The sequence below is a fragment of the Cetorhinus maximus genome, chromosome 16 (assembly GCF_964194155.1).
Source record: "Cetorhinus maximus chromosome 16, sCetMax3.hap1.1, whole genome shotgun sequence".
Lineage (NCBI taxonomy): Eukaryota > Metazoa > Chordata > Chondrichthyes > Lamniformes > Cetorhinidae > Cetorhinus > Cetorhinus maximus.
In genome coordinates, this window is record NC_135894.1 from 23,323,250 (window position 1) to 23,429,321 (window position 106,072).

A 106,072-nucleotide genomic window follows, 5' to 3' on the forward strand; every position below is an offset into this window, starting at 1 on the left:
AACAATTGTTCTACCTTTATGAAAGCTTCTTTCTGGGGCGCCTCCCAAGACCAGCGTTGGTTATTCTTGAGTAGAGAATGCAGGGGGGCCAGCACTGTAGACAAATTGGGTAAGAACCACCCAAAATAGTTGATCGTTCCCAGGAATGACTTGAGCTCTGAGGCGTTCTTTGGCACAGGTGTCTCTCTTATGGCTCTCACTTTCTCCTCAACTGGGTGGAAGCCCTGTGAATCTACCCAGTGACCCAAACAGAAATGCAGACTGGGTGACTGCTTTGCAGAACACCTTCGGTCTGTCCGCAAGCATTACCCAGACCTCCCTGTCGCTTGCCATTTCAACACTCCACCCTGTTCTCATGCCCACATGTCCGTCCTTGGCCTGCTGCATTGTTCCAGTGAAGCTCAACGCAAACTGGAGGAACAGCACCTCATCTTCCGACTAGGCACTTTACAGCCTTCCGGATTGAATATTGAGTTCAACAATTTTAGATCATGAACCCTTTCCTCAATCCCCACCCCCTTTCCGATTCCTCCCCCCTTTTTTTTCCAATAATTTATATAGATTTTTCTTTTCCCACCTATTTCCATTATTTTTAAATGTATTTCTATCCATTGTTTTATCTCCACCTTTTAGCCTATTTCGAACCCTTCCCCCCACCCCACCCCCACTAGGACTATCTGTACCTTGCTTGTCCTGCTTTCCACCCTTAATTAGCACATTCCTTAGATAATATCACCACCTTCAACACCTCTTTGTCCTTCTGTCCGTGACATCTTTTGGTTATCTCCACCTATCACTGGCCCTCTATCCAGCTCTACTTGTCCCACCCTCCCCTTAAACCAGCTTATATTTCACCTCTCTTCTATTTTTACTTAGTTCTGTTGAAGAGTCATGCGAACTCGAAACGTTAACTGTGTTCCTCTCCGCAGATGCTGCCAGACCTGCTGAGTTTTTCCAGGTATTTTTGTTTTTGTTTTGGATTTCCAGCATCTGCAATTTTTTGATTTTAGATTACCTCCCTCGCTTGGAACGTGAGCTTTTCTTTTTTTTAGCACAGATCTTAATGTCGGCCTTCTTTTTGACTTCACTATTGGCCAGACTTCTCTCAGTTGCAAATCCAACTTGTCTTAGTTCGGTCGTTGAGCTACCCATGATTTAATTATCTGCTCGCATCTTGGGAAGTTCTATGACTTTTCCTGCCAAGGCCTCTTTGGCATCATTTAGCTGAGTTTTCAGCTCTTTGCTAGACAGCTAGCTTCACTGAGCTTATCCGAACTCCTGTCTCCTGGCTGTATCCAGCTATACACAACTCCCAGGGCTTCTTGTGAGACTTCTCCGATTACCAGGACTTCTCCTGAGCCCTCTTTAAGTTCCTTCTGCTGTGTTTCCATTCTATTGTTTGAGACAGACTTCATGTCTTCATATTGCTGAATGGTGACACTCCCTTTTACATTTGATCTTGAAGGACAATCAACTGTTCTTTCAGCTGTTTAAGTTCTTGTTGCCCTCCAACTGGGGTCTCCTGTTGCCCTTGGTGGAGTTGCCCTCTCTTTGGGGTCTCTTGATCCCTTTGGCAAAATTGCCCTCTCTCTGGGGTTTCCTGTTGCTCTTGGTGGAGTTGCCCTCTCTCTGGGGTCTCTTATTGCCTTCCACAGAGTTGTCCTCTCTCTAGAGGCTATTATACCCTTCCCTCTGGGGTTTCTTGTCTTGTGAAGGGTTGCCCTCTCTCTGGGGTCTCTTGTTGCCTTTGGCAGAGTTGCTCTCTCTCTGGGGTCTCTTGTTGCCTTTGGCAGAGTTGCCCTCTCTCTGGGGTCTCTTGTTGCCTTTGGCAGAGATGCTCTCTCTCTGGGGTCTCTTGTTGCCTTTGGCAGAGATGCTCTCTCTCTGGGGTCTCTTGTTGCCTTTGGCAGAGTTGCCCTCTCTCTGGGGTCTCTTGTTGCCTTTGGCAGATGCTCTCTCTCTGGGGTCTCTTGTTGCCTTTGGCAGAGTTGCCCTCTCTCTGGGGTCTCTTGTTGCCTTTGGCAGAGTTGCCCTCTATCTGGGGTCTCTTGTTGCCTTTGGCAGAGTTGCCCTCTCTCTGGGGCCTCTTCTAATTTTCTGTCAAAAGCCATTTTTCTTGTATTTACCGCTTTAACTGTATTGCTGCTTTAAGAGCAGTCAGTTTTTTTTAACCCAGGCTGTCTCTGAAGCTGTCGGCTTTTCTGTGCTGTGTTTCCCGTGCTTTTTGAGTTTTGGTGGGACCCCCGTGTTTGTGGGCCTTCTTCTCTTCTAACTTTGTAAAACTTCGTTCCTGTTCAGAAAAAAACACAGCAGCGATTTCTTCTCTCTCTTCTGAGCCATTCTGCAGGATTTTTTCTTTTTTTTAATGTTTTGTTCACCTGTTTTATGGATTCTCATTCAGGGGTCTTGTATTTTGTTTTTTTTTAAATGTTAGGAGTGCTCCAGGAGATTTCTCAGCCATTTGGATCGGGGACAATTTTTTCTTTAACAATGACAGCATACCTGGTGAGTATATTTTCCTTTCTTTTTAATTATCTCAGATACTCAGAGTCGCAGGGCAAGGGACAGTACTGGATCTGATTTATCCTCCTTGCCAGTTTGTTACAGGGTGGCCAAGTTGTACAATCAGCAATAGAGTTGATCAGCAGACACTTCTTGAGTGCAAGCTTTAAGTTTATTCACAATACACTCAGCAGCAATTACACATGTGCTTTCAACTCCAACTCTATCTCTACACTGACTGTGGAGGAAGCCCGCACTACTCTCCTGTTGGTTGCTACAGATCATGTGATCTTGCCTAACACGTATTATTCTTAAAGGTACATTGCACACTAAATAAAACCATAATTACTACACCCATGTTGAAACTTCCTTGGATTTTGATCTACTATAAGGGTAACAAGTTGGCACTGATTTAACGTATCTTTCAGAGGGCATCTGATTTTCTTTCCCAGTGCAGCTCTGCCAATCACATTTGTGATTTTGGACATGTCTTTTACCCTTTACTATGCTTGTAGCATTATTCATGTATAGGTCACTGACCACTCAGCCCATTATTGTCACTAGTATCTTACACCTGCTAAAGGTCCTACAAATCAAAGCCCTGCTTCTACTTCACCACCACCTCTCTCTCTCTCGAGCCCTCCACTGTTGTTAAGTTATCAGACTGCTTGAGTGCCATCCAGTATTGGATGAGCAGAAATTTAAAAAACAAAATATTGGGAAGACTGGAGCCATTGGCATTGGCCCAGTAACAAACTCCTTTCCCTATCTACTGAACCATCCCTCTCCCAGGCAAATCTCTGAGGCTAAGCCACTGTTCAAAACCTTGGTGTTATACTGGATCCTGAGATGGGCTTTCAACCGCATATCCATGCCATCACTAAGACCGTATGTTTCCACCTGCATAGCAACACCTGACTCTGTTCCTGCCTCAGCTCAGCTCCTGCTGAAACCCTCATCCATGCCTTTGTTACCTCTTGACTTGACTATTCCAATACACTGCTTGCCAGCCTCCCATGCTCTACCTTCCATAAACCTGAGGTCATCCAAACCTTTGCTGCTCGTGTCCTTCCTCGTATCCAATTCACACATCACTTCCGTACTCACTGACCTACATTGGCAGCTATTGCGTAAGCAACACTCAATTTTAAAATTCTCACCCTTGTTTTCAAAGCCCTCCATGGCCTTGGCCCTTCCGATCTCTGTAAATTCCTCCAGCCCCACAACCCTCAGATATCTAATGCTGTCACAATCATGCGAGGAGGGGTAAAAATGACTCCCCAATTCCACCACTCCAGGTCTGACCGTAACAGAGTTCTTTTAGTGAATTTAGAGAGGATGTGCTTTGCAAAACTGTAGGAGACCCACTATTTATGCTTTCAGATTGTAAGGAACTAGGTTTTCTTAGACTAAACAAAGAAAGAGATAAGCTTATTGAAATTATTTCCTGAATTTAAAAAAGACTAGGGGTGGAATTGTCCGTGCCCGCTGGCGTCAGGCATTCTCAGTGGTGTGAGCCGACAATATGGCAAGAAGGCCAGAACTTGGTTTCACAACATCGTGAAATCAGTTTGCGATCATCCACTCAGCCCATTGATGACGGGCCTTGTTTCCTACCATCTAATGTTGGGACCATTGTAAAACATCTGCATGTCATTATGAGGCCAGCCTGCTGGATCATCCAAGCATGTTGGCATGATTGCAGGCCGACGTGTTTCACAACAGCATATAGAAGGTGTGCACATGGCAGGCTGCACTTTGAGGGGAACTCGAAGGTGAGTACACAGTAACGTTGTGGAGCGCTCGCCCGGGTCGCCTGTTGGACTTCAAGGTTGAGGTGAGTTAGAGGCATGGGGGCAAGGGCTGCCCTGCGGCTGAGGCAACTTAGTGGGGGGAGGGCAAAGGCTGCCCTGCAGTTGAAGGTAGTGCACAAGCACTTGTAGGGTGGAGGGGATTAAGTGACCATTCCTCTGCAGCTGCGACAGTTCAGACGCAGCCACATTGACATGCGTGGAGCCGTGTCTCTAGCTTATCTGTCCGCTCAAGCAACACAGAGGCATGAAAGTGCCACCAAATGGTTTTCACTCCTTGGGCACAGACTGCAAAATAATGAGGTTTATAGTGTACGACTGGGCACGTTGTACAATCTCCTTACCAAAGCTGGTCATGGAGCAGTCACTGGTGGAAGCGCTCACAGCCCCTTGCAATGTTATCATCCCGGTTTGGACCAGTATCCTTCATGGTTCAGCAGCGTGTGTGGGAGCCCCAGCCACCCTTTTCTTTCTGAGGGCACTGCTCCTCCCTCTGTGCAGCCAGGCACTTCTGTCGCTCTCTTCTTCATCATCTTTGCTCTCTGTATGCCATGAGACATACAGCTAGGTCACCAGGCTCCATGCTCCTGATGCAGTCCTCCTGCGGGATGAAAGAGAGAGAGGCATGGGTTAGCATGTGTGTACTACGAACCTCTCTTGGTTAGGTCTGAGGGCCCCTTAACACATCCTGGAGAGTATTGGCCACCAAATGGATGGCCAGAGTTTAGTGCTGTATGGCTGCCCGAAACCCCACCCACCCCTTCCCCACTCCACCCGACCGATTGGCAGAAGCTTTGCCCACTGGATTGCAGGCTGTGCTCTCAGCTCAGGCACAGGCATTCCCCTAACCCGCACTGCAAGGCTGCACTGTTAGCTTGAACCATGGGGGAGACTGGTTCAAACCTGAATGCTGACATTGCCAGGGACTGTGAGCACCTCCACCAGTGACTGCTCCATGGCCAGATTTAGCAAGGAGGTCGTACACCGTGCCCAGTCATCCAGCTGCTCTGCAGCCCACTAAAACGCTCATTGGTTTGCAGTCTGTGCCCGAGGGGTGAAAAGCTCTGGAGTATTTTGTGACACTTTCATGCCTCTACGTTTCTTGAGTGGGCAGGTAAGCTAGAGGTCCATCTCCACACATGTCAATGTGGCTGCGTCTGAACTGTCTCAGCTGCAGGGCAATGGTCACTTTATACAAGGTTTCCTTAATATGCGGCTGCTTCCCTCCCCCTGCACCGCGCATGCTTTTTCACTATCTTCAACTGCAGGGCAGCTCTTGCCCCTGGTCCCATGTTGCCTCAGCCGCAGGGCAGCTCTTGCCCCCATGCCTCCAACATACCTCAACCTTGAAGTCCAACAGGCAAAGTTCAACAGCAGCTGAAGATGGTTGGGTCTGAGGAACTCCTGCAGTGATGTCCTGGAGCTGAGATGACTGCCCTCCAACAAACATAACCATCTTCCTTTGCGCTATGACTCCAACCAGCGGAGAGTTTTCCCCTAATTCCCATTGACTCCAGTTTTACTAGGGTTCCTTGATGCCACACTCGGTCAAATGCTGCCTTGATGTCAAGGGCAGTCACCCTCACCTCACCTCGGGAGTTCAGCTCTTTTGTCCATGTTTGAACCAAGGCTGTAATGAGGCCAGGAGTTGAGTGGCCCTGGCGGAACCCAAATTGGGCGTCAGTGAGCAGGTTATTGCTAAGCAAGTGCAGCTTGATAGCACTGTTGATGATCCCTTCCATTACTTTACTGATGATGGAGAGTAGACTGATGGGGCGGTAATTGGCTGGGTTGGATAAATCTGACTGTGAATGATGGATAGAACATACCTGGGCAATTTTCTACATTGTTGGGAAATGCCAGTGTTGTAGCTATTTTTCTTGTGAAGCAGCTTGGTACATTTCACTACATGAAAGTAGCCTTATAAATACAAGTGGATCTTTTGTTGTCATCAGCAAATTTCTGTATCATACTTTCTATGATCAAGCTGAAATCATGAAATATATTCAATTCATATATCAGTACTGATGCCTGGATATTCCATTACCAAGCTTTCTCTGAGTTAAGTAACACTCATTGACCCTAACCCTTTGATTTATGTCCATCACCCGACTTTCTATCCAGACTGCTCCAATATCTTTTACAATTTCTCATACCCCTGAATGTTATTACAAGCTTTATGTGAAACATCTTATCAAGCTCTGTCTGAAACTCCATTTGCACTACATCTATTGCCTTCCCTTCATCGTCCAACTCAATCACTTATTTTAAAAAAAATCTCTTCTTACATTTGTTCAGTAGAACTTACCTTTCGCAAATCCATGCTGGTTGTCCATGAATAGCCCATGAATTTCTGAATGCCTACTTACTTGATTTTAAATGAAGGATTCCACAGTTTGCTCACAACTGGAGTTGCACTAACTGGTTTACCCAATTCTCCCTTATTACCTTCCTGAACAGAGGTTTTCTGCCAGTCCCTTGTCCAATTTGAACATTTAAGGCGATTCAAAAATTGTGGCCAGCGCCTCTGCTCTCTGCTCTCTGACTTCCTTTAACAGGCACATCAATGCCCATGGACTTGACCAGCTAATTTACACTAATTGTTTCAGAGACAATTTCTTTTCCCTAGCTTTCTCTAACAATTGTTCCAAATCTTCCTCTGGTACACCTACATCCTCACTTCCACTCTTACCTGTAAATTCTGATGCGGAGGGTTCAATTTTTACCACAGGCGTGAGAAACGGGAGATTTTTTTTTGGGGTCAGAATCCTGGCTCAGGTGGGAAACTGATTAAAGTTCATACTTTTATGTAGATAAGCCCTTAAACTGGTCTGGAGACTGTTGGGTTTCCTGTCCACTTAGAGCCAGTGGACATGGGAACAGAGATGGGTCAACATGAAGGGTGGGACTGATTTAGACAGCCCACATCAGCGACCACTGAGGTTACTGGTGGTGCTAAGGGGGAAACCTGCTGATTGTGCCAAAGTGTTTAGAGGAGAGTGAGATGTCACAAGGAACCTGGAGGTCTAGAACTCACATATAAGAAACATATAAGATGCTGAGGGGTCTTGACAGGACCGATGTAGAGAGGATGTTTCCTCTTGTGGGAGAATCTAGCACTAGGGGCCAACTGTTTTAGAATTTAGGACAGAGATGAGAAGAAATTTTTTCTGTCAGAGAGTCATGAGTCTTTGGAATTCTCTTCCTCAAAAGGCAGTGGAAGAAGAGTCTTCGAATATTCTTAAGGTAGAGCTAGATAGATTCTTGATAAGCAAGGGGGGGTGAAAGGTTATCGAGGGTAGGCGAGAATGTGGAGTTGAGGTAACAATCAGATCAGCCATGATCTTATTGAATGGCGGAGCAGGCTCGCAGGGCCGAGTGGTCTACTCCTGCTCCTAATTTGTATGTTTGTATGTAGGGCAGCCCCTCACTTCATTGATGCCGACCTACATCTAATGTTGGAGACCATGAACAAGGGCTGGGAGGTCCTCTTCCCAGCGGGTGGCAGAAAGAGGCCACCTCGTGTGTAGCAGGGGCATTTCTCTGTTCAGTGTCATTTCCCTCTGCCTCCCATTCCTCCTCCTCTCTATCCTTCTCCTGCTCCTGCCCCGTTTAGCTGTCTCCTTCCAGGGCCTCACTGACCACACCTCTCTGGAGGGCTTGTTGTGAAGAACATAACAGACCACCGCAATGACCGAGATCTTGTGGGGGGCAGCTGGAGGGCACTACACAGCCAGTCCAGGCACCCTCAGAAGCCCGATGGCCTGCTTAATGGTTGTCCTCAGATTGCCTCTGTGCTTGGGCTCCAGTACAAGGGCGAGTAGCGATGTCTTCAAGGAATATCCCTTGTCCCTAGGATCCATTAACACTCTTCGGGGTTTGGAGTGAAGATCTGAGGCAGCCTGGAGGATGAAGGAGTGATGGCAGCTGCCAGGAAAGTGAGCACACACACAGGGAGGAAAGTCTTGTTGTGGTCACAGACAAGTTGGACATTGAGGGTTTGGAAGCCCTTCCTGTTGAGGGATCTCACTGGCCACTCGCTGGGTGCCTTGATGGCCACATGAATGTAATCAATGGCACCCTGCACCTGGAGTAATCCAGCAATGGTGGTGAACCCAATGCCCTCTGTCCCTGCAAGTCCATGTCTGTCATTGAAGAAAAGTGCAGTGCAGCTCTGGCAAAGAGGGCATCAGTGACCTATGAGATGCAGCGATGTGAAGCCGCTTGTGAGATGTCACTAAGATCCTCAGCTGAAGGAACCAGAAGCAAAGACGTTCAAGGCTACAGTGGCTTTGATAGCCAGGCAGGGCAAGCAGTACTGCACGGTGAGAGGTTTTTGGTATGAGGGCATGTGAGGGTCTGTGACCATTTGCCTGGATCGTCACGGTCTCCCATGGCACTGAGTCTCAGTCATCTCCAGGTAGCTCCGCCTTCAGTGGTAGATCCTGTGTTGAGGGTATGGCTTTCATTATCTGCCCCTCTTTGCTCTCCCATGCTCTCCTGCTGCTTGGGGCTGCTCCTTTCCTCCATAGGGTGTTGCCCCTCATCACCACTGGCTGCAAAATCTGACAGTCATGCCCCCCTGGTCTTCCTTCTGTCGAATGCATGGATGTGGTCTTCCAGTGGAAGATCGGGAAGGGGGGAGGATTCCAAAAAACTTTTTAAACTCCTCCCCCACAATGGCCACCTCTGTTAAATGGTCACAGCTGCAGTTGTAGTCCACCCTGTGAATGAGTACCCTCTCCAAAGTAGCCATCTAGCAGCTATGAGTAGTATAGGTCTTACCTTCACTAGAAAGTGTTCAGATAGTGCCTCCATCTTGAGGTGCTCTCTCTCTCTCTCACCTACTTTGGCAGCTCCCACCTCTGACGTTGGGGCTGCTGATCTCTCGGGGCTGCTGATCTCTCAGGGCTGGAGGACCCTCTGATTGACCCTTTAGCCTTGGGAACACCCCCGCCCCCACCCCCACCCCACCCCCCCATACCATCCAATTAGATGATAAGAATGCACTCTGGCCACTGATTGGCCAGCAGTTCAAAAATCGTACTGGGCCTCAGGCTCTGAAGTGATGCAGGGTCAGGGCCCGGAAATGCGCCCAACATTAGGGTCCCGACCCCAGAACAATAATTCAGCTCAATGGCTCTGGAACACACCCAGATGCAATCCACAATATGGAAACATGATTTCGGTTAAGATGTTTATTCTGATGTACGTCTCAAGAGTTTCCTGAACTGATTTTGTTCTCATCTAACACGTGGATAGTGCTGCATGATGCACATGCTGGGGAGTGAACTTTGAGTTGGTTGCAGTTCTGTGTTGGGGGCTTGTTTCAGTTGCAGGGTCAGAACCTGGGACTTGGGTTTCAGATCTGTCTGAAATCGTGTGGGGAAACTCTTGTGAATTTGGTTAGAAGTGTCAACCCCCAGCCCTCTCCTGATCTTAGCCAGTCAGTTGAACAACATACATCTCCAGAAAGAGGGAGGGCAGGGTGATTGGCGCTGCCAAGCCATTCAATGTGATGCTCATGCATCTTCCAGTGGTCACATCCAGACTGACACTAGGAAAAACTCTGGATGAGATTGGCTTCCTGACCCTTTCGATGCAGCTTACAAGGATCCAACATGAGGGGTGAGAAGATTAGTTCACTTAATGGCGTGAAGCCACACTTGTAAAAAAAAATGCACCAAATAAGGAAGAAAAGCCAAAACAAGCTTAAAAACATATTTTCCAGCATTGAGAGCTGGAAGCATTCTTAGCTTTGAGTCCTTTCAACACACTGTGTGAAAAGACAAAAATATTCTCATGGTTATTAACAGTTCCAGACGACAGGAAACCCACTGAAGTCTAATCAGATCCAGAAGACCAGCCTTCAGGAAGTTCTATAAATAGACGATGTATGACTCACAGCAATCCGCCCAATTTCACCTGTCCTCTCGCCTGGCTCACACACAACCTTATTACAGTCCTGAGTTCTGAGTTTGTGCGGTGCTCAATCTTCACCCACCTTGTTGAATAAACAGAAACCACAAATGGGCAGTTCTGTACAATAAAGACTGAACTGTACTGCAAGTTAAACCTTTAAAGGGCCACTGCCCTTCATGATTCATGATTTGTGATGAAATTATATTTATAAGATGGCTAAAACTGCTACGGAACATCACAACCTGTGTTTTACAGGAAGCAGGAAGCTGACGCTACAAATTATAATTTCTCTTGTTAATTAGTTAAAGGATTAAACAAAAAATGGTTTGACTACAGGAAGGTTTAAAGCAGCTGTGTTAAAGTGCAGGCTGAGGCATGGCAATGAAACCGAGCCACAGTTCTACTTCTCTGTATTGTAACTCTTCAAAAAAATGGTTTGCCAGAAAAATGTTCATGGTGAAAGTTTCCCTTTAAGGGAACTGTGAATCCAGCACACAGTCTAATTCTCCTGTAAGGCACGTTTCTTTTTTGCTGAATGCTCTGAATTCATAATTCTACATGATGAGCTGAAACCTTAAACACTGGGTGTGAGTGAATGGTTTCCATTGTGAATTTATAGCCCTAACTATCTTATTATTAGCAGGACTTTATTTTCTTTATGTCTCATCTGTGAGCTAACGTGAGGACATGAAAAAGGCTGATGTTTAATTGGTGGAAAATGGGCAAAGTGCCAGCAGTGACCCCTCCCTGCTCAACTCCCAGAGGAAATACACTGCAAACACGCTGTAAACTTACCAATAACACAGCCTGTGCCTGGGGGATAAAATACAACTCTGTCTCATGATTAGGCTAAAAATACCAGCCTTTATTATGTCACTTCTTTCTGATTGTTCCTTCCTCCCATCAGACGTACACCTACAGCCCACACCAAGCAGCAAGTCTACTTTTTATCCCTGGTGTAGCATTTTAATTCAGGACCCCAGTTCAACTGTCAGTGTCTATGGCTCTTTGGCCTCCTTCATTAGTGATAACCAATCACTAATTGGACCATTAGACCATGCAGTGTGTAGAATGCCTTTCATAACTTCAGGATGTTCCAAAGTGTTTTCCCAGCCGACGGGGTATTATTGGAGTTTAGTTACCATTGGGAGGTAGGGAATGTTGAACTAGAAGCATCGGGTTCGAGTCCCCACCGCAGGGCTTGGTAGCCAAGGAAGGTGCCCTTGACCTAGGTGGTAAAGGTCACGGGTTTGGAAGGTACTGTTGCAGGAGCCTTGGCGAGTTGCTGCAGTAAATCCCATAGATGGTATACACAGCTGCCACTGTGTGTCAGTGATGGAGGGACCAAATGTTTAAGGCAGTGGATCACAGAATCACACAGTGCATAAGAGGCCCTTCAGCCCATCGAGCCTGCACCGATACGTGAGAAACACCTGACCTACCTACCTAATCCCACTTATCAGCATTTGGCCCATAGCCTTGAATGTTATGACGTGCCAAGTGCTCATCCAGGTACTTTTTAAAGGTGCCTCCACCACCCTCCCAGGCAGCGCATTCCAGACCGTCACCACCCTCTGGGTAAAAAAGATTTTCCTCACATCCCCCCTAAACCTCCTGCCCCTCACCTTGAACTCGTGCCCCCTCGTGACTGACCCTTCAACTAAGGGGAACAGCTGCTCCCTATCCACCCTGTCCATGCCCCTCATAATCTTGGATGGGGTGCCAATCAAGTGGGCTGCTTTGTCCTGGGAAATGTCAAGCTTCTCGAGTGTTGTTGGAGCTGCGCTCATCCAGGCAAGTGGAGAGTATTCCATCACACTCCTGACTTGTGATTTGTTCTCTTCCTGACAGCATTGTGGGTGTGCCTATACACCACGTGGACTGCAGCAATTCAATAATGCGGCTCACCACCATCTTCTCAAGGGCAATTAGGGATGGGCAATAAATGCTGCCTTGGCAGCAATTCTTAATCCCATTAATTAATAAAATTTTTAAAAAACTAACTGGATATAAATGTTGGTTAATGGGGAGGAATCCCAAAGGTGCTGAAGCAAATTTGCTGGTAACTTCAGTCCCCTCAACTCACCTACCTTCTATAACTGAAGCTACTGGTCGGACATTGGCCATGCTGCCTTTGGTGAAATGATTGGTTTGTTAATTGACCTGCAGTGGGTCAGATACAAAGGTGACATGAGGGGCAGTCAAACCATAAGGCTCACTAATCTGAATAGCTAATGCTGTGGCCACACATTATTATCTGTGGACTCAGTAGCATTCTTCTCACTGAGTATGAAGGGAGCCAACAGTTCAGGTACAGTAGTATCCTGTCTGCCTGGTTATGTCGTGCCTTGTTTTGCTTTGCAAGGGGTCTCATTCGAAAGGTTGTGGATTCATCTGGTGTGAGCATCCTGTCACTTCTGCAAACACGAAGCTCAGATTTTCCATCTGGGATGTGGTGGCTTGTTGTTTCAGTCTGGTCTCTAGAGGTTTCATTCCACAGATGTACAAGTTTTACCTGAGGGAAGACTGTTGATTATAGAACGTGGAATCCCTCCCTTTTGGTTGGGCTCCCCATTTTCAGAACGGGAATTTTTCAGATTCAGACCGCGATGAAATTCTGGGACTCCATGTTACACCTCACCCAGGTATAAGGCGCTGTGAGGAGATATGTAGATGCTTATATTTTGTGAATACATTTTTGATTCACAAAGATTCATAACATATTCTTCCAGTCTTTGATGAATATTTTGTGATCATGCATTATGCAATTTATTTGCAACGTAGATCAAAGAAATGTACTATAGCCCCTCATCATTGATTTAATTTCAGATTTGGTGGCATAGTGGTAATGTCACTGGGTTAATAATCCCGAGCCCCAGCATAATGCTCTGGGGACATGGGTTCAAATCCCACCATTAGTGGAATTTGAAATTCAATTAATTATCAAAAAAAAAATGAAATGTAAGCCACTCTTACAATGAGTGACTGTGACACCATCATTGATTGCTGTTAGAAACCCATCTGGTTCATTAATGTCTTTTAGGGGAGGAAATCTGCCGTCCTTACCTGATCTGGCCTACATGCGACTCCAGACCCACAGCAATGTGGTTGACTCTTAACTGCCAATAAAAAGGCAATTAGGGAAGGGCAACAAATGCTGGCCTTGCCAGTAACACCATGGGACATGAAAGAATAAATTAAAAAAAAAATTCCTTGATCCATGATGTGCTAGTTACAGCCTTGAAATCATTGTTGGTGATAACCGATAAATACTCAACCCATTCGCACCAAGTTCCGTTCTAGAGGCTTGCGCGCTTGATCCAGTCTGAACACTCCACTGCGGTACTGAGGGAGCCCTGCACTGCCAGAGGTGCCAGTTTTCAGAAGAGATGTTAAACTGTGGCTACATCAGTCCTCTCGCAGAAGACCCCATGACACTGAAAGGCCGTGGAGTTCTCCCGGTGTCCTGGTCAATGTTTATCCCTCAACCAACATCAGCAAAACAGATTATCTGGGCATTACTATATTGCTGTTTTTGGAAGCATGCTCTGCACGGAATTGCTGCAGTGTTCCCTGCATTACAGCAATGGCCAAACTTCAAAAAGTACTTCAGTGGTTCTAAAGCACACTTTGGGATATCCTGAGGTTGCAAAAGGTGCTGTGGAAAGGCAAATCTTTCTTTTAGCATTCGCCTATCAGCTACTTTATCGGAGGCATTAAATTAGTTAAAATAAGTAGCGGACCAGGGATACGTGAGATAATCCTGTGTTCCCTGGGAGCATGGGTTTGAAATAGAGTTGCATCACTATAGCCCTGACTCTCCAGTCAGTGCTTTGCAGTGAGCCCAGTTCCCTGCCAAGAAGCCAGGCTTAGGGAACTCGGCTATTATGTGAATGCTTTGTGCACCCATCTGGTCCTGTCCCTCGCCAGCCACGGTTAAACTCCTGACTTTAAATGTAACTTGGGCCAGGATCTTACGTCCCCTCCCATCAGGATAGTACAGTCCTGCCGAACTGATTGGAGGTTTTAAATGGGTCGCCCGCGCCAGAGGGAGACACACTGCTGCGGCAGGGCCTTAAGACCCTGGCCAAGCTTTTAGAAGCATGATTAATTTACCTTGAACATAAAAACAATTAGCGCACCTTCCTTCATGACAAATTCATACCAGATCGATGTAAATTGTGTTAGATCATCACACACGTCCCTTTATTACGTTAGAATTCATTATGACCACAAAATGTTCAAAAGTTTTAAATGTTCAAATGTTCAAGTTTTAAAATTTTTGTACTCGGGCTGTGGGTTACATTGGCAAGGCTGTAATTATTGACCAATCCCTCGTGGTCCCCGAAAAAAGCTGCTGGTGGGTATTATCTTAGAACTACTGCTATCCATGTTGTTGACTGAGCTCCCATTAACATAGGGAATTCTAGGATATTGAGCCAGCAATATATGAGCGGCAATATATGCGCGGAAGGGGATGGCGTGTGGCTTGCAGATGATGGTGTTTCCCGGACATTGCTGCCCCTGTCCTTGATGGTCGTGCAGGACTTGAATATCTGGTGAAAATGTTTCGATTTGAGCGAGATGTTCCCAAGGAATCAGCTGGGGGTGATGCTGGCCATTGTGAAACAGGGTAATAAAGAAGAGGAAAGCCCCAGGCTTTCCAGGAAAGTTCCTGTTTCATGTTGACCAAGTGTCCCATGGGTGAGGCGACAGTAAGTTTTCAGCTGGTCCCTGAACCAATATGGAAAATGAAAATCATCCCATGTTCCCGCTGCTGATCCCTGTTTACTAATCCTGCTAAAAAGCAGCAATACACCGCCTGTATGTTTACAATCCCGTATTGCTGATGGAGTCGGAATTCTATTCCCTCAGGGCTGTGGAATTGGGCCCACCAATGATGCTCCCAACAGTTGAATGACCTTCTAACAACACTCTGTAGGCTTATACATGTAAAATCATTGGGCTACCTGTATTTGTGCCCCTGCATTAGCCAATGCCTATACAGGGCAGCAGAGATAAGATTTTCAGATGATACGCAGCATCATTATGCATTGATCTTTCACATTTTTTTTTGCCCCATTCATTACAAAAGAACACTGTGTACCTTTTCAAAGTACCACACCCAAGTAATTGATATCTCCTTGTAAACAAAACAATAAATCTTTGCCTAAGGAATTTTCTATGTAGATGCCCCTTTCGTTTCCATTTATAGCTGTGCAAAGGAATGGAAGAATGTTTTTATTTCCTCAGGTGAGCAGGTACTTGTTAAATTAACCTTTGCTTCAGGTTAAAGATCCAGCCACCTTGACGTGACCCAGCAGAGAACCCAAATATATCAGACTCAAGGTTGGCAGATTTGCATGCCCGGCGTCTGCAATCTTGACTTTGTGGAGTGTGCACACCATTATCAATGAGCTGGACTGGAATTTATGCTGAGGCTGCTGGAAACATTGTCCCTTACAGTCAAATCCACTGCTGATCTACTGGGGTGCTGCTGATCTGGAGGCTCCTGGACCTTCAGCACTTTATAAACCAGTTGTATATTGATAACTGCAGTTTTGCTGGAACTATACATAGCACAATTTGCCTTGCTAATGATAAAGTACTGAATTTATCCCAGTGATTCACCATCTAGCTGAAGTGCGCCACCTAATGGCACGGGATTTAATTTGGTGCAACAGTGTAAAGGGTAATGCTGGGGCTGCTGCTGTGTTTGGAAGACAAACTGGGAGATTAGAGAGAGAAAATGAGTGACTCGTCACATGAGTATCCCATCAGGAGGCTTTTCAAAAAAAAAACCTTATAAATAATGTTTTCTCCAAAACCAGTGTGACTGAGCAGGATGAGTAAATAACTCAGATTTGGGCTTCCCTTTTTTTGAGGCAAGTTTTTTTATTGTGGTTTTGATCTCTGCACGCACGTCTACTTTTGAAAAAGCAGGAGTGCTTCCATTTGCTTTTTGTTTAATTTCTCCTCCCCTCCCCCTGCTGATGTTGGGGCACGGTTTCAAGGGGCACAGTGGACTGCACCCAAGAGAAGCTAAGGGTGAAGTTTCACTTTGGCACATCTAGCTCAGTGCGAACACTCTTCTCTACAGTTTCCATGGAGACAAATGCTCCCAATGGGCACCATTCAGTGCCAGGATTGCCTCAGCGGAGTACAATTTATCCAGTGTGGGGGTGGGGAGGGCAGTTGCTCAAGGACCTGCTTGAGCCCCTTTGCACAAAAGGGTGAATTTTCCAGATGCTCTGCCCTAGTACAGTAGAGTATAATGGGTAACCTGGCACGCACATCTAATGATTTTCCTCCCACGGAGGCATGTACAAGTTTCCCCAATATGTGGCCCAAGAGGGTGTGTTTTACTGAACAGAAGAACAGTTGGAAGATTTATCCTTTAGAATCTGCTCTCATCCGCTTGCAGTAGAGGTCATTGGCTCAGGACTCTTTTTTGCTGTCCCTGCCTGTGATTTTATTCTGACCGATCTTTAGTGACCTTATTCCCATTTAGACTTTTCTTTTTTCACTTATCTAACTGTAGAGTATTTTACTGTGCTCTTTATGTTCCTTGTTTAATTTCATAGTTCCTCTTTGCCTTCCTATTTTTTATACTTCTTGTCTGAGTCTTCTCACATTCTCCCTTGTCATACTGACCCCTGCTGTCCATCTACCTCTTTCCTAACCATCAGTTTTTCCCTTCTGTCTTCATTCATCCATGGTATCTCATCAGTGTTTAGTTTGTTCTTAATTTTCATTTTATTTTTCCTGCACCCTGTTGAACACTGCTTTAAACATTTCCCATTGTTCTACATCGTTGTTCACCAATATTGATGGCTATTTTATTTCCCCAAGTTCTATTTGGAGTCCCTCAAAATCAGCTTTTCTCTAATCTATTACTGTGGTCTTTGTGAGGCATATGTCCTTCTCAAAAATTATCCTTGCTTTAGGTCATCATTGTATAACTGGTCCCCTATCTTTACTCTTATCTGCTCTGGCTCATTCACCACTATTAGGTCCCAAAGTGTATTCTCCCTTGTTGGGTTCCTTATGTAGTGGGTTTGAAAGGTGTCCTCTACAGATTGTACAAGCACCATTCCTTTGACCCTTTTATCTACCTTTATTTGTCAAATAAGTTTTGAGATATTTGAAACCGCACCCCCTCGCCCCCCTGCCACTTGAAGAATATTATTGTCAGGGCGGATTTGTCCCAGACTTGCATTCAGTGCGGTAGCGGGCGGGTAAAATGACGTTTTACCTGCCAGCCGTGATGACGGGTTTTCATACCGTGTCATCCCAAATTCTCCGCATTACTGATGCATTCCCGGGAAACACGCCGTATCGATGGCGGGCAGGCTCTTACTCGCCCGCCACACTGTCACCACCACTTCATCACGCCGGGCGCCATATTTAAAGTCCAGCTGCGCGCACACATCTCAGTGCTTCCAGCCCACAACTACTGCAGGGAAGATGCCCACGAAAGGCAAAGAGACTGCAGCCCCCAGGTTTAATGACGCGTCACTGGAATGCCATTTGGACACCGTGGAAGCCCGATGTGATGTCCTCTACGCCCACTCTGGCCGCAGGACGGGTAGCAGCGGCATCAATCCAGCATGGCAGGTGGTGGCAGCGGTGGTCAGTGCCAATGCTGCACAGGAGAGGTTAGCCATCCAATGCTGATAGAGGATGAATGATCTCATCCATGCAGCCAGGGTATGGCAACCATCTCATCACTCTAAACTCACACACTCACAAGGCCATCACACATTCACTGGCATCTCACTCACTGCCAGCTCAAGGGACATCACCGTTTACTCTCTCACACACGTAGCCTCACATGTCCATCTGGCCTCATCTCCTCTGGAGACTGCCTCCTCAACCCTCACCATCTTGAGGCCACTTGCACAGGTCAACATGTTCCCCCACGCACACCCTGGGTTACCCTCCTTCCCCAGCACAGCTCTCATCCTGCAGTCTCTTCCCTTGCCTGAGGCGACTTCTACCCCTTCCCTAAGCAAGCCCTAGCCCTGCAGCTGTTGAAGAGCCACCCATATATGGCTGATCTGGTAGCTAGAGACCTGCCCGTGAGCTTCCCTAAAAGTGATGTGGTGCTGTGTGTGAAGCCTGGCGCTGATGACTGCGAGTGCTGACTGAAGCAAGGTAGGCAAACAAACCTCAAAGTCCTGAGCAAAGTGTAGCCCCGCCAGGTGCATGTCACTTGTGTGGTGTTGTGAAACACATCGGCGTCTTTTCCTGCTGATGTGGGCGGACGATCCGGGGTGTGGGATGAGTCCGGTGGTCTGGCCTTATAATGATACACAGATGTATTTCAATGAGGTTCCCGATGTCCAATGGCGGGAAACACGGCCCGCCATTGGTGGGCTGAGCGGACGATCACAAACTGGTTTCACAACGTTGTGAAACTGATCGCGCCATATTGTCCACTCACGCCACCGAACACGCCCGACACCGGCGGACACGGAAAATACCGCCCTAAGTTTTTTTACTCATTTTCCTGATTTCTTTGCATATTTCTCTCTTCACCTCCTGTCCAACATTAGAGGGTTGCAGACTACCCCTGTTAGTGTGACCAATTCTTTTTATCTTTTATTTCTATGCAGCATTGGTCTGAGAAGAGGCAGTAGCAGATAATATGGTGGTTTCACATCTCATTTGCTTGTATGCCCTTGAATATTTGTAAGCATTGGCAGCCAGGCCATATGTGGTTATTAGTATCAGCAAAAACACACTAGTGAAGGGCAAAATGCTTTGGTTCTGCTTTAACACACTTTTTCAACCTTGACTCAGATGAACTCGTTCATTTGCTTTGAAGAGGGAGGTTTATCAGAGAAGCACAAAATGGCATGAGGACATTGGCAATATGGTTCAGTCATTCCTAAAATCACCACCTCGCCATCCAATTCGATCAGTCCTTTAACTGGAATTTTCTTTTTATTCTTTCACAGGGTGTGGGCATCGTTGGCTAGGCCACCCTTTATTGCTCATCCATAAGTGCCCTTGAGAAGTTGAGAATTTTAGCAAGCCCACCAAAACTGCTCATGAATTGCAGTCCCCAATCTATCTAGACAGGATATGACTAATAATTTATCAACTCTCAGAGGATGGTGGTGAGGGACAGAGGTTAAGTACCTGTTTTCTAATCTGATTGGAAGATTCAAATATTGTACTGCCTTTTATTTCTCAATTCCCTGCTTCTGGAGTACAACAAACATGGATAAATAATTAATTCACAGTCATTTTGTTGAGTTTAAGAATTATGTCAAAGCATGTAGACTATGGGATAGAAATTGGACTGTGTTTTGCCCATTTAACAGGAGTAAAACAGATGCACGAGGGTCAATTTTGGGCACCAAGGTCCTGTTCCCACCTGAAAGACATTCAACTCGATGTTGAGAAGGTCCATTTTTCAAGTGACTCTGGCAGCCAACCAAGATAACAATTAAATTTCTTACATATGTAAATGAAGGCTCCCTTGGCTGAATTGGGTTCTGATCAGTACAGTAGTCTCTGGGTCCTTTAGTGGTTGCTGGGGTCAATCAGCAGTGGTCACCACAAAAAAATTGGTACATTTATCTTCCCAAGGAATGTTGCTGTGGAACTAAGAGAAGCAGCAGTACTTCCCCCAACTCCACATCACTCGCAATCGCCTCTCCTACATTGACACTCTATAATTCATATTTAAAATGGTTGAGCTGCCTGTAGAGACATGAAATTTGATTGAATAATGTAAACGAGGTCCATTTTCAGGCCAGCCTTGGGCTTAGACATGTGCTGATCAGATGTAAACAATTTCTGTCACTATTTGTTACCATGAAACAGGGTTTTATTTGCTAGAGAACTATTTCTTTAGAATTAACATACAGTGGTATTTTTTTCCAGTGCTGTTACAGCTATTGCTACCAACCAATCAGGAACTCTATTTCATAGGCTCAGTAAATTCTTAACCTGCATAGAAATGCCTCAAATGAATTCCCTCAGAGACCATTAGTTTCTGGAGAAAAAATTTGGTCGTAGAAATAATTTTGAAATTAACTGTGAGAATATGAAGGTCTTGTGGTGCCTTTGAGCCAGAAGCTCCAGGTTCAAGAACCATTCCAGGACTTGATGGCTACAGAAGGTGTATTCATAATGTGGCCAAACAGGTTCAGTATCAACCTTTAAGTCCTTCCAACACACACCAATGGCAGACGGTAAGAGCGGGAGAGATTCCTGGTCAGCCATGTGATGGATAGAATTTGGAGCCTCTATTATCGCTATCCATAGCTCCTGGCTGCAACATGCAGGTAAAAAGTGTATGTTGCCACAGCAACTTGGGGGCTTGGTCGGCTCAGTTGGCTGGACGGACTGGTAAGGATCAGATCGGTGATCCCCATTCTGGCTGGGGTGGATTCGGGATCTGCCTCCTTGTCCTGCCCATGGTGGAGCTCGTGGCAGTGTGGGTTGGACCTGCCTTTGGACCTGCCGAGAACTCAAAGATTGAAGAAGAGATGTGAGAATGGCTTAGGGAAGGATTTGTGAGTGGCTCCTAACTCACTTTTGACATTGGAATCTCTTGACTCTGTCCCTGTTGCCAGTAGCAGGTGGCAAGTCCCAAAAAGCACCTTCACAACAAAATTAGAACGAGACAGAAATCAGGGAAAATTAAGGATATCTAGGTGCTCCCCAACATTGGTATGACTTTACCCATGGCTAGAGATGTCTTGCCCCAATTCTAACGTTCTAGAAGAATGACCTGTACAGGAGACTTGATATCCTGTGCCCTTTATAAGTTGCCACTGACTGCTCTAAAAACATTAACATAATTCTGAAAAATGCCATTTATCAAATAGTTACTAATCTTTGATTTAATGGTTAAATGAAAGCTTCCCCATCCAAAAAACAGGTGCTCAACCCAGTTAGCAGGTAGGAGTCAACCTGGAATAGTTCAGTTTGTGTGTAGCACAGCGATACAAGTTCAGGGCTACCGGAACCGTCAATGGTATGGTTGATGAAGGTAGTGCAGTGGATGTTGTGTACATGGATTTTAGCAAGGCATTTGACAAGATCCCACATGGCAGATTGGTCAGGAAAGTAAAAGCCCATGGGATTCAGGGTATTGTGGCAAACTGGATAAAAAGTTGGCTTTGTAACAGGAAACAAAGGGTAATGGTCGATGGATGCCCTTGCGAATGGAAAGTTGTCTCAAGTGGTGTTCCACAGGGCTCGGTGTCGGGACCCTTGTTGTTTGGGTTATCTATTAATGATTTGGATGTGAATGTGGGGGGCACGATTGGGAAATTTGCAGATGACACAAAGATTGGCCGAGTAGTGGATAGTGTAGAGGATAGCCATAATCTCCAAAACGATATAGATGGGTTGGTGGAGTGGGCAGTAGAGTGGCAGATGGATTTTAACATAGAGAAGTGTGAGGTCATACATTTAGGAAGGTCAAACAGTTACAAGAATTACACAATAAATGGGAATATACTAAGAGGAGTAGATGAAGTGAGAGATCTTGCTGTACAAGTACACAGGTCCCTGAAGGCAGCAGTTCAAGTAGACAAGGTTGTAAAGAAGGCATGTGGCATATATTGGCAGAGGTATAGAATATAAAAGTAAGGATATAATGTTGGAATTGTATAAAACACTGGTGAGGCCACAACTGGAGTATTGTGTGCAGTTTTGGTCACCACATTACAGGAAGGATGTAATAGCTCTGGAGAGAATGCAGAGGAGGTTTACAAGAATGTTGCCAGGGTTAGAAAAGTGTAGCTACGAGGAGAGATTGGCTAGGTGGGGGTTATTTTCCTTAGAACAAAGAAGGCTGAGAGGTGACTTGATTGAGGTGTACAAAATTATGAGGGGAATAGATAGAGTGGACAGGATAAAATTGTTTCCCTTGATGGAGAATTCTAGAACCAGGGGACATAGATTCAAGATAAGTGGCAGAAGGTGTAGGGGGGACATGAGGAAGAACTTTTTACACAGAGGGTAGTGGATGTCTGGAATTCGCTGCCCAAGTTGGTGGTAGAGGCAGAAATCTAAACTCTTTTAAAAAGTACCTGGATCTGCACCTAAAGTGCTGTAAACTGCAGGGCTATGGGCTGGGTGCAGGAAGGTGGGATTAGAAAGGGCACCTGGGTGTCCTCGGGCTGGCATGGACAAGATGGGCCAAATGGCCTCCTTCTGAGCTGTAACTTTTCTATGGTTCTATGGTTGTTTCCTCATGTACAGGTCCCACCTAAGTCAGAATGATTTACAGTCCAATAAAATATTGAAAGTTAATTTCCTGCCTTTTCACACCAGCCCCCTCCTGGATTTAACAGAAACATCTTGGGGTTTCTCAGTGTTGTCCTGGCTTGTCCCAAAGGGAACAGATGGATCTGTTTATTGCTCCTCTCCATCAATGTCTTTTGAATTCCTCTGCAATGGAGCATGTCAAATAGTTAAGAAGTAAAAATTATTCTCACCCTCCATAGTAGAGAAGATACTGTAAGTATTTTGGGCCATTTTTCGATGTTAAAGGTTATTCTGTCCAGGGAATCTCAATCTGTCTCTCTTGGGATTCAGGATTATACCACTTGGGTAATGGAGTAAAGGAGAAACTGCTACCCACTGACACTCAATCATGCTACATGCAGGCTCCATTCAATGAGCCTGATGCATCACCAAAAACTCGTTTCATTAAAAATCTCATTTTAAACGAAGACAGAAAATGCTGCAACTACTCAGCAGGTCAGGCAGCATCTGTGGAGGAGGAAGCACAGGATTAATATTTCAGATTGATGACCTTTCATTATTTAATTACCTCATCTTCACTGTTCACCATTTCCTTATTTTGAGTCTCTTTGGAGATGAAATTAAGGTGAAGAAATAGTCTAACGTTACAGGAGGGCGGTTAAACAGAGCACACAGATTTCAAATAACACAAAGAACCTGAAGGGAAGTGAGGAGAATTTTCTTCACACTGAGTTGTAATGAACTTAAGTGAGCTGCTTGAAAGGGCAGTGGGAGTCGATTTGGTAATAACTGTCAAAGGGGAATTGGATTAGTACTCGAAAAGGAAAAAAAAATTGCTGGGCTTGGGGCAAAGAACAGGGGAATGGGACTAATGGGTTAGCCCTTTCAGATAGCTAACACGGGCACAATGGGCTGAATGCCCTCCTTCTGTGCTGATTGATTCAATGATTCAGTACAGTGAATGTTACTGCAGATTAGTACAACACTGACCTCTTCAGGCAAACCTTATACCTACTAGATGGCTGCTACTTTGTTTTCAGTTCTGCTTGAGAGGGATGGGATAAACAGATAGCCAAACACTTTTAGGAATAATATTAAAATAGTATTGTAACAATTTTGTGCATAAATCTCTTTAAAGAACCCATTTATTTTGAGTTACTTGCAAAAATAATATCCTGTAAACGCAAAGTTGGAAACGGAAAACTATACAGGCTGATACACGTAAAATAAATCCAGAAAATATACAAAATGTACAGTTCATAACTGGAAAAGAAGAAACTAGTTATTGTTTTGAGATGTTGCTCCATTTCCAGTACATGTCTAACAATTATGATGAAATAGAACAAAAAACATATGCTAGGAATGCTGCGCCCCACAACATCACGAGTGAGAGTCTCAAGTGAGTTCTGCAGACTGGTTTCAAAGTCTCTGATGTATTTCCAGACCAATTCAATGTGACATTAGTTACTTTCTGCAGGGATTTTTCCAAGGGGTTTTTTTTAGGGGATTTTCCATTTATTATTATGGAAAACAGGTACATCTCCTTAGTGTTGTGTAATTAAACCTCAGTGGAATCAGCCTGCGGAACAATCATTAGTGTATTGCTGCTCTCTGTACAGTGCACCCCTGTTGTGTAGTGCTGGCTTGTACAGTCTGCCGGGGATTGTTTGTGGAAAACCCAGAGTCCTCCTTTCATATACTCCCATTGTTTTTGCACCTATTACCATTGCTTTCTATCTTCATAGCCCAACCTCAGGATGTCCCAAAGTGCTTTACAGCCAATGAAGTATTTTATGAAAATTTAACCACTGTTGTGATATAGGATCAGCTGCCAAAGAGTGAGCTAAATTTTACATTTTGATATCATTTGTGGTGCTTCTTAGGACAGAAGGCAGCCTTTCAACTCTGTCTGCAGTCAAGGCAAGAGAGAGAGTTGTAAAATAAGAAGGAACGCCCCTGTCATTGGAACACGCATTGGATAATCAGGCAAGGAACTTAACATAAAAGCAAAACACTGCAGATGCTGGAGATCTGAAATAAAAACATAAAGTGCTGGAAAAGCTCAGCAGGTCTAGCAACATCTGTGGATAGAGAAACAGGATTAACATTTCAAGTCCGTATAACTCTTCATCAGAACTGAGTCTTGTTTCAGTTGAAACTCTTGAGTTTGAGCTCTGAAGAAGTCATATTGGACTTGAAATGTTAATTCTGTTTCTCTCTCCAAAGATGCTGCTAGGTTGTTGAGTTTTTCCAGCACTTTCTGTTTTTATTAAGGAACCTAACATTCCTGATTCATAACACTCCCAATATTCCCTTCTTCTAAATGAAGAGGGACATGTATAAAGTGGATGGAGGTTAAATTACTTACCTGGACAACAAAAGCAAAACACACAAGTTAATTTAGTAACTTGCTCCCATCAAGTCAAGAGGCTGTTCTGTAGAATGTGGAATAAACGATCAACTAAAGGAACCAATACGGTACAAATATCAGCTTAAATACAGACTGAATTTATGGTTAGACCTCAGCTGGAGTATTGTGTCTTACTGTGGGCTCCACATGTGGATAGGATATCAAGGCCTTGGAATGTGCATGTAAGAGATTCACTGGAATGGTACCAGGGATGAGGGGCTTTGGTCATGTGGGGAGACTAGAGAAGCTGGGATTGTTCTCCCTAGAGCAATGAAGGTTATGGCGAGATTTAATAGAGACTTTTGTTCCACTCCACCATGCCCTTTACCAAAATAGTGAACAGTTAATTATCATAGCTTTGCCCCCAATACAATTGTGAATTTGCTGATTGAACAGTACTTTAGACTGTTATGAAAGGCACTGAGGCATGATCAAATTTGTTTTGGAAATTTGTCACTGGAAAACTGAGGCACAGAGCGACAGAGCTTATGACGTTTGTCACCAGTATCAGCTCAGGAAATTTTGGATGACCTTTCACTGTTCTAAAGACTTGTACCATATCTCCTCTCATTCTTTTATCCAGTAAAAACTTGAATCTTTTGTTAAAACTCGGTCCCTAAAGGCTGGAATCATTGTGGTAACTCCCCCCTATGCCATCTTTTGTGTTCCATCTACATATATCGCCCAACGTCACTGACATCCTTAGTGTTTTCTTTGGAACACAGGAGTCTGAGGGGAGACTTAATTGAGTTATATAAACTTATGAGGCGCCTAGACAGAATGGGCAGGAAGCACAGGGCATAGGTTTAAAGTGATTGGTAGAGGATTAGGAAAGAGATAAGTAGAAAGCTTTTCAGATACTGAAGCAATCTATGTCCAAATGCAGCAAGACCTGGACAATATCTAGACTTGGGCTGACAAGTGGCAAGTAACGTTCACGTCATACAAGTGCCAGGCAATGACCATCTCCAACAAGAGAGAATTCAACTATCGCCCTTTGATGTTCAATGGCATTACCATCACTGAATCCCCCACTAACATCATCTTAGGGTTACCATTGACGAGAAACTGAACTGGACTAGCCATATAAATACTGTGGCTATAAGAGGTCAGAGGCCAGGAATCATGTGATGAGTAACACACCTCCTAACTCCCCAAAGCCTGTCCACCATCTACAAGGCACAAGTCAGGAGTGTGATGGAATACTCCCCACTTGCCTGGATGAGTGCAGCTCCCATGACACTCAAGAATCTTGACACCATGCAGGACAAAACAGCCCGTTTGATTGGCACCACATCCACACACATTCACTCCCTCCACCACCGACGCACAGTGGCAGCAGTGTTTATTCCACATTCTACAAGATGCACTGCAGGAATTCACCAAGGCTCCTTAGACTGCACCTTCCAAACCCACAACCACTACCATCTAAGGACAAGGGCAGCAGATAGAAGGGAACACCACCATCTAGAAGCTCCCCTTCAAGTCACACACCATCCTGACTTGGAAATTTATCACCGTTCCTTCACTGTCGCTGGGTCAAAATCCTGGAACTCCCTAACAGCACTGTGGATGTGCCTACACCACATGGACTGCAGTGGTTCAAGAAGGCAGCTCACCACCACCCTCTCAAGGGCAACTAGGGATGGGGAATAAATGCTGGCCTAGCCAGCAAAGCCACATTCTGTGAATGAATTTTTTTTTAAATTAATCGAAGGTGGAGATCTGAAACTCACTGTTTGAAAGAGTTGTAAGGTCATCTGACATTAACTGAGTTCTTGGGGCAAGACAAAAAAGCAACAGACAGTGATTTTGGTGCAACAAATTAACAGAATTTATTAACTAAATGATTGAAGAAAAATGCTTAATAATAGGCGTCATCAGACAAGCTGTTTTCGATCCGTGCTCCTGGAAGCTGCCTGGACGCAGATGATGGTGTCTTTGGTTCCCTTCAATGTCTTCTCTTCTCTGGCTCCTCCTTCTGCGACGCTGTGTGTCTGCGTGCCTTGAGGTCTCTACTTTTATACCCTCCCAGGGATGCCTATGTGCAGTCCTGCACATCGCTCCCTGCCTGCATGCGACCTGGCTACCTGATCCCCTTGACTATGAGAGGCCTGGCCATCTAACCCCAGACTCGACGGCCCCGTTTTCAGGCTGATTGCTGACCACATGACATGTCCGCGTTTGGTGCCAAAGTGAAAGCAGCAGCTTTCTGTGGAAAATGTGTCCTTTATATACTTAACTCTTTAGCTCCCATGTAGCTGTTAACAGCACAATCACTGTACAATTCAGAACTTTACAGTAAACAATACAAACAATATATTAATCAGAACACCTTCATTCGAGAATTAACATTTTTACAATTTCACACATAGTGGTGGAGGCAGAAACTCTCCTTCCATTTAAAAAGAAAACCTGAATATTTACGTGAAGGGCTGTAACCTACAGGGCTAAGGACCAAGAGCTGGAAACTGTGATTAGGCTGTATAGCTGCTTTCTGCCTGACACAGCCACGAACCAGGGGACACAGTCTCAGAATAAAGGGACTGACATTTAGGACCGAGATGAGGAGGAATTTCTTCACTCAGACGGTGGTGAATCTTTGGAATTCTTTACCCCAGAGGGCTGTGGAGGCTTAATCATTATGTTCAAGACTGAGATCAATAGATTTCTAGATATTAGAGACATTAAGGAATATGGGAATAGTGCAGAAAAATGCTTTGAGGCAGAAGGCCAGCCATGGTCTAGCTGAATGGCGGAGCAGGCTTGAAGGGTTGAATGGCCCACTCCTGCTTCTATGTCCTATGTTCCTCTTATGGGCTCAGCTGTGCTGTAAATTTCTATGATTCTAGGCTTTATTAATAACGGTCTCACAATGATCATGGTTGTGATAATTTATCATTACCCCTCCCGTTAGAAACTGGTTCATGTTCTGGCCATACTGTTGTTATTGCGCTTGATCTTGTCTGAACAGAGAAGCAAAGCAGAGTTAGGTTATTGATGGTTTGGACATGAACTGGGAATACCATGTCCTTACTCACGCCAAATTCTGTTCCTCCATCACTCCTATGCTCCATGACCTACAACGGGTCTTGGTTAAGCAACGCCTCACCCTTATTTTCAACTTCCTCCATGGCCTCACCCCTCCACATCTCTCTAACCTCCTCCAGCTCTATAACTCTCCAATTCTGGCCTCTTATGCATTCCTGATTTTCACTGCTCCACCTCGGCGGACTTGCCTCAACTGTAGAGGCTCCAAGCTCTGGAATTCCCGCCCTAAAATTTTCCACGGGCGGGATGAGGTTTCCAAAAGCAAATAAAAATAAAATAAAAGTTTTTAAATTTAATTAATTATATGTCCCTGCTCATGTGACAGAGTCACATGAGGGGACATGTTTTATTACATTTTTATTTTCATTTCCGTTTTTAAAAACGCTTCAACTCCCTGAGGCAGCTCTGTGCCTCAGGGAGATTTTCAAGCACTCAGTTGCGCGCATGCGCAAAGTTCGTGATTGCCTCGCTCGCCCTCCTCCTCCTCCCACTGCACAGGCAGTGCTGAGCGCTGCCGCACACGTTTCACGCTGGGCGAGCCTTATTTGGCCCATGCAGCATAAAATCGCGGTACAGCCCCAATCGCAGGCGACGGTCAGCTTCCCGACTGCCCCCGCCCGCCAAGGGCAAAATTCTGCCCAATGTTTCTGTTCAATTGATCACAATGAGAGATCAATAGAAGAATACTCTCCACATGATCATTGTTTTGCTAAACTTTTCATTTTCTTAATAACTTTTTAAAATTTGCTCCCTACTGCCCTTTCATAAAATCCTCATAAACACTACTTCTAAACTCTTTTTTCACTGACGCATCTGGCATCTGAAGCCTGACATAATACAAACGTTTTTCTTGTAAAAGTTGACGGGTGTATCTAGGACCTGATTCTGTTAGCCAGACTGATTGGACAGTAATATAATGATCTGGCATGGAAATAAACTTTCAAACTCCATAAATCAATCATGCAAGTGATTCACTTGTCACAATTCTTTGTTTCTGCTTCGCTGCCTCCACTGGGAAGTGGGTGTATGTGTTTGAACTTCGCAATGGATGTGTCTGTCAGTTGTTTGATGCAGCAATGCTCTGAAATTGCTGCTAACCTGTTGCAGCTTGGAATGAACCTGAGGTATAGGAACACAGTCACCTTCGGAGCCTCAGGCAAGTGATGACCTGGTGCTGGGCCACATCTGGTGCTGCAACAGGTAACACAGCTCTGTCACAGCCTCCCTGGGATGAGAGGAGCTTTTATGCTGTTACTGGGGCCAGGGGAGAGATGCCCCTGAGTCACTTTGATGATGAGCTCAGTCACTGCAGCCACTGCTGTTCAGTCAGTCAGACCCAGACAAGGATGAATTGTCCTTTTCAGTCAGGTGTTGGTTAAGGGAAACAGTGGGAAAAATCCTCCACACTAATGACAACTTCAGCATGGGAAGCAAGAATTTAACAGCAAAAATCTCACGTACGACAGGAAAACAGGAACACTTTTGAGGGAGGAACTAAAAGAGGATGGCTATGGTCAGGCTCATGATGTGCAGAAGGGGTGATGGGGTCTTAATGTATTATATTAAAATATACTTTACTACACTGTAGTTCTTGCTCAAGCTATCATTCGTGTAGCACTGCTTAACTTGGGAGTCTGATATCAGGTGTAGGTGAACTGGAACTTTGTCCAGCTCAGTACTGCACAACCAACAGCATCCTTTCTCTTTCCTGCCAACAGCTTGACATTTCGGTTCTCATTCCGTCCTCCTTTCCTGGCTCCTGGCCCAGCTCGAAACAGACACTGGGTTACTTTGGTGCCCTGTTGGGGATCCAGTTGATTACTATGGCTGCCTACTTCCACCTCTACTGTTGCCCTTCTCCATTCTGACCTCATCGTCAACACTGCTGATATCTTCATTCCTCCACCATGATCTTTCTTACTTCCACACTTGGCTTTGTCAAAGGTCTCCTCAGTGACCTTCCAAGCTCTACCCTAACTAAACTCCAACTGATTTCAAAACTCTGTTCATGGATTTCTATTCAATTCCAAGTCACATCAACTATCATCTCTATCCTCATCAACACACTCGTCCAATAGAACATCCACTTCCAAATCCTTATCCTTTGATCAATCCCTCCATCCTACCATGTAAACTCTTCCATCTTTATGTCCCATCTCACTCCTTTCAATCTTCCAAATCTGGCCTTCTGTGCATTTTCCCCCTTTCTATCCCCCCATTTGCTGACACAGTGTTCAGTTGCCCCTCTGCAATTCCCTTCCTAACCCTATCACCTCACTTTCAAAAACCTCCTCAAACACATCTCTCCAACCATGTTTGGTCATTTCTCCCAACCCTCTTGCCTAGCTCCTCCATAGGCTCTGAACCCCCATCTTACAAAGCTTTGTGGGAGATGAAAGTGCTATGCAAATGCAAAGTGCTGTTATTATTTCAGCACACAATAAGATCGCTGGCGGTTTAACTTGCTGATGCTGCACAGTGTTATAAGTTTCAGGTCGAGATTAGATATTCCTTCGGGTTGAGTCACCCCCACTTCCTGTCAACAGGAAAATGTTTTACTGCCTAGTGTCTAATCATACAATAACATGACCCAGGGGCTGTAACAATAAGTGCCTCTTTGGTGATATGCTAATCTTGCACATGCCTTATGTCCACTTTGTCTGTCTTCCAGAAAATAGAGTGAAAAGCTTCCAAGCTTGACTTTGTCCATGTTCACCTTGATAACCTTAAGTATGAGCAACTGCAAGCCAACAAGTTGGTTTAGTTTACCTTTAATATATGAATCAAATGAATACAGTTTTCTCACAATATTGCTCCTCCGAATGTACATGGAAATACACCATTTAAGTATGCCTCTTTACCCCTGTTAACAGGTTAGATTCACTGTGAAGGTTAGTGGTCCCTGAAGGGAGCCAGCATGAACCTTTCTCATTAAGGACGTACATGCCTGTATCTCAGCCTGGATACTCCCCATCTCTCACAGGCTCAAACCTCTTTCAACTGAATTGAGGGCATGAAAAAAGAACAAGCGAGTGTGAGAGAGAGGAGAAACACGGACAGATTGAGAGGGCCAAATGCTTAACCTTTTGTATAAAAACAAAAGACTGAGGAGGCCAGAGGTCTCAAACAAAAACAGGAAAGTGCTGGAAAAACATAACCAGTCAGGCAGCATCTGTGGAGCGAGAAACAGAGTTATCCCTCCCTCTACTCTGTCAGGACGAGACTCACTTACACTGGTAATTAAACCACCACCTCTCACTTGGTGTGGGGGATGTGACAGCCACAGTGTCTGGCCAGCTAAGGCCAAGGAATGAAATAAATTCATCAATACAGACGAGAACCTCGCTGGGAAATGGTAACAAGCTCCATTGTGTCAAACAGATACGGTGTGTCTTCTGTTCGCTATTTAGGTCAGTTAATGGACCTAAATCAACATTTTTAAATACCCTGCTTGTTCTGAGAGTGAATCCCCTTCTGGTTCAAATTTATTTTTGGGGCAAACAAGCAAAAATCATAAAACGTGACATGATATCAGATAGCTTAAGGAATTTTGAGAGGAACCTGGTCTTGGGTGGTAGGTCAAAATAGACGATCGTGACCTGATCTGATTTCCAACCCCCCACCCTCCCTCCCACCATCTTCATTGATCTCCACAAGTGGTGTGGGGGGGGGCGGGGAGAGTGGTGGTGGAGGGGGACAGTTAAAAATAAGCCAGCCACATAGCCCCTCTGATTTCACTGCCTTCCTCCTGTATAAACCTGCTCATTAGAACAGATGAGAGGGACATTTGCAAGAAGGCAATGGATCTCCTTTAATATACCCAGATCGAGACCTACGATATCACAAGAGATGCAGCAGGCAAGTGTGAAGATTATTATTTTAGGCTCCATTACTGGCCAGGATGCCTGGGTAAGAGTTTATTACAACAGTGAATACAGTTCAAAAGTACTTAATTAGCTGTAAAGTGTTTTGGGATGAGCCGAGGGTTTGAAAGACTCTATACAAAGGCATATCTTTCTTTCTTCTTCTGTATATATTAAAATTCTGCAAAAATGTGAATTTTGTCTTATAAATATGATTTAAAAAGTCAATTTGCAGCAGCTTCCTTGTGTGAAAGAACGTTTCTCGAAGGCAGCCCAGGATACTCTGCGCTCCTGCTGAATTCAGTGGGGTGTGTTGTGCTGTAGGGTAATTACCAGAAGGGGGCACTGCTGCGCACCCATCCATTCCACGGCACAACTTCTGGAAGGCAAAACTCGAGTTTCAGTCTAGGATACAAGTGTCAGCAACATAAAATGGTGCATCTCATAACTGTCTGTCTCTCTGTAGCAAGGTAAACTAATTACCTGTATGCGATGGCAGGTTTATAGCTAGTCTCTGACAGAGATAAATCCAATTTGAGTTCCAAAGTTGCTTCCATCCCGACTATATGAAAAGAACCTGTCTGGGTGGCAGGCTGTGCAAGGAGTCACATCCTTACATTTACTGCTCGCGGAATCATCACTTATGTTTTCAGCCAGAATCCCTCCACGTTCCAGTAAAACTCTTAGGAAAGGAAAGTTCGACATTTTGTACAATGCTTCCTTCCTTCATCCATCATTTTAAAATAGCCATATTGAATATTTTATATATACATTCTCATTTTAGATCTTTTAAGCAATAAAATAAAAACAGCTCTTACAAAAATCTACGTTTTTCTACTTTAGAAGTTCATCTGACCTTTAACAAATTTGCAGTTTTCAATTTACCTTGTTGCTTGCCTAAGGTCAATATTTGGAGAGTTGGTCCCTTTCACACAGTTGGTGTTGATCTTCATAAACTCTCTGGCTGCCTCTTGGTGAAGGGTGAAGCAACATGGGCCCACACAAGGACCCATCACCACCAGAATATCTCTAGCACTGCAGCCAAATTCAGCCATCATCACGCTCACTGTAGCCATAGCAACTCCTGCCAATGTACCCTTCCATCCTGAGAGGGATGAGCAAACACCATGCCAATTCATTAGAACAAATGCTAGGATGGTTGGGGGCGGGTGGGGAAGGAAATCAGAGATTGGGGGAGGAATGGGAATGGGGGAGGATCAGAGGGTGTGGGGGAGAGGATCGGAGGGTGGAGGGGCAATGGGAATTGAGGGGAGGATTTGATGGTGGGGGTGGGAATGTGAATTGGGAAGGCTTGGAGGATCAGAGGGTGGGGGGAATGGGAGTGCAGGGAGGATCAGAGGGTGGAGGGAGAGTGGGAATGGAGGGAGGGCTGGAGGGTAGAGAACGAATGGGAATGGAGGAAAGGGTCAGAGGGTGGACGGAATAGGAGTGGAGGGGAGGCTCAGAGGGGGAATGGGAATGGAAGGGTGGAAGGAATAGGAGTGGAGGGGAGGATCGGAGGGGGAATGGGAATGGAAGGATGGAAGGAATGGGCGTGGAGGGGAGGATCGGAGAGTGGAGGGGGAACGGGAGTGGAGAGGAGGATCGGAGGGTGGAGGGGATGATTGGATGGTTGAGGGGGAATGGGATTGGAGGGTTGAGGGGGAATGGGAGTGGAGGGGGGGTTGGCAGTGGAGGGTGAAATGGGAGTGGAGGGAAGGTTCGGCGCATGAAGGGAAAATGGGAGTGGAGGGGAAGGTTGGAGGGTGAAGGGGGAATCGGATTGGAGGGTGGGTCATAGAGTGGGGAGAATGGGAAGGGAGTGGAGGATTGGAGGATGGAGGGGGAATGAGAGGGAGGGAGGATTGGAGAATGGAAGGGAATGGGAGTGGAGGTGGGTCAGAGGGTGCAAGTGGAGTGGAGGGGAGGGTCGGAGAGTGGAGCGGGAATGGGAGTGGAGGGGAGGGTCAGAAATTGAGTGGGAATGGGAATGGAGGGGAGGGTCAGAAATGGAGGGGGAATAGGAGTGGAGGGGAGGGTCGGAAATGGAGGGGGAATGGGAGTGAGAAGGAGGGTCAGAGAGTGGAGGAGGAATGGGAGTGGAGGTGAGGGTCAGGGAGTGGAAGGGGAATGGGAGTGCAGGTGAGGGTCGGAGAGTGGAGGGGGAATTGGAGTGGAGGGTCGGGTCGGGGAGTGGAGTGGGAATGGGAGTGGAGGGGAGGGTCAGAGGGTGGAGGGGGAATGGGAGTGGAGGGGATGGTCGGGGAGTGGAGGGGGAATGGGAGCGGAGGGGAGGGTCATGGAGGGGAGGGTCAGAGAGTGGAGGGGGAATTGGAGTGGAGGGGAGGGTCAGAGAGTGGAGGGGGAATGGGAGTGAAGGGGAGGGTCAGAGAGTGGAGGGGGAATGGGAGTGGAGGGGAGGGTCAGAGAGTGGAGGGGGAATGGGAGTGGAGGGGATGGTTGGAGAGTTGGAGTGGGAGTGAAGGGAAGGGTCGGGGAGTGGATGGGGAATGGAAGAGGGGGGAATGTTCACTGTGAATCAGTGTTTAAAAAATTCATGAGGCATAATTCAACCATCCAAGAAAGCATTTTGTGTCACATAAAATCATCTTTTTGTCCAGACACCATCTATGAAAACATGATCTTTGCCAGCTGTAATTGCTGCATTGTTCCTCAGACGAGCTTTTGAAAATAAATTTTCACCAGAGAAAATTCTCATCTTTCAATCTCTGGGAATTTTATTTTCCAGACCCCTTACTGGGGCCTCAGCCTTTCACTACAGTTATCAAAATTAGATGGTGGAACAGAGGGCCAGATATCTAAGTTTGCTGTCTATAGTCAAGTTAGGTGACACAGTAGCTAATGCAAGTGGGAAGAGTAAGTTGCAAAGGGTCATCGTTAGATTGAGTGAGTGAGCAAATGGAGTTCAGTACGAATCTAAGAGAGATAGTTCAGAGTATTTTCTAAATGATGTGAGGATAGGAATTGTGATGAAGCTGAGAGAAACAGGGGTTCAAGTGCAGATAACACTAAAAACCAGGAGACAGGTCCAATAAATAATTAAAAAGGCTAAAGGATTGTTGGCACGTATCTTAAGAGGGCCTGAAGTTATATTACAGTTGTACAGAGCACTGTTTTAACCCCATTTAGAGTACTGCATTCAGTCTCGATACCACACCTCAGGCAGGATATATTGGACTCCTAGGGGCTGCAGCATGGATTCACCAGAATGAACTAGGGCTAGAGTTATATTTGGAGGACAGGTTACATCAACCAGGATTGTACTCCCTTGAATATGGAAGATTAAGGGGTGATCTGATTGCGATGTTTGAAATGATTAAAGGATTTGACAGGGTAGATAGAGAGATAAATTATATTCTCTGGTGGGGAGAGTCCAGAACACGAGGACATGACCTTACATTTAGAACAAGGCCATTAAGGGGTGATTTCTGGAAACAATTCTTCACACGTAGGATAGTGGAAATCTGGAACTCTCCCTCATCATTTGGGTAAATTGACAACTTCAAAACTGAGACTGATAGATTTTAAGGTATTAAGGGTTACAGAACCAAGGCTGTAGGTGGAACTAAGGTACAGATCAGCCATGATCTAATTGAATGGCAGGCAGACTTGAGGGGCTGAATGGTCTACCCCTGTTCTTAGGTTTCTAACATGCTATACACATCAGCTGCACCAATGCAGGATTATTATTTTTAAACTTGTATTGAAAAGAAACCCCAGCTGAAAAGCCTTGCGTGTGCCCCATGGGTTGGAACTGGAATGATAGCCACAGATAAATTCAGCAGGGGCTGGTTTTGAATTAAAACAGGGCTTGCAGGTACACTGATCCATGCAGATTATAAAGATTACACGTACAGTGTTCAGTGGTGCTTCACTTTTGTGCGCCATCAGGACTTTTGCCACATGTCAGTACAGGATAACTGCTTCAATAAGCTCCCAGGGGAAAGATGCTTTGTTGGGCAGTCCTTTGTAAGAGGATTATTGTTGGAAACCATGCTTAGCGTCGGTTTTACCAACTGTGAAGCACGAGGCACAAATGCAGTGAAAGCACCCCTCAACCTTCTGTAAAGCATTAACAGGACCAATCATTCAAGCACTGGGGAATACCAACAGTAGCCAACATTTCATCTGAGTGGCAGTGTATCCTCGGAGAGATGTTAGGTTAGACGTTAGATGGGGTGCTGAAAGAGAAACACCTGACTCCTGATAGGGAAGGTTGTCAGATGGGGACCAGCACTTGAGATTAGAATCAATAAAGGCAGGGCATGTAACTTAAAACTTATCATTACCTGCATGAGCTACTCCACACACTTGCTGGATAGGATCAGCAAACAGGAGAGGAATGCAGTCTGCTCCTGGCGCTGCTATGGTGACACCTTTCCAGTTCGTCACCATTCCATCATAGTTTTCAGGCTCAGGCTTCCCCAAAGTCCAGATGCTGCTTCCATGGCTTACCTGTTAGCAAGTGAGTAAAGGTAACAAGCACACCACAACTAGCTGCTGACAGTGCATTCACAACATCAAACAGCCTGGTGCAGTAGCTGAGATTCCAGTTGGATCACAAAACATGTACTATCACAGTTACAACGCCCGCCAGTGATGGGGGATTTAACTTTAATAAAATGGTAGAAATCGCTTACTGGGGCCTTCTGATATTGTGTTGATTAATTCTACTGCCTGCACCAGTGAGAAAGTGCTTATTTGTCTCAATGGGGCCTAAATTTAACATTATGCCATTTAATCAGCCTAAGATAAGTAGGGTAGAGGTCAGCACCTGACCTGCATGGGGTTCAAACCACTGCTAAACTACAGGCCCCATTTTAAGCCGATAGCTAAATTAGCTTGGAATAGTCAGAGTAGCTATATGTAGGCTTGAACTCATAATTCCAGCTCTTGAGCTGCCTAACCAGCAGTGCTTAGAGCAGACCATTCAAAAGAAGGGCTCAAAGCCTCCAGAAATCAAAAGACTTTAATGACCACCAGACGGTCAATGAAGTACATTTTGAAGTGCAGTCATCGTTGTAATGTAGGAAGTGTGGCAACCAATTTGTACACAGAAAGCTCCCACAAACAGCAATGTGATAATGATCAGATAATCTAGTTTTTTGTGATGTTGATTGAGGGGTTAAAAACTGGCCAGGACATCGGAGATAACTCCTTTGTTCTTCTTCAAAATAATGTCATACCTGAGATGGCAGTTTAATGTCTCCTCCAAAAGACAGCACCTGTGAAAGGATAGCACTCAGTGCCAGTGTAGATGGGTGTGCCCTAGACCTTGGTTCTGACTCAGAGTCAAGACTGCTACCAACTGAGCCACAGCTGATATGCAGTAACTTAGAGCTGCTGAGAGTTGGAGTGTTTTTTCTGGTTTTAAGTGACAACTGCAGGTGGTCTCTTACCTTGCCTGTTCCCAACCTGACTCAGATTTAAGCAGGGTAAGGTCTGGATAGGCAAATAGCCATTGAGGCACCGGATTGGTGTCCCCACTATTATTGTGACGAGGCCCAAGGACTATTTTAATTTGGTTCTCAGGCTGTTCCCTTCCCTGTGCCATTGCTGTATGTTGTCAGAGTTGTACAAGGTTTGTGGTGCTCCTAAATTTAGCACCTCCCTCCACCCCCCGCTTTGTACACTGTGGATTCCTGAAATTCCCAAAACAGTGTGGAGTGATCAGCATAAACGATTTATGTTTAAGGGAGCTATCAGGGTGTCTACAGATGAGGCATATCTAATGTTTGGATGTTAACTCCTTCATGGGGTACGTTGTGTAACAGTACCCTGCCCATGTGACTATTATGCACATGAGAATATTGACAGAAAGCACCAGACTAATCACAGCCACATTATTTCCTATCTTCAACCAAATCTCTGCCTCCCCTAATCAGAACTCATACCCAGTCCCATTCACCCCTCGCTGACCTACATTGGCTCCTGGTCTAGCAACATCTCATTTTTATAATTCTCATCCTTGTTTTCAAATTCACTATCTCTCTAACCTTGTCCAACCTCATAACCCTCAAAAAAATCTTCACCCTTGCAATTCTGGCCTCTTGTGCAGCACCAATTTCATTGTCCGCCAACAGAGCTGTGCCTAGGCCTTAAGATCTGGAGTTCCCTTCCTCAACCTCTTTATCTCCTTTAAGAGTCTCCTTACACCGACTCCTACGGTCAAGCTTTTGGACACATCTATGTGGCTGGGTGTCAAATTATGTTTGATAACCCTCTTGTGAAGCATTTTGGGATGCTTTACTACATTTAAAGGCATTTAATAAATACAAGTTGCTCCTCATGCACATCCATCACCACCAGGAGTTTCTGGATTATCACCCAGAATGGGAACACTGGGATGATGAAGTCAGTGGAAGATTGGTCAGGGTTTATAATCTGTTGGTGCTGGTTTTCCACCCCCACTGAAGTTGAAAATGACTTCTAATGTACTTGCACATTTTCCCTCGTTGTTAAATATTATGAGAGAACACTGCTTGATACTTTTCGCAACAGTAATTCTCAAATGCAAATATGAAAGTTTCACCTTTGCGAGGTAGAAGGTTTTTGCATTAAATCCTGCGCTTGTGCTCAACCGTCGGACATTCTCAGTAACCACGGCCTTTGGGTCTCTACGTTTGCAGCTACTGAAGAGATTTAAGGAAGTGAGGCCTGGTAGGTAGGATATACCACCTGTTCTGGTAGTAAAGCCATGAAGAAATACATCTGTTGAATTAAAACAAGCTTTAGAAGCAAGATAATACATGCCTGAACTTAGTCATCATTTTTTTTTAAACTTAAGATACTGAGGGACTTGTGTGTGTGAGCTTACCCTCTGGCAAGTTATTGTTGCCCCCTGTCCTAGATGGCCTGAATCTCAGCACATGCAAACCCTCCCTCTATGCTATCAACTAAGATAAACACAGTGTCAGTATCTGAGCTGGTGGCTGTGAGTATGATAGAGTGATGGTGCTGTGTCTTCATCATTACTGTCTTCTTTACGTTCCCCCACTGCCTGGTCAGGTTGCATCTCGAGTATCTGAAAGGAGAAAGGCAAAGCGGTTAAGCTGTGGCGTAGGAAGGGAGAAATGTAAAAGGCATATGCGTCCATCTGCATCATGTAAATCAGAAGAAAGATGAGGGGGGTGTGAGAAGGGAAAGATAGCATTTAGGTTTAAGGATACTATCATATTGGGTGGTTTCAGCCCCGCTGTTGGCCAAAGCCTCAGCAATGGGTGTCCCAAGAATGGCCAGCACTGTTTTCTCCATGGGGTCAGGACCTGCAGGAGTCTTTGTCCCCATCTGGTTAGCTCCCATTGCCTTCGGTTGTGTACCACCTTGGTCTGAGAGAGGGATGTGCCCTGCAAGACAGAGGGAGCTGTTCAGTTGATGTGGCTGTCACGGTTGAATAGCTGGCAATGCGTGCAACTGATGAGATGTGGGTGTGAGGCTTGCAACAGTGCTCAGTGTATGGGGTGCAGCAAATAAATGTTAGGTATGTCTGAGTCCTGATTGTTGATAGGTGAGTGATGATTTGAGCAATGTTTGAGGCAAGTGGTGCAGTTGGTAGGACATGACATTTGAAGATATATTCACTGACCTTGACAACTTGTGTGAGATCATTAAACTGCGTCCAGGTCCTCGGGCTTAGACTGCTGGCACTGACCTCCATTGGTATCTTGTCCCTTTTTACCATGGGTCTGAAGGGTCTTCTTCACCTCTGCAGGCACAGGACATCTCTCCTCCTTTCTACCTCCTCCATCAAGACCTCGAGTGCAGTGTCAGAAAGCCTTGGAGCCCACTCCCACAGCTCCCAGCCATAACACCTGCTCAGCAGAGTAGGTTAAGCTGAAGCTGGTGGGATTCAGATGATATTGGTGGGTAAGTCCTCTGGCCGATTTTAACTGCTCAATAGGGTTGAACTCGTGCCTACACAACCACAGGCCCCTTGCCTGTTCTAACCTCCAAAGGACAATGCGAGTTATGGAAAGACAAACAGTGGCCTCATTGCATTTCCTTTTACAACTAGTCCATCTCCCACGGCTTTCCACAGGGGGAGTTAAGAGTAAGGCCTCTTTCTGGGGAGGAGTTATGAGCAGGAGGCAAAGGCAGTGGGAGGGAAGTGATCGGGGCGAATACCCAGAGGGAGGGGAGGTGGAAAGGGTGGAAATGTTTCTCTAGCAGGGGCAGGGACTTGTCAGCATGCTGTTTGCCGTAGGGAGTGGCAGATAATTTCTGTCTCAGTGGGATTGTACTGATTTAGTGGACCAGTTGTTAGGGGCATACTTTACCGCTGGTGGGGTGGGGTGTCGGATGCTTGAGGACAGTATTCCTGGGTTTTTTCCCAAGAAGGTTGATGGTGGCTCTGCATTAAAGTGGTCTCAGTATCAGTGTCATATATCATGTTAATTGTCACCCCGCTATGTCCAATGTGTCACATCACTTTGTTTACAGTAGAGTGGCATTAGAATGATCAGGCTACGCAATAGCAACAGAAACAATGAATAAATAGATACAGAATCCAGCGGAAATTGAAACCATTGTATTAAAGGCTCCTGGACTATCTATAAAATGTGGGATAGTAAGAGAGGCTGGACAAAGACAGAAGCTGCGGGTCACAGAAATGGGAGCAGTGTGATTTATTACACAGGAAAGCAGATAATCATGTGTGTTGTAAAGATAGCATCCACAGGATGGTGCGCTGTTTCCCTGGAGATAGAATTATGTAGATATCACATGATCTGAGGCACAAACAGGCCATTTAGCCTAATCAGTTCATGTGGTGAGAATATAAGACTTTAAAATGGAAACTAAGCCACATCAGTATAACTTGATCCATTTATCTCCCACCCTCTAATTTCTGAACACTACATTTGAACTTGAAACTCCAGTGGTGAGGGGGCGGGGTGGTGTCGGAGGGAACATTAACTCATGTCAATTAGTGAAAATGAAGCGGCTGATGCCCCATTTCCCCGGTTTCGGATTTGAACTCTGCGGGTTTGATGGTGGATGAGGCACCTGCTGGATCCAAGCCTCATGAAATAATAAAAAAAGCAATCAGGGTTCCATGGTGCCAATGAGAAGCCGATTACATTTTAACTGGAGTCTAAGTGGGAAAGCTATCATGACTTTTCCATCAAATAGCTGCCAAGGGTACAAAGAGAGCCTCCAAGATCAGCTTAAAAACTTTCTTTTGTGGGCCAGGAGTAGGAGGAGTGACCAGTGAGTTAAATACCCCAGGCCTCAAATTTAGGCCTTTAAATGTTTTGCACTCACCCCTCCACCTGCATAAAGCCCTTTTGGGGATTGATATCTAACCCCCCTCCATCTTTTACAGAAATTCGGTTTATCAGTTAAATCTTCAATGCTTCATCTAAAAGGTGGAAGTTTATTAGTTAGAAGAGCACATTTGAATTCATTACCACACACCTCTTCATAAATAAAACACAATTCCTCCCTTGGGATCTGTCCCCTAGAGGCCACTTCCATAACCTAGAAGAAAGGATGGTGACCTGGTTTTCAGTCTGTTGCAAATTCACTTTACAAAGTCAGATCCTGAGTCAGTGCCTCTCAATTTACCCTTTAACAATGTGATAACCCAAAAGAACACTACCACCTAGTGTTTATCATGTATAAAAATGGTAGATAGCCCTGGCTGACTTTTCACACTCAACTTTTTGGCTTTTCTGAAAGTTTACCTGGGATCAGCAGAGACTTGAGAATTACAATCTCTCCCATATCTCCTTTGAGTTGGGCCAAGAATGCCCGGATGTCCTTCCAGATATCATCTGCTTGTTGGCTCAAGAGAACGTGTCCTTTAATGGCAGGTACTGGCAAATGTAGTTTTATTTCTCCTTCACTCTCCATCACAAGTGTCTCAAATGTGAATTTATAAGTTGCAGTAAAAAGCTGCTCTACATAGAGCTCCAGTGTGGCTCTCCTCTCTGTGGACGCAATCATCTGAATGACGCTGAGGCTCTGTTCATCGATCTTCTTCTTGGCAGTGTATAGGATGCCAGCAAAACTGGATTGTACCAAAACCTCAAGGTTTCCTTTTGGCATTTCAACGTGCTCTGACAATTGATACAAATAACTCTGGACGTCATTATTTGCACTGTCTGTATTTCTTTGGCTGTACATCATGAAGACATATGGACACTCGACCAGACTGCACGTGCTCATTACGTCCACAGCACGGCAAAGCCATTTCTGAATGGAACCATGGGGAACATCTGAAAAGTCAACCAGGACCACTTCTACCACCATCCTAGCCAAACATTTAGTCTCCTGTGAATCACTTTGTCTTGTACGAGCTGATGACTTCTGGAGCTAAAGAAATAAACCTGAGTAGAGGGAAGGGTAGAGAATTTTAAATTACATCACTCAGAATGTTACTTTAAAATACAATATGAAACGCAGCAATGCGTTTTCAGAAACTTAAAACAATTTACAAGTCTTTTTGCCTCGATACAATGGTGTGAAATTCCCTTTCATCTGAAAGATTAATTTTAACACATTCTGAAATTTAAATATCATCTTGCAATTTCAATGACAGTGGGTCTGCCACAAAGATTCTGGGGGGACTTGATAAGGTGGATGTTTCTCCTTGTGGGAGAGACTAGAAAAAGTGTTACGGGACACTATTTAAAAATAAAGGGTTTCCCATTTAAAATGGAGATGAAGAAATCATTTCTTCTCTGAGGGTTGTGAGTCTGTGGAATTCTCTTTCCCAGTGAGCACTGGAGGTGTTTGAATATTTTTAAGGCTGAGTTGGATAGATTCTTGATCGAAAAGGGGGTCAAAAGTTATCGAGGGTAGAAAGGAGAGTTGAGGCCACAACTAGATCAACCACGGTCTTATCAAATGGCAGAGCAGTCTTGTGGGGCTGAAATGGCCTACTCCTGCTCTTAATTTGTATGTATGATGTGCTTGATTAATTACCTGCATTCAGTTTGCAATTCATGTATTGTTCAGCAATGATGTACATAAATAAAAAAGATTTGCGCTACTCGTTGCACAGATTGTATATGGCCACACTCTTTAGATCATACAAGTTAATGCATGCTTCCTCTGGAATTCCAACGATTCATTACCCTGGGCCAGCCTAACATTAATAAGCTCTGTGGGTGTTCCCTGGGGCAGCTGGATGAAACGGGCTACATGCTGTATCAACAAGACTCACTCATCTTCTTGACAATTTCTGCAGTAGGGCAGATTGAACACCGGAGCTGGGACAACCTGACAGCTGAACTGGCCTTCATGGTGTGGGCCCTCAAATGTCTTTAGTGTTACAGCAGGACTTACAAATATAATAATAATGTAAGTATGATCTGTCCCTGCACGCCTTAACCAAATTAAACTTCCATGATTCAATTATTCTAATTAATACACCCAAGGGAACCGAATATTTGTTCCTCAAGAAAAATCTAATAAGAGGAATGTAGCGGAAGCTTTCCCTCTTGCACTCTTCAGGATAGAATCAGCAGATTTGCTATTCTTGCATCCGTCCTGATGAGTGAAAGATGAAAAACTTTCAGCAATACTCAAGTTCTGTACCTACCAAGCCACCAAAATCTAATATTTTAAAAAATATCCAACATGATATTGATAATCTAAAATTATCAGACAAGAGGCCCCATTCTAACGCCTTGTACTTATAAGGAGCAATCGACATACTTACGTTTGAACAGAATGAGCAGAGCCGAAAGGAAAAATGCAGCGCGAAGTGTATTTTGCTGGATTTTTGCAACTGAGACTAGGCGTTAAACGGTTGTTTCCGGGTAGGTTCACCCGACGCTAACGTTTTTCCTGCTGCGCTCGCCGCATCTGGACCAGTGCACGCGTCAAAGCTCCCCTGACAGCGAGGCGAGCTGAGCTGAGGTGTGTGCTTGCGGCAGGGCGGGGGGTCGCATGCACTGCCCCCTCAGTGTATGTGTTACTGTGCCTGTCCGCCCCAGCGCCCGCCTCTCTCTCTCTCCCAATGTTGTCAGGACCCGAGCGGAATCAGCATTGCTGAGGTGGGGAGAAGTTAAACATGAAAACGGACAGATGACTGGCAGCAGAGTTCCCCCAATGAGTTGATGTGTTTGTGTGTGACAGGCGGACCACATCCGCATTGCTGCACTGACTGAATTTACTCTCAGGGATCCGGGGGGAAATTGAAACTTTCATCCCACAAACTCGGCTCGTGTTTAAAAAAAGACCCCATCAAATGCGGGCAACACTCGGGTGTCCCTGGTTTAGACCAGTTTGAAAAATGTCTTGTTTTGCCTTTAGATTATGATTCACCGGGTGGGGGTGTGGCTGGGGGGTGGGGGTGTGGCTGGGGGGGGGGGGGGAGGGGGCCCACAGCAAACTCCCCGGCTGAGCCGCTGTGAGCAGCGTGTGTGAGGCTCGGGGCAGCGCCTCAAACAGCAGCTCAGGCCCGGGAACCCCCCGGGAGCCCCGACCCCCCTACCCCGCACCCCCGGGACCCTCTCGGACATCTCAGTGCGAGGACTGGGCGGGAATTGCCTGCGGACTTTCACCTTCCGATGGACGGACACTCCCACTGTGTCCAGGACCCCCTGGAAATGTCTCCAGCTCAGGGCTGAGGTCGGGGATTGATTTACTTACCCGGATACTTACCCCGATACTTACCCCGATACTTCCCCAGGAAATGTCTAACTCCCGGGTAACTATACAACTGCCCCGTCCCTTCCACCCGGCCATGACCCTCCAACTCCTCTTGACCCCACCCGAACCTCTGACCCCCGACCCTCCGACTCCCTCTGACCTTTCAACTGCCGCCGACCTGACCTGACCTCACCACCCTGCCAACTGCTACCCTACTCCCTGCCAACTGCCACCCTACCCCCACCAACTGCCACCCTACCCTCCCTGCCACCCTACCCCCACCAACTGCCACCCTACCCCCACCAACTGCCACCCTGCCCCCACCAACTGCCACCCTACCCCCACCAACTGCCACCCTACCCCCACCAACTGCCACCCTGCCCCCACCAACTGCTACCCTACCCCCACCAACTGCTACCCTACCCCCACCAACTGCCACCCTACCCCCACCAACTGCTACCCTACCCTCCCTGCCAACTGCCACCCTACCCCCAACTGCCACCCTACCCCCACCAACTGCCACCCTGCCAACTGCCACCCTACCCTCCCTGCCAACTGCCACCCTACCCTCCCTGCCAACTACCACCCTTCCCACCTGCCAACTACCAACCTACCCACCCTTCCATCTACTCCCCTTCCCACCCTGCCAACTACCACCCTACCCTCCCTGCCAACTACCACCCTACCCTCCCTGCCAACTACCAACCTACCCACCCTTCCATCTACTCCCCTTCCCACCCTGCCAACTACCACCCTACCCTCCCTGCCAACTACCACCCTTGCCACCCTGCCAACTACCACCCCACCCTCCCTGCCAACTACCACCCCACCTTCCCTGCCAACTGCCACCCTTCCAACTGCCACCCCACCCTCCCTACCAACTGCCACCCACCCACCCTGCCAACTGCCACCCTGCCAACTGCCACCCTGCCAACTGCCACCCTACCCTCCCTGCCAACTGCCACTCCACCATCCCTGCCAACTGCCACCGCACCCACCCTGTCAACTGCCACCCCACCCTCCCTGCCAACTGCCACCCCACCCTCCCTGCCAACTGCCACCCCACCCACCCTGTCAACTGCCACCCCACCCACCCACCCTGTCAACTGCCACCCCACCCACCCTGTCAACTGCCACCCCACCCACCCTGTCAACTGCCACCATGCCAACTGCTGCCCCACCCTGCCTGCCAACTGCCACCCCACCCTGCCTGCCAACTGCCACCCCACCCTCCCTGCCAACTGCCACCTCACCCTCCATGCCAACTGCCACCCCACCCTCCCTGCCAACTGCCACCCCACCCTCCCTGCCAACTGCCACCCTGCCAACTACTGCCCCACCCTCCCTGCCAACAGCCACCCTACCCTCCCTGCCAACTGCCACCCTACCCACTACCACCCTACCCTCCCTGCCAACTACCCCCCTACTCACCCTGCCAACTACAACCCTACCCACCCTCCCTGCCAACTACCCCCCTACCCACCCTGCCAACTACCACCCTACCCTCCCTGCCAACTGCCCTCCCTGCCAACTACCCCCTACCCACCCTGCCAACTACCACCCTACCCTCCCTGCCAACTGCCACCCAGCCAACTACCACCCTCCCCTCCCTGCCAACTGCCACCCTACCCACCCTGCCAACTACCACCCTCCCCTCCCTGCCAACTGCCACCCTACCCACCCTGCCAACTACCACACCACCCACCCTGCCAACTACTACCCTACCCTCCCTGCCAACTACCACACCATCCACCCTGCCAACTGCCACCCTACCCTCCCTGCCAATTGCCACCCTACCCTCCCTGCCAACTACCACCCTATCCACCCTGCCAACTACCACCCTACCCACATTGCCACCCTGCCATCCTTCCCACCCTGCCACCCAATCCAGCTGGCACCTTGCCCACCTTACCTCCCTACCAACCCTGCTACCCGACCCACTCACCTCACTCACACTTATTCACTAACGCAGTGAGAAGCTATTTAACTGTTGCAAAGCTTTTCAATGTGAATGGCTTACCGGAATATGGCAGTTGGTGCTGTGAAAGGAGATATGTGCTTGGTTTCCCCTGGCAATCCTGCACTATGAAGGTGGACTGCCAGAACAGGTACGCTCCGCATTCCTGAAGAGGTCCAGTTCAGAAATCCAGGCCAGAAATGGGGAACTCTGTCGTTGTATTAAAGGAGTAGAACGGCAATCCGCCAGCGATTGCCAATCCTCAGAAGATCTGGCACACTGCTTCTGTCTCCACATTGTCTGATTTTTATTTCAGATTTCCAGCAACCCCTCTTGTATCATGTAAATCCATCCAGAATCAGAGTCTGACCTCAGACCTGTAGAGAGCAGTGCGAATCCCTGAAGCTGGCATTGTGATTCTGCTTCCCTTCAACGTAAGTCGGAATATTGACACCTAATTCTCACTGGCACCAATGCTTTGACATTAACCTCTTAAAAGGTATGAGAGGGGCGGGAGTCAGGGTGGGAATGCAACCCCAACCTGTTGGATAGGCACCTGCTGTCTTTGTCGGATATTGGGCCATCAGTGTATCCCATCAAGGGGTGGGGGGGGTGGTGGGGGGTGTTGGTTTGGTGGTTTGGTGGTGGCGGTTGTGACAGTCATTACCAATTGTACAGGGAATGAATGACGGCTGCACATTGAGAAACTTGTCAGCAACTGGAAATGAGATTGAACTGTACATTGTCAGAGTGGTTAAAGGTCAGAAAGCCTGATGTTAATAAAGGTTCAGTATTGACATGTCCTCCCTCAGTTCTCTCTGGGACACGGTCTAATGGAAGTACTTTTGTACTGTGTTATATGTCTTATATTGAAAATGACTTTATTTATTGTGCTGAAACCACTGGTTGAGTTTTAAAAAGACTGAACAGCAGCATATTTTTAAAAACAGCTGACTTAAAACAGCAGCTTCTAAGATGGCTGAACATTAACAAAGCTGTGTCCTGCAAATTACAAAACTATTGTAATGGAGCTAGAATATCTAGAAGAACCCAGCAGAGAAAATCACTTTAGAGGAATGTGAATGGTCCATCTCCTGAACCATTCAGGAGATGCACCATTCCCAAAACATCCAATCACCTGTGTATTTAAGTGGGCGTGGAACAAGCCATTAGATGCAAACAATTTGAGCAATGAACACAGGTTGAGACGGGGATTCTTTCAGCCATAACCTAATCATGTCTAAACCATAGATCTGGAATCAACTTGCTATGACCATGTTTGGGTAATTCGTCAGTTGGTGAGAGGGGATTATGTGATGAACCAACTAACCCTCATTTATGACTTAAGAAACTGCTTTTCACCAGGCCAGAGAACAGAAGAAGAGGAGTCACAGACAACCTGCTGGACCTGGTGACCATGCATTACCTTCGTTGTGAAGGTCTCCACCACCCTCAATTTGCTTCTTGCTCCTTCCAGGATAGTACCAGAGATACCCTGAGTCTCTTTCAGTCAGCTGCACATAACTACATAATGTATGTAACAGATGGACTGTCTGCCAGGACTGGGAGGTATGTAAATATGCATTTCTGGTGCCTGGACAGGTTTCGAGGTGCGCACTTTGTTCTGCACAATGCAGTGCAGTAGCAAGGACTGGTGCAGGGCGTGGGGTACTGAGTGTGGTTATCCCTGTATCGGTCATAAGAGATTTACTTAGTTGAGTGGGACAGGGATCAGTGCTGGGCAACCTGGTGCATCCGAAGAATAAATGATGGGAAAAAAAATTCAGTGGGATTTCCCAGGGAAAGATGTTAGGCAACATTTGAGTGCAGTGTCCCAGAGATCGGTGCTGTGAGATGTACTGAGTGCAGTGTCCCAAGGATCAGTGCTGGGAGATATACTGAGTACAATGACCCAGGGATCGGTGCTGGGAGATGTACTGAGCGCAGCGTTCTAGGGATCGGTGCTGGGAGATGTACTGAGCGCAGCGTCCTAGGGATTGGTGGTGGGAGATGTACTGAGTGCAGTGTCCCAGGGATCGGTGCTGCTCAGACCCAGGGCATCACTGCACTTGTTCCTTGGGACAGTCAAACCATTCAGTTCAAATTCCTGCTTCCACCAGATTTTATTCAAGCATATGTTTGATTGATGGCTGTATTTTTCTAAGTAAATCACAATTTTAAATAATCCTATTGACTGATCAGCTAATGTAGATAGGAGCGGTAGAATTTTAATGTGCTCAGTTCTAATGTATCTCGAATGGATTTTGATAGTGTATCTCAGTCTCTCTCTCCCAGGCACCAGTCAATCTGAATCTGCCATGGTTTGGGACTTGTCAGTGACAACAACGACTACCTGTGTTTATATAGTACCTTGAACAAAGTAAAACATCCCAAGGCATTTCACAGGAACTTTCTCAAATGAAATTTGACACCAAGCCACATGAGGAGATGTCAGGATATGTGACCAATGATGAAAGTATGAAAATCTAGAGTCCACAAGAGGCCTGAATTGAAGGAATTTTTAAAAAAAATAATTTACAGGGTTTGGATGTCGCTGGCTAGGCCAGCATTTATTGCCCATCCCTAATTGCCCTTTAGAAGGTAGTGGTCAGCTGCCTTCTTGAACCGCTGCTGACCATGTGCTGTAGGTACAAAAATCTCAGAGGGTTTTAGGGTTGGAGGATGTTTCAAGGCCATGGAAAGATTTAAAAACTGGAATGAGATTTTTAAAAATTGAGCCATTTTGCTGGATTTACGGAATAGAGGACCAAACAGTGACTATGTTTGAAGGTTCAGTCTTATAAGGGCTAACGCAGAAGAAACGCATTTATTGTTTTGGATATTCTGAAGAAAAGACTAATGTTGGTGTTACGAGGCTTTGCCCCCTTTATCTTTGAAAATGTGATTTTTCAACTTTCAACTGACTGGACATTTTGCATTCTGAACTGAGACAGAGCAAACTGCTTCTAAATGCAAGGCCATATTCCAAGGTGAGGGTGAAAATCAAACAAATCATCCTCAGGGGTGCATGAAGGGAGAGACATTTCCTGTGATCCAGACACCCATCGAATCACGTAACTGTCCAAGGAAGACACATTAAAAATGCCAAGTACTGGATATTGAAACAATGGCCGCCACAGACAGAGCCACCCAAATCCTCTTGGAAATACACAATGGGTGAAGTATTTCAAGGCAAGGTTGCCAGCCACTAGAGAGAGATTGCAAGTCACACAGGCAGTATCCACAAAGCCTTCAGCAAAGGAAACAAGCTGAGTGCTGCTCACACTGTCCCGCTCTCTCTTTTTGAATAAGCATGTCACCCGGCTCGAGAAGCCAACTCTTCCAGAATCCTACCAGTGAACTGAGATCTCATAATAATGGCAACATTATCTTCATCTGACTGCATCCAATAAATCTGCTAATCCAAATTGGCCGCAAAAATTTAAAATCTATGCCTCAAGGGCAATCAAAGGACACTTAACCGTATATGCTTTAACTTTTCTTTTAATTGGACTCTAACTCCCTTCATTTCTGAACGTGTTTGTGTGTGTTTGCGTGTGTGGGCACTAATGACTGCATGAGGGCTGAATGCTTGATGTTGTGTTTTGATTATTTGTCTCAGATTTAGTGGTTAATACATTTTCTCTTTGACTCAACCTTGCTTGATTGGCTCCTTATTGTTCACAGCTTAAGTAGTAAATTACATTCTGATTTGGAAAAGGCATATCCTCGTAAAACGAAACTGAAACCTGTGTTGTGACCAACCACGGAGGTTGAATTGAGGACTTAATCCTGTTAATTTATCTGGTTACTGATCAAATGAATCTGATTAGCAGTTGAAAACCTAATTTGCGCTCTGACAAGAGTGTTTATCAATTTGCTGACTGAAGGCATGAAAATCTCATGGTGGCACATGTTGGGGTGAAGAAAGCTCATGTGGAGAATAAACACTGATATGGAACCAGTTGGAGCCAACGGCCTGTTCTGTGATGTAAATTCTATGCAATTTGAACTGGCGCTTGCTGCATTTATCAAGATATGGCTTGGTTTGATAGCCTGGAGGAACTAAGTACCAATTAAATCTCTACCTCTCCAGTAAAGGCTGGACAATCTGAGCTTGGCTGACAGCCCTGCCACATTGCTCCATTTCATAACCTTTGACCATTGAGCAGGGCATCGCACTGAGAAAAAGCTGTTTCAATTACAAAGAAAGGAGAGAAACACTTGCATTTAGATAACACCTTTAACAGCCTCAGGATGCCCAAAAGCACTTTGCAGTCAATGTAATGCTTTTTGAAATAAAAATACCTGGAAAAACTCAGCAGGTCTGGCAGCATCTACGGAGAGGAACACAGTTAACGTTTCGAGTCCATAAGACTCTTCAACAGAACTAAGGAAAAATAGAAAAGAGGTGAAATATAAGCTGGTTTAAGGGGGGGAGGGGGGGGGGGGAGGGGGGTGGGGGTAGAACTGGATAGAGGGCCAGTGATAGGTGGAGATTGCCAAAAGATGTCATAGACAAAAGGACAAAGAGATGTTGAAGGTGGTGATATTATCTAAGGAATGTGCTAATTAAGGGTAGAAAGCAGGACAAGCAAGGTACAGATAGCTACAAAAAGCTAAAAGCTACTGCGGATGCTGGAAATCCAAAACAAAAACAGAATTACCTGGAAAAACTCAGCAAGTCTGGCAGCATCGGCGGAGAAGAAATCAGTTAACGTTTCGAGCCTTCATGGCCCTTCGGCAGAACTGCAGCATAGTTTCAACAAGGGAGAAATATAAATTGGTTTAAGGTGGGTGGGGGGGGGGGGTGGGGAAGAGACACATTGAGGGTGTGGTGTGAGCAGATAATCAAAAGATGTCACAGACAAAAGGGTCAAAGAGGTGTTGAAGGTGGTGGTCTTTGTCTGAGAAAAGTGCTAATTAAGAATGGAAAACAGGATATTCAAAGTACAGCTCTAGTGGGGGTGGGGTGGAAAGACTAAAGGTTTTAGTTTTAGATTTAAAAATAATGGAAATAGGTGGGGAAAGAAGAATCTATATAAATTATTGGAAAAAAAAAGCGGGTGGGGGGGAAAAGAAACGGGGTGGGGATGGGGGGAGGGGGAGTTTAAGATCTAAAGTTGTTGAATTCAATATTCAGCCCAGAGGGCTGTAAAGTGCCTAGTCGGAAGATGAGGTGCTGTTCCTCCAGTTTGCGTTGGGCTTCACTGGAACAATGCAGCAAGCCAAGGACAGACATGTTGGCAAGAGAACAGGGTGGAGTGTTAAAATGGCAAGCGACAGGGAGGTTTGGGTCTTTCTTGCGGACAGACCGCAGGTGTTCCGCAAAACGGTCGCCCAGTTTGCGTTTGGTCTCTCCAATGTAGAGGAGACCGCATTGGGAGCAACGAATGTAGTAGACTAAGTTAGGGGAAATGCAAGTGAAATGCTGCTTCACTTGAAAGGAGTGTTTGGGCCCTTGGACGGTGAGGAGAGAGGAAGTGAAGGGGCAGGTGTTGCATCTTCTGCGTGGGCATGGGGAGGTGCTATAAGTGGGGGTTGAGGAGTAGGGGGTGATGGAGGAGTGGACCAGGGTGTCCCGGAGGGAACGATCCCTACAGAATGCCGTCAAGGGGGGTGAAGGGAAGATGTGTTTGGTGGTGGCATCATGCTGGAGTTGGCGGAAATGGCGGAGGATGATCCTTTGAATGCGGAGGCTGGTGGGGTGATAAGTGAGGTACAGATAGCCCTAGTGGGGGTGGGGTGGGGGGAAGGGTTCGAAATAGGCTAAAAGGTAGAGATAAAACAATGGATGGAAATACATTTAAAAATAATGGAAATAGGTGGGAAAAGAAAAATCTATATAAATTATTGGGGGGAAAAAAGGGATCGGAAAGGGGGTGGGGATGGAGGAGAGAGTTCATGATCTAAAATTGTTGAACTCAATATTCAGACCGGAAGGCTGTAAAGTGCCTAGTCGGAAGATGAGGTGCTGTTCCTCCAGTTTGCGTTGAGCTTCACTGGAACAATGCAGCAAGCCAAGGACGGACATGTGGGCATGAGAGCAGGGTGGAGTGTTGAAATGGCAAGCGACAGGGAGGTCTGGGTCATGCTTGCAGACCCCCTTTCCGATCCCCCCCTTTTTTTCCCAATAATTTATATAGATTTTCTTTTCCCACCTATTTCCATTATTTTTAAATGTATTTCCATCCATTGTTTTATCTCTACCTTTTAGCCTATTTCGAACCCTTCCCCCCACCCCACCCCCACTAGGGCTATCTGTACCTTGCTCGTCCTGCTTTCTACCCTTAATTAACACATTCCTTAGAGAATATCACCACCTTCAACACCTCTTTGTACTTTTGTCTATGACATCTTTTGTCTATCTCCACCTATCACTGGCCCTCTATTCAGCTCTACCTGTCCCATCCCCCCCCCACCTTAAACCAGCTTATATTCCACCTCTTTTCTATTTTTACTTAGTTCTGCTGAAGAGTCATATGGACTCGAAACGTTAACTGTGTTCCTCTCCGTAGATGCTGCCAGACCTGCTGAGTTTTTCCAGGTATTTTTATTTTTGTTTTGGATTTCCAGCATCCGCAGTTTTTTGCTTTTATCTTGGTGCTTTTTGAATTGTGTGTAGGAAACTCAGAAACCAATTTCCCCAAAGCAAGCTAATGGCCAGGTAAAAGCGTAATGGCCAGGTAATCTGGTTTTGAATGAAACAGAAACGGAAAATGATGGAAAAACTCAGCAGGTCTAATAGCATCTGTGGAGAGAAAAACAGAGTTAACGTTTCGAGTCTGAAAAAGAGTCATACGGACTTGAAACATTAGCTCTGTTTCTCTCTCCACAGATGCTGTTAGACCTGCTGAGTTTTCCTAGCATTTTCTGTTTTTGTTTCAGATTTCCAGCATCTGCAGTATTTTGCTTTTATCTGATTTTGAATGATGTTGATTGAGGGATAAATATTGGCCAGCACAGCAGGGCCAACTCCCCAACTTTTCTTCAAAATGGTGCCAGGGGACAGCTTAGATCCACCTAAGGCTATGCAGGGCCTCAGTTTACCATCTCAACCGAAAGACGGCACCTCTGATTGTGCGGTACTCACTCAGTAATGTACTTGAGTGTTAACTCTCTGACCCAAAGGGGAGCATGGTTCCCACTCAGACACGAAGCTTTACAATCTTTTCTGGGAATCAGTCCCCCCCGGACTAACCAAACTGGCTGATTGGCATTCCCTCCAGCATTGAGGGTTTGAGGCTTCTCAAAATTCTTCACCTTGCACCCTAGGAGGGGCAACCAGAAGCCTGGAACCGACTGGTTGTTGAAAACTGATGTCTGTGCAACATAATCCTATGTTTCAGGCAACAAATGGATTTGCAGTGTTGGATTTCTCAATAGAACAATCTATCTGACCAGTCAAAAACAAGATCTCGGGCTTGAGTTTCCACTTGCTTCACTAGTTATATCAGTACAATCCGGACAGAATCGGCTAAACCAGGGCAAATGATTAGGTTATCGTAAACAGAAGTGAATTAATCCCAAACTCACCTACCTTATAATGGAAAGGGATAGTGAAACAATTACATTCTATTGCACTGCCAGGTTGCTGTAGTTCATAGAAGATTTGTGATGATGCAAATCAATTTTAGTGGAAAGTTGAAGTGTAAACTCACCAGTGCATCTTGCACGCAATTTCCCAATTGCACCCAAAGCAGAAACTCTTCCCCCATCCACAAGGAAAGAGGTGATTCCAACCAGAGAGCAAACATACCCTTTCCTGAAACCCGTCAGCAGGCTTAATAATGGGGTGAAAGGTGAATCTCAATGGTGCACAGAACTTGAACATCCATGCAGAATAAATACATTTTTGTTTTTTAGTTTGAAGGCCAGAATTACTTGAATTCCTAAATCACAACTCCAAAACACTTAAAAATGTGAGAGCTTGAGTTTTAGTTTCTGTGGAGCATGCAGAACTGATTATGTGGAGTTAATCTGACAGTTTTATTGGAAAAAGGCTCTACGAACTTGTTCTACGCAACACACTTGTACTTCAACAGGAAAATGTTGCATTTATATAGAGACAGAAGGATGATGATCCTTTTCAAATAATTGTGCAGTACATTCAATGAACAAGCAGATCGAGCAGAATGGGTTCACCAACAAGAAAGGTACCAAGATAAAGGAAAAATACTGTGGATGCTGGAAATCTGAAACGAGGTACGTTGTTGTCTGGCATACTGACCTCTACCTCGCAGAGGCTGAGCGCCAACTCTCAGACACTTCCTCCTACCTCCCCCTGGACCATGACTCCACCACCGAACATCAAGCCATTGTTTCCAGGACTGTCACTGACCTCATCTCCTCTGGAGATCTTCCCTCCAAAGCTTCCAACCTCATAGTCTCCCAAACTCGGACAGCCCGCTTCTACCTCCTCCCCAAAATCCACAAACAGGACTGTCCTGGCAGACCGATCGTGTCAGCCTGTTCCTGCCCCACGGAACTCATTTCTTCCTATCTTGACTCAATTCTCTCTCCCCTTGTCCAGTCTCTTCCCACCTACATCCCGTGATTCCTCTGATACCCTACATCATATCAACAATTTCCAGTTCTCTGGCCCCAACCACCTCCTCTTCACCATGGACATCCAATCCCTCTACATCTCCATCCCCCACCAGGATGGTCTGAGGTCTCTCCGCTTCTTCCTTGAACAGAGGCCTGAACAATCCCCATCCACCACCACTCTCCTCCGTCGGGCTGAACTTGTTCTCTCACTGAACAATTTCTCCTTAAACTCCTCTCACTTCCTCCAAATAGAAGGTGTGGCTATGGGTACCCGCATGGGCCCCAGTTATGCCTGTCTTTTTATGGAGTATGTGGAACATTCCTTGTTCCAGTCCTACTCAGGCCTTCTCTCACAACTCTTCTTTCGGTACTTCAACGACTGTTTTGGTGCTGCTTCATTCTCTTGCCTGGACCTGGAAAAATTTACCAATTTTGCTTCTAATTTCCACCCCTCCACCATTTTCACATGGTCCATCACTGACACTTTCCTTCCCTTCCTTGACCTCTCTGTCTCAATTTCTGGTGATAGACTGTCCATCCATGTTCTTTACAAGCCCACCGACTCCCACAGCTACCTCAATTGCAGCTCCTCACACCCTGACTCCTGTAAGGACTCCATCCCATTCTCTCAGTTCCTTCGCCTCCATCGCATCTGTTCTGATGATGCCACTTTCCAAAACGGTGCTTCTCACATGTTTTCCTTCTTCCTTAACTGAGGTTTCCCACCCACAGTGGTTGACAGGGCCCTCAACCGTGTCCGACCCATCTCCTGCACCTCTGCCCTCACACCTTCCTCTCCCTCCCAGAACCATGATAGGGTCCCCCTTGTCCTCACTTTTCACCCCACCAGCCTCTGTACTCAAAGGATCATCCTCCGCCATTTCCGCCAACTCCAGCATGATGCCGGCACCAAACACATCTTCCCTTCACCCTCCCTGTTGGCATTCTGTAGGGACTGTTTCCTCTGGGAAACCCTGGTCCACTCCTCTATCACCCTCAACCCTCTCCCACGGCACCTTCCCATGCAATCGCAGAAGGTGCAACACCTGCACCTTTACTTCCCCCCTCCTCACCATCCAAGGGCCCAAACACTCCTTTCAAGTGAAGCAGCATTTCACTTGTACTTCCCTCAATTTAGTTTACTGCATTCGCTGCTCCCAATGCGGTTTCCTCTACATTGGAGAGACCAAACGCAGACTGGGTGACCGCTTTGCGGAACACCTTCGGTCTGTCCGCAAGCATGACCCAGACCTTCCTGTCGCTTGCCATTTCAACACTCCACCCTGCTCTCATGCCCACATGTCCGTCCTTGGCCTGCTGCACTGTTCCAGTGAAGCTCAACGCAAACTGGAGGAACAGCACCTCATCTTCCGACTAGGCACTTTACAGCCTTCCGGACTGAATATTGAGTTCAACAACTTCAGACCATGAGCTCTCTCCTCCATCCTCACCCCCCTTTTTCATCCCCCTTTTTCCATATTCATTTTTATTTTTTTAATTTTTAATAATTCCCCCCACTTATTTTCATTATTATTTTAAAAATTTATTTCCATTTTCATTCATTGTTTTATCCCCAGCTTTTAGCCTATTTTCGATCTTTTTTCCCACCACCGTCCCCTCCCCCCACCACACCCTCACTCAGGCCATCTGTCACTTTCCAGAGTGCTCACCCTGGTCCGGGCATTATTATCACATCCTGCTTTCTACTCTTAATGTCACCATCAGCACCTCCTTTAGCCAGTACCACCACCATCAACACCCTTTTGACCTTTTGTTTATGACATCTTTTGCAATCTCTCCTTTGCCTCCACCTAACACTGGCCTTTTATCCAGCTTCACCTGTCCCACCCCACTTAACCAGTATAAATTTCACCACCTCTCTACCTTCCTTTAGATCTGAAGAAGAGTCATACGGACTCGAAACGTTATCTATCTCTCTCTCCACAGGTACTGTCAGACCTGCTGAGTTTTTCCAGCATTTTTTGTTTTTGTTTCAGAAAGGTACCAAGGTTTGAGAACAACTGAGACAAAGCGCTGCACAGAAGGTCTCTGGACACAAGGGGGTGCCAAAAAGCTTCAGTTTGAATCTGACCCTTTCCTCCTTTCCTGGCACACATTCCTCAACTTTCCACAGACCTTGAGATCTAGGGAATCACATCAGACCATGAATAAAGATGGCAGGCAAAGAGCACATGGCACAAATGTAAATTGGAGGATCCAGGTGGTGTTCATATTGGATGTTGGACAGTGGATCTGGGTGCTGTCCTTGTTCTATGTCACATCATTGGAATTATGACTGGGTGCAGACAGGAGCAGGAGAGACAGACTTTCCCCCAGCACTGGGAGGAAGAAACCTGCAGCTCTCACTAAGAAGGTGTGGTTAGAGGTAGCTGAGGCAGTGAGCAGCGGGAGCATTGTACACAGATCACGAATGCAGTCGAGGAAGCAGCTTATTGACCTCACCAGTCAGGAAAAGTGAGTACGTTTGCTGCTTCCCCTAAACACTGAGCTTCAAGTACTTACCTCTCCTTGGCTTCTGAGGGGATAATATCCCTTTAAATTTATAAACACTCCTGTTTGCTGAGGCAGTGCTTGGATTGTCACGTGTGTGCAGCTGATGACACATCCAGTACCTGAGGGAACGCAGCCAGAGAGGAGAATCTGAAAGCCTAATCATTTTGGCTATTGTCATCACAGGGGTAGTTTCCATAACTCCCAGCCCTGGCAAACAAGCTGTCCATCAACTACCCTATGTATTTATGTGCGGCCGACTGTGAGGCCCTCAATATGTCTCCGGTAACATCCTGAAAGGAGCCAGGAACAAAGAGATTGAGGACGGGTTTGACCTTCACAGCCACTGGTAATGCATGGTCAGCAGGTCCAGCAGAAAACAAGTCACCCTCTAGGAGGCTGCCGATACCTGACATCTCAGCCTCTACCTGCGGAAGCACTGATCTCCCGAGCGGCCCAGGAATGTAAAGCCTTTGTATATGCTGTGATGATGTAATACCTCCTGTAACCTCAGCCCCTCTCCTGTTCACATCTCCCCCTGTGCCCCTCTCACCCTACATAAGAACATACGAATTACAAGTAGGCCATTCGGCCCCTCAAGCCTGCTCCGCCATTCGGTAATATGGCTGATCTGATTGTGGCCTCAACTCCACATTCCGCCTACCCCTGATAACCTTTGACTCCCTTGTTAGTCAAGAATCTATCTAACTCTGCCTTAAAAATATTTATTGACCCTGCCTCCAACACTCTCTGGGGAAGAGAGTTCCAGGGATTCACAACCCTCAGAGAAATATTTTCTCCTCATCTCCATCTTAAATGGGAGACCCCTTATTTTTAAATGGCGGCCCCTAGTTCTAGTCTCTCCCACAAGGGGAAACATCCTCTCAGCATCCACTCTCAAGGCTCCTCAGGATCTTATATGTTTGAATAAGATCACCACTCAATCTTCAAAACTCCAATGGATACAGGCCCAGTCTGTCCAACCTTTCCTCATAAGATAACCCCCTCATTCGAAGAATCAGTCAAGTGAACCTTCTCTGAATTGCTTCCAATGCAATTATATCCTTTCTTAAATAAGGAAACCAAAACTGTACACAGTAGTCTAGATCTGGTCTCACCAACACCTTGTACAACTGTAGCTAAATATCCCTACTTTTATATTCTATTCTCCTTGCAATAAATGACAACATTCCATTTGCCTTCCTAATCACTTGCTGTTCCTGCATACCAACCTTTCCTGATTCATGTACCAGGACACCCAGATCCCTCTGTACCTCAGAGTTCTGCAATCTCCCTCCATTTAAATAATTTGCTGCTTTTCTATTCTTCCTGCCAAAGTGGACAAGTTCACATTTTCCCACATTATACTCACTGTGCACCTCTCCACCCGTGCCCCTCTCCCCTTGTGCACCTGATGATTCCACTACAGCATGTCATCACTGTTATGGATGGGAGTGGACCTCCTCGTCTGATGTATTGTCAAAAATATCCAAGATGTCTCCTGTCCTGCCGGTGTTCCTATGAAATCCTCCTAACTTTTTCAGTATTCCTATACTGACATGAGGACAAGGGAGGTGCGGGTGTTGGTGGATGTGGCAGGGTGGGGGGTTTAAACCCCAGTTAAAATTTCAGCGTGTCAGGGACCTGACAGGAACCTGCTGATTTCCACACTTGAGCAGTGCTCATTTGAAAGTGTGTGGGAAACCCCTGTGGGACAGTCGGGCAGTAAGTGAAATGTGTAAACAAAAAAGAGCCTGACTAAAGGTTGAACTCTGCATTCTGGCATTAACTGCAAGAAGGTGGGTTTCGCGGGATGTGCGAAACTCACCAGGGTCAACAAGGCGAGAGCAGAGTGGGGATTGACGGAGCTGTGAAATTGACAGGCTGGAAAGCATTTAAATACTGATCCTGGACAACTGCTTTTCCGACTAAGTGATAGGATTTTGCTCACCGGTCTTGTTCTGAGAATTTGTCTTTTCTTTTATATTTCCAATGTATCGCAGCTCATTTCTGCCACGTTAAACTTACTGTCTTTGATCTGCACTTCCCAGCTGCCAGCCTTCACTGCAACATGGGAGCAGCTTACACAGATCTACCCTGAACCTTTGCTGAGGAACAAGAGAAGCAGAGCCAGCAACGCAGCCAGCTGCAGGAGCAACACCAGCAGCTGCAGGAACAACACCACCAGTAGCAGAATCAACACCAGCAGCAGCAGGAGCGACACCAGCAGCAGCAGGAGCGACACCACCGGCAGCAGGAACGACACCACCGGCAGCAGGAGCGACACCACCGGCAGCAGGAACGACACCACCGGCAGCAGGAACGACACCACCGGCAGCAGGAGCGACACCAGCGGCAGCAGGAACAACACCAGCGGCAGCAGGAACGACACCACCGGCTGCAGGAACAACACCACCAGCTGCAGGAACAACACCACCAGCAGCAGGAACAACACCACCAGCTGCAGGAACAACACCACCAGCAGCAGGAACAACACCACCAGCTGCAGGAACAACACCACCACCAGCAGGAACAACACCACCACCAGCAGCAGGAACAACACCACCACCAGCAGCAGGAACAACACCACCAGCAGCAGGAACACCACCACCAGCAGCAGGAACACCACCACCAGCAGCAGGAACAACACCACCAGCAGCAGGAACAACACCACCAGCAGCAGGAACAACACCACCAGCAGCAGGAACAACACCACCAGCAGCGGGAACAACACCACCACCAGCGGGAACAACACCACCAGCAGCGGGAACAACACCACCACCAGCGGGAACAACACCACCACCAGCAGGAACAACACCACCACCAGCAGGAACAACACCACCACCAGCAGCAGGAACAACACCACCAGCAGCAGGAACACCACCACCAGCAGCAGGAACACCACCACCAGCAGCAGGAACACCACCACCAGCAGCAGGAACAACACCACCAGCAGCAGGAACAACACCACCAGCAGCAGGAACAACACCACCAGCAGCAGGAACAACACCACCAGCAGCAGGAACAACACCACCACCAGCAGGAACAACACCACCAGCAGCAGGAACAACACCACCAGCAGCAGGAACAACACCACCAGCAGCAGGAACAACACCAGCAGCAGCAGGAACAACACCACCAGCAGCAGGAACAACACCACCAGCAGCAGGAACAACACCAGCAGCAGCAGGAACAACACCAGCAGCAGCAGGAACAACACCAGCAGCAGCAGGAACAACACCACCAGCTGCAGTAACAACACCACCAGCTGCAGGAACAACACCACCAGCTGCAGTAACAACACCAGCAGCAGGAACAACACCACCACCAGCAGCAGGAACAACACCACCAGCTGCAGTAACAACACCAGCAGCAGGAACAAGACCAAAACCAACAGGACCTCCAGTTGCCTTCTCTGCCACCTGCTGCTCCACAGGACAGAGGGGATGGACACAAAGCTCCAACTCACAGGGTGTGATACCCGTAACGCAGGGTTTACTAGTTGAGGATCAGCTTTCGGGACATGGCTGAACAACTGTGTTTCAGGAAACTCAAATTTCTCAGCAGATCAGTACCGATATCTGCAGCCTCCTAGAACAAGACCCACTTCCCAGTGGACCAGATAGGCATGCATCAAAGTCATTACAGCCCTCAATTTCTTCACCTTCGGCTCCATCCAGAGACCTGCCAGTGACATTTGCAGGGTTTCACAATCTGCTGCCCACAAGTGCATCTCCCAGGTGACTGATGCCATGTTTGCCTGGGCTGCCACTTTGCTACTGATGAAGCCAGTCAGAACAAGAGGCTCTCAGATCTGTGGATTTCAGCAAGTTCAGGGAGTCATAGATTGCATCCATGTGACCCAGATGCTCTCAGATAATCTGGAAATATTCATCAATCGAAGGGGATTCCACTGCAGTTTGTATGTAACCATTGGAAGATGTTCATATGACTGTGTAAGATTTCCAGGAAACTGCCATGATGCCTTCATTCTGTGCTAGTCAGGTATAACACAGATCTTCCCACTCCAAGCTGACCCAGGCTCCTTGGAGGCAAGGGATACCCCTAAGAACGTGGTTGATGACACTTCTGAGGACTGACACCCAGTAACCATACAACAGAAGTCACAGGAGAACAACAGTGATCACTGGGCAAGCCATTGGGCTGAACATATTATTCAGGCAGATTGACAGATCAGGGACCACTCTTCAGTATAAACCAGAAAGGGTTTTCAGAATGATAGGTGTCTGCTGTGCCTTGCACAATATTATGCTGAAGAGAGGGCTGAAGCTAATGGGCGGCAAAGGTGATGATTATGCTGCATCTTTGGAGGAGGAGGATTTGGAGGAGGATCAGCAGGGGGATCACCCTCTTGTGGGAAGGGGCCTACAGATGCACACCAACTAGCCTGTCAGATTGCCAGAACAGCCTGATACAGGCACAATTCAGCTAGCCTGAGACTGTGCAGCTATGTGACGCATCAGTGATGCCCCTACTGATCTTCCCAGCACAAAGTAACCCTTCCATTCACTGATACCCACACTTGTCTTCTACTCCTGTCATACCATTTACCTCAAGACAGATAACACTTGACAGGCAAGAGAGGACAATAGAGACTTGAGATAAAGTTTATGAGGCTTAACAATTACAATGAAATGGACACATTAAACACCCAAGTGATTTTCCTTGTAAACTACAAACACTATTTTCCTTTTTCTACTGCTTCTAAGTGATTCTACCCCTGTGGTTTCAGCAGAGCTGGAGACAGGCTGCTCCTTCCCCAGCTCTGACTGCTCAGATGCTCGAGGTGGACATTCTCTGGGTTTTGAAGCCTGTGAGGGACCCACCAAACACTGTCCCACCACCACCTGTGCAGGGGCAGACTCGGTCATCAGGGCAGGAGGCAGCATGTGGGGCTGACAGAGGGGGGGCGGGTGCTGGGGAGGTAAGGGGGAGGAATGGGAGCCTTGAGCAGAGTCCCCACATCCATGTACCCTTTCTCCATCTTCCCTCTCATGGCCCCACCTGCTCTTCCCTGCTAGCCTAGAGCTAGAGAGCTCTTCACTGCACTTCAGTGGGGAGGTGAATGGCCAAGGTGAGGCTTTCCTCCATCCTATTGAAACTAGCAGACTGAGTGAAGAGGCCATTGGTCAGGGCCAGTATGCACTGTGTACCTGCAGTGTCTGATGTTCCTTGCAGGTAGCTGCTCCTTCCATGGAGGTGGGCATCAGCACAAAGGCCTGAGACATCATGCTGAGACGGATCCCTCCAATCATGTGTAAACTCTCTGGAAATGCTGACAAAAGCTCACACATTTCCCACTGCTATTCCGCAAGTTCCCATTTTGTGAATGACCCCTGAGGATCCACGTCCAGCTGAGCAGAGCTAGGAGTGTCCTGCACCGTCCAATGGGGACTCTCCACAGCAATCCCTGTCTCCACCACCTGCTCACATGTGATGTGTGATTTACCATGTGACAACGTGATCCGCCTTGGAAGCTCCACTAAGGTGTGTGCAGGGGAAGGCTGGGGACGTCAGAGTGAAAGGCTTTCCACTTGCCTTTCCTGCCTGATGAAGTCATTGAATCTCTTTTGGCACTGTATCCAGGATCGTGGGACTACACTCCTAATGTTCACCTCCTCTGTGAAATCCAGCCGTTGATAGACCCCATGAGATAAACTCAATCTCATCTCCATTTCACTACAGAGCTTCCTGAACCCCAAGAGACCTGTGCTGAAGGCATTAAATCCAAAGGAGTGTTAAAATTAATGTAAAATTCCCTCTTTTCTATGTAATTATGATGTTAATTCTTGTGTTAAATGTTGACCCACCTGTCCGAATAATCGTAACAAATTATTCACGTGCAGCCAAATGGGTGTCAATCAAACCTGGAAATTGGAGCCGGGTTGGAGTCAAACTTCAGTTTTCTTTGATTTTTAGCTGACTCCATCCCACCAAATCTTAGGAGTTAAAATCCTTCCCCCCGACTCCCACTCTCAGAGGGTAGGAGGAAACTATTTAGGGGTGGAAATTCATCATGATGTAGGGTCAGGGGGTAGTTTTTGTGAGCTGAAAGACAGGGGTATTACTGAAGCAAGTAAAAGGGGTAAAATATTTATCTATACACCAGGCACTTACAGGCTGGCTTCTCAGCACAACACATTCCTCACTCACCACATCCCATTCCTCATTCACCACAACCGATTCCCCGCTCACCACATCCCATTCCTCATTCACCACAACCCATTCCCCGCTCACCACAACCCATTCCCCGCTCACCACAACCCATTCCCCGCTCATCACATCCCATTCCTCGCTCATCACATCCCATTCCTCGCTCATCACATCCCATTCCTCACTCATCACATCCCATTCCTCACTCATCACATCCCATTCCTCACTCATCACATCCCATTCCTCACTCATCACATCCCATTCCTCACTCACCACATCCCATTTCTCACTCATCACAACCCATTCCTCACTCATCACATCCCATTCCTCACTCATCACATCCCATTCCTCACTCACCACATCCCATTTCTCACTCATCACATCCCATTTCTCACTCATCACAACCCATTCCGTATTCAGCATAACCCATTTCCCACTCACCACATCCCAGTACCTGCTCACCACAACCCATTCCTCACTCGCCAAAACCTCATTCCCCGCTCACCACATCCCATTCCTCACTCACCACAACCCATTCCCCCCCTCACCACAACCCATTGCCCCCTCACCACAACCCATTCCTCACTCACCACACCTCTTTCCCACTCACTACTGTTAAGTCTCAATAGTTATTTAGAAATACAGACCGAAACTAAGACAGACTCCTTCAGACAGAGTTTTATTGCTTGTCATAAAGCTCTCCACAGACAGAACTAGTCTCAGCTGTTATCCCTTTTACTCTTTTGAGCAACCAAATAAACTAAATGAAAGAAAACGAGGGACAAAGTAAGAAGCAGCCCCTTAAAGGGGTACTGCAAAAGGAAAAACTAATAAGAACATAAGAAATAGGAACAGGAGTAGTCCATTCGGCCCTTCGAGCTTGCTTTGCTATTCAATAAGATCATGGCTGATCTTTTGTGTTTCAATTTCCACATCCCCATCTACCCCGATAACCTTTGGTTCCCTTGCCTAACAAGAATCTATCTACCTCTGCCTTAAAAATATTCAATGACCCCACCTCCACCACCTTCTGAGGTAGAAAGTTCCAAAGTCGCACAACCCTTTGAGAGAAAAACATTCTCCTCATCTCTGTCCGATAAGGGTGACCCCTAATTTTAAAACCGCGCCCCTTAGTTCTGGACTCACCCACAAGAGGAAACATCCTTTCAATGTCCTTGTCAAGGCCATACAGGATCTTGTATACTTCAATCAAATCATCCCTCACTCTTCTAAACTCCCGTGGAAACAAGCCCAGTCTGTCCAAACTTTCCTCATAAGACAACCCACTCATTCCTGGTATCAATCTAGTAAACAAAAACAGAAAATGCTGGAAATACTCAGCAGGTCTAGCAGCATCTGTGGAGAGAGAAACAGAGCTAATATTTCAAGTCTGTATGACCCTTCAGTGCTTTTATCAATCTAGTAAACCTCCTTTGAACCGCCTCCAATACATTTACATCCTTCCTTAAATAAGGAGACCAAAACTGCACACAGTATTCGAAGTACGGTCTCACCAATGCCCTGTATAATTGAAGCATAATATCTTGTTCAATCCCTCTCATAATAAAGGATAGCATTCCATTAGCCTTCTTAACTACTTGCTGTACCAGCATACTAGCTTTTTGTGACTCATGTACCAGAACACCTAGATCCTTCTGCACCTCAGAATTATGCAACCATTCTCCATTTAAATAATACTCTGCTTTTTTGTTCTTCCTGTCAAAGTGAACAATTTCACATTTTCCAACAATAAACTCCATTTGGGAATTTGAGATCTTTGCCCACTCACTCAACCCATCTATATCCATCTGCAACTTCCTCAAGTCCTCTTCACAACATACTTTCCTACCTATCTTTGTGTTATCTGCAAGTTTAGCTACCATGTCTTCACTCCCCTCATCTAAGTCATTGATGTAAATGGTAAGAAGTTGAAGCCCCAGCACAGACCCCTGTGGGACTCCACTCATCACATCCTGCCAATCCGAAAAAAACCCATTTATGGATACTCTCTGCTTTCTGCCAGCCAGCCAATCTTCTATTCATGCTAATATGTTACCCCCTACACCATGCGCTTTTATTTTCCGTATTAACCTTTGAATTGTCACCTTATCAAATGCCTTCTGGAAATCCAAGTACAGTACATCTACAGGGTCCCCTTTATCCACTGCACGTTGCTCCTTCAAAAAATGCCAATAAATTGGTTAAACACGATTTTCCTTTCACAAAACCATGCTGACTCTTTCCAATTGCCTTGAGCTTCTCTAAGTGCCCAGCTATAACCTCCTTAATGATTGATTCTAACAACTTCCCCATGACAGACGTCAAGTTAACTGGCCCATAGTTTCCTGTTTTCTGCTTCCCTCCCTTCTTGAATAGAGGTGTTATATTTGCTACTTTCCAGTCTGATGGAACCTTTCCAGAATCTAGCGAATTTTGGAAAATTAACACCAGCGCATCAACTACCTCATTAGCCACCTCTTTTAAGACCTTAGGATGTAGTCCATCAGGACCCATAGACTTGTCAGCCTGTAGCTTCATCAATTTGCCCAGTGCTGTTTCCCTAGTGATTTCAATTTCACCAAGTTCCTTTCTCCCGTTCACCTCCTGATTTGTAGCTATTACTGGAATGTTTTTTGTAGCCTCTATAGTGAACACAGAAACAAAATATTTGTTCACTTCTTCTGCCATTTCCTTATTATCTACTATTAACTCCCCACTGTCCTACCTGTAGAAACTCTTGCTATCTGTTTTTACATTTCTATCTAGCTTCCTCTCATACTTTAATTTCTTTCTCCTGATTAATCTATTAGTCATTCTCTGCCATTCTTTATATTCTGTCCAGTCATCTGTCCTGCCGCTCATCTTTGCAGAGCTGTATGCTTTTTCCTAAAGTTTGATGCTTTCCTTAACTCCTTTAGTTAACCACGGATGGTGGGTCCTCCCCTTAGAATTTTTCTTTATAATAGGAATGTACTTATTCTGAATATTCTGCAATATCCCTTTAAATGTTTGCCATTCCTCACTCACCACAACGCATTCCCCACTCACCACAACCCATTTCTCACTCACCAAAACCTATTCACCACTCACCACGCCCCATTCCTCACTCACCACATCTCAGTACAAGCTCAACAAAACCAATTCCCCACTCAACACATCTCACTCTTCACTGAACACAACCCATTCTGCACTCACCAAAACCCATTCTGCACTCACCACAACCCATTCTGCACTCACCACAACCCATTCCCTACTCATCACAAACCATTCCCTAATCAACACAACACATTTCCCTACTCAACACAATTCATCCAACTCACCACACCCCACTCCGCGCTGGCCACAATCCATTCTCCACTCACCACAACCCATTCTGTGCTCACTTAAAACCATTCCCCTTTCATCACAACATATTCCTCACTCATCACATCCTTTTGCCCACTCACCACAACCCATTCCCTACTAACCGCAACTTATTCCCCATTCACCACAACTCATTCTCCAATCACTACAGCCCATTCCGCACTCCCCACTCACCACACCACACTCCATGCTCACCACAACTCATTCCCCACTCATCAGAACCCATTCCCCACTCACCACAACTCATTCCTCACTCACCACAGTCTATTCCCCACTCACCACAGCCCATTCCCCACTCACCACAGCCCATTCCTCACTTACCACAACCCATTCGTCTCTCACCACAACTCAATCCAAACTCAACACAACCCATCCCACTCAAAACAACTCACACCTTACTCACCACAACCCAGTCTCCACTCACCACAACCCATTCCCCAATCCCCACACTCACTCCTCAGTCACCACAACCGATTCCTCACTTACCACAACCCTTTCTACACTAACCACAACCCATTCCCCATTCACCACAGGCCCATTCCCCACACACAACAACCTATTCCTCATTCACCACAACCCATTTGCTACTCACCACAACCAATTCCCCACTCAACATAATGCATTCCTTGCTCGCCACTCTGCATTCCTCACTCACGACACCTCATTCCTCATTCACCGAAACTCACTCCTAACTCACCACAACCAATTCCCTACTAACCATAGCCCATTCCCCATTCTCCACACCGCACTCTACACCGAGCACAACCCATTCCACATTCGTCATAACCCATTCCCTACTCGACTCAACCCATAACCCCACTCACCACAGCCCATTCCTGACTCACCATAACCCATTCCCCACTCAACATAACCTGTTCCTCACTCACCACTACCCATTCTTCATTCACCACAACCCATTCGTCACTCACCACAACGCATTTCCCACTCACCACACCCCATTTGTCACTCACCACACCCCATTTGTCACTCACCACAACTCATCCAAACTCAACACACCCAGCTCCCCATCCAAAACAACTCACATCACGCTCACCACTACCAATTCCTGAATCACCACAACCCATTCCCCACTACCCACATTCACTCATCAGTCACCACAACCCATTACCCACTCCCACAACCCATTCTCTACTCAACACACATTTCCGCTCACCACAACTCATTCCAACTCACCACACCCAACTCCACGCTGACCACAATCCATTCCCCACCCACCATAACCCATTCTGTGTTCACTTGAAACCATTCCCCTTTCACCACAGCACATTCCTCACTCATCACATCCTTTTCCCCACTCACCACAACCCATTCCCTACTAATCGCAACCCGTTCCCCATTCACCACAACTCATTGCCCATTCACCACAACGAATTCCACACTCCCCACACCACACTCCGTGCTCACCACAACTCATTCGCCACTCACCATAACTTATTCCCCACTCACTACTACCTATTCCACATTCACCACAACTCATTCATCACTCAACACCACCCATTCACCACTTACCACAACCCTTTCTGCACATACCACAACCCATTTCCCACTCACCGCGCCCCATTCTCCACTCACCACCAGCCATTAACCCTCACGACAACACATTCCTCACTCACCACATCCCATTCCCCACTCTACACAACCCATTTTCAAATCACCATAACCCATTTCCATCTCACCACAACACATTCCCCACCCTTCACAACCCATTCCCCGCTAACCGCAACCTATTCCTCACCAACCCATTCCTGAATTACCACATCCCATTCCCCTCTCACCACAACCCATTCCCCACTCAACACAGCCCATTCTCCATTCACCACTACTCATTCCTCACTTGCCACACAGCATTCTCAGCAACCACACCCAATTCCTCACTCACCAAAACTCATTCCTAACTCACTACAACCAATTTCCTACTCACCACAACTCACTCCTCACTTCCCACGACCTATTCCTCACTCACCACACCCCATTCCTCACTCACCACAACTCATTTCTCACTCACCACACACAACCCATTTCCCGCTCAACAGAACCCATTCCCCACTAATCACACCACATTCCTCACTAACCACAAACATTCCTCACACACCACAACCTATTCCTCATTCACCACAACTCATTTGCTACTCACCACAACCCATTCCCCACTCATCACAATGCATTCCTCACTCACTAAAACTCACTCCTAGCTCACCGGAACCAATTCCCCACTAACCATAGCCGATTCCCCACTCTCCACACCGCACTTTGCACCAAACACAACCCATTCCACACTCGACACAACCCATTCCCCACTCAACTCCACCCATAACCCCACTCATCATAGCCTATTCCTGTCTCACCACAACCCATTCCCCACTCACCACAGCCCATTCCCCACTCACCACAACTCCTTCCCCACTCAACCCGACCCATTCCCAACTCAACACAACACATTCCTCATGTGCCAACTTGCATTCTGACTCACAACATCCCAAACCTCTCTCACCAAAACTCATTTCTAACTCACCACAACTAATTCTTTACTCACCACAACACACTCCTCATTCCCCACACCCCATTCCTCACTCACCACATCTTAGTCCAAACTCAACAGAACCAATTCCCCACTCAACACAACTCACTCCTCACTCACCACAACCCATTCCCCACTGACCACAACACATTCCCCATTCACCACAACCCATTCCTTCCTCACCACAACTCATTCCCTACCCACCACAACCCATTCTCTACTCAACACAACACATTTCCTGCTCACCACAACTCATTCCAACTCACCACACCCCACTCCACGCTGACCACAATCCATTCCCCAATCACCACAACCCATTCTGTGCTCACCACATCTCATTCCTCACTCACCACAACCCACTCTATGCTCACTTGAAACTATTCTCCTTTCACCACAACACATTCCTCACTCATCAGATCTTTTTCCCCACTCACCACAACCCATTCCCCATTAACCGCAACCCATTCCCCATTCACCACAACTCATTTCCGCACTCCCCACTCACCACACCGCACTCCATTCTCACCACAGCTAATTCCCCACACCACATGCTATTCCCCACTCACCATAACTCATTCCCCACTCACTACAACCCATTGCGCATTCACTACAACCCATTCATCACTCACCACACCACATTCCCCGCTCACCACAACCCATTTCTCACTCACAACAAACCATTCTCCACTCGTCACACCCCATTCCTCACTCACCACAACTCAGTCCAAACTCAACACAACCATTTCCCCATTCAAAACAACTCACACCTCACTCACCACAACCCATTCCCCGCTCACCACAGCCAGTTCCCCACTCCTCACACTCACTCTTTGGTCACCACAACCCAATCCTCAATTACTAGGTCCCTTCCTGCACTCACCACCACTCATTCCCCACTCACCACAGCCCATTCCCTACTCACCAGAACTCATTCCACCCTCACCACCTCCCATTCCCCACTCACCGCAGCAAATAGCCAATCAACACAACCCATTCTCCATACCACACCCCATTCCTCACTCTCCACAACCCATTCCTCACTCACCACAACTCACTCCAAAACTCCACGCAACCAATTCCCCACTCAACACAACTCCCTCATCACTCACCACAACCCATTCCCCACTCCCAACGCTCTCTCCTCTATCACCATAACCCATTCCCTACTCACCACAACTCATTCCGCACTCATCACAAATCATTCCCCGCTCACCACATCTCATTCCCTTCTCACCACATCTGATGCCCCGCTCACCACAACCTATTCCTCATTCATCACAACTCAGTCCACACTCACCACAACCAATTCTTCACGCAACACAACTCACTCCTCACTCATCACAAGCCGTTCTCCACTCAACAGAACCCATTCCGCACTAACCACAGCCCATCCCCGACTCACCACAACCCATTCCTCACTCACCACATCTCAGTCCACACTCACCACAACCAATTCTTCATGCAACACAACTCACTCCTCAATCACTGCAACCCGTTCCACACTCACCACAGCCCATTCTCCACTCACCACAACCTGTTCCGCACTCACCACAACACATTCCCCACTCCACAACCCGTTCCGCACTCACCACAACACGTTCCGCACTCACCACAACACATTCTTTGCTCACCATAACCCATTCCTCCCTCATCACAACCCATTCCCTACTCAAAACCACAGATTCCCTCCACTCACCACAACCCATTCCCCACTAACCACAATCCATTCCCCATTCACCACAAATCATTCCACAATCACCACAACCCATTCCTCACTAACCAGAAACCTTTTTGCACTCACCACAACCCATTCCCCGCTCACCGCCACCCATTCCTCACTCACCACATCCCACTCCCCACACACCACAGCACATACCCACACAATACAACCTTTTCCTCACTTGTCACAACCCATTCCTCACTCACCACACCCCATTCCGTAGTCACCGCAAGCCATTCTCCACTTACCACAATCCAATCCCCACAACAAATTGCTCAGTCATCACAACTGATTCCTCACTCACCGCAACTCATTCTGCACTCAGCGAACCCATTCCCCACTCATCCTTACCCATTCCTCACTCACCATGACCCATTACTCTCTCATCACAACACATTCTTAACTCTCCACACCCCTTTCCCCGCTCATCACCACCTATTCCCCACTCACCAGAACCCATTGCTCACTCACCACAACACATTCCCCAATCACCACAACACATTCCTCACTCCTCACTCACCACAACCCATTCCTCACTCACCACAATGCAATCCTCACTCATCGGAACAAATTCCCCACTCACCACAACCCATTGTCCAATCAGCGCAACCCGTTTCCCTCTCACCACAACCGCATCCTCATTCACCACAGCCCATTCATCGTTCACCACAACCCATTCCCCACTCACCACAACCCATTCTCCACTTACCACAAGACATTGCTCACTCACCACACTCAATTCCCCACTCACCACTTCCCATTCTCCATGCACCACAGCCCATTCTCCACTCATCACAACACACTCCTCACTCACCACATTTATTCTCCATTCACCAGAACCCTTTCCACACTCTCCACAATCCATTCCCCATTCACCACAACACATTCCCCACTCACCACAGCACATTCTTCACTCACCACAATGCATTCTCTTCTCACCACAACCCACTCCAGATTCACAACAACCCAGTCCTCACTCACCAGGTCTCACTCCTCACTCTCCAAAACCAATTCCCCACTCATGACAACCAATTATCCACTTACCATAACCCATTTCCACTCACCACAACCCATTCCTCACTGTCCAAAACCAATTCCCCACTCACCACAACCCATTCCTCACTGTCCAAAACCAATTCCCCACTCACCACAACCCATTCCTCACTCACCGCAACCCATTGTCCACTCACCACATCCCATTCTCCACCGAATGCACCCCATTCCTCACTCACCACAGCCCATTTTGTCATCACCACAACCCGCTCCCCACTCACCTCACTCAAATCCCACTCACTACAACATGTTCCTCAGCCATTTCAACTGATTCCTCACTCACCGCAATCTATTCAGTACTCACTAAACCCATTTCCCTCTCACTATAATACATTCCTCACTCCCCACAACCCATTTTCCACTCCCCACTCCCCACAACCCATTCCTCACTCACCACAACCCAGTCCCACTCACCACTACCCATTCCCCACTCAACACAGCCGATTCATCACTTACCACAACGCACTCTCCTCTCATCACAACCCATTCTACACTCTCACAACAACCCAGTCCTCACTCACCAGGTCTCACTCCTCACTCTCCAAGACCAATTCCCCACTCATGACAACCAATTTCCCACTCACCACAAACCATTCCTCACTCACCACAACCCATTCCTCACTGTCCAAAACTAATTCCCCACTCACCACAAACCATTCCTCACTCACCACAAACCATTCCTCACTCACCACAAACCATTCCTCACTGTCCAAAACCAATTCCCCACTCAGCACAAACCATTCCTCACTCACAGCAACACATTCCTCACTCATCACAGCCAAATCTGCTCCCACAGCAACACATTCCTCACTCACCGCAACCCATTCCCCACACACCCAAGACATTGCTCACTGAACGCACTCAATTCCCCACTCACCACAACCCATTCTCCATGCACCACTGCCCACTCCTCACTCACTAACGCCCATTCCTCACTCACCACATTCACTCTCCACTCAACACAACCTATTCCTCACTCATCAGAACCCATTACATACTCACCACAACCAATTCCTCAATCACCACAACCCATTCTCCACTGGCCACAACTCATTCCTCACTCACCACACCCCATTCCGTACTCACCACAAGCCATTCTCCACTCACCACAACCCAATCCCACTCACCACAACAAATTGCTCAGTCATCACAACTGATTCCTCACTCATCGCAACTCATTCTGCGCTCACCGAACCCATTCCCCACTCATCCTTACTCATTGCTCACTCACCATGACCCATTACTCTCTCATCACAATACATTCCTAACTCACCACACCCCTTTCCCTGCTCACCACCCATTCCCCACTCACCAGAACCCATTCCTCACTCACCACAAACCATTCCCCGTGCCATGATCTGTTCCCCACTCACCGCAAACCGTATCTATGTACCTTACACACCAGAACACATTGCTCACTCATACACCCCATTCCCCACTCATCACAGTACATTCCTCACTCATCACAACCCATTCCTCACTCATCACAACCCATTTCACACTCACGACAACGCATTCCCCACTCACTACAACCCAATCCCAACTCACCACGACCCATTGTCCACTCAGGACAACCCATTCCCCACTTAACTCAACTGATTTTGCACTCCCAACAACTCACTTCTCGCTCACTACAACACATTCCTCACTTAGTACAAGTCATTCCTGACTCACTACAACCCATTACCCCACTCACAACCCAATCCTCACTCAAAACAACCCATTCTGCACTACCCACAAGTCGCCCCTCACTCACCACAATCAATTCCCCGCTCACCGTAACACAATCTCCACTAACCACAACCCATTCCTTGCTCACCACAAAGCATTCCCCATTGACTATAACCCACACGGCGCTCACCAAAACCCATTCCTCACTCACCTCAACCCATTCCTCACAAAGCACAACCCATTCTCTATTGACCACAACCCAACTCTCACTCACCACCACCCATTCCCCAATCACAACAACCCCATCCTCACTCATCACAACCCATTCCTCACTCACCACTGCACATTCCTCACTCACCATATCCCATGCCACACTCACCACAACACATTGCTCACTCACCACAAACCATTCTGCACTCACCGAACCTATTCCCCACTCACTGTAACCCATTCCCTACTCTCCAGAACCCATTACTCACTCACACATCCCATTTCCCACTCACTACAATACATTCCTCACTCACCAAAACCCATTGCCCACTCATCACAACCCATTCCCCATACATCACAGACCATTCCTTACGACAATCCATTACCCAGCCACAACCCATTCCTCACTCACCACAACCAATTCCTCTCACCATAATGCATTCTCCACTGTTGCAACTCACCCCTCATTCACCACAATCTTTTCTGCCCTCCCCACAAGTTGCTCTTCACTCACCACAAACCATTCCCCACTCACAGTAACACAATCGTCACTAACCACTACCCATTCCTCACTCACCACATCCTCCATTCCCCACTCACTACAACCCATTCCCCACTCATCACAACCCATTCCCCTCACACCATTGCCCATTCGCCACTCACCACAATCCACTCACGATAACCCATTCCTCACTCAGCACAACCCATTCCCCACTCATCACAACACTTGCCCCACTCATCACAACCCATTCCCCACTCATCACAACCCATTCCCCTCACACCATTGCCCATTCGTCACTCACCACAATCCACCCTGTGCTCACGATAACCCATTCCTCACTCAGCACAACCCATTCCCCACTCATCACAACACTTGCCCCACTCATCACAACCCATTCCCCACTCACCACAATCCATTCTCCACTCACCATTAGAAATTGCTCAGTCACCGCAACCAATCCCCCACTCACCACAACCCATTCCTTACTTACCACAACCCATTCACACTCATCACAACACATTTCCCACTTACCACACCCCATTCCCCACTCACCACAACCCATTCCCCACTCACCACAACCCGTTCCTCACTCACCACTTCTGACTCCTCACTCTCCAAAACCAATTTCCCACTCAATGACAACCAATTACCCACTCACCACATCCCATTCTTCACTCGCTACTACCCATTCCTCACTCACCACAACCCATTCCTCACTCACTACTACCCATTCCTCACTCACTACTACCCATTCCTCACTCACTACTACCCATTCCTCACTCATCACAACCCACTCCTCACTCAACACACCCCATTCACCACTCACCACAACACATTCCCCACTCACCACAACCCTTTCCTGACTCACCAATTCCACGCCCTTTCCCCGCAGACCTGCAATATTATTTTCTACAGGTATTTATCAAAATTTCTTTTGAAAGCCATGATTGAATCTGGCTCTACCACAGTCTTTGGCAGTGCATTCCAGATCTGAACTACTCGCTGCATGAAAAGGTTTCTCCTCATGTGTAGGGCAGAACTTTTAGGCGACAGGCAGGCGCGATTGGCGGGCTCAGGATCGGCTGGGGAACGCACGCTGAGTTCGATTGGCCCCCGACTGTGATTTCATGCTGGCCAGCCAATTAAAAGCCAGCCGGCGTGATCTGCATGCTGAAAAGCTCAGCACTGCCGGGGTGGGGGTGGCAAGAGGGCGGGCATTGACATCAGTGTGGGCGTGGGCAAGTGCTGGGAGAAAGCTCCCTGAAGGCAGAGAGCTGCCTCAGGGAGCTGGAGACCTGAAAGACCAAAAATAAAGTCTTGAAAAGCAGAAAAAAAATGTCCAAGCATCCCAATCAGGCACCTAATAATATACTTGATGAAAATGCTGTCCACCGTTTTTATTTTTATTTTATTTCTTCACGGAAACCTCATTCCGCCCTTGGATGAGATTTCATGAAAAATGCAAAGGCCGCTTGGCCGATTCCCCTGTCCGCCAACTGTAAGGTTGTGAGGGCAACATAAAACTAAAGACAATCGTGCCGTTAGTGACCTTAATTGGCCTCTTAACTGTCGGCAGGTGCGCTTCCGACTTTTGCGTGTGGCCACCGACCGAAATATCGCACGAGCGCTGGATGACACTGGGATGCTCGCCTTACGATATCTTGCACAATTTCATGCCGGATTGGGTCAGGCATGTGCCCGCCTGATCAACTTAAAATTCTGCCCATAGAGTCACTGCATCATAGTGTCATTATGGCACAGAAGGATGCTATTCAGCCCATCAACTCCATGCTAAATCTCTGTAGAGCAATCTGGTCAGTCTGATTCCCTGCTCTACCCCCATAGCCCTGCAAGTTTATTTCCCTCAAGTGCCCAACCAACTCCTTTGAAATTATTGATCATCTCTGCTACCACCGGCCTCATAGGCAGCAAATTCCAGCTTATAACCATTCCCAGCCTAAAAATGGTCTTCCTCACTGTCCCCCTGTATTCTTGTCCCAGTCATTAAAATTGTCCTCAGGCTACAGCCCACAGCCCCTCCCAACCCCCATCATGGGCTAAAATGCCAGTGGGTATCTTACCTGCGATCCGACGGCTGCACCACAGGAACTTAACATTTGGAGCAGCGTCAATTGCTTTAAGGTAAGACTTCTGCCCCTATTTCAGGGGCAAGTCCCGCCTTGGAGAGCTACTGGCCAATCGGATTTGCCAGCAACTCTGTGATCCCACCAGTGGGAGCATTGGAACCTGCAGTCCAACCATGCCGAGGAGGCCAGGTAAGTCCGAGAGCGGGGTAAGGACTAGGGGAGTGAGGGGGGAGGTGGTTGAGCAGGCAGAGGGTGGGGGGCCAGGTTTGAGAGGTTGGGGGGGCGGGGTGCTAAAGTGGGGGTATGACCTTTGGGGGGATATGCAAAGGAGGTCCCCTGCCCCTTGTCCCTAAAGCTTCTGGGTTTCCAGTGTGGTGTGGGCCTCCCCCTGCTGTGGGTGGAATACTGACATGGTGACCAGGACAGGCCAGAATACTCTAGCTGTGCCCTATCCAGAACTTTCTAAAGGTTCCCTGCTTTTGTACGCAATGCTTCTATTTATGAAGCCCAAGGCCCCGTAATCTTTGCTAGTTACTCTAGCAATATGTCCTGCCACTGTTGGAGATCTATGCACATGAATCCCCAGGTCCTTTGGTTCTTGCACAATCTTTAGAATTGTGTCATTAAATCTCTATTGCCTGTCCATGTTCCTTCTACCAAAATGCATCACCTCATAATTTTCTGTACTAAATTCCATCTACCACTTGTCTGCCTATTCTGCTAGTCCATCTCTGTCCTGTTTCAGTTGATTCTAATTATCCTCACTGTTTGCCACTCCTCCAAGTTTGGTAAGATCGGCAAATTTTGAACTTTTACTCTGAATTCCAGTATCGAGGTATCAGGAAAAGCAGTGGTCCCAGCAGTGATCTTTGCGGAACATCACTGTCTAATGCCATGCAGTCTGAGAAACGACTATTTGCCACCACTCACTGTTTTCTGTCCTTGAGCCAATTTTTTTCCCCAAGCCGACGCTGACACTCCTATTCCACAAGCCTCAGTTTTATTCATAACCTGTTATGTTGCTGCTGCTTTTGTGCGAATCACCTTCAATCAATGTCCTCAGCTTCTTGGCCCTTTGCCAATGGGAACCGTTTCTCTCTGTCAACTTTGTCTTGATCCCTAACAATTTTCAACACTGTTAACAAAATCTCCTCTCAACCTCTTCTTCAAGGAGAATAGCCCCAGCTTCTCCAATCTATCTACATAACTGATGTCTGTCATTCCTGGAACCATTTTGGTAAATGGTTTCTGCACCCTCTTTAAAGATTTCACATCTTTCCTAAAGTGCAATGTGCAGAAATTGGACATAATCCTCCAGTTGAGAGTGAAACTGTTTCATTTAAAGGTTTATGATATCTTCCTTACTTTTGTATTCCATGCCTGTTGTTGTGAAACCATGCTTTGTATCAAAAAAAGATTTAACACCTAGTTAATACACAAACACCTAACTCAAAGTAGACTGGGATCTGGTAGTTCTTACAGGGAGAGATAGGAGGGATGCAGACAAAGCTGAAACAGGCTTGAGAGAAACAGAGAGTAGGGAAGGAAAAAAGATCAGTCCCCAACTTTTAAAAGAAGGAACCAAGATGGTAAATCAGTATGGAGCTGCCCAGTGTGTTTCCAGTGTGGAAAGTCTGGGCATCTGAGGGACCATTGTTGGCATGCCAAAAGGGCAACAGGAGCTGCTGCAGTCAAGGCAGTGTCCATAGCCATGAAGGTCATAAGCCTGCATTCTAATGTGGCCGAGCATCAGGATTTGATGTTTAAAGGGAAAATTACTCCTAATTTTTCTAAAAATCCAGAAAGGGAGATCAGCATTCTTAGAGATACTGGTTGTTTGCAAACTTTGCTCGTGGCAGGAGATGGAGATTTTCCACATGAAAGCTGAGAGAATGCCAATGTGCTGGTTAAGGGACTTACTGGACAATGTGTAGAGGTTCCTTTAATAAAGATATACCTGCAGAGCAAGCTAGTTACAAGGCTGCTAATGGTGGGTGTGATCCCAAGCTTGTCCAGACAGGGAATGGACCTTGTATTAGGTCAGCTGGAAGGTATTATCCCCAAAAAGCCCAGAGCAGTGCATGGAGACTGGAGAAACTGAGGGGAGCAAACCAAATTCTGCACAGGTGCGGAGTGCTGAGGAAGCTTCAGGGGTCCCACAGGAGGCGAAGGAGGCCAAAGGAAAGCCATGGAATTTAAAGGGGCCAGGAGTGAACCTGTAGAATTTAAAGGAGCCAGGTTAGAGCTTGTACAATTTAAGACAGCTAAAATAGAGCCACAGTAAAGCTAAAATGCTGGAACAGAAGCATAGAGGTTGAAGGAAATGCACCAGAGGTGTGGTTGACACAAACCTTCTTCCAGGGTTTAAATAGAGACCAGGGAAGTTCCCAAGCAGACAAATAAAAGTGTGGGGCACACCTCACCTAGTCAATGTGCCACAGGCAAGCACAGTGGACAGCCATCTATGGGCAGTAGTGTCCCAGAAGGCATGTGACAAATTGGGGGGGAAACCCATTTCCCAGGTAAATGAAAAAGGGAAGATAATACGCCCTAAAATGAACAACACTTGTGGAAACCCCAAAGGAAATACAAGTGAAATCAATGTGGAATTACCCACTGGAAACTCAAATGGGAGGGTTCTAAATTCAAATCTAACTAAACCCAGCAATTCAACTTCAGAACCCATGAAAGTCAAAGTACAGGAGGAGAACCCAGGTCCCTCACAAGGGCTCAAGACAAATTTATCACCGACAGTCACCCTAGAAATAAGATTTATCAATGCACCAGAAGCAGAGCTATTAAACGCACTGTTTGTGGTCACAGCATTAAAGGGTTAAGAACTGTACAGCGAGTGCCACCATGTCGTAACAGAAATTCCAATTGTACAAACCTGGGAACTGACAAGTTCTCTCCACAGCAGCCTGTGGAACTTGACCCCCTCAGAAACTCAAGTATTGAACTTGAACTTCCACTAATCTCAAAGTTCATGAAAAACTGTATATCTGTTGGCATTAAAATACATAGGGCACTACCACCACGTTAGCAAAAACCCAGCCCCCCCTAGATGATACTCAACAGGGATTTAGAAGGAGAAAAGGCCAGAAGGTAAAGAGGGTGATGAGAAATTTGAACTTGAACAGTGCAGAGCTGTAACAGTGCAAGATTGATGTGCGCTTTTGAGGATTAATGTGTGTTTATGCTTTTTTTAAACAACTTTGTAATGAAATGCGAACATCTTAGCATTTCATTCCACGTGGTGTTGGGGTGGGGGGAGGGGGGTTGGGTTGTTGTTTAATCATGCTTTATATAAAAAAAATAATTTACTGACTAGAAACCCCTAATCGAATTTTTAAAAAGACTAAAGCCAAATTCCAAGGACTTGAAATCACAGTCAAAGATGACAACATTTACATCACTGTAACTTTTACATTCGAAGGCCATTGAAGGGGAAACTACCTGTCTGCAAGAGTCCATCAAAGACCTTAGAGGCATGTGAATGAACCTTATCTCATTTGCAGAGCATCCGGACTTAACTGGGTAGGGACAAACCATTAGACATAATCACAATAAGACTCTAGCTGAGTGGGGAATTTCTAGCTAGTTACAACTGGAATACACTAGCCATGGCCAAATTTGGGTCACTGGGCAGTTGGAGAGGGTCATGTGACAAGCCACCTAGCCCTTTGTGTGTTTAAGCAGCTGTTTTTCTGCAGATCAAGACAAGCACATGAGACACTGAAGTAGCAAGATCCCTCTGTGGGTCTCTGTCTCTCTCTGTTCAGATAACTTGCAAGTTTCGAACCCTGTCTGTTGTTTTTTGACCCTCCATATGCCACAGACAGAGACTTTAAAAAGAACTCTACCCCACAGCTGATATCAGGGCAAAGTCATCAAGGAGAGACCCAACTCCTCCGTGTGGGCCCGACAACCACAGGCCCGACCTGACCCGGCCCCTTGACCTCTGACTCGCCCCACACAAGGTCCAACCCCCCAACCCCATGAGGTCTGACCACCCTACGCACTTGAGGTCCAACCCTCCACCCCTCCCACACTCCTGTGGTCCGACCCCCCCAACCCACCACCCTTCCTGAGGTCCAACCCTCCAACCACACCCCCATCCCATCCCCTCACCTCCCCCGAGGTCTGACCTGTCACTCTCCGCACCCCCCCACCGAGGTCCTACTCCCACACCCCAACCCCCCACCCTCTACGAGGTCCGACACCTCCCAATTCCCTACCGCCTGCGAGGTCCAATTCCTTCCAGCCCCAAATCCTATCCACTTAACTTAGACACTTACCTTCTCCCTGGCCTGTCAATTTCAATGGGACCTTTAATGTACCTGACTAATGGCAGCTGGGTACCGTAAAAAATGGGCCATGTCCTACTTCAATCTAACTCTGCTGTATTGTGAAGCTGGGCCTCGAGGGCAGCTGCACTGCCTGAGTCTCACCCAACCTGAGTTGGAAGGCCGGGTGAAACAGGCATGGAAGTAATTTAGAGTAAGTAATTGGACATGAAGTGACAATTGGTTACTGATTGCCACTCCGAGGAAGTTACGGCCCAATGTTCTTTGTTTAAACTCAGAAAATATGTTTGACTAATTCTTTATAATCTGAAAGTGTACACAGTGGGACTCCTGCAGTATTGGCAAAGCACATCCTCTCTAAATTCACAAAAAACCCTGCTACAGTCAGACCTGGAGTGGTAGGATAGGGAGGTCATTTTTCTATTCCCCCCCACCCCCCGGTCATAACAGCTCAAGTAGAATTACACAGAACCTGTAGCACAGTAAAAGGCCATTTGGCCCATCAGGTTTATACCAGTGCTTATGCTCCACATGATGATTTCAATGGAGAATGAGATTGGGTCAGGGTGTGAAACCAGATCCCATCACATGACATCACAGCAAAAACCATGGCAACCCCGAGGGAAGTTGTTTTCACCAGTAACTGAAGTCCAGATGCTGAAAAGCTCTCAACAAATAAGAGGCAAGTTTGTTTAAAGTTACTAAAGTCTTCAACATCTGTAAAGATCCAAATCACTTAATAATGTAATTATCGGTTGATAGTCTCATCAGTACCTGTGCATATCTAAACCACCTGTTTTTAGAATTCAGTTCCTAAATTGTTCCAAATCTGTAGAGATTGAAAACGGCTTATATAATTTGGTTCTTAATTCACCTGATTAGAACCAAACAAATAATTCTTCTTTCTAATATCAGGGCAAAGTTATTGAGGAAACAAAGGATGACTTCAGACTGTGAGTAAATAAAAGAAGGAATTCTTGTTTGATAGATACAAGAATTGAAATGGTTTAATAGTGAGATTGCCCTTCATATTGAACAGGACTAGTCACAGCAAAGAAAATAAAGACAGGGAAATGGGGCTGAGGAGCCAGGAATACTTCCCTGCTGTCTTGTTTCCATAGAAACACGTGCAGGCCGAGATCCAGGAGAAGCCTACAGTGACATAAGTGGGTCATTGACCCAGTGTTAAATGTCATTAAATCTCACATCCTGTCATTAGCAGCTGGTGAGAATCAGCCCTTTCATCTCCTTATGTCAAAAGATATCTATAAGACATTGTTGGAAGAAATGAGAGGAGGTGTACAGGGACCTACATACAATAATGGAAGGTTCGTGTATAATGAGCATAATTTAAAAAATATCCACTGGAATTTAGGTTGAAAAGTAGGATGCAGAAACAAAGACCATTTGTGAGAGGCACAGTGCTCAGTTCGGGAGGCACCAGGCCTTGGTGATGCTCCACATAAACCAGTGGAACAAAGCAGTGGGGCAGGTTTTTAGGATCATAGGGAGGAGCATGATTGGAGACATAAGTGGGGTTGGGAAAATATGCAGGTTCTGCGGGGAGGGTTACCAACTGTGATTAAATGTATTCCTGGAGGTTTCATCGCATGATTTGCCTCCACATTCTTGTCATTAGTTGGCCAACACATCTATCCTTGTGACATACCACCTTCCTACGCAATTGGAAAGCAAAAAGACTCATTACCCAATTAGATGATGATTAATGTCAACCAAACAGCCTTTTTTCCCCCAAATTTCAATGTTTTTATATCTGGTAAAGAGACATGTTCAAAGAAAATGGCAAAAAAAACCAATCTTTTTTAATGTCACAATGACTTTTCTCCAGAGTTGCACATAGTAGTGTCCTGGAGATTGATCTTCAATTCCTGGAGACTCCAGACCAATCCTGGAGGGTTGGCAATCATATCTGCAGGTCAATGGATGGATGGGTAGGTAGGTCAGACAGCAACTCTGTACAGGCAGGTGGGCAAGTTGGCAAGTGCCTGGAATGGGTGAGCAGGAACCACTAACATGGGCGGTGAGACTAAGAAGCACTTGATGTAAGTGATGGATGCAGAAACTCTCAAGATGGTCATAAAAACATATAAACATACAAATTAGGAGCAGGAGTAGGCCATTCAGCTCCTCCAGCCTGCTTCGCCATTTGATAAGATCATGGCTGATGTGATTGTGGCTTCAACTCTAATTTCCTGCCTACCCCAGATGCTTTAACTCCCTTGTTAGTCAAGAAAATATCTAACTCTGTCTTAAATATCTAACCCTGCCTCTACCGCTCTCTTAGGAAGAGAATTCCATAGGCTCACAACACTCTTGAGAGAAAAATAATTCTCTTCATCCCGGTCTTAAATGGGAGTCCCCTTATTTTTAAACGTGTACTCTAGTTCTAGTCTCTCTGATGAGAGGAAACATCCTTTCAGCATCAACCCTGTCAAGTCCCCTCAGGATTCTATATGTTTCAAGAATATCACCTCTAATTCTTCTAAACTTTTCTTCATAAGATAACCCACTCATCCCAGGAATCAGTCAAGTGAACCTTCTCTGAACTGCTTCTAATGCATTTACATCCTTTCTGAAATAAGGAGGCAAAAACTGTACACAGTACTCCAGGTCTGGTCTCACCAATGACCTGTACAACTATGGCAAACTTCCCTACTTTTATATTCTATTCCTCTTGCAATAAATGACAACATTCCATTTGCCTCCCTAATCATTTGCTGTACCTGCATACTAACATTTTATGATTAATATACCAGGATACCCAGATCCTTCTGTACTGGAGAGTTCTGCAGTCTCCCTCCAGTTATATAATATACTGCTTTTCTATTCTTCCTGCCAAAGTGGACAAGTTCATATTTTCCCACATTATACTCCATCTGCCAAATTTTTGACCATTTACTTAACCTATCTATATCCGTTTGTAGACTCCTTGTGTCCTCTTTGCAATTTACTATCCTACCTATCTTTGTGTCATCAGCAAATTTAGCTGCCATACATTCGGTCCCTTCATTCAAGTCATTGATATAGATTGTAAATAGTTGATGACCCAGCATTGATCCCTGTGGCACTCCACTTTTTAAATCTTGCCAACCTGAAAATGACCTATTTATGCATACTCTCTGTTTCCTGCCAGCTAACCAATCCTCTATCCATGCTAATATGTTACTCCCTACATCACAAGCTTTTATTTTGTGTAGGAACCTTTGATGCGGCATGCTGTCAAATGCCTTCTGGTTATCTAAGTACACCACATCTAAGGGTTCCCGTTATCCATGTTGCTTGTTACTTCCTCAAAGAATTCCACTAAATTAGTCAAACATGATTTCCCTTTCACAAAACCATGTTGATTCTGCCTGATTGCATTGAGATTTTCTAAATGCCCTGGTATGACTTCCCGTATAATAGATTCTATCAGCACTGGGGAGGGGGTAGCCTCAGAGGACTGGTAATCCAGAGACCCAGGGTAATAGTCTGGCGACCCGGGTTCGAATCCCACCACGGCAGATGGTGGAATTTCAATTCAATAAAATCTGAAATTAAAAGTCTGATGAAGACCATGAAATCATTGCTAATTGTCGTAAAAACCATCTGGTTCATTAATGTCCTTTAGGGAAGGAAATCTGCCATCCTTACCTGTACTCCAGACACGCAGCAATGTGGCTGACTCTTAAATGCCCTCTCAACAAGGGCAGTTAGGGATGCGCAATAAACACTGGCCTAACCAATGACACCCACATCCCATGTATGAATTAAAAACAAATCTTACCTATGATATCACCACATGGGATTATGATATATTGGCAATAACAGGGACCTGGCTCCAGGAAGGGGAAAATTGGGGACTTAATATTACTAGCTACAAGACGTTTAGGAAAGGCATGGCTGCAAGATGGTCAGGACTGGGAGCTAAATAGACTGGCTTATAACGTTTACAGGAAAAATTAGGTAAAATGGTGGAGAGGGAGTAGAAAATATATCACAATGTTAAGGGGAACAGATAGGTTAGATAGAGAGAACCTATTTCCGTGGGTTGGGGAATTTAGGACTAGAGGACATTGTGTTAAAATTTGAGCAGACCTTTCAGGAGTGAAATCAGGAAACACTTTCACACCCACAGGTTGATAGGTGTTTGGAACTCTCCTCCCTCAATGGCAATTTATGCTACATTAATTGTTAATTTTAAAACAAGATTGATAGCTTTTTGTTGGCCAAAATATTAAGGTATATGGGTCAAAGGTGGGTATATAAGAACATTAGAACACAAAAAATAGGAGCAGGAGTAGACCGTACAGCCCCTTGAGCCTGCGCCTCCATTCAATATGATCATGGCTTATTTTTGGTCTCAACTCTACTTTCCTGCCCACTCACCATATTCCTTGATTCCCTGGGAGACCAAAATCTGTCTTTATCGAGAGCGTGTGAGTGACGTAGTGTCTGGACCTTTTGGGTGAATATGAATAAATAATCCTCTTTATTTAAACCAACAAAAGCTTGCTGCTTCTTTTAATCAATTGACCGCACAATCTCCACAAACACACAAATCTTCCTTTCCAAAATGACACACTGATTACTGACATAAAGGGAAAGGGTACGAGAGTTTCAGTTCTCCCCCCACCCTGTTCATTACAGAATTGAGTGCTGCATCTGGGGTCTCAACCAATTGGACTAAAATAAGCTGAATCAGACATTAAAAAATAAATTGGAAGCTAAAGGGAAAAGTTCAATGGCTGAAATTGTTTCTTTAACACTTAAGGACAACAGCAGCAGGTTTCATGCATTAAAACTAGAAAATGGGATGGCTGATTTAATGTGAAAGCATTCATAGAAAAGGAGGATTTAACTTGGCAAAATTAGCAACTTTAACCATTAAACAGCTTAAAGCAGTAGTTGACCAGATGGAATTTACTATGAAGAAACAGGCACGAAAACCCAATGTGCTAAAAATACTGGCTGAGCATTTTCCCCTCACTGCCGAATTGGAACAGGCAGAAGATATAGGACTTGAAGCAGGTAACTAAGTTACCTTAGTCAAAATTCACCTATAAGAGCAGAGGCTAGAGTTAGAATTTCAGGCAAGAAGAGAGAGAAAGAATTCCAAGAGAAAGAGATCAAATTCAGAGAGAGAGAGAGAGAGAGAATCCAGGAAGAGAGAGAGCGAGAGAAGAAATTACAAACACAAAAGGACAGTGAACTAAGACAGAATGAATTAGCTATGGAGAAATTGTCTTTACCTAGTGGGGAAGTCACTGGTAATTCAAATAACTGTAGCTCAGAGACAAGCTTTGATTTCTTAAAGTATTCCTATTAATGCCCAAACTTGAAGAAGATGACTTTGAAACCTTCTTCATATCCTTTGAGAAGCTGGCAGGTCAGTTAAAGTGGCCAGCAGAGATTTGGACTCTCCTAATGCAGGGGCAACTAACAGGTAAAGCCCACGAGATTTATTCCATGTTGCCTGCAGAGAGCTCTACAAGCTATGAACAAGTGAAAATTGCTGTTCTGTGCACTTATGAGTTAGTGCCAGAAGCATACAGCCAGAGATTTAGGAATTATTGCAAAAAGCCCACTCAAACCTTCCCCAAATTTGAAAGAATTAAACAACTTGCATTTGACTGGTGGGTGTGAGCGCTCAAAATTGACCACACTTAGGAAGGATTAAGGGAAAGAATCCTGATGGAGGAGTTCAAAAACTGTCTCTTGCATAACCTTAAAACTCATGTGGAGGAACAAGAAGTTTCAAAAACCAGGGAAGTAGCCATCATAGCAGATGACTATAAATTGACCCACAGACCTCTAACTCAAAATAAACTTGAGATTAGTAACTCTTACAAGCTAGGGAGAGATAGGGTGGTGGTAGATGAAATGGGCAGAATTTTACGTTCCCTCATTGGCGTGTTCATAGGCAAGGGGTGATCATAAAATTTCTTGGATGACCTTTCCACTGGACTCCTGCCTGCCCCAACCTCTCTGCAATTTTACACCTGGATGGGTGGGGCCTAGGCTGGCCCGCCCATTCTTGCACCAATTGAGGCTCTTAAGTGGCCAATTATTTACCTCTCAAGGGCCACTTCCCACCCAGCCTCAATATTCAGGCTGGTGGGAGGAGTTCAGGGCTAGAGGGGAAACCTGAAAATGAACTGTGTTCAGGCCTCAGGCCTTGGGTAGGAAGTGAGGGGGGTGGGGGCACCACCATCAGCATCTCATTTAAACATCGGGCACCACCTCAAAAGGTCTGGCCCCTGCAGGCATTCCCTTCACCCTCCAACCTTCCTGGCCTCTCCACCAATACCCCCGCTTGTCTCTGCACACCTCCCTGAGCCTCACCTCCTCACACCGCCCTGAGGCTCCCACATTTACCTGGTCCTGGGCTCCCAGGACTCAGACTGTGGGGACTGGTAGCAGTCCCAGTTATGTTCAATGCAGCATCTGGTGTGCAGGGACTGGATTGGCTGGCAGCTCTCTGCGAAGGAGCCTCCTCCTGAATGAGGGACAGAAGTCCTGTCTCCAGCCAACTAACACTTGCTGGAGCATTAAATGGCTGTGAGGCAGGCAGCATCAGTGGGGATGCATTCTCCGCCAACTCCTCAGATGGCGAGAAGGGAAATCCCACCATCCTAAAATTTCTGGCCATGGAAGCAGGTTCCAAGGAAAGTGAGTATAGGAAGTAAAACCAGATTAGTCTCCAACTTTTAAAAGAAAGCACCTGAATGGTAAACTAGCAGGACCCTTCCCCGTGCGTTTTCAGTGTTTGAAACTTGGGACTCACAAAGGAGAATTTGTGGCATTACCAGGGTAATCAAACAGTGGCTGTTGTAATGGTGTTGGTTGCAGAATGTATCTGTTAAGGAAGTCTTGTCATGAAGCTATTAATGTATATAATATTTTGGAAAATACTTTTCTTTTAAAATAGAGGTTTACTCTGCGGATGTGTCTTAATTCGATTAAAGCCAGCTAGTCTGGGTGCTTTGCTGTGTACTAGTTTTGATATGTACGAGAGATAGCATGCATTTACATTTTTTTAATAGAGCATTCAAGAAGTAGGGTGAAAACTGATGCCTTTCTAGCAGCTGCCAAGCAATATGTTTATATTATTAATAAAATTGGTATGAAATGGGTTTCATTGTTAAAAGGTGAAGTTCAAAGAGATTGTTGATACAGTGAGAATAAGCATTCAATAGGGCTGGTAGGTATAACTTCAGCAGTTTTCGGGTATGCAAAGCAGAGGTAATGTAATATCAAAAGGCAGCTGCAAGCCTCCAACTGGCTCCACAGTGAAAAGAACCTCATTTTGAATTTGTAAGGTGAAAATGCTTTGCCTGGTGTCTGGTTAAATCTATGGTTTGTTGTTGCCTTAATGGAGATTAGTTTGGAAATTTGTTAAAAGTTATGATAGTAGTAATTTGTAGACATGTGTACATATATTTTAACCTGTGTAAATTAATAAAATGTTTCATTTAGTTTAATGTAACACCTCAAGAACTGGTGGTCTGATTCCTGAATTTAGAGTCGCATCTCAAACATAACACTTAAAATTATTGGTTATGACAGTTGTTTAAAGTTTCCCTCTGGGGTTTTTTAAATAACTGCTTTGCCAACTGCATCGGTCAGAACAATCTTCGTAGTCTTCTGTATGTTAACAGTAAGTCTTTGTTAACTACTTGTAACTATATACATATATACAGTAAAGGGCACAGAGAAGGAGCTATTTCCATATCTAGATCTTAACATGTCTCTGCTCAACACCACAGTGCCCCCAGGTCTGGATCATGTGCCATCTTACATCACTGTATGGGCAGAACTGTACTCAATCCCACATTAACCCTGTATATACCAGACCCTTATACTACAGGGGGCACTGCTGTCAAGATAGTGTCTGTAGCCATGAGGGCACTGAACATGAGCTTAGGATGATGAGAAACCTAAGATTGAAAAGAAAACTGTTACAAACAATTGCAGTATAAGATTTATGTATGGATGGTAGAATGGATGTGTGCAAAATGTGTGTTCATATTTCTTTTGCTATCATGAAAGCTGTGTAAAAAATAATCAAGATTCCATTTTTTTCCCCTGTGGCAGAGGCATGCCATGCCCGGTAAAGGCATGTCCTATTCATAACTTTTAAAACATGAACTGTAATCAGTTTGGAACCTTCCAGAACTAAGTTTCTTAAAAAATGGACACTCACAAGACAGTTATGGTGGCTGCTGAGGGTCACCTGACTTGATTTGTGGATTCAAATCGACCACACTGCCTCAAAAAGAAAGTGGGACCCATTTTAGACCAAGAAGTGTCAACACCCATATCCTAAAACTATCCAGGACTGCATTGAATTGGCTTGAATTGGTCTTTTCAGAAACAAAGACAGTAAAGGTCTCAAGGCCCCAGGGGTGGATGGCTGGAAATAATAATCCAGGTTATTGTGTGGCTATTAAAAGTAAGGTTAGTATTATATTGGGAAGGGAGCGGTAAGCAGCCACATGGTGAAACAGCCACGCTTTAGGCTGCCCCTTTAATTCAAACAGTGACTGCGGAATTTTCCATTCCGGAGACTAAGTGCGACGGTGGGCGGGAAAGGTGGCACGGGTCCTGCCTGTTGGTGTGATGGGTTTCTGCGCCAGACTGTCTGCTTTTTACCTCATTATGTATACACGAACGAGGAGCATGTTGTATCTTGTGGCAGGGCGGGTTGGGATTTGTCCGCCCCACTGTGACCCCATCAGCTCATATTTCCGGGCGCCATGTTTAAATGCACCCACACACACATTCACTCTGCAAACCAGGACTTGTCGTAGTGAGTGATGGCTCCGAGGAGAGACAAACACTATGCGTCCAGGTTCAGTGACGAAGCACTGGCGTGACTCCTCCAGACAGTCGAGGACCAGCGGGAGACCCTTTACCACTGCGATGTGTGCCGGAGGTCCACCAGCCTCATTACCAAGGCTTGGGAGGATGTCGCCAGGGTGGTCAGTGCCAGTGCCCCTCAGAGGAGGACCGCTATCCAGTGCAGGAAGAGGATGAATGATCTCATCCACTGTGCCTTCTCCTCACTCTCAACTCACACTCTCACAAGGCCAACAGGCATTCACAGGGTTACGGTCCACAGGGATCTCACACACTACCAGCACATGGGACATCACCACTGATTCTCTCACACACAATTTTACATCTTTATCTCTTGTCCCATCTTGCACAAGTCACATCTTCAGCCCTTACATAGGTCCACTCAGCACACATAGCAGGGAGGCAAGATTATCATCTGCTTTGGCATTCATCCTGCTCACAGTCTGTCCATCTATCTTTATGCAGGAAAAGATCACCCACAACAGGGAGAGATCCTAGGTAGGAGGGGAGATGTCGGAGCTCAGGCCACTACCCCCTTTGAGGAGCAGGCTGCAGAGCTGGCTGGTGAGGACAGGGACCATTCCTGCACCGAAGGTGAGAACGGTGTGTCCCAACAAGCCAGTGAGGGCCCATCCAGTAGTCTTCATCCACCCACTGAAACTGTGAGCGCTCTTTAACGTAGATGACTATCCGGCCAATTACTAATTATCTCTTCTCTCTATTGCAGCCACCAGCAAGAAAATGAGGAGACACATTTCCAGATAGTCCATCAGCCCCAGAACCCAGATCACCTTGGATAAGGATCCTGAAGACCCACTGAACTGTCATTGTGTTCACCTGCACCCTCCACCAGCACAGAGACACATAGCTCAGTGTGACCTAGTTTTAGAGCTGGATTGGGGTGAACACAGCACAGATTCTGGTCCACAGCAGGTGGAGGCAGTGACAGCCAGGATCACTGACGCTCGGAGGACTGTTGGAGGCCAAGTTCCTGCTGAACCCAAATCCGATGATGATCCTCTGGAGTTGGCCCTCAGAGAGATGTTGGAACTCCAAAGACAGGCAGGGTTGTCAGAGGCCATCAGCGGGTTAGAATGGAGGATGAAGGAATCCATCCATGTTCTGTCTAATGTCACGGTGCCAACATGCCAGCACATCAAGGCCACCATTGAAAGGGTGGCGACAGCCCTAGAGACCTTGGGGCAGCAGAACGCTCAGTTTCTGTGGATAGGTGTTCGGACCTGTACACCATCCCAAAGCCATGAGTGGGATCCATCGGTGGCCATGCAAGAGGGGATGGGGCACCTCGACCAGCCTCAAGGAGCCCCTTCTCCTCAAGGAGTCAGGGAGGGGCCCTTGGGCACCAACAGTGAAAAGGAATGTCAGCCAGGGCAATCCACCCAGGACTCTCCTGGACTGTCCAGCCGCTCCTTCTGCCTGTGACCCCAGCAACTCCAGCTGCTCAGACCAAGGAGGGTGCACACCTGCCCAGCACCTGCCCTGCACTGCAGGAGACCCAGAGCATGCTGGGGCCCTCCAGAGGATGCCCGCAAAGACATCACAGACAACAGGGCGTAGCAGTCAGCAGGCTGCCTCCACTTCTGCTGCGGATGTCAGGGAAATACTTAAACGTAGCGGTTGGGAAGAAAAATTGAGAGCACAAAGGTGGTCTGGGTGTTTAGTCACTGCATGTACTTTGCATGTCTGTAAATATATTTTGCTTATCTGAAATTCTCATCTTGTGAATGGCTCACCTATCTGATGCAATGTGCCAAGGTCATACAAGTGTAACGGATGCCCCCCGGCCCTCATTTATCTCTGATCATGTGCCTCAGGTCTATGGTGTTTCATACAATCTCAATACAGTGAGTTGCCTTTCTGTCTACAGCAACGACATGAGCAAAGCCTCTTGCTCTATCAACATGGTGGTTGGGTAATGCACATCTTAGACTTGCACCAGAGGATCAGATCATGTGGCCTCACAAGTATAGATTTAGCAGTTTGTTTTTTTTCTCCTGATGCTGCTGCACTGAAGACTGGTCAATGTGGATCTTATAGGTTTTAATGGCGACCCACATTGGAGTCTAACTCGGTGCGTCTTTCAATGGCCTCTATGTAGTGCTAGATGGCAATGACTATGGCCCAGAAAATAGGAGGCCTCAAATAGGATCAGACTGAAGCTCCACCACATCTGATGTGTGCTCTTTAATATCAACAACGTTATGAAGTAATGCTTAAATGCAGTGTTGACATTTTCCAGGCCACAGATGCTAAGGCAATGCTGATGTGAACTTGGGAAGCTCCATACGAAGGTTAGGTCATGAGTGCTTGTCAATAATCAGATGATGGTGCTGTTGAAGCTTTCTCAGTGCACACAAAGGTGACCTGACTTACAGGCTCACACTGACTGAGAGTGACAGATCACTGCGTCCTAAAGGGCGAACTCATGCTGGGGACTCAGTATGAGGATGAGGCCAGTACATTATCATTGTGTGAGGGATGGCTTGTGGAGAGATGCTGCAGTCCAAATTCCGATCATACTGCCATGAGTGCACTGAGGTTTGCAGTGCTGCTCCTGCCTCTTGAAGGCTGCCATGTTCGGTGAAATGTTGGTGTGATGTTTGAAAAGACTACGCCATTTCTAATTTCTTCATAGTGAGTGCTGGTGGGGTTCTTATCCCATAACAAAACGGCCACATGCTCCAGAGACTGCCTAGCCTTCCAAGGATGAGGCCTTCATCACGCAAGATCGTGACTACTCATTCTGAGATTGATGTCCCTTCATTGAGATAATGAAGATAGCAAATTTGTGGAGGGCACAAGTGAAAAAGGCTCATATGAGTTAGTCATCCTTATTGTCCTGGAACCTTATTTCTATAAGGGTATCATGAGTGCATCTGCTGCATCTGGCCCATGCTATGGCCTCATCCTCACCCTCATCCAGCTTATCTCCCTCGATGTCCTCCTCATCGGAGGAGACATGCAGCTCCTCCATCTCTCCGTCTGGCAACTCATCCTCCTTTGGAGTGCCAAGTTGTGTAGAGCACATAAAACCACAATGTTGCAGGATACTCTCTAGGGAGAGTACTGGAGATCACCACCTGACCAGTCCAGACATCTGAAACGCATCTTCAACATGCCAATGGTCTGTTCAATCAAGGAGCATATTGCAGAATGAGCCACATTGTACCTCTCCTCTGAAGCACTCTGTGGCCACTGAACTGGCATCATTAGCCACGCCTTTTGCTGGTAGCTTTTGTCACCGATGAGCCAACCCTGGATGTGCTGAGGTCCCTCGAAGATCTGTGGCACCTGCGAGTAACTGAAAATGTAAGAGTTGTGCAAGCTCCCAGAGTATCTCGCACAGTCCTGCATAACCTGCTTTTAGTGGTTACAGATCAGCTGCACGTTGAGAAAGTGGAAGCCTTTCCTATTGATGAAGCTTCTGCCAGAGAGATCCTCATGGCACACGTGTGCAACCGATGGCACCCTGTACCTCTGGGTAGCTTGTGATTACTGCAAATCACACTGCTCTGGCACTCTGGCTGGCTTCATCCAGGGAGAACTCGACGTAATTGTGTGCCTTACTGAATAGTGCATCGGAAACCTCGGATGCATTTACGACCGGAGGATTGTGATATTCCGCAGAGGTCCCCAGTGGAGCCCTGGAATGAGCTACTTGTGAAAGCATTGAGTATGGTGGTCACCTTTAGACCCACTGGCATTGGATGGCCTCCCAGGCCATGCGGCATCAGATCAGAAAATGTGGCAGATGTGAGCCACCACATCTCTTGACAAGCGAAGGCATCTACAGTACTGTCTCTCGCTCATCTGCAGGCATGAGAGGCATCTTCGGTACACCCTGGGTCACACCAAATGCTTCCTTGGAATTGGTATCTCTGCCTCACCTTCTGTATCTTCATGGGGCTTCGCTGGCCCATGTTCCTCAGGACCTTTGTCCTGCAATGGCAATGGGCCCTTCTTCTCTGCCAAGCTAGGGACTCATTATGAACCCTTGGGCTGCCCTCATTCCAGGCATTCCATTCCCAGATCTTCCCTTGCAGCTGTCACACAGTCTTAAGGATCACTGGAAGCTGAACACCACCCACTCTGCAAATGCCCCAGGCATGACAGTGCTTTCACAAAGGGGGTTGGATCTAGATGAGTACAGCCAGGCCCTATGATCCTCAGTCAGGGCACTGTCAGGGTGCCTCCTTTGGGGTAGACTAGAGCCCAAACTTGCACTAATGTAATGACTGTAATCGTTTACGTGTTAAAGCCTGAACACCTCAACTGCAATGTGTTGAGGTCTTTGGAGCTTTTTGTATATGTACTTTAGCTGTTGCCCTGTGCAGAGCTTTGTGGACTTTGTGCATCCCTATGAGAGGGATAAATGGTCATTCAAAGCCAATCAACATTTTGCCCCAAGCTGCTCTGGCTTCCAACAAGAATGTGCACCATGACTTAAGGTGCCCAAATCCTTCAATTGGCATTTGAGTCTTACTAACATGTCTCACTGGCACTGGCATTGGAGACAACCTGCTCACTTTGTTGTCCTGTTGGCCTTGCTGACTTTGGCGGGTGTCCTCTGGCCTGTGGAGCCTGGGCTGGCCCCATCTGGGAGGGTGCGGCCAGTGACACGGCTGGCATCTCCCCAGTCACCGCAGCTTCATTGGATGCCATGGTCACTGGCAGAGGGGTGGAGGAACTACTGCCCTCATCCGGAGCGCCCTGAGAGGAGCCCGCAGAGATGACAGGCAGTTTGTGTGCCAATGTGAGATTACTCTGGACCTCCCTGCTCACCACTGATGGATGGGCACCTAGCTGGGATACTGGGTGCCCAATCCATCTCCCATACTGACACTGACCACCTGAGGTCATTGCTGGAGTGAGGGTTTGCAGGTCAGAGTGCAACCCCAGGAACCCCTGATTCAGTTCCTGGCGGAGCCTCTCCATGAAGGAGGCATTGCGCTAGGCCATGAGGGTCAACACATTGCTCACGCTCCGCAAGGACTCCTTCACAATGGAGACCATGGCACTCATTCCCTCATGTATCTCCGCCAGATCCTCACGCACACCCTGCTGCATGGCGATCATCTGCTGCCTCATGGACGACTCCAGAGGCTCATCATCAGGCATCGACTGAGCATTTTCCTGGTCCCCAGCCATCCTCTGACTGTCGGCACCCTCGGCACTCTCTGCCTTCACCTGCACCTCAGGCAAGTGTGAAATGCACTCACCAATACGCACCGAGATAGTAGCCGGCGACCTAATGCCCACTGAGGTACTGGTATCTGCGCTGGTGCCTGCTTGAGAGAGCGGGTGTGATGCTGGTGCGTTGTGATGGGTATTGTCCTCAGGGTCAGGGGTGGGTCTTCAGGCTCCTCATCCCGAAGGGCTGGTGCTGAGCCTGAAAGGAAGAACAAGGACATGTCATTAGTTGAAGTCGTCACACTGTTACCTGGCAGCCTTATGAGACAGAGATCTGGGTGCATTAGGGTGCCCTCATCTTTCCATTATCAATGGGGATTCCAGGTTCGAGGCTCACATCAATAGAGATTACAGTGGAATGGTTCCAATTACCGACATTCTCACCTCAGTGCACTGCACTCTTACCTCCCTCTGGCACCCCAACCTCACCGCGGCCGCTTGACCGAGGTGCATGGTGCCTCTCCAGCTCCAGAGCCTCCTGCTCATAACAAGTGAGGATGAGTAGGTGTGGGGGTTCCCCGCCATTACGCGGCCTCTCTGCATTGTTATGGGATGTTTTCTCCTGAAAGGCTAGAGGAGCACTGATTAGTCCACTCTCTACCTGCATTGGCATTGCAGCCAACCTCACCTGAGGAACACTTCGCAGGGCTCAGCCAATTCGTGACTCTGGAGCCGCAAGGCACTCAGTCCAAATAGCCAGGGCTCACCCCCTTGGCCAGATGCTGCCTCCAGGCAGGACATTTGCCACTCATACTGTAACACCTCTGAGACCTACAGGGGGGATGGGCAGCTCTTCTGTTCTGCAAAGTGACCCATGCCAACACGGTACTCACCCTTCCCGATCGCAGGAGATTGTTGAAGTGCTTCCGGCACATGTGCGTCTCACCACATCGTGGCTGCTGACCCTGGATGCTACCTCCTCCCAGGCCTTTTTGGTGAGGTAGGGGGGCCTCCTCCTCCCGTCCCTGGAGATAAGGGTTTTTCCCTGCGCTGCTGCCTCCTCCAGGAGGGCGGCGAGACACTCGCCTGTTTAATATATGTTCTCACATGACTTAAACAGAATTTTATTCTCTTTTAAAGGGCAGCTGTGGAAAAACTATTCACGCCATGAGAGTCTGTCATAGAAATAAAACTAGGGCCAGAATTTTCCCGTTGGTGTGTGGGGGTGGGCCCCGCACGTCGACGTGTAAAATGATGCGTGGTGATGCTGGGCGAGCATCATGATATTACCGCGTGCCATCGCGATATTTCGTTGGGTGGGCGCGTGATGATAACCGATGTGTGCCCGCCATTAATTAATGGTCCACTTAAGGCCCTTGAGCTGCCAATCGATGGCGATTTTTCGGCGCCAATGCAATCTTCAAGTTGGCGCAGGGGCGCAACAGGCAGGCGGGTAGGACACATTTGTATAAACCTCATCCACGGCCGGGATAACAGGGCTCAGTGAGGTCGCGAGTGTCTCTGTCAAATATTGATGTTTCAAAGTTACTGATACTTGCCTGTGTGATCTGAAATACTTCAAAACGCATACCAGCTGCTTGGACTGGACTCAACCTTCAGGTCAGCACTCTGCAGTGAGGAATCTTTTTTGGGCCTGCAGGTTTCAGGAAGCCTTCCCTTAGCCTGGGAATGGGAGCTGAACTCTCCACTGGAGGCACCTCCTCCTCTGAGGAAGGGAGGGCTAGAAGGGGGAGGAGGCCAGGAGCGCACATTCAGCCTCCAGGGGAGCCACCTTTGGGAGGACAGGTGCAGGCACAAGGGGTGCAGGGCCAAGAGGTAGTCCAAGGTGGAAGGGGCCGCAGAAGACGCCACTATCCTGCTACCAGGGTATACAGGCGGCGAAGCAGCTATCTCAATATGACTGAGGTGCAGTGCCAAAGGAGGCTCCGACTGTCAAGGGGGACAGTGAACTATATCTGTCAGATGATTGGGCCTGAGATCTCCCCTAACTGTGTGGGTGGACCCCATGCCAGCGGCTCTAAAGGTCACAGCTGCCCTCAACGTCTATGCCTCTGGCTCCTTCCAGGGCTCAGTGGGTGATCTTTGTGGTGTCTCCCAATCAGCTGTTCACACTTGTGTCAAGCAGGTTACAGACGTTCTGTTCAGGCGTGCATTAACTTTCATCCACTACCGTTGGGACGAGGCAAGCCAGACACAGCGATCCAGAGGCTTCGCGGCCATTGCTGGCTTCCCCCGTGTCCAGGGTGCTATAGACTGTACACATGTGGCCATCAAGGTACCAGCAGGTGAGCCCGGTGCCTTCGTCAACAGGAAGGGCTTCCACTCCATGAACGTGCAGATAGTGTGTGATCGCAGGATGCAGATTCTACAAGTCTGTGCAAGGTACCCAGGCAGCTTCCACGATGCCTACATCCTCAGACACTCCCAGATGCCAAGGCTCTTCAGTGCTCCAGCCCGGCTGGATGGATGGCTTCTGGGTGACAAGGTCTAATCCCCTCAGAAGGTGGCTCATGACGTCTCTCCACCATCCAATATCAGAAGCTGAGCAGTGGTACAATAGGAGCCACGCCTCCACAAGGGCTGTGGTGGAGAGAACCATCAGTCTTCTCAAGATGCGCTTCCAATGCCTGGACCACTCAGGGGCACACTCCAGTACCCCCCAGATCGTGTGTCACTGATAGTGGTTGCATGCTAAGCTCTCCACAGTCTTGCGCTGGAAAGGGGCGATGCTGTGGATGACGAAGATGTAGATGCAATGGATGCATATGCACACGATGAGTCCAGCAGTGAGTCCGAGGATGAGCATGCACAGGGGAATGCTGAGGGGGTAGACGTTGACCCGGGCATACTCCAGGGAGGCAGGGACACCCGGGAGGCTTCAATCCAATGAAACGTCAGCTAGCGAACCACATATGGACCTCCAGGACAAGCCTGGGCTGTATGCCCCATATTCGAGAACTAAGTGCAAAATCTGCCTGGTTAGGAACATTAAATAAGGGCCTTATTAATAAAGCTGAATGTCCCACAGATCACATAACATTATTGGTAATCATCCAAAAGAAAAGAGGCAACCTCAGCCATGGTGACATGTCTGAATTTAATATTGCAACCAAAGAAACTTAATGAAACAAAATGACAAAGGTATTAAAAATCACACCAACTCATAAAGACCTTATTGTGGCCCAACACGAAAGCACCAGTGATAAACCCGTGGCCTGCCTAAGGTGCCTTGTGTTTATGTTTTTGGGTGTTACGTCTTGGTGCTGACCCCTCGCTGAGAGTGGTATCTGAGACAGCCTGCTGACTCTGCTGTCCTGTTGGTCTCAATGACCTTGGCGGTCGTCCTCTGGCCCGTGGAGCCTGTGCTGACCCCACCTGGGAGGGATCTGCCAGTCCGACAGCTGGCATCGTCACAGCCTCACTGGATGCAACGGCCACTGGCAGAGGGGCGGAGGAGCTGCCGCCCTCATCTGGAGTGACCTGAGAGGAGCCCCGCAGAGACGTCAGGCAGCTGCTGCGCCGATGTGAGGTCGCTTCCGACCTCCCTGCTCACCATGGATGGATGGGCACCGAGCTGGGAAACTTGGTGCCCAGACCATCTCCCACACTGGCACTGACCAGCTGAGGTCAATGCTGATGTGAGCGCTTGTTGGTCTGTGGAGGACGCATGGCGCTCGGCCATGAGGCTCATTGCATTGGCGATGGTCCGTGTAGACTCCTCCACCACGGACACCAAGCCAAACATAGCCTCATGTATCCCCACCAGATGCTCCTGCACATCTGGCCACATTTCCTCCGTTTGCTGCGTCACGGATGACTCCAGAGGCACATCATCAGGCGCCGACTGAGCATGTGCCGGGTCCCCTGCAGTCCTCTGACTGCTAGCGCCATGGGCACTCTCTGTCTCTGCCAGCTCCTCCAGCGACTGTCAAGTGCCCTCACCACTGTGCCCCAGGACACTAGCCGATGTTCTAATTCCCACCGAGGTGCTAGTATCTGCGCTGGTGCCTGACTGGCAGAGGTGGTGTGACACTGGTGAGTCCATGACTTCAGGACCCTCAGGTGTGAGAGGGGCCTCTGCTGCTCTTCCTCCCGGCCCTGCTCCTCTGATGCTGAAAGGAAGAACAAGGACATTGGATCAGTTAACGCGGAGACAATGTCGATGTGCATCCCTGTCCCCTGGATCATTATGTGCTCATCCTTCCATAGGCAATGGTCAAGCCATGTTGCAAACTTCAATCACTTAACATTCAGCACTACCATGGCTGCTGAGAGAACAATGGTCACCTCACTGCTGGGCAAACATACCTGCCCGTGGCACCCCAACCTCACCGACACCGGTGGACCTGGGCACATGGCGTCTCTCCAAATCAAGGGCCTCCTGCTCAAAACGGCTGAGAATCGCCAACTGGGCCGGCCCGCCGCCAGTCCTCACCCGCTCGGCTGCATTATGTTCATTCTTCTCCTGAAAAGGAGAGAAGAGCATTGATTAGTGCTACTTGTACCTGGATTCTCTTCGCGGACGGCCCACCCCAACCAGAATGGGACATTGCAGGGCTCCAGTGCCTCCTCACCCCACTGCTGCCGAACACTCACACAAAGACGCTAGGCCTGTCCTCCACCACCCCTCCCCGACCCCCTTGGCCAAATGCTGCCTACATCACATCAGGCACCACAAGGTCTAACCTTCCATAGCAAGGAGCCGCAAGCATGTGGAGCGCAGAGGGCAGCAGATCGATTGCTGCCACGCCACCTTGAAGCTCCCATCCCAGCATGTCATCACCCTGACTTTGACCTGTCCTGGAGTTCCAGCACTGTGCCTAGGTGCAGCTCCTCCAGCTTGCCCCGAAAACAGTAATGTGGATCACAGTGTACCACATGCTGCGGGGGCAGAACCCAACTCTTCACCACCCTCTCAGGGTGACCTCGGCATGGGCAATATCTGCTGGCCCACCCAGCGAAGGACACATGCTGTCAATGATTCAATGCAGTCACTACACTCAGACTTGGGGGGGATGGGGGCACCAGGGGGGACAGCCGACCTGCTGGGTTAAGTGACCAATACCAGCATGGCACTCACCCTTCCTGAGAGCAACAGGTCGTTGAAGCGCTTGTGACACTGGATCCAGGGGCGCTGCACCACACTGCGGGAACTCACCACCTCCTCCCAGGCACATTCGGTCATGTGGGGGGGGCCTCCTCCTCCCGTCCTGGGGAACCAGGACCTCCCGCCGTGCTGCCACAAGGCAATCGTCCGAAAAACGAGGGGCACAGTGCCCCCATGCCCTCCCCTCCTGCCCGGCCTGCTCACCAGCAGCTCTCTGGGGAGCCCTTCCACTGGCCGTGATTCACAGCCTTTGAAAGGCTGCAGCAGCTTTTTAAAACAGGCGGCCGGGTCACCATTGGACCCGGTGGTCATTGCAGTCCCACCGCCCGCCCACTTCCACTGTCCTCGGGAGCCGCGATTCACACTGGGCGCGCCGCAATTGGCCCGCCCGTGTAAAATGGCAGCGCGGACCCGATCGTGGGCGGTAATCAAGTCCGCGCCCGCCCGTGTCTGCTCCCGCACCACCATTCTGCCTTAGCAGTGGCTCAGTGGTAGCAAATTTGCCTCCGAGTCAGAAAGCTGTTGGTCCAAGATCCACTCCAGGGACTTCAGTACTGCTCTGATGGATATGTAGGTTACTGTGGAATGTTTTCAAGAAGAGCAGAGGAGTTCTCGCCAGTGTCTAGACCATGAGTTATCCCTCAACCAACATCACTTAAAAAGAATATTTGGTCATTATCTCAGTGCTGTTTGGGGAATCTGGCTATGTGCATATTGGTGGTGACATTCCCAAAATTACAACAGTGACTATATTTCATAAAGTGCTTGTTGGGCTGTGAAACACTTTGGGATGAACTAAGGTTATGAAAGAACACTCCATAAATGAGAGCTGCAGCTTAGGCGGTGGCACTTTTACCTCTGAGTTAGAAGTTTGAGGGTTCAAATCCCAGCCTAGGACTTGAGCACCAAAATCAAGGCAGACAGTCCAGTGTTGTGCTGAGGGAATGCTGTCTTTTGGATGGAACTGAGTTCTGTTTGTCCTCTCAGGTGGATGCCGTGGCACCATTTCGAAGAAGAGCAAGGGAGGTATCCCTGGTGTCCGGGCCAATATTTTTAAAATTCATTTACGGGATGCGGGCTTTGCTGGCAGGGCCAGCATTTATTGCCCATCCTTATTTGCCCTTGGGAAGTTGGTGGTGAGCTGCATTCTTGCTGCAGTCCATGTGGTGTAGGTACACCCATAGAGCTAGTAAGAAGGGAGTTCCAGGATTTTGACCCAGCGAAATTGAAGGAACAGCGATATATTTCCAAGTCAGGATGGTGAGTGACTTGGAGGGAGTCTTCCAGATGGTGGTGTTCCCATCTATCTGCTGCCCTTGTCCTTCTAAGATGGTAGTGGTTGTGGGTTCGGAAGATGCTGCCTAAGGAGATGACTATGTCAGGCCATTGCTTGACTAATCTGTGAGACAGCTCTCCTAATTTTGGCACTGGCCCCCAGGGTCTAAGGACAGGGTCGACAGGGCTGAGTTTGCCGTTGTTGTTTCCTGTGCCTAGGTCGATGCTGGGTGGTCCGTCCGGTATTATTCCTTTTTGAGATTGAGTGGCTTGCTAGGCCATTTCAGAGGGCATTTAAGAGTCAATTACATTGCTGTGGGTGGGTCTGGAGTCACATGTAGGCCAGACCATGTAAGGACAGCATATTTCCTTCCTTAAAGGGCATTAGTGAACCAGATGGGTTCTTACAACAATTGACAGTGGTTTCATGGTCATCATTAGACTTTTGATTCCAGATTTTTATTGAATTCAAATTCCACCATCTGCAGTGGCAGCATTCAACCCAGGTCCCCAGAGCATTACCCTGGGTCTCTGGATTACTCGTCCAGTGCCAATACCACTACACCATTGTCTCCCCCAATCCCCCATTCTTCAATCAACAATACAACAAAAACAGATTATCTGGTCATTATCACATTGCTGTTTGTGGGAGTTTGCTATGCAAAAGTTAGTGCAGCATTTTGAACATTACAACAGTGGCTACACTTCAAGAGTACTGCATTAGCTGTAAAGGACTTTGAGACATCAAGTGGTTGTGAAAGATGCTATATAAACGCAAGGTTTTCTTCCTTTTAAAGAAATAAAGATACTGATAAAACCCACTCTTCACATACAAGCAAAGTATTTCGAGATTAAAGAAACTGAAACCTTCAGTAGTGGAATCTTGTGAAAATAAACGTTCTGTGGTTGTGTCTCCAGGCAAAAACCACTAAGATTTTGCGAAAGGTTATATAGTGTATGCAAAGATAAATGATAAAACTAGCAATGGTACTTAATACCAGTGGGAACATTTCTTTAATTTAATTTGGGCTGTACAAGACAGAATTTCTAATTAGGCTGTAGTCTTGATAAAAAGAGAATCATCCTCATTTTCATTCTCTGTATTTATGGTTTTGCTAGAAATATTAACCAGACTAAATGTTCATAAATGCATTAATGTCCCTACCTGTAGTGATGCATACCAATTGTTCCCTTGTATAGTTTCAGACGCTGACAGAGCCGTTGAGTCATTCCTCAAAATTCTGTTTCAATGAAGAATACGGCTTGAATTTTTCAGATGGCTGGTCTCGCTTTCTGCCATCCAAAGAGTTGGCAGGGAATACATCCGGGGAATGAGCATTAAGTGTCTGCAGGCGGAACTTCCACCCTTCACTTGGAGGAAGCCCTGCCTTAGTGAGCTGCCGGCCAACCTGATTAGCCGGCAGCTCCCCAGTCCCTGCAGCGACAGGAGCTGCAATGGACAGAAGAAGAGCATGTGGACGCCTGAGATTAAGTCTGGGCACTGGAGGCCCAGGTAAGTTTAAAGGATCCCTGGACAGAGAGGGTAGGGAAGGCCTGAGGGGATGTGAAGGCAATGATTATGGTCATGGGAGGAGAGGCTGGGTGGGGGCTTAGGGGAGGGAGGTCCAGAACCACGGGATGGGGGTCGCCTGGCTTCAGAAAGGAGCTTCTGATGGAGGCGGCACTCCCACCCCCTCTCACTCGAAATCTAAGTCCGTAGATTTTTGGACATCCCCACTCAAGATCAATCCTCTTGCCAGGCTAAAAATTGAGGCCGAGTGGAAAATGGGCCTTAAGTAATTAGGTGTAGAATTAAAATTGACTATGTAGAGTATATCAACATTAAAGGGGTCCAAATTGTATTAAATGAAAATCTGAATTACATGAACAATTAAATAATAAATAGGAGTAAGGGAATTTTAAACTAAAAACATTATATATAATAAAACATATGTAGATAGACTTTTAAGCACAATGATGCAACAGCTGAGACCAGTTGCCTGCAATTCCTGTAGATGTGGGAACTTTGTGACTTTTCACATGTTCTGATAACACAGTGTGCAGGAAGTGCCACTAGTTGCTCAAATCCAAGCTGAGGGTGTCTGAGCTTCAGGTGCAGCTGGATTTAGTGCAGGGCATATGGGAGGCTGAAGGTTTCCTGTAGTGGACATCCCAAGGAGGTGGTCACTCCGCAGCTACAGAAACATCAGGAGGATAGTAAGTGGGTGGCTAACTGTCAGGGAGGAAGAAGCAATTCAGGAATCCTTTGAGGGTGTGACACTCTCAAAATTATTTTTAGTGCTGAATACTGGTGAGGGTGTCAACATCTCAGGAAAGTGGAGTCTAGAACACATCCATGGCACCGTGGGGCAATCGCCTGCATGGGAGACACAGCAAAATGTGGAAATACATGGTGACAGGGGATTCAGTAGATGGGTGATTGAAAGGCTCCTCATGCCCTTTGAAAGGGACAACAGGCTGTCTGGCTGGCCTGCCAATGCATCAATCATCTTGATGTGCATGCTCATCAGACTATCCTACATGCTGCCCCACCAAAGTCCTCATCTGAATTTCCTGTAGTAGAACTTGTTTGCAACCTTTCTGGCACACAAAGTATCCTTGCCCGCTGACCTGGCTGCAGTCCACAGACACACCATATACTGATCCTGCATCTATACTGCCCTCTAAGGTACATGCAATCCTAGTAACTGGCAGGGGTCAAAGTAATTTTCTTCTTTGAGGTCTCTTCTCGAGATTTTCTCAAGGGCTACTTTTTGGTTTTCAGGGGCTGTGTTTTCATCCTCACTAACTCCTTTATTAGGTGATACAATCGCACAGTATCATAATGTTCTATATTCATGTTGAATTTTTGTTTAGGGTTTCTTCAGATAGATAAGGTACTACATATACCAATGATTGTATATATATATTATTAAAATTTTTAGCTTGGAATCTGCTGAAACCCTCATTCATGCCTTCATTACCTTTAGACTTGACTATTTCAACACACTCCTGGCTGATCTCCCACATTCTACCCTCCTTAATCTTGATGTCATCCAAAACGTTGCTCCTCGTGTCTTAACTCGCAGCAAATTTAGTTCCCCTATCACCCCTCTACTTGTTGACCTATGTTGGCTCCCAATCAAGGAGAATCTTGATTTTAAAATTCCAATCCATATCTTCAAATCCCTCCATGGCTTTGCAATCTCCTCTATCTCCACAACCCTCCAAGATATATAATTCTGGCCTCCTGTTCCTTTCCAATTTTAATCACTCTGCCATTGGTGACCTTAATTCTGGAAAACCCTTGCTACACCTCTCCGTTTCTCTACCTCATTTTCCTTCTTTCAGATACTCATTAAAACCTACCTCTTTCACCAAGCTTTTGGTCATTTGACACACTATCTCCTTATGTGGCTTGGTGTCATACTCTGTTTTATAATGGTCCTCTGAAGTGCCTTGGAACGTTTCATTATGTTAAAGGCTCTATGTAAATTTAAGCTGCTGCACTGGACTTCATTTACTCAGATCAAATTGCCACTTTGTTGCCCATCTGCTCCCCCGTCTTCAAACTTAGTTCGCTGGCACTAAAACTCAGTCCAGGTTGGCTGTGTAGATCAAGAGGCTCTGGCATAAATTTCGGGGCACTTCACAATAACTTTTCCATTTCCATCCCCATATTGTGAGGTAGCCCTTCCTGTCTTCTGTCACTTTACCTTTTAGCTACGGTAGCAAGATCTACCATTACAAAGCTTGATCTAATGTTGATGAGGAGGACTTTGCATGGTTTTCTAGGCAGGGTGTGCCTTTGTTGTGTCGGGTGCCCAGACTGATGCCGGGTGCTCCGTCCGGTTTCATTCTTATTAGGCCTTTTTGTCACAGCTTGATACAACTGAGTACATTGCCAGACATTTCAGTCAACTGCATTGCTATGGTCCTGGAGTCACATAAGTCAGACAGAGTAAGGGTGACAGATTTCTTTCCCTAAAAGGCATTAGTGATCCAGATGCATTTTTATGACAATCTGGTAATTTCAAAGGCACCACTATTGATACTAGTTGTTAAATTTCAGATTCATTTAAATTACTGAATTTAAATTCTCCACTTGCTCTGGTAGAATTTGAATGTTTGTCTCCAGATCATTAGTCCAGGCCTCTGGATTACTAGTGCAATAATATAATCACTATAACATACTCAATTGCATGGAAAATTTTGCCCTTAATGGCTTCCTTCCCAATCCCTCTTGCAATCATTCCTTCATTTACTTGTCCCCGCTATACCCGCTACCCATTCCCCATCACACTAACTATTCTCACTTCTATCATCCCTTCACTCCTATCACTATCCATACGTCTTTGCGTTTGAACTACCCACTCAACCCTTAAATCCTTACCTCCATTGTCACTCATCTTTCTCTTAACCATCCATCGCTCCTTCAGCCTATGGGCCAAAATAACCTCCACAATATTCTGATTGTATACTTGTAGCTTTTGTTTACTAAACATATTAAGCTAGGGGAAAGAGAGACAGAAACAGATAGAAAAACAAAAACAAATGGAGAGAAAGGTACAGTTTTTGCATCATTCTAACTTGAT

At 46.8% G+C, this 106,072-nt stretch overlaps 2 protein-coding genes across 5 annotated transcripts; one reads left to right on the plus strand and one right to left on the minus strand.

Annotated features, from left to right (window-relative positions):
• Positions 1-22,344: 22,344 nt before the first annotated feature.
• On the minus strand, positions 22,345-42,207 carry lacc1 (laccase (multicopper oxidoreductase) domain containing 1). 4 transcript variants are annotated; one of them, XM_078559521.1, is made up of 6 exons: positions 41,501-42,139; positions 38,350-38,528; positions 36,107-36,272; positions 32,682-32,901; positions 32,280-32,478; positions 22,345-22,979 (listed from the first exon to the last, which is right to left on the minus strand). In XM_078559521.1, exons 1-5 carry the CDS (start codon positions 42,066-42,068, stop codon positions 32,304-32,306), a joined length of 1,308 nt encoding a protein of 435 aa, XP_078415647.1. In that variant the 5' UTR covers positions 42,069-42,139; the 3' UTR covers positions 22,345-22,979; positions 32,280-32,303. The 4 variants fall into 4 exon arrangements, with proteins under 4 accessions (XP_078415647.1, XP_078415644.1, XP_078415646.1 ...); XM_078559518.1 differs by lacking the exon at positions 22,345-22,979 and adding an exon at positions 29,335-30,673; XM_078559520.1 differs by lacking the exon at positions 22,345-22,979 and adding an exon at positions 30,689-32,175 and having other exon boundaries at positions 41,501-42,207.
• Positions 42,208-42,863: 656 nt separating this feature from the next.
• On the plus strand, positions 42,864-91,366 carry LOC144692047 (uncharacterized). The gene is made up of 6 exons (XM_078560603.1): positions 42,864-43,064; positions 46,758-46,808; positions 59,487-60,907; positions 76,834-76,943; positions 86,379-86,507; positions 90,777-91,366. Exons 1-6 carry the CDS (start codon positions 42,864-42,866, stop codon positions 91,364-91,366), a joined length of 2,502 nt encoding a protein of 833 aa, XP_078416729.1.
• The last annotated feature ends 14,706 nt before the right edge of the window (positions 91,367-106,072 follow it).

What these genes read in the sequence shown, in the direction of transcription:
- lacc1 (XM_078559521.1), bottom strand. Translation starts at nt 42,068, where the DNA reads ATGGTGGTAGAAGTGGTCCTGGTTGACTTTTCAGATGTTCCCCATGGT. An exon ending in CAAGTCTCTGCTGATCCCAG is followed by an intron (nt 38,529 to 41,500) that starts GTAAACTTTCAG and finishes TTAATTCAACAG; the next exon opens with ATGTATTTCTTCATGGCTTT. An exon ending in AAACCTTCTACCTCGCAAAG is followed by an intron (nt 36,273 to 38,349) that starts GTGAAACTTTCA and finishes ACTTGCTAACAG; the next exon opens with GTAAGCCATGGAAGCAGCAT.
- LOC144692047 (XM_078560603.1), top strand. Translation starts at nt 42,864, where the DNA reads ATGCTTCCTCTGGAATTCCAACGATTCATTACCCTGGGCCAGCCTAAC. An exon ending in TGATTCTGCTTCCCTTCAAC is followed by an intron (nt 46,809 to 59,486) that starts GTAAGTCGGAAT and finishes TGCACTTCCCAG; the next exon opens with CTGCCAGCCTTCACTGCAAC. An exon ending in AACCATGCCGAGGAGGCCAG is followed by an intron (nt 76,944 to 86,378) that starts GTAAGTCCGAGA and finishes GATTTCTTAAAG; the next exon opens with TATTCCTATTAATGCCCAAA.